Source organism: Gouania willdenowi, chromosome 15 (assembly GCF_900634775.1).
Source record: "Gouania willdenowi chromosome 15, fGouWil2.1, whole genome shotgun sequence".
In the NCBI taxonomy this organism is placed as follows: Eukaryota; Metazoa; Chordata; class Actinopteri; order Blenniiformes; family Gobiesocidae; genus Gouania; species Gouania willdenowi.
In genome coordinates this window covers 4,099,846-4,244,024 of record NC_041058.1, presented here as the reverse complement: position 1 = coordinate 4,244,024, position 144,179 = coordinate 4,099,846, and the positions used below count along the sequence as shown (strand labels likewise).

The window sequence follows — 144,179 nt, the reverse complement described above, 5'->3', positions numbered from 1 at the left end:
GATGTATGTTGAGGACTAAAGGCGAGAACTGAGAACTTTGTTTTTCCTTGTATATCATTGAAAACAATAAAATCACATCAGTGTTGTCTCTCCTGGTCTTGTTTGTCTCTTGTTAGTCTTTTTTCTTGTTCTCACAACACGTTTAAAGCAGAATTTAGTCACAAAAGAGTCAATGATGTGGTGTAATTTGTTAAAGAGCTGATGTACAAGCAGTTGTAAGAGTTACAGTTACTAGTATTATGGATCAACTAGTGAACGTGTTATCTTGTGACCATGACAACTCTGAACTTTGATTGCTTTATGATGTTGTGTGAGCTGGTGTTACAGTTGGAATAGTGACCATGTTATTTTGTGATTGGTTTCTGAGTGAGGATGTGCAATACGTTAATGATACAATGATTTATCAGTCCATAATTGCATAGTTCCCTTTTTAAAATCTCAATTACACATAGCATAACATAGCCACACCCCTTTTCCCCTTTGAACCGGCACAACTAGCCCGGCTACGTGCTAAGCTAACACAAACAACAAGAAAAAGACACAAATTAACTCAAAAAATGACAAACTACCAACAAAAACACAAAACGATGATAGAGACACCAAAATTATGAATGAAACACACAAGACAGCACATATCCCATCTTTTTTCCCATTTTGTGAAATATTTATCGTTGTGATAATTTTTATTGACTTTTGATTTGAGAAAGTATTGATTTAAATAAAAATAGATAAAAAAAACTAAACATTTCCAAGTATAATTATTATATGGCATAATAGATTGGCTATAAACATATTGATATATAAGGAGGTAATAGATAATTGATGAGTAATAACTCTAGCATAACTGGCATAACTCTTCACAGGGCTTGTTTGTATTATTCTTGAAGCTATATTGAATATATTAATTAAGGTTTCACATATCAGAAGTGCTGTATGGATTTATATAAAGTGTTGACTGCACTTGTGTCCCTGAATTTATGCCCAGTGGTGTAAATGTTGGTAGCAGCAGCAGAAATTCAGACTGAGATTTAGAGGATCTCCTAATGCCCATTAAAGCCAACGCAGCGGCATTCGGACGCTCGGTCATCTTTATGGCCGCGTGCTTCATGTAAACCCAGCAGAGGTAAGCAAAACAGCCCGACGGCAACGCAGCTGATTATGAGATTAACGCTCACTGAAGAACAGAAGCGGTTCGGATCTGTCAGAGGCAAAAAGCCTCTAAACTGTGCAAACTCATGTTGCTGCGATCAGTGAAAAAAACAAAAAAACAGATTAGTGATGAGACGGTGGGACGACTGTGTAAGTTACACGTGTGATGGTGTGCTTCTACACACACTGGTTTGATTGGTTTATGGGTCAATCTGTGTACTGTGTGTGTGCAAGCTGAACGAACAGCCTAAACTGACGCAGACGGACATCAAAACTACTATTAAACATCAAGAAAGAGTTTTGAATATGTCCCCTCATATTCATCTTATCATTGTATGGGTTATGGTTAAGAGTGTTATGGTTTAAGTAGTGACAAAGTTATCTTGTGACTGTTTATATTTTATTTTTTACAGCTGTCATGTTTACTGTGCTTTTATTGTATTGTAATGTAAAAGCAGTTCATATTAATGTGAGCACTAAGTGGCAGCATTAAAGCCTCACTTCTGTCACTACTTACATTGATCTCCAGTTAAACTGTTACACCTAACATGTAAACTGCTACCTTTAGGCGTTTTTTCTCTCTAAAACCTTCCTCCTCAGTTCTTCTTCCTTCCTTAGATTCAAGCTGACTAGGGGGCTGCTGATTTGCTTGATAATATTTGATGTTGTACTGGTTTTGAACCTTAATTCCTTTAAAACCAGTTTTATAACTATATAGTTTATCTTTATTATAACATGTTAAGGTTTCATTTATTCAGACGACTGTTTTTCAGGAAATTTACTGTGATCTCCTGACATGTTTCAACTGTCAACTGCCAGTCTTCTCCAGCGGCGTCTGCTGTTTGCTTTAATGTGTCCTTGACTTCTGCGGAATAAGTTTTTTTTGTCTTCTTTTGAATGATATGCTGAGGTTTCATTTATTCAGACAACTGCAATGTTTGCTAACATTTACGGTCTTGTGGCATATTTCCAGATGTGTGTTTATAATTTTGCGTGAAAATATTTGATAAATTGACCTAAAAATGTACTGTGTTACTATACCTGTGAATATGCAGAGATGATGATGAGAAAGGATAAAGAACAAAGAGAGAGAGAGAGAGGAGAGAGACAGACAGGATGGAGACGAGGAGACAAAGATGCAAAGAGCAGAGAGGGACAGACAGACGGACATAGAGACAGACCTGCTACCAGTAAGTAGCTTTCTACTGGTTATTGGTTTCAGTGACTGGTCAAAACTATTCTTCTCCTTTCTTCTCACCACCTTTTCTCTCCCTCCGTGGCGTGAAAGATAAAGCGGACGGACCCAACTGTGTGGCTGGCCCTTGTTCACAGCAGTGGCCTTTTCAAGCCAATTTTCCAGCTCACGGAGCAGAGAAAGCGTGGGGGAGACGGAGAGTGGAGGGTTGGTGGGGTGGGGTGGAGGGGGGACGTGGTGTTTGGATACTGAGTGGCACCGCAAAGTTTTAGGAATGTGAAGCCGACTATTGTCACATCGGTGATTATAGTACTTAGCAATGCACCGATATGGATTACAGTTTTACCACTAAAACATGACTTTTACTGCCTTTCGTTACAGACGTATACATAATAGATGTGTTCCTGTCAAAGTGAAACGACTCGATGTTCAAACTAGAAACAAATCTTCCACGCGGGCACTTTAACATGCAGCTTTTTAACTGGAAAGACGAAAAACGACACCCCAATGAGGTTTAAAGCATTTTCTGACAGTCTATGCAGTTTCATATTCCTTTCCATAACACTTTATTAATAAAGAGAAGAAACTAAGTAACGTTTTCCCTCTGACTTAAACACATATTTCTGGGAGAACAGTTAAAAATTACTGAAATAACTCTCCTAAACATTGCTGTTAAAGCTAAAACCAACCAGAATGGGACATCTGTGCAGCGGCCGTTTCATATTCCTTCTATACGCCATTATTTTCAGGTGACCGATGTAATGACAACTTGACAACTTTTTTATTCATATGCACTTATACAAACAACAACTAATAAATATATAAATATAGTTATTTTACATATATATATATATATGATATCAAATAGGATAATATACTGTAATATTTAATATTAAATTATAAAAAATGAAGTACTGTATAAATAAAGTCCAGATGTTGGTTCTATTGGACAGTGAAACATTAAAAAGTAAAATTATGTACTTCTTCCCACTACTTTTTGGAAATGTAAATTGATTTGCGAAATTGTGTTGAGAATATTTTTGTTTTCTTTGTTTCATATGATATTCTGTTTATATGTTTGAAATAAATACAACTCCAATCAAATCAAAATGTACTAATCAATGATAGATGTACTTTTGGTCATATTTGTGTATACCTCGTCTCAAAATAGAATCAACAAAAAATACAAGTCAACACCGGGTTGGGTGAAAGCATAGTTTGCTTTTGTGTATTTCACATTTGAAAAGACATTTTTTTCATTTCTAAAGATGATTCAAAAACTTTGTTCGGATTTTAAAGCTTTAATAACAGTTGTTTCGTTTGTCTGCTAAATGATTAAGACTCCTTCTACTTTTGGACTAAGAAAACAAAAAAGTAGGAATAGGTGATGTATTGATATAAATATATTTTTTGTGATTTTCTTCTATGCAATGCGTGAGTGAGACAGTATATATTAATTAAATTGATAAAGTTTTCATTCAAAACTTATTTTGAATGCTAAAAACCAAAGACTGGACCACTGAATAATATCTAGATAGGATTTTTGGTTGGTATTGCCCGGCCCTAAAGAATATAGAAGGATAATATTATATTACAAAAAGTTGGTCTATCTCTGTATGAGAACTTTTGATGCCTTAAAAGGTCAAAGTGTTAATTTAAACCCTAAATCCATGTTAAATGTTGTTTTCTTCATAAATCAGCGTTACTTTATTGCTTCCTCAGCACTCCTATTTGATGTTCCAACACGTCTTTAAGTCTTTAACAAACAACATTTCCACTGTAGCGTCTGAAAGGAACAAACAAACCACTGATTATTAATTTGCACTTCTTCTCTGATGCTCAATAACAACTGAAAGACGGCAGAATTCACTCAGACGTCAATCAAACGACTACAGAGGGACTGTTTGCTGACAGATAACAGGTTTAAAAACAAAGTGTTTTCACAAACAAGCAGCAAACCAGTCAGTTCAAATCTTCTCTGCAGTCAGATTAATACATTCCACTGAAGAGCTCGTGTTTGTTTGGAGGAAAGCATGAAGGGAGGATCATTAAAAATGTTAACCAGCTGCATTAAAAACTCAACTACGAGTGTTTTCCTCTCCCTCACGGCTCCACTTATCAGCGTGGGGAGGGCGGAGGGGCTGCGTTACGAATTAAGACCACATAGGGAAAAAAATCAGACTTTAAAAATGCTGAGAGACTGGCGAGAAAATTGGCTTAGTGCCGCAGATAGCGAACTGAACAAAAGGAACATATATATGAGCTTGAAGTGATTGAAGTAGCTGGCGTTGCCCGATGTGCGCCCGCCGTTTGATTCCCGCCACGGCTCTTACATAAAGTGCTCGCTTAATTTCACACCGCGCATCTGAAAAAATGACAACAAACACTTTCATTAGAGGCGCCATGGCACAGCCCGTGAACACACTTTAATGTGGTGGAGGCGAGGAGAACCGAAGTTGGAGAGGGCGGAGGGTGGAGAATAGGTGAAGCTGAGATAAAAGTGGAGTCCAAAAAAAACACAAGCAGCCAAATAGCATCTTCCTTTGATTATTTCAATATTCATGAACCCTCCCGCCTCCTCCCGTCCCTCATCTGTTTTCCTCCATTGGCAACGCTCCTCGTGCTCCTCTCGCACATACAACTCTCGCTGCTCTGGCGTGGTTAACGCTTTGCATATACTTACCGGCGTACGCGAGGAGAAGCTAAGCCCGGTTCAGTGATTTGAGGTCTTTCATGTGCTTGTTGGCGCGGGGCCAAAACGCAGAAGCGGCTCATGGGTGAGTTTAGCCAGGGGCCACGGAGATGCGAGAGCGTGTGGGCGTTTCCCCTCACGTAAATCGTTAGCTTAGCGACTTTCCTTGTACCTAAGGTAAAGTGTGACACGTACATCTACGTACCAACTGCAACATGCTCACGTGCCACTTGGGGTACACGTACCTCTGGTTGGGAAACCTCAATCTAAACATGATTCATATAATATATTTAAGTAACATGATTAGTCGCAGTGAAAAGGCAACAAGTAATGCAGGCAGTACTCTTAATGCAAGTAGGGGGCGCTCCTGAGCCCAAAGGTTCTTTCTCGTAATGGACGTTTTTTGTGTAACAGACACTTTAGGAATCTCGACCAGTTGCATCATTTTTATTCCAACACTTTTGTCATAATGGACATTTTTGCTAAAAGGGAAATATTTTGTTCTCGGGGACGTGTTTATCTCTCACAAACATTTTTATCGTAACGGACCATTTTGACGTGATGGACTTTTTGGTCTTAATGGAATTTTTTATCGTAGAGGACATTTTTGGTCGTGAAGGACAATTTTTGTTGCAATTTAAATTTTTGTCATACCAGACCTTTTTTAGTTAAAATGTTCTTATACCAAACATTTATGTCTTAACTAAAAATGTTTTGCGTTATAAACATCTTTTGCGTAACTAACATTTTTTTGCAGAAGAGTTTTTTTGTGTAACTAGCATTTTTTGTTGTGACAAACATGTTTTGTGTAATAAACATTTTTTGCGTAACTAACATTTTGTCGTAACTAACATCTTTTGTTGTAACTAACAAATTAAGCGCAGCAATCATTTTGTTATAGAGGACTTGTATTCTATGGAACATTCCTGGTGTCTTCTCTTCCTGAATCTCAACAGTTACGGTTACATTTCTTAAATACTTTGATTACTATTCAGCCTGTTACTCCTCTTTGAGTTTGTTCTATCTTGGTTAAAGTTGTGTGTTTTAACCCATTGTGTTGATGTGTTTACATGTGTTTTCGTACCCTGAGGCCTTCAGAATGTGAGCAGTTGATCAGGAACAAGTTTCTCCTCTGCTCCTCTGATGATGTCCAAGGTTTCAGCTCCTCCTCCGTGGGTTCCTCATGGTTCCACCAGCAAAGAGCCAGATCCTGTGGACGGTTTAGGGCCACACATCTGTGAACCAGACGACTGTCCGCCTCCAAATACACCGACTGGAAACACACACACAAAGCCTGGGTCAGTACAGATACAGACAAGATTTGTTGCATCATCTATCCACTCAAACATCATCGATAGTGTGAGTTTTAGACACACAAAGCAGCACAAAGGTGGTGGAAGTACTGAAACCCTTTATGAAACGCTATATTTATTTCAACTAGTGCAGTGCCCGTAGGAAGTACGTCTTGCTATAGAAAAGTGGGAGGTTAAGTAGCTTTTTCATGGATAGTTTACATGGGAGCTTTAGTTCCTTTTTAATTCAGAATAAAAGTTAAATCCTCTTTAAACTGACCTTGTAAACACTTAATTCCGAATGCAAATGTAATTCTGAATTAAACACAAACACACACACACACACACACACACACACACACACACACGCACACACACGGTTCACCCAACGCGAGCAAAAAGTGAAGCCACCCCAGCGGAGTGGTGGCGTTGCCCCGGCCATGAAGCACCGTTCCTTGAGCCCCCCTGTCTCAGCTCTGCTACAACACAGAGCCTCTGCCCGGCCCGCTGCGAGCACGGGCACACACACATGCATAAAATTGTCCGCTCCAGGTGGAAAATTTTATGAAATAATTTATTAACAGCATCATTGCAGTCCAAACAAATCTGACGTTGCACACCCTTGAACCAAGCAGCAGCCATGTTGAAAGTCTCAGCTCTGTCTGTCCCTGCTGAACCGCAGATATATTTGAGCCACACACACACACACACACACACACACACACACACACACACACACACACACACACACACACACACACACACACACACACACACACACACACACACACACACAGAGATTCCTTGCTTTTATCGATAGATAGATAGATATGTTAAGGTTTAATTTATTCAGACAACTTTAAAAGTTGCTGAATAAATGAAACCTTAACATATTATTCAAAAAAAGAAGACAATGAACTTGCTGGAATTATGTATTTGTTTAAAATTTCAAGAATAGTTGCTTTTAAAAGTACTTACTGGTAAATATTTATATACTTTATACAAATACAAATAACCAAGTACAAAGTACTTTCATAATATATAAATTCTATTTATTTGAAGCAAAAGAAAATCAAAACTTTTAACGAGACAATAGAGGCATTTTAATAAGAAAAACATGCTAGGGCAATATTTGTTGGAGAAAATGACATAAAAAGCATTTCACCTTTGTTTTATATTTATTATTTTATCTATATCATTGTACATTTATTAAATATTATATATTTAAAATCTATTACACTATAATTGTTTTATTTATTTCTGCTACCATTTTATTATGCAATATATCTTACATTCTAAATTACAATTATTATATTTCTATGCAGCATTATCCAGGCTAAAAATCCACATTTAGAGCGCTCTGCCGTATTGGCCACATCCTCAAATTTAAATCACAACAATTGTGTCCTATACGACAGAAAATACGGTAGTACTAGTACTAGTATATCTAATTTTAATTATAATTATTTTTTTGATAAACTGTGAGGATTCAGTCACAGTTAAGACACAATACAATAAATGACACTTTAGGTATTACAATATTTGCGTTTTAAACACATACGCAAATTGTTTGCTTCTTGACCCAGGAATGGGACGTAAACCACGCCTACATCAGATTTCTGACCAATCACGTGAGAAAACCAACTGATATTAAAGTGAAAAACCTCAGTTCTGATGAAGCCATGTGGGAAACTTTACTGTAAGCTCAGCTGGGTTCAGTCATGGCAACTTTGAACGCACATAGTGAAACCCCGCCCCCTTTGATATCTTTGATTGTTTCTCCTTCTTTATTAACGTTTGTGTTTTTTCTTCTTCTGTCGGTCATGTTGTAAAAGTGATGTGCATATTTTTGGGACGCTCCGCCGCGCTCTATGGTTCAAACCAAAGATGTGCAGTAATGAGGCCTCGTGGCACTGAAGCAAAGACACACACAGACATACACAAACAAACAAACTCACAAATACGGGTAAATTCACATGTGCACTTTGTGTGTGTGTGTGTGTGTGGACAGAAAGTTGTGAACATTCAGAGTGCAGAAACACACACAAACATACACGCACACTTGCACTCACACAAACATGGCTACACAAAAACACACAATATAATGCTACAAAACAAAAACAACACAATTAGAATCTGGGGTGGATAAAACGACATACATGTGCATGCACGCACACACACACGCACGCACGCACGCACGCACGCACGCAGGCGCACAAACACACACAAAGGCAAACACGCAAACGTTAGTTAACACAGAAACACACATGCATGCACACAAACACAATCATATGTACATGACACACGTCTACAAAAAAACACACAAAATTACACAAACACAAAAAAATATATACATGTGCACAAACACAAAAAAATATATACATGTGCACAAACACATACACACACAAACACACAGGAACAAACAAACAAACAAACGTGCCACTGCATGCGTGTTAACACACACAAATGCACACACACAAACACATACGGTATAAACATAAAAACATACTGTACGCACACACAACACAATAAACACACTCACACAAACAATCACAAATGCATAACATTACATATTAGGAGGCTTTGTACTTAAACAAACACGCACACAAAGGCGCACAAACACTACTTACACTTACAACTAACAACTGGGTGTGTGCATACACTACACACGCACACAAACAAACACTATACCAAACATACACAGAAAAAAAAACACGAACACGCGCACACACACACACACAAGGTGGATGGGCTCCGTGTTGGACAGCTTGTTGTAATGTTAGAATCCCAGTAAACAGTCCCACAGTGAGAATGTGGGAACACATCCTCTGAGTGTGTGGGAGTCATGTCGGTTTGTGAGGCAGTGGTCCATGTCTGCCCCCCCCCCCCCCTTCACTATGTTATGGACACAAACTGATGGAGGTGCGCGCACACACACACACACACACACACACACACACACACACACACACACACACACACACACACACACACACACACACACACACACACACACACACACACACACACACACACGCACACACACACACACACGAACCTGATAATGAAAGGAACAAAAGAGGAGGGAGAAGATCAATGACAGATTAGAAATAGAAAATAAAACCTGTAAAATCACTGGGTTAATAACGCACTCAGATCCCCTCCCTTTATCATCACCCCCCCAGAATCTAAACCCTGAACCCTCTCTGCTCCTCTGGTCTGTTCTGCTGCTGTTTGCTGGTCAGCAATAATCAAAAAACACTTTTTGTGGACCGGATTAGTTTAGCCACCCCCTATTCTCCAGCTTAGCCCACTGGACCATAGTGACGTGCATGTGTGTGTGTGTGTTTGTAGCAGAATGCGTGCACATGCATTGTCGTGTGTGTGTGTGTAGAGGAGGGGGTTCTTATCACAGTCTGTGCTTCTGAGATACACACACACCTGCATGCACACACCTGAAAATAAATACACACAACAGCACACTCACATACACCTATTAACACATGTACACAAAGACAAACTTACACACGCAAAGATACACAGAATAATGGTCAAGGGTTGTTTTACACCCAAAACACAAGTATAAATGTGTGCTAAGTTATTGCAATAGGACGCAAACCACACTTTTGGGACTAAAATATTTTTTGCATTAGCATAAACTAGCATTAGCATTACCCAGCACTAGCACTAGCATTAGCTAGCACTAGCATTAGCTAGCACTAGCATTAGCATCAGCTAGCACTAGCACTAACATTAGCATTAGCATTAACATTAACTTAGCATTAGCTTAACCTTAACTTAGTATAAACATGAACATTGACTAGCCTTAGCATAACATTAGCCTAGCATTAGCATAGCAATAGCAATAACCAGGCATTGCATTGCAACATTACACTCACATACACATAATAAAACACGTACACAAAGACAAACATATACAGAGATACACAGATTACACATAATGGCCAAGGGTTTGTGTGCATGTTCATGTAACAATTTAATGTATTGTGTATTTGTTTATCAATTAAACAAAATGAACATTATATATATATATATATATATATATATATATATATATATATATATACTATATAACACTATACTTAAGAATCTGCAAAGCATTCAGTTAACATCTGAAACTTCACTCTCTTGTGTTTTACATTAAGTTGGATGTTTTGCAGGATAAGCAGTGACATTAAAATATTTTTTTCTACCTTGATCTCAGCGAGGTTGAGTTTCTCTGTGTGTTTTTCTGTCTTTGGAGAGTCCTGGTTTCTCTTCAGGTAAACCACGCTCACATGACTCTGCTCCAGGAAGGACAGAAGTACCAATCGGTCGCTCAGCACGGCTGGAGACGAAAGGACAAGACAAGACATGCAAACATCATGTCAAAGAGCAAATAAATTAAAAAAAAACCTTCATAAACACACAGAATGACAGAAAAATACACAAAATAATATAAACCAATAGAAAAAGAAAATACACGCATTACAACAACAAAAATAAATAAAAAATGACTCCAAAAACAAAAAACTACAACAAAAATCACAAATTTACTCACAAAACAGAAAAGATGACTACAAAATACACAAAATTATTCTAAAAATACACAAAAATCACTCCAAAAACCGAATACGAGAACAAAATGCACAAAATTACTCTAAAAATACACCTTATGACAATACAAATACACAAAAAAAACTCCAAAAAGAGAACATGATAAGAAAAATACACAAAGTGACAGAAAAATATACAAATGAGAACAAAAATACACAAAATCATTCTAAAAATACACATTACAAAAACAAAAATGACTCCAAAAACAGAATACGTCAATAAAATAACAACAAATTACCTCAAGAAACACACAACAAAATCACCAATAAAACAACAACAAACACAAAATGAGAGAAAAATATACAAAATGACAAAAACATAAAACTTTGCTCTTTCCAGTGTTAATGCTCAGATTGGTCAATATTTTAAATGCTGACATGAATGTTGACCATGTGGCCCTCAGGTCAGACAATCACAATTGTGGGCCCCTTCCATTGAAGGTTATGAAATCTCATCCGGTGAAACTTTGCTGCAGAAAGATGGACGCTCCGAACCTGCCTTCCTTTGTTGTTTCACATCTAAGAAATGTCTCAGTCTGCTCTTCTGTCCACACGTACCACGCCATGTTTTCTCGGACAAAAGTGGTCATGTGGCCAGGTACGTCTCGTCCTATGGCGTGTAATTGCGTGAAAGCTTTTTTGAGATATTTTAATGGTTTTTTTTTTTGCGCATTTCCAAAGGTAATGTAAACGCAGCTAGAGGTATAATTTTTGTGCATCCTTACTCTTCATCCTTTTCCGTCGCCCCTCCCTGCTGTTGTTTCCTGTTCCTCCTCCTTATTGCAGAAAAACATGCAAAACTCTTCAGTAGCTGCTGCGTTGAAACGCTGATTAGCATTAAGGCCCCCCCTCCGCGTTGGAATTAATCTGTTTATGAAACCAATTAAAAGCCGGGTGTTACACATGTCTCTCAGATATCTGCTTTGAGTCTGTGAGCAAGGCTGCACCCCAAGATTTAGAAATCTAACCGCCAATTAACCACGCCACACACACACACACACACACACGTGTATGTGTATTTATAAACATGCGTTTACTGGGATGATTACACTTCAAGTCATCTCCTTTTAAATTAATATGCAAATATTGTGAATAAACAAACAGTGTAAACAGGGAAGCCGACATGTTGAATGAGGCCAGCGTGTCCGTGTGCTGAAGTTGGATTATAAATCAGACACAACAAATAAAAACATTGGAGGCTTAAAACGGAAAAGTAGAGACATTAAGGTTTAATGCAGTGGTAAGCGTCTTTGTAATAGATTACAGACAAATCGAGTTAAAGGCAGTTTAGTATTGATCTCAGTGGGTGTCTATAAACGGGATTATAAATAATCCCATTCATTTCCAAATGAAGGGACGCACACAGTCTGAGACAGGTGGCTGATCTGACCCCACGTGCACGTGCACACACACACAAACAAAATAAGACAAATACACACACACACGATACCATACATACGCAAAAACACACACACAGAAACACACACTTACACAAACAGTATAACACACACATGATATCAAACATACGCAGAAAAAACACAAACATACGCAGAAGCACACACACACACGCATGCATGACACACATATTACACAATACATACACAAAAAAACAGACACACACACAAATGAAAACACACACACAATTCACAAAATAACACTCAAGTAAGTGCTCTAAACACAAGAAACAACACACAAGCATAATGTACATACAAAAAGATACAAATGCACATATGCATTTACACACAGAGACAAAATCATGCAAATAACTACACAAACACGCACACGCAGATGTTACCACACACACACATATTGACACATGTTTATATATATATATATAAACACTAATGTACAAAAGCACAAGGAAATATATTACACATACAGTCACATAAACCACACGCATACAAAGTAAACACACATTCACAAAATAACACTGAAACAAGTACTACACACCCACACATACAAGAAACAACACACACGCATTTGCACACAGAGACAAAATCATACAAATAACTACATAAACACCGACACACACGATACCACACATACACATAAACATACATATTGACACATTTATATAAACACACTAATGTAGAAATGCACAAACAAATATATTACACATACAGACACACACAGCCACACAAACCATACACACACAAAGAAAACACACACTTTCACAATTTAACCCTCAAACACCCGCGTACACAAGAAACAACACACTAAAAATAACATACAAACAAAGAAAAGTACAAGCACAAACACGCACATGCATTTACACACACAAACGGAAATGACTACACAATAACACACACACATTTACAGACACAAAATTATGGAAATAACTATACAAACACACAAAGACACACACACACATTCAGTACACACATTGGACAGATGAAAAGCTTCATGTGCTCAATCCAGCAACAACCTTTCCTGCACGCACATTTACTAACACACCCACACAAACAATCAAAGCACACACACACGCACGCATACACACGCTAAATCCACTTAATGCCATCACCTCAGCAGCATGTTGACATAAGAGGCCAATGGGCTTAACTAAAGCACATTTAAACGTGGGTAAATGAAACGGGCTATGAAAAATCACTTAAGGACGCCTAATCGCTGAGCATATGCTCAGTTTGGCCCAGTCGTCGGCCAGAGGACGCCAGCACTACTTTGATGGTGCAAAATGTTTGTAATCTAACGCTCGGTGTGATGCAATTGGAGCTCACAACAGAAACGACAGATACAAAGTTTACCGGTGGACAGCGAGGACGGCCTTTGTCACACGGCGAAAACAAAGCGGAACCTGCAGAACGTAGCAGATCTTTGCTTCAGTCCGTGCAAATCACAGAGCGGATTAGCCTCAGCATTCACTACATTGTTTTCCTTCCTGGCATCACAAAGTTTTCACCACACGTTTAGAAAATGAGATTCCTCTGTCATTCCACGGCAGATTACAGATTCATGTTGTCAAGATGATGCTAGACTAAACTAAAATAAAGCATCCACTGCCCACATTATTGCTGTCAATGTTCCACATTTCCATATGACTATAAGAAATATGCTTTAATTGTTACAACAACAATAGTCCTAAGATTGTGCCCAGGCTCTCAATAAAATATAATAAAGGACACACAAATAGCCTATCCCAGTGTTTCTCAAATGGACTTTGATATTTTGTGTTCATGGTGTAATTTTGTGTATTTTTCTGTCATTTTCAGCATTTAAGTTCTTGATTTGTGTGTTTTTGGGGTCGTTTTCTGTATTTTCCTGTCATTTTGCGTAATATTGTAAACAGTTTGTGTGTCTTTGGAGCTATTCTGTAATGTGTTTTTGTTTTGTGTATTTTCTTCATAGTTATTTTGCGAGTTTGAGTGGTTGTTGTGTCTGTCTTTGTTGTCATTTTATGTTTCACGAGTCATTTTGTGTTTTTTTGGAATTCTTTTTTGTGTGCTTTTGTGTACTTTGTGTATTATGTTGGACTTCATATTCCTTACAACTTCTTGAGTTACAATTTTTGGGGATTTGCTTTTGTGGACCGCAAGAAATTAGACTGAAGGTGGCCCCCCCGGGCCGCCTGTTGCCCAGGTCTGCTCTACAAAGTTTCTCTATAATTGCTGTTAGTCTCACGCTGCAATCTCCACCTGTCACATGAACGCGCACGTAGCCAGGCTGAAATCACCAGGGTTAAGTGAACAATTTTATATCCTGCTTCATTGTACAGCTGCTCTCTGTCAGAGTGTTTGGTTAGGAGCGATATCCAGGATACACTTATCCAGCTTCGTAGTACAAAGGTTTTCTCCCATAATATTTGGTTAACTCAAGATAAAGTTTAAAAAGAAATATTAAATATAAATTACACATAAAGCAGGGATGTTTTGGCTACTTTTCCCATTAAATAAATGAGTCATTAGGAAGGTTATTAATCACTGACTCACTTTGCCTCCCCCTGAAATGTGCTTGTGATGGTAACACTAACTTTAATTATCGCAGTAAATGTGATGCTTGTTGTGATCTCCTCAGGCTCTCTTCTCTAATTGTGTCAGGCTAATTTGACAAGTGGCAGATGTGAGGACTCCCTAACCTCACACACCCCCGAAACACACACACACACACCCCGGAAACCCACCCTCTCACAACCATTACTCTAGTAATTAGTGCCTCTGAGGCTTTGAATGGAGCGCAGTGGGAGCTGAGAGAGAGAGAGAGTGTGTGTGTGTGTGTGTATGTAAACCTGTGACACATGTTTGTTGTTAATAAAAAAGGTGCACCTGTACTTACATCTGTACGTGTGAGCATGAGTGTGTGTTATTATGTGTGTACATGTGTGTCTGTGTGAGTATGATGCATGTGGTATGTATGAGTGTGCCTCTGTCAGTATGCGTGTATCATTTTTGCATGTGGATTGCTATGTGTGTGTATTCATATTATTATAAGTGTTTGTGTGTGTATGTGTATGCGTGATTAGTTTTGTATGTTAGTGTCATTCATTGTTTGTGTACGTGTGTGGATGTGTGGGTTTGTGTGTGTGTTTCCTTTACGTGTGCTATTACACAGTATGTGTGTCCCTTTGTGTGTGTGTGTGTGTGTGTGTTATTCTTTGTACGTGTGTTCTGAGTGTGTGTGTGTGTGTGTTTTGTATGTTTGTATGCTATTCTTTGTGTTTGTGTTGTGTGTGTGGATGAGTGGGTTTGTGTATGTTTCTTTCACGTGTGTTATTACACAGTATGTGTGTACCTGCGTGTAGTTGTGTGTGTGTGTGTGTGTGTGTGTGTTGTATGTGTGCGTGTTAAGGCCTTTATCAGGTGTCAGGAGACGCCCGGGGGAAGAGGTGAAGGCTGTTATGAACAAATAATTAATAGAGAAAAGAAAGAAATAATTAGCAAAATGTGGACCCGACTCCTTGGCCTTGTCGTTTTCTGCCTTTTGGGGCTGCAGAGCTAAAGGAGGCGGAGTTCCCTGGAGGGGGGCGGAGCTCCCGGGAGGAGCAGGATGAAGGAAAAACACTGATGGATGCTCTTAAGGGAAGAAGAGCCCCTGGACGCTCGGCGCACAAAAGGATTTGTCCGCAATTAGCAAGCAGAGCCGCCTGGCTCACCTGTGGCACGTTATCTTTGTGTGTGCGTGTGCGTGTGTGTGTGTGTGGGCGCATCTGTGTGTGTGCAGATGTTAAACACTTAACATGCAAATGCAAATTGTTTCTGATGGAGGAAGTAGCTAAAATGTTTCTTTTCTTTAATACTTTCCATTCATTGTTTTGACTTTGTCCTGCAGATCTTACTTTTAGATTCTTATCATTAGTTTCTATTAATAGTTGGATTTCAGTCACGTGTTTATGATGACACGCGAAGGGGGCGCGATTTCAGATAGAGGGCTGGAAGTAAAAATGGAGAATACGCCTATGGAGGAAACGTTGCAGAGTCCGTATTGTACTGATTTAGATCCAGTTTCAAGACAAAAATACAAACAATGAATTAACAAATATGTCAGGCGTGACCCGTATCTTATGAAGATGAGAGAGTTTCTGGCAGAATCTAAAGATTTCCCGACCATTGAGACTGTTGATATCACAAACTATCTGGTCCTTCATACATCCTACTGCACCAAACAGCAGATGAAAGCCTATAAAAAATATGGAGGCATATCACTTTTTGTGAGCGGGTGGGTCTACAACTTCGGCGCCACAATGATTATCGTTTGGTCTTCGCCAGGGTGAGTGTTTGTTCGTGGCTCAACTAGTCTGGGACACTCAGATGGACTATCCTTCTATCTTACTCTGTTCACTAACACCAACCAGTCGAAGCGGATGGCTGCCACCTCTGAACCTGGTTCCGCTGGAGATTTCTTCCTATAAAAAGGGGGAGTTTTTTCTTCCCACTGTCGCTAAACGCTTGTTCATGTGGATCTTGTTGGGGGTTTTCTTTCTTACTATCGACTTTATATGTTGTTAAGCGTTTTGAGATAACATTTTTATAATTTGCGCTATAAAAATAAAGTTGAATTGAATTGATTAAGATGCTAGCAGCTAGCAGTAATGGCTATAATGTAAACAAACATGCAAGATATCTTAAAGACAATGTTAGCCTGACAGTAAAGGCTACATGAGGCTTGTTTGTCACATACATACATATTACTATTGAATAGTACTTTATGACATGTAGTGAAATAGCATTAGGGCGTTCAGCTTTTACTGTGCACAGTGAGCAGCAGGGGTGAAAGAAAGAAGGTAAATAATAAAGTAAATGAGCATTTAACGACAACCTAATGCTATATAAACACAGCCACAAAAACATACCTCTGACCAAGTGGTCACTACAGACACGGGCATCAGCAGACGTAGGTTTAAAATCCACTTTTTACAGCGTTGTTCTGTGAGCCTTTTACATTTCTCACCTCTGTGACCAACAACCTTCAGTACTCTATAAAATCTATTTTCCTTTTCTCGGTTAGAACGACTGGAGCAGCCGCAAACTACACAAAACATGGGCATTTGGAATATTTCAGGAGGCAGATTCTCAAGATACTTTACTTCCTGCTCTCCATCTGCATTTTGTACCCTCGCAATGCAGCAATGTGACGTCACATATACCATTTTTAGCATTTTACTCCTGGAATTAATAACCTTTATCATTTTATTTCTGATCAACCAAATTAGATCATTTCAGCTGATAGTTGAACCTGATAACATAGCCCCACCTCTTTAACTTTGATTCTGCTCAGCCAGCGATGCTACTTGCTAAGCTAATCCAAACATGTGGAAAGGAAGCACAATTAACAGCCGCAATAGGTGGAACACAAAGATTTGTCTCAAAGTTTCAACATAAAAATGTTTGAAATTAATATCTTAAAAACATTGAAACATAAATGTTTTTCATATTTCGAGCTAAACAGCTGCATGTTAATCGGCCTTCATGGAGGATTTGGATCTTCAGACATGATCGGATTATTGCCTAATTAAATCTATTTTAAAGACTCCCATGAGTGCAGTAAAGCTTGGATAGATCTGAGTAGGGAGAAATGTTGTGGTGTTTTATTGCCGAGACCCATCATGTTTTTTTTTTGTTTATTGCACATGAATACAGGCTCTTTGGGAGAGTTAGAGCCAAAGTGAAGCCCCGCCCTCTTAATGACAGGGCCAACGACCTTTGAGTATTGGCTAGTTTACTAAAACCTCCATAAACATGGGCTAATCATGACGCTCTCTGTAACATTGCGGCTAAAAATGAGAAACTCTGGAGACGAGTGACTCGGGTGATGTTATAAATCATCTGGTGCCTCATGTTAACTGGTGACTGAGTCTGAGTGTTAGCTGGTTTCACTCCGAGGTCAGTCGTTGGGTCAAATGGACACCAGTTTCAGTAAAACATCAGTAAACCTCCAACCTCAAACTCAGTGGTAGAGTTGGTTGTCCAATAACCAAAGGGTTGGGGGTTCGAATCCCGCTCTATTCAAGTCACAGTCGTGTCCTTGGACAAGGCACTTTACCCACATTGTCTCGTATGAATGGGTATGAATTGTGCATGAATTGTGCATGAATGTTGGTGGTGGTCAGAAGGGCCGGACCATATCCGCGAAACAGTATCAGTATTCCCCAGGGCCACTGTGGCTATAATGTAGATTACCATCACCAGTATGATTGGTGTGAATGAATAATGGTTTCTGTGAAGCTCTTTGAGTCTCCTCAAAGCGAAAAAAGTGCTAGATAGATCCAATCATCATCATCATTATTATTATTATTATTATTATTATTATAGCAATGTTAAATTCTGCTATTCTTTAAGTGTAGGTTACATCTCACTGTGCTGTCTGTTATTAATAATTGTGTCATTTCATATAATAGCTATTTATTTGCAGCTCTCAGTCTCTTGTTTATTTTGTGGGCGGGGCTAAAATTGATGTTTCTTTACTTTACAAACATTAACTAACCATCAGTCACCGTGTTGCCTGGTAACCGTCCCACTAACCAGCGGTCCATCCAGATGTGCTCGAGCTTAGTTTCGTTCAGGGTCAAAGTCGCCAGCACACCAGTGCTCAGCATCACCTACACACACACACACACACACGCACACACACACACACACACACACACATGCAAATAAGGAACAACACACTCATCTGGATAATAATTTACAAAGTGCTTTCATTTGTAATGGATCTTAGAGCAATAAGCAGGCAACAGTTTGACCTCAAATATGTGAAATAAATAAATATCTACTTGCACTGGTTACAGTATTTTGTCCTTCTTCTTCACATACAAAAACTGTCCTTATCATGTGCAATATTGTAACATTTCATGCAAAACCTCCAATTCCCACATGTTTTTATGTATATTTATTTACTAGTACTGTTATTCACGCCCTACTGTTATCATATGCTACTGATATCGTTATTCATACATTTTTCATGTTAAATATTTGATGTAAATAAACAAATAGGGTAAATTGAGTATTTTCTCATTTGTTTTATCGTTTCGATGCTGTAAGAGGGAATTTCCACATTTCTTTTATAAATTGTTTTTCTTTTTCCTTTTTTTTGCGCAAAACCCAATTATGAGTCCTGACCCACAGTTTGAGAACCCTTGTTATTTTGTTATAAGCGGTTTGTCTTTTAATGTCACACATGACTGACACGAGCTGGAAGGAAGGTTTTGCAAAGTACTGAGTCAGTTTATGAATGTTTCAAATTAAACAAATAGTCAACAGGGGCTTGGATAAGTTTAATACGTGTGTGTGTGTGTGTACCTGGCAGCAGTGCTTGTTTCTCCATCTGACTTGAATGCAGGTGTTGGTCTCTTGCAGCAGCTATAAAAACAGAACAGAGCAGCTCTTAATACACACACACACGCACGCACGCACGCACACACACACACACACACACACACACAGTATATACACAAAGTGGGTTTCAAGTTCTCTCATGTTGGCTTTAGAAACACTTAATGTGACAAACTATTTCAGTTTCCAGTAATTCTGCCATATTTTCCATCAAGAAGGTGGTAAAGAAGCCCTTTTACCAACTTCAATGCAACAGGGAGAGTAATAAGCAGCACGTCTCTGAGTCTGTTTCAGCATTAATGTGGCTCAGAAAACTCTGAACTTTGCTGATTTTTGATCGTATGTTAAGTATGCTGCATTTCACACACAGCTAAAATGTCCTCCCCCAGTCTGTGATGGGTTTTCCTGAGTCTAACGCGTGGTGACGTGTCATGTTGACAGTTCATTAGCGTTAAGTCGACGCATTGTTTCCAACCTCTCAGAGACACAAGGAGGAACAGGTAAAAGCAGGGGTTCTCAACCTTGGAGTCAGGACCCTTTTTGGGGTCGCGAGACACTGGGAGGGTGTCGCCAGATGCCTTCAAGAAACTACCATAATTTTTAAACAAATTGAGCCAATTTTTCTTTTTTTTTACCATTTTTCTGCAACTACACCAAAATTGTCATATTTTAACCTATTTTCATCACTTTTTCTTGCCATATTTTTGTTACATTACTCCCATTTCTGCCACTTATCCATCAAATTTCAATGGCTTTGCTGCATATTTTTTTGAATAAACTCTTTCCACCACTTTTTCCTCCTAATGTTGCGTATGTTGAACCATTATTGTCACTTTTCACCATATTTCATGCTTATTTTGGCCAATTTAACCACATTCACAATTTGTCATTCAGATTATTTGCCAGTTTAAACTAACTATTCCTACTTTTACAACTTTTAATCAATTTCAATGGTTTTTAAAATCCCACTTCACCACCTTTTCCACCATTTTTGGTCTTGTTTAATCAATTTTATCTCTGATTGAAACAAGTATTTACATCTTTAAGATGACTATATACTATGGTGTAAATAATAGTAAACTTCCTGGATAGCAGTGGATATTATTCAGATAAATAAATAAATGTGGTTATCACAGATTCATAGAACAATGGACCATCATTTTGCTGACTTTATGGATGGACCCCAAAAATATCTCCCCTTTACTCCCCCTTATAGATGGCCGTGTCTCCACATGACTGTTCTTCAATGTTCATGTCTGTGTTCAACCACCTTCAGGTACAGTGGGGGTCCCCGCTCTCTGGAACCTTTATTTTTGGGGACGCCAATGTACTACTGGTTAGAGTTAGCGTGTGATCGGCCTGAAAAAACCTAATCAAAGTACCTCTAGTGTGTGTGTGTCATTCCTGCTGCATTCCTAACCCAGCTGGGGTGATTGGATGGGAGGAGATTGGGACGGAGGAGGGTGAACTGGGGTGTTTCTAGTTTCAGACAATGGTTAAGGGCGAGGGGTGTGTGTGTGTGTGTGTGTGTGTGTGTGTGTGAGTGTGTAGTCCACAGACAGGTTTCCAGCAAACAAAGCTGGGTCTGTACTGACACAAGTACAGAGGGGAAGACGGGGAGCGGAGTGAATGAGCAGGAAAGTGCAGCGAATGAAGAGGTGGATGGAGGATGTGTGTGTGAGTGTGTGTCGCCCCCTGATCCCCTCAAATATCCCCCTCGATGACAGAGCCCGGCCGAAAGCGAGGTGATGAGAGAGGAGCAGGAGAGAGGAGAACAAACGAGGAGCGACAGGGAGAGTGAAGGCAGAGAAAGGAGAGAATGCCCCTATTTGTTAATCAATCGGCCGTTTCGGAAAGGGAAAACTCGGAAAATCCCCAGAGGGAGGAAGACATTGAGGCGGGGGCCCGCTGAGGGGGTGTAGCTAGGCCTGAACAGAATGGGCGGGTACCTCCAGCTCCTTCAGCGAATGGCGCAGCTTCTCCTGATGCCGGTTCTTGGGGGTCCCTGAGTAGCCTCGAGCTACGGAGGAAACACAGGAGAAGAATCGGCAGATCATGTGACCTCATTTTAAAAAACTTATGTGACATAGCTTTGTGTTTGTCTTTAAGGCAATCGTGGGAATTCAGAGGAATGTGGCACCGAGAACCGGAAACAAGGGCCGAGGAATGATTTGAAATGTAGATGTTGGCAGAGAGCTGAATGTGGAGGGGATGACATGAGGAAGACAGGTCAAAGGATGAGGAAAGGAGATTAATCTGTTTGCAGGGAATGATCTCACAGGGAATGCTACGTTTAGAACTGTTCTCAACGGGTTTGACTTTATCACCATTTAAAAACAAGCTTTGACTCAAATCAAGGCAACTTTTTAACTGTTAGATACAAATATGATGCAACAATTCATTCATTTTACATCCTGAATCCAAAAATAAAAGGATTCACAGGCTCTTATTGTATTCATGTAATCTTACCGCCATTATTTATAAGTTTTGTTGTCCAATTTACCTCAACTTATCCATTGCGACACTCTCAGTATTTAGCTTTTATTGCTCCTCTCATTGGTAAAGAGGTTGTTCGGAGGTCCTGCTCTTTTAAGGCTCAGACTGGAACCACTTACCACCTTAGGCTCCTATAGAATGATTACAATCACCTACATTTTAATAACTATTTGTTTGTTTAGTTTTTTCTCAACATAGTAAAAAAATATGTATGCATTATATATGTGTCCGTGTGTAAACTTATACTTATGTATGTATATATGTGCATGTATGTATATGTCTGCTGATTGTATTATGTAATGTATGTGTATCTACAGTATATACTGTATACACTTATGTGTGGATCTAAAGTATGTGTATATATTTACCCTGAGATGTGGGGTGTCTTTTTGTTAGTATTGGTTGTTTTTGTGTTTAGTAATCTGCTGTATGTAGAATGATTTTTGTTCTTGGCCCCCCTCAAAAACGAGATGTTGCATCTCAAGGGGCTTTCCACGAATACATTTTAAATTATTGTCAGGAGCAAGAATAGATGTCACCACATAAAAATCTCCTTCAAGAGAAAAGCAACTTCTTTTTGTCAGTTTAACCAGTTTATTGGTAAATACTGAAAATGCGTCCATATCGGTTGCAAGGTAGGTGCAATAAGGTAATTAAATGAACCGGAGTACCAACAGAAAACACAAACAAGCAAAGAAAGAACATGCAAACTCCACAGAGAAAGGAAACTCTTAACTTATTTCAACCTCATTGCTAATAATCAGCTAATGCTAGGTTTATGCTATTGCTAGGCTAATGCTGATGCTAGGTTAGTGCTAATGCTAGGTTTTTACTATTGCTAGGCGAATGCTAATGCTATGTTAATGTTAATGCTAGGCTAATGCAAACCAATGCTAATTTATGCTAATGGTAATTAAAGCCAATGTTACAAGCTAATTTCAATGCTAACATTTGCTAATGCTAGCTAATGCTAAGCTAATGCACTGCGACGCAGGCCAGAACCTGCCTCCTCACTGGCAATATTCTAGTTATTTAGTGTTTTCAGTTTAAGGGTCAGATTCCCAACTAGTGAAACCACCCGGATGGATAGAAGATGTGACTGTAAGGTCAAAACACACAAATGTGACTTGTTTACAAGGTTATTCCTGAAGCCGTGAGCGTCCACAGAGAGCGCAGCATGGCTTTAACACACACAAGCGTCTCCTGGAGGACGGCAGGCGGTTATTGGCGAGGACTCAGGGTGCTCCTTGAGTGTCTGGGTTATCTCCCAAATGCCACCTCACAGTTAGCGGCACAAATCTGCACACCTACCACACTCGGTTTTAATTTCCCAGCCCCTTCGTCTCTGGTGGTAAACACAAGGAAAGCACACGTGCACAAAGCTAATTGAACTCGTGCATCTGCTTCTGCACGTGCTCGTACGTGCACCTCAAAACATGAGAGAAATGTGGTGCCATCAGCCTCGTATCTGTTTATTTTGCCTTTTCATCTTCACTGGAACCAACCATTAAGGAGTGGAGTACTCCATTAAGAAGGAGATGAGGTAAACAGATGCATGTAAATGAGGGTGAGTGTTTGTCTCCTGATAAGACTGTTTGTGACCGGGAGAGGGAGGGAGGTGGGAGGGATGGTGGGGGAGGGCTTAGAGTCCGTCCAATGGTGAAGTTTGTCTGCTTACCTTCACTAAACTGCAGCTTCTCATTGTAGTAGTGGTGCTCCAAAGGCAAATCTGAGAGCAAAAGGAGGAACTACATGTGATTCCAACCATCACCAAAACAAGCTGTGACCAAAATGGAGCAGTTACACAAACATGTGGTGCAGTTCAACACATGAACGTATCATAACCTCACTTTTTGTTACTATAGGAGCTGTGGTATAACATTTATTTTAATTACATCTTAACTAATGTTTCATATTTAATTCCAAACCAGCATCTTTCCATGAGGGAAACAGAATCATGATGTTTTCCCCTCCTCTGGGAATCTTTGCGCTCTGTGTATTGTAGATGGTAAATGTGTCATTTTGTGTATTTTTGTTGTTATGTGTTTTTGGTTCTTTTTCCTTACTTGGAACAGACACTGAAGAGTATAAACCAGAAAATATAACAAATAACTAAAATGTTAACAATAGACAATAATGTAGTTAGTCTTCTAAACACATACACTTACATGTATACATATTGCATATTGATAACATATATAAATCTCCTATAGAATCGTGTATAAAGATACAAGGGTAAACAAAAATCCTGAGTACCAATGACAAATAATAAAAACAGTAGAAACAAAAGGAGGAGTCTCCAAAAGTACAGCTCCAGTACATGGCTTTAACTCTTAGGGGAGGCATTACCAACTCTACCTGAAACAGGCATAGCTGGTCTCTATCTCATAATGAAAATGTCTTGCTAGAGTCTTAATAGGTATTGTAAGTAATTTCCTCTCTATGATATGATAGATGTCATGGACTTTTTGACAGTTTGACATGTTTAATGTCATTTCTCTTGCCATGTTGAGTTTTTTTTCTGGCTCTTGGTGTATATTTTTGGAGTCATGTTGTGTATTGTGTTGTGTGTCATATTGTGTATCTTTCCAGGTGAGGGAAAAGGAAACGTAAATATAAATTTTTGCCTTACACGTTTTGCAGATTGAGAATGTTCGTTTTCCTCTGAGGCTAAAAGGAGCTCCATAGCCAATACAAACCAGTCCCACATGCTTGGTTTAGCTTAGCATGTAGCAACACTGGCTGAGTCGGGAGTCATAAGATAAAAGCGTGCATGGATGGGGCTGTTATTAAGAACCAATGAAAAAATCAGGAAAGATAACAATTATCCTGCATTCCTCAATTTTACACATGTTATGGAAATACTTATATGATAAACTTTAATAATGTTATTATTTCAAACCAATACAATAAAATATTGTCTTAACAGACTCAGTGGACGCTCCTTATGTCCAGTTCTATCTGTATACTGGCTTTGGTTCCTGATTCTACCACCTTTTACTGCTTAGTCTCAATGTGGAAAAGCAGAGAGGCATCATTTAGACTGAGCTTTGAATATTTTCCTCATTTTGGTGGTAGTTTTTGGGTTTTTTGGGCCTTTTTTGGATGAAAATCCCTAAAATTTCTTGTTTTAAGGGCTTACTGGTGCACAAACACAGTGACTATGTGAATCTCTGAAAATAAGTTACTTTTTCATAATCAAATACCGTGCAGAGTAATAAATTAAATTAAACAGAATGAATTTCAAACAAGATCTTTCCTCTTTCTGCGAGGCCCAGTGCTAAATGATCCCTGGCATGGCACCGGTCCCCAGCCCACTGGTTGAGGACCCCCTGCTTTGGAGTCACAGTGCACCATGTGGCTGTTTCTCTGGCAGGCAGGGACACCTCCAGGATTAGTAGCATTAATCAGATAAGGGGGTGAAGGGCCGGACAGGCACAGACATGGGCACCTGCTTCAGGCCTGGATGAACAGGGGCTGAGGAAGAGGTGCGGGGTTTAGGGTGGGGGGGGGGGTTTATTCCTTTAGCTGCAGGGAAACCCCCGAGCTGCTCCAATGAGTGTGGGTCTCCCTCTAGTGGGGGCGGTCAGGAGTAACAGTCAATGCTTCAGAGAACACACAAACCTGCAGGAAAGGGGCTTGGACCTCTCGTAATGTAACAGACCATCAGCGTCGGCCTTTAAAGCTTCCACAAATCCACATCAGTTAATTGACATGAGTGAAGGAGTGGACTCTAGTCCACTTTTACTACCATCAGCCCAGCACGGTTACCCCCACCCCCACCCACCCCAAAAGAAAAACATATGCCATCACATTCATATTATAATATAAAGTACGAGAGGTTTTTGTCTACTTTTTTGTCATTTTGTGGATTTTTTAAGTCATTTGGTGTATTTTTGTTGTCATTGTGTACATTTATCAATCATTTTTGTTGTTGTTTTGTCTCTTGCTGGAGTCATTTTGTGCCATTTTGTCCATCATTACCTAAGCCATGAAGATTATATTTCCACAGATTTGTTTATTTGTCTGTAGCACTAAGAATTTGACAATATTTTAACCAAAGATAGACCTCACTACACCATGGAAGTTTCCATTACATTTTGGAGGGAACACATCAATAAACTGATTCTGGATCAGTTTCAAAAATCAAAAAAATCCAAATCTCTCACCATTGGTGAAATTTCAAAAATTCATATTTTGGTTCATAATAAACCAATGTAAAAGAAATTGGACCTACTCTATGGTTTTTCAATGGGGATATACAGTACATTTCTTCTAAGCTTTTAAAGTGTGAATGATCATGGTACCATGATCAGGATCACTGAGCTTGGTGAAGGTTTGTGTTCTTTGAGTGCTCTTGTTGTTTGGGTTTTAGGAGTCATTTCATGTATATTTCTGTAATTTTGTGTATTTTTGTTTTCTTTTGTACATTTTCAATTATTTTTGTGTATTTTTCTGTCATTTTGTCAATTATTTTGTGAGGCGCACATAATAAGACCAAGGGCCACATGTGAAAACCATGTTGTGTCAGGTCGACCTCTTCCACCCTGGCTGTGCTCGAGTACGGCACCTTTGTACTCACACTAGCCAAGTAATCCAAACTTTAGTTGTCAAACGTGCCTAGACCTCTGACTCAAGGCGAAATGAGGGAAATTCTAATGTGTTACCGTTTGGTTGTGAGCAGAAAAACCTTCCTATTGACTCTCTGTGAGCAGGCTTTTCTAAAAAGCAGCTGGTAGACTGTGAAATGAAGGAAAAATCCTGGACATGGAGGAGGATGGTGGTAGTGATCTGAGCACTTCCTGATGCTAAAGTAAACCTGAAGGCCTCAGGCCGTATGGAGATGGACTGCATGGAGCCTCTCGCTATGTGATCTGGGAGAAAGTCAACAGTTTAGTTTCCCTATCGCTGTGTGGAAGGACCTCGGGTCAACAGGAACAGAGAGTGTCAGAGATAGAACTGCCGAGGCCTAATAACCTGCGAGCATGTGTGTGCACGAGTGTGTGTCTAAGGCTTTAGGCGGTAAATCCTACATATAATAAACACAACTGTGTGGACAACCCGAGTGTGTGTGTCTGTGAGTCAGACTGGCCCAGTCTTCTAACAACAATCAGAAATTATAACTCTAACAACTAACGACAAAAAATGTTGTTTATGTTATACTCCAAATTCTAATATTCATATTATTTTTCAACACCCAACAGGTGAAATTATGTATTTATTATTTTAATTTGGTTGGTTGTTAAGTTGTTTGGTAGTTTTGTTAATTTTGTTGGTTGGTTAGTTGTTTATATTAATATTCAACACCGACAGCTGAAATTATTATTTACAGTATCTATTTGTTTAGTTGATTGGTTGGTTGGTTTTTTAATTGGTTGGTAGTTTTGTTGAGTGGCTGTTTGATTAGTTAGTATACTTTTGTTAATTTTGTTGGTTGGTTGGTTGTTTATATTATTATTCAACACCGACAGCTGAAATTATTATTTATCTATTTTTTCTTCATGATTTACGATCATATCATCACCTTTTGAGTTTATGTTGTTGATGATTCCGGTAAAATGTTCCGGTAATTATGTGATTAAAATTTAAATTGTTTGAATCAGTAACTAGGTTATGGTGGTAAACATGTAAGCTTGTGGCTTTCTGACCAATCCTGAGCATCCATCAGTATTATGAGCAAATAAGAGTGGTGTAAACAAAGAAACAGGCGAGGTCAATAATCCGTGTGAGGAGAAGAGAGAAAAGGCCCCTCCTTCTCTATAGGAGGAAATCACAAACCAACCCAACATCAAAACAAATGTAACTTATCTTAAACACAAACAGACAGCCAATAATAACACTGTTTACCTGGCTCACCTTTATCGTAGTACTGATGGGTGCCAATATCTGTATCTGTGGGGCGAGAGGGAAAGAGAGAGAGAAAGAGAGAGAGATGAGCATCTCGCTGTCAGGGAAAAGCAGAAGACAGATCAGCAATTTCGCACCGTGGGATAAACAATCGCTATCAGCCAGTGGCCCGGCCCGTCTGCCAGCCGCTCAGATAAGAGCCACAGAGAAGGGGAGAAGGGGAGGGGTATTAATAAAGACAGGAGTGAGCCTGACCCCCAAACTCTGATTTACCCCACATGCAGCATATGCATTTAAAAAGCTGGAGCATGCAGCGAGCGAGCGCACACACACACACACACACACACACACACACACACACACACACACACACACACACACACACACATACAAACTGCTGAGCGAGTGTTATTCCTGCAGGCCTCTAAACCACAGAGGCAGCCAGTCTCAGATTCGCACAACACATCGTTTCTTTATCGCGCCACGACTGTCGGTGCCGCTGTTGCAGCTGCTCCTGGGCTGGGTCATACTAATACAAGAGGACACACACACACACATACACACTGAAAAAACCTCCTTCCTCATGTGCGTCCAAGGACGGACGCTCTCAGGCTCAGTAAAAAAGCAGAGGTTGCAGAGAAAAATGACAACTGTGTAGTAAATCCAAATCTAAATGCAGACCAGCTACTTCAGGGTTTTGCAATCACAAATATCCTTTAATTTGAATCCGATTTTCAAAAACGTTGCAACTAAAAATGCCAGAATGATACACTTTATTGATCACTTCATAGTTGATAAAAGTTTTAGAAAAATTAAAAACTACTGAATTTAAATCACGTAATGATGAGCCTTTGTGACAGCAATGATTCATCAATGAAATACACTCTATTGGTTGGTTGACGGATTATTTAGTTGGTTGGTATTTTTGTTGACTGGCTAGTTGGTTGGGTAGTTTTGTTGGTTGTTTGGTTGATTGGTTAATTGGTTGGTAGTTTTGTTGATTGTTTTGTTGGTGGATTATTTAGTTGGTTGGTTGTTTTGTTGGTTAGTTAATTGGTTGATTGGCTGGTTGGTTAGGTAGTTTTGTTGCTTGTTTGGATGATTGTTTAATCGGTTGGTAGTTGTGTTTATTGGTTGGTTGGGTATTTTTGTCAATTAGTTTGTTGTTTGGTGGGTAGTTTTGTTTGTTGGTTGGTTGGCAGTTTTGTTTATTGGTTAGTAGTTTCATTGATTGGTTGGTTGATTGGTTGGTTGGGTGGTTGATTGATTGTTTAGTTGTTTGGTTGGCTATATTTGTCAGTTAGTTGGTTGGTGGGAAGTTTTGTTTGTTGGTTGGTAGTTTTGTTGATTGGTTGGTTGTTTATTTGGTTGGTTGGGTATATTTGTCAATTAGGCAGTTTTGTTTATTGGTTAATAGTTTTGTTGACTGGTTGGATGTTTAGGTGGTTGGGTGAGTATATTTGTCAGTAGATTGGTTGGTTAGTTTTGTTGTTGAAGCAGTTTCTCTCAGTTGATTGGTTGAGTGTTTTCCTGCTAATTCGTTGATTGGTCGAGTAGTTTTGCCAGTCGGCTCGGTCCATTGGGTATTTTTGTGAAGTGAATGGGTAATTTAGTTGGTTTGTTGATTGAGTGATTGATTGAGTGATTGATCGGGTCTATATCTAGAAGTAAAAACGCCTCTGCTGATTTCTTTCCTCGGATGTTTTCATGTACTGTAGCTCAGACATAACCAAAAACACACAAACATGCGCAAACGCATGCACGCACTCACGCACACGCACACGCACACACACACACACACACACACACACACACACACACACACACACACACACACACTAAAACAACTAAACAACATGTCACTGCTATACATCCTTCCCAATCTTTGTGTAAACACACACATTTCTACACACAGACTCTCTGTGAGAGACAGTATCAGCTCAGTAGACTGTGAAAGACAAGGCAGAATGGAAAAAGGAGGAGAAAACAAGAAAATAGGGAACGTTTCCCTGATGGAGAAGATCAACTGATAAGTGCTGTTTGCTGGCTCTGCAAGGAAAGTGCTAGAAAAGTTTGACTTGGATGACATTCGGTGCAACAAAGTTGACATTGAGAGTAAATTCTGACAGCAAATGTCAATTAAGTCATAGTTTTAGTTGATTGAATTGAGTTTCATTTATCAGAACTGTTTCTGACTTAAATGAGTGTTAATCAACCAACACACAGAGAGATTACTTCTGATTAGCTCATTTAAAATCATTCCCGCCCATTTTAGTTTTCAAGTATTTTTCAGATTACAATTCAGTCCTTTAGACAATTAAAGTTGAGTGAGCAACTTAAATATTCCTATTTTTCTGCTGGCACCACCATCTAGTGAGTAAAAGTGTGAATTGCATGTCTCTCTGAGTGCATAGTGGCTTCTCACTTCTACGTCCTTTAGACTGTGAGTGAGTGGATGGAAACTGGCATAAGGTCTGTGTACAAAACTATTTTCATTCAATTATATCGTTATTTTATATATATTATATCCAAATTTAGTGGAAAGTTAACAACATTGTACATCCTGAATATTATCCTGCTGTATTTACTATAGGCATCAGGGTTCCCACACTTTTTTCACAATGATTTTTCAAAACCTTTCCAAAATATTTTACCAAATTTTCACGACTTAGTTCTGAACCGCTAAGATCTATTCTACCAAAAATGTGAAGGCCTTTCCAGTGCACTAGTGTAACAGAGGTCTGTAAGTGTGACACGGTTAGAAGCAAAAATGTGGCAAAGGGAATGCAAGTTGTGTCCATAACTTATCTATCATATAGCATCGTACAATGCAATTGGCTTTGACACCCATTTTGCAAGTAAGTAACAATGCTTCAGCTATTGAATGTAACATTAAACAATATCTAAGTGCTACCATGTTTAATTATAAGATGAAAATGACAATTGACAATTTCAATTAGCAGACACTTTTATCCAAAGCGGAATAAAACACAATGTGCAATGTGCATTGCGTAAAGTAGAGTAACTTTCCTTATTTATGATTTAATCTGCTCTCAATCCCCTCTGTAACACTGGGTATTATTTTGTGTATTTGTGTAGAAGTGCTGGCTTTAAAGCAGACCCGACAGGTAGCTCCAATGTCTCTACTTGTATAAAGAGGTCGGAGTCAGAGAAAACAATGTGAAAAAACACAAGAGAAAGTGCAAACAGACAAGGTGAGAATTGATGTAGCCTTAGTCAGATTGTTGAGGCAGATAAAGCCAGGGTGGGGAGAAGGTGTGAAAACAAAGTAAGCGACGACAGGACTGAGATCCAACATGACAATAAGAGCTACCTTTAACTTGGAGTGAGCCCTTGGTGGACCACAAGTGCAGCTCAGCCAGGCAGAACGCCATCAGATGGCCCGGAGAAACCAGTCTGCAGAGAGAGAAAGGGAGAGAATGGAGTGAAAGATGGAGAGAGGAAAAGATTGTGGGAAGACCAAACATGACCGCAGATAAATATCTGGATGATGTGACACAATAGACGGGCTGGTATGTGTCAAAAGGTCAAGCATGTAGACAACCTATGTTCCTACCTGACCAGGCACATTCAGAGAATAGCTCAGATTAGCAAGGCAGTGTCCTTTTCTACAATTCACCTTTCTATGATCTAAAGTACCCTAAACTACCAACCCCCCCCCCAATTTAGTACAGATTTCAGATATTTATAAAGATGATTCCCTATTTTAGTTGCAATATGTGTTTGTTTATCAACATTGTTGGTCATTCATTTGTCTGTGCAAGGCTACACTCAGTGGCCTTCTACCATTACCACAGTAACACGAGTAATTACTAACAGAACTAAGTAATTAATGGTTTCCTCAAGTTTGTTTGTTTGTTTGTAATCTTTATTTTGAACATGAGACAGTGAAATCAACACAACAAAACAAGTAAATTCATACATACATCAGTCAATGTTTTCTATTAGATATTTAGAAATGAGAAAGGCCATCATTAAGTCAGGTTTTTGTGCCATTTCATTGGATAGGTCAGGGGTCACCATCACGGCACCAGGTAGCCTGTATAGACCATGTGAGGTCGAGCTTTAATCAGGCCGAAAAAAGAAGATCCGGCCAGAGCCTGACAGAACACGACCCGAACCTGTCTGACCCGAATGAAGCCGATCTCTTTAAACTGACACATCTGTGCACGGCTGCTCGCACATGCAATAATCCGATGCGAGTGGCTTTACTAACTAACTCAGCTTTATTCATTCGTTCTGCATACAACTATAAACATAACAGGCAGCTTCATGTGAAGCTACGGAGGGTACATGCGTCTTTCTCTTTCTCATCTAAAATCACCGATACAAGCTCTTCGATAACATTTTCCTCTCCAACACTTCTATCCCAGGGTGACTGTGGTTCACATTCCAACAAAGTAACCTACTGTTGCTGACTATTTTTCTCTGTTTGAGTGACATCACTTAATCAAGCCTTTTCTAACATTCCACGCTACAAAATAAGTAATAAAGGTATGTATGATTCGTGCTGATATCTTATCGCATAAATATCGATGCGCAAGGCTGCAATATCGATATCATATCGAAAGTGAAATAGTTGTATCGGGACATCCCTATTTAAAAGTGACATATCTGTGGTTTTTAAGTGGATTCTTTACTAACCCAATGACCTTCTGCATAATTAGGGCCACTGACTTCACGTTTAAAGATGGTTGTGAACAGAACTTTAATGAGGCCAAAAAAAAAAGACCCGACCTGGCCCAAGCCCAACAGAATACGACCCGAACCCTTCCAACCCGTATGAAGCTGTTTCAACCCAACACATCCGTGCGCGCGTACTTTGATTCGATGCAAGTTGCTTTAATAACTCAGCTGTATTTACTAGTACCTCGTGCTGCATACAGCTATAAAAACTGACAAACTAAATAGCCCTGAATCATGCTAAAAATGCTTAATAGCTAATAATTAAGGTAAATCAAAAATTTAAAAGAGTATGCTCAAATTATGCCAAATCACACAAGATCGGCACAAACAAGCGGTCTGGTAAGATTCCGTTAGGCAAGATTTTGAGTTATATTCCAATCTTCTGTTTGTTTACTTCTTCTAAACACTTGCTAGACATATTCCCACTCATTTAACAGAAAAACATGGTGAAAATATGTGAAATCCATTACATTAGCAAAGATCAGAACAAAGACAGTACGCAGTAGCGTTTTGACTTTAAGGAAGACTGTGTTAAAGTTCAAGTGTTAGATTGACCACCGTCAGAGTTCAACAGACACTGGTAATATTACATTGCAGTTTTAAATTTTTTTTTTTTTAAATGAAGAAGCTCATTACTGCAGACGTGACACAGAGGTTGACAGACATTCAGGTGAACTTTGGCTGACACTGAGATGAGGTCACGGCCGGTGAGGCTTGCAACACACACATCACAGGAGAACAGTGACGGACACACACTTCACAGCTGACAGCTCACACAAAGACAAAGACATTCCTCATATCGCCAGTGACAGCTGCCTCTGCCGCTTTATTAAAAAAACACTTTATTCATTTCGTCGTTTAACTTTGACAGGAACAGATTTATTCATTATCTGTCTGTGAACAACGTGTTGGAACAGTCATTTTGAAGGAGAAATTGTGTAGATTCGCTGTTATGTTTAATAGGAACTTTTCACTCGTCTCTACTGACACCTGTTAGAGATAAAAAATAAAATAAAAAAGATGATACAAAAACAACACATTTACAAGCGTACATTTTTACGTTTTTGTTGTGTTTGTGTATATGTTTTATGTTTTTGTTGGGTGTTGTATTTTGTGTAGTTATTTTGTCTGTTTTTGTTGGGTGTTGTATTTTGTGTAGTTATTTTGTCTGTTTTTGTTGTGCTTTTGTGTGTTTTAGATAGATATTTTACACATCCGCTTGAGAAATTCACATGTTGTCTTGTGTATATTTTTGTGAATATTGTGTCCCGGTATATTTAAACAACTGTTTTTGTTTTGCATTACGCTCTCATTTGTTATGTAATAAAGCTTTAGAAAACATTTGTTGGATTTGCTATAACACTGAGAATTGGGGGGAAAAGGATTTTATCGGCTATTTATCGGCTAAAGAAGTTGAAAATGGGAAATACACAGACACATTAGTTAATAGCTAGCGGTTAGAGCTAGGGATGTAACGATTAATCGTAAGGCAGTTAAAAATCAATTCATGGGGTGGTGTTTAGCTCAGTGGGTTGAGCGCCCGCCCCATAAATGGAGGCTGTAGTTCCTCACCTGCAGCCGGTCCCAGGTTCGATTCCCGGCTTGGGACCCTTTGCTGCGTGTCATTCCCTGCTCTCCCTTTCCTGTCAAGCAACTGTCATATAAAGGCCACTAGAGCCCAAAAAATCCTTTAAAAAAAAAAAAAAAAAAAATCGATTCATAGGTATGCGATGCTGTGAAAATTGAATCGCAGTACTTTTTAACCAGCAGAGGGCGCTATCCAGAAGTCATGGCGGCGGGCGAAATCTGCTAATACTTTCTTTCTGACCACCTTCTACTCTTAAACATATTCATAAATGATTCCTTACCCCTTTAGCACCAAAAGAATATCTGTAATATTAAGTGAATATCTGTAAAAGTCACGTTTTTCTATTAACCCTGTCTGCTAGCGTAGCATCTCTTCTTCACTGCACTTAGCTGCATGCCAACCGACCACTGGGTTACCATCGCCCTCTGCTGGTTCAAACAAATATCTGATGCAAATACAGTGCAGACTGTTTTGTTTTTTTTAACGTCAAATTGTTAAGTCACAAAATACATTTTCAGTTGCACTTTTAAAAAGAAAAATAACTATTATGCAGTTTTGTATTGTTTACTATGGAACCAGAATTTAAATGAATAGGCTTCTTCATTTGCATTATTCCTTTATTTATGTCATTCAAGATTTATTTTTAGTTAAATTGCATTGTTTGAATAGTTCATCAAGGGATTCTTTTGACAATGAAAAATAAAAGGAAAATAGTACAGTATTTTCAGTCATTTAAGTACAGTCCCATTTTGTAAAATGAATCGTGAGAGAATCGTATCGTGAACCCAGTATCGTGAATCGAATCGTATCGGGAGTTGAGTGAATCGTTACATCCCTAGTTAGAGCTGAAAAAGCTCTTTGATGGTGATCATTTAAAAAACAATTTTCCCTCCGACTGATCCTAAATAACACAAATAAAACTCAAGTATGAGGATTTATTTAAAGTTCTAGATCTAAGATGTCTATTATCATATAACACAGCACAAATCCTTCCTTGATGATGTCACGTGCCCTCTTCGTGACCCGGTGGGTTTACGTGTCCTGCAGTGGTGGGAGGGCAGTTTTAAACAGATGTTGCAGAGCTTTGCAGTTGCCAAACTCCATCTTTGGAGACCAATGGGCAGCTGTAAAAGTTGCTGAGGGGGTAAGACGCACAATCACCATGAAAAGAAAGGAGCTGCTGCACGAAAAAGAGAGGACCAAGTTATGTAATTATATTTGCTGACTTATGAGAACAGCAGAGGGAGAGACAACATCTGAAACGTGTGCAGAACATGTTATCAACGAAGAGCAGCAGTGGGATGAAGTACTCTAAGTTATCACAGTGCGAAAAACATTACTGCTTGCCTTGTAACTACATTCAGATTATGATTCTGTTCCTGACTCTGACTTGGACAAATGACCTCACTCTGTGCAGACATGCTCCTGTAGCTGTGATTGTGTTACGCTGTGATAAAAGATAATGTTATTGTTGCTACATAGACATTACATCAGTGGTTCCCAACCTTTTCTGGGATTGTGACCCCATGTTGATATGATGAACTTCTGGCGATGCTAAAGACATTTTTTTCACAAATTAGTTTCTGATCAAGTTTGTTATACTGTATAACACATTTTATTATCATTAGTATTGTTAAATACAGGGTTAAAGAGCTGCCACAGGGTGACTGACACGGCCTCTAAAAACACAGCAACCTGCAGCAGACATCACACACATAGCAGCGCTCCCCTCTCACCTTCCTGGGTAAATTTGTACTCTTTTCTCTCCTTTTTACCTCCTCTGTTCTCATCACCCATCATCCCTATTGTCTCTCTGCCTTTTCAGGTTTCTTCAGCCTCACTCTTGTCTCCCATTTGTTTCCTCCCATTAGAAAGCATTAGGTGTCTGACCCCTGCACGTGTTTGAAAAGAAGCACAGCTAGATTTATCTCTCACAGACAATCTCAAGCTCTAGTTTTTTGGCACTTAAATAGAAAATTGATGCAAATACAAAGAGCAAAATTGAGTTTGCCTGCGTTGGAGGAAAATTGTTGCTGCGACTCGAGGTTCATCTGTGTTAGACTGTGGAGAAGTTAGTTTTTTATATGTGGTCACTTTAACTCTTTAGCGTTCATTATTACTCAGCCTTAAGAATTGTAACTGTGGATAGCTATGACGCACTTTCTAACCAAATATTTTCACCCATGTTTGTTTGTTTGTCTTTTAGCAGAATTTTGTCAAAAGTACATAACAGATTTTGACAAAATTTCAACCAAAGATAGACCATTAAATTTCCAAGGGGATCCGGATCAATATATCGATTCAGGAAGGTGGAACTTTGGATGGCAAAATTTCAAAAATGAATTCTCAGGTCGTGATTGACCAATCTTAAAATTAGTAACAGGCACAGTATCCGTTTGTGTCAGTGCTAACTTTATGTACAACAACCTGCTGCTGTGATACATTGAGAAGTTGTTGTTTTGCACACATCTGTTGTTTTCATAAACCACAGAATGGGGCTGTAGTTCCCATTGTTCATCATCAAAATGCGTGACAACTCAAAAGGTAGTACCCTAATACAATCCTGTAATCTCCAGCAACTACTGGCTTGGTAGGACGAGGATTCTCCTCAGACACATAATATATCCTCCTCTACTTGTTTTTAGGAGAATATCAAGCATTTTCACCACATTTTCACATTAAAGGGGTGGTTAAACGTGAAGCAAGTGTTTGGAAGACACGAGGCACCAACTTTTCATTTATAGCAGAGTCTTGACAGGAAGAGCTTGACAGGTTGATTAAGAAACTCCAACAAACGTTTTAGTAATTTGTTTTGACAAAATCTAGTCTTAGGGGTAATACATATTGTACCCATTTAAAAATCAATATGCATTACTTACTTAATCAAAGGTAACAATGAAAATAATCTTTGAGGTAATCAGATGATCTATTAATTCTAATCATTTCCCAGCTTTAGTTGTAAAAAGCAGCCCAGGTCGTGGACAGCTGCCACACTGGAGGAGCTTGTGTGTTGTAGATTCAGTGTACATAAAGATGGAGGAGGGGGTGGAGGTTATTGTAGCTCATCTTTACAGGACTAAAGAGACTGCTTTAACATCAAAGGGTGGGAAGGAAAACATACGAGTCAACTTTCAAAGACAGTCCACAGGAACCACGACCTTGTCTGCTCTCTGCATCTCTGTCTGCTCTTCTTTCACCGTCCCCTCTGGGTGGTTACTGAGCGCGAGTGCAAAGGCGACACACAGCGTCTTTGTGAGCTACCAAATGTTTGTGTGTGTGGGTGTGTGAGGCGCAGAATAGAAAGTCAGGCTAAAACTTTAGGTAAATATTTAAATGAAACAAGTTTTCTCACAGAGAAACAATAAAGGCCCTCAAAAAAAAAGGTCAGGACTCAAATACATGTTATTTAAGCTAGCACAAACCAACACTGTGCTGTTGTTCTTAATATACATTTTAGGATGACTCACAACAATACATCATCAGCAGGTCAAAAAACAGTGTCACGACAGTGTGAACTACAGAGTCCTAGACATCCATCCATCCATTTTCATACCCGCTTATTCCCGTTTAACAGGGTCCATGAGTCCATACAAGTTTCTTTGCAGTAACAACCATTGGCCCAAGAATGGGGGAAGAGTTTAGCAGAGGGTGCTCTTATTCTACTCCACGTTTGTTCAACAGATTAGATAAGTCTTTGTTTTCAATGTAATGGATAAATCGACCACACACTTTTTTGAAATGTCTCCTGTTTGTTCTTAAGAATGTAAGAATTTTTTTCCAAAGACAAACAGGAGGATAATTCCCTAAACCACATTGCAACACCTGTCCTACTCGTGCTTTTCGATTTTAGAGCTATTGTCCTCTTAGCTTGTAAAAACATATGTTTAAAAAAAACATTTCATGACGTTTTATATTATGAAGAGCTGGGTAGAGGCCCAGTAGAAAAAGTTTGGGATCTAGCTCTAATCTGATTGAGAGGATGTCCTGCTCATTTAATCTAACCTCTTCCCAAAACCCCCTCACTCTGCCATAGGCAGTGAAAGATAGTTCCCCTATCTACACCACACCTATTGCAAGAGTCTGGGATATTCAATTTTTCTGGAGTGATATACACCCTCATCAGACAGTTGTATTGTAGGAGTTTTAAGAGAGTATTACCCGTCCCTGTCTGGGCTGCCTTACATGCTCTGTGCCACTGTTGAAGTGTTAGATCCTCCTGTAAACCAGACTTCCAGGCATTAAACTTAAGAGTTAGAAGACTCTGTGGATGATGCCCTTGCCAAAAGGATTTTTAATAAGAGTTTTCTCCAGTAGGGTCAGGGGCGTAGGGTCCAGTAGGGTCAGAACATGTCAAAAACATGTATTGTTTTTGATTTGCTCTCACAAAATTCCTTAGCTGGAGATATTTAAAAAATGTTTACAAGGGATATTGTATTTTTTTATCAGCTCTTTGAATGTTAAAATATACCCGTTAATACCATAGATGTCCTTTATTTGTTTTACCCCTCTATCTGCCCACAGTTAAAGCTGCATCCATTTTTCCTGAGGTGAAAAAATGATTGACCCAGATGGGGCTGAAACAGGAAAAGGAGGAGGAATCTTTTTGATATTTCCTAACTTCTTGCCAGACTCTTATCATATTTTGGACTATAGGATTAGTGGAGAACTTTTTGAGTTTTTTGAGTGTGGCGGTGAGAAAGGGTAGTGATTTACACACATGTATCAAACTCAAGTCGAGAACAAAAGGTTCCACAGAACTATGCTCCTCCATCTGTAGAAATGTGTTTACAAAGTTTTGTGGGCGTGCCTGTTGCCCATACTGCCCTTTCATGACGTAGCTCTAGGACTACGTCATGAAATGGGAGGCACTCACACGGGGACAGGCGGCGCTTCAGAGAAACCGCACGTCTACTTTCGGGTTGAAAGAAAATAGGTCATATTCTTGTGGTTGACATTGGAAGGTCTTAAAATAGAATGATAGGTCCTTTAAAAATGAAATGTCATCAAATAACCAACATACGACTCTGGACTGAGAAATGAAACAAATATCAGAAATTTTCAACAAGCTCCTGAAATTAAATAGAAGTAATCTGGGAGAAATTCAGACATCTGAAGAATTTTCTTTCCTCGACGTTCCTTTCTCGTTTTCTCTCACACTCTGGACAGTGGAGCCCAGAGGCGGTGCTGCTGTCCCATCGCTGTGAGACGAGTGATGTGATAAATTACAGGGTTAAAGAGCTGCCACAGGGTGACTGACACGGCCTCTAAAAACACACAGCAACCTGCAGCAGACATCACACACATACCAGCGCTCCCTCTCACCTTCCTGGGCTTGTGTAAATTTGTACTCTTTTCTCTCCTTTTTACCTCCTCTGTTCTCATCACCCATCATATTGTCTCTCTGCCTTTTCAGGTTTCTTCAGCCTCACTCTTGTCTCCTATTTGTTTCCTCCCATTAGAAAGCATTAGGTGTCTGACCCCTGCATGTGTTTGAAAAGAAGCACAGCTAGATTTATCTCTCACAGACAATCTCAAGCTCTAGTTTTTTGGCACTTGAAGAGAAAATTGATGCAAATACAAAGAGCAAAATTGAGTTTGCCTGCGTTGGAGGAAAATTATTGCTGCGACTCGAGTTTCATCTGTGTTAGACTGTGGAGAAGTTAGTTTTCTATATGCGGTCACTTTAACTCTTTAGCGTTCATTATTACTCGGCCTTAAGAATTGTAACTATGGATAGCTATGATGCACTTTATAACCAAATATTTTCACCCATGTTTGTTTGTTTGTCTTTTAGCAGAATTTTGCAGGAAGGTGGAACTTTGGATGGTAAAATTTCAAAAATGAATTCTCAGGTCGTAATTGACCAATCTTAATATTAGTAACAGGCACAGTATCCGTTTGTGTCAGTGATAACTTTATGTACAACAACCTACTGCTGTGATACATTGAGAAGTTGTTGTTTTGCACACATCTGTTGTTTTCATAAACCACAGAATGGGGCTGTAGTTCTCATTGTTCATCATCAAAATGCGTGACAACTCAAAAGGTAGCACCCTAATACAATCCTGTAATCTCCAGCAACTACTGGCTTGGTAGGACGAGGATTCTCCTCAGACACGTAATATACAGTATCCTCCTTTACTTGTTATTAGGAGAATATCAAGCATTTTCACCACATTTTCACATTAAAGGGGTGGTTAAATGTGAAGCAAGTGTTTGGAAGACATGAAGAAACTGACTTTTAATTTATAGCTATGAAATCTTGCGGTCCCTCTCAATCTCACAAGATTTGGCAAGACTTAGATTTGAGTGTATTGTTTCAAACACAATTATTTACAAGATCTAACCTAATTAGAACCTATTAAGCATTTTTGACAAAGAGCTGTCAAAGGACACCAAAACAAAATTGTAGACCTGCACCATTCTGAGAAGACTGAATCTGCAATAAGTAAGCAGCTTGGTGTGAAGAAATCAACTGTGGGAGCAATTATTAGAAAATGGAAGACATACAAGACCACTGATAATCTCCCTAGATCTGGGGCTCCACACATGATCTAACCCTGTGGGGTCAGATCACAAGAATGGTGAGCAAAAATCCCAGAACCACATGGCGGGACCTAGTGACCTGCAGAGAGCTGGGACCAAAGTAACAAAGGTTATCATCAGTAACACAGTACGCCGCCAGGGACTCAAATTCTGCAGTGCCAGACGTGTCCCCCTGCTTCAGCCAGTACATGTCCGGGACGGTCTAAAGTTTGCTAGAGAGCATTTGGATGATCCAGAAGAGGATTGGGCAAATGTCATATGTCAGATGAAACCAAAATAGAACTTTTTTGATAAAAACTCAACTCGTTGTGTTTGGAGGAGAAAGAATGCTGAGTTGCATCCTAAAAACACCATACCTACTGTAAAGCATGAGGGTGGTAACATCATGCTTTGGGGTTGTTTCTCTGCAAAGGGACCAGGACGACTGATCTGTGTAAAGGAAAGAATGAATGGGGCCATGTATCGTGAGATTTGAAAACCTCCTTCCATCAGCAAGGGCTTTGAAGATGAAATGTGGCTGGGTCTTTCAATACGACAATGATAGTAAACAAACCACTTGGGCAACAAATGAGTGGCTTCCTAAGAAGCATTTCAAGGTCCTGGAGTGGCCTAGTCAGTCCCCAGATCTCAACCCCATAAAAAATCTTTGGAGGGAGTTGAAAGTCTGTGTTGCCCAGCAACAGCCCCAAAACATCACTGCTCTAGAGGAGATCTGCAATCGAGGAATGGTCCAAAATACCAGCAACAGTGTGTGAAAACCTTGTGAAGGCTTACAGAAAACTTTTAACCTCTGTCATTGCCAACAAAGGGTACATTACAAAGTATTGACCAAATACTTATTTTCCACCATAATTTGCAAATAAATTAATTAAAAATCCTACAAAAATCTCCAAGGGTTAACGTCATCAGATCAAAGAAACGTAGACAAAATGATCAACCAACACATCATGGAAGAATATGCCCAAGTTAGAAAAAATGTCCTTCAAGATTACAGGGAAAACAAGCGGTTAGAATGTTGCTTGTTTATGCAAAAATGAAGACATTTCCCAACCCACCAGTTGAAAAGCTAAATTCTTCATTGCCCCCTCTTCGCTAACAAGCCTGCTACTTGATGTTCTTGTCAGGACTTTTTAATTTTCCACCAAGCTGTCTGTTTCACAGTCACCTCGGGCCCTGCTGAAGTCTCTGAGCAGTCAAATACGAGACAAAGAGAGGACAGGTTCTTCAGGGAGGAAGTGCTCTGCAGGGCCTCGCGGGGCTGAACGCACTTACCCATTACATTCACTCAAGCAAGTACGGTGTTCTCAACGGTCCCATTACAGGACGGAAAGTATTGAGGAGCAGAGCGATGGGTGGGCAAAGTGGCGCCAGGCAGCAGGCCGAAAACCTTTCATTCACACAAGCATAAAGTCCACAGGAGCCCATTGAGCTGTCAGAAAGAAGAAAGGCAACGGACAGGCAGAAGAAAATTAGGTAAAGGTAATACTAGTCCAGGTACAGTGGCTCTGTGCTCATATGTTACGCAGGAGGTGTCAATCACAGGGGAAAAAGGACCACAAGGTGACATGGCTGCTGGGCAATCTCATTGTCATTGGCATTTTTGTGCGTGTGTGTGTGTGAGCAGAGCAACCAACAGATCACCCGAAGCACCTATTCAGGGCACGAGGAGGTGAAGAGTTGAAAAGTTGAAAAGTCCAGAAAGGATTTCAGCCGCTGGAAGGAACAATTCTCACCAGCAAGAAGAAGAAGAAGAAGAAGAAGAAGAAGAATTAGAAGAAGAAGAAGAATTAGAAGAAGAAGAAGAAGAAGAAGAAGAAGAAGAAGAAGAAGAAGAAGAAGAAGAAGAAGAAGAAGAAGAAGAAGAAGAAGAAGAAGAAGAAGAAGAAGAAGAAGAAGAAGAAGAAGAAGAAGAAGAAGAAGAAGAAGAAGCAGCAGCAGCAGCAGCAGCAGCAACCTTCAACAATAGAATAGTTATTTCAGCCCCAAAAGCTCGATCATGATAATCATGATGTACGGAATTATGATATAAAAAACCTATAAAAGCTGCTGGAGACCAAACATTTTACTGCTAAAGATAAAGTGAATTGCTGCGAGAAAGTTTGTTTTGATCTCCACTGTAAGCACTCTCCTATTGTCAGAAATGGGATATGGAGTCCTGTAGACGGATACATTTACTTCATTCTTATTGTGATTTCTTGGGTTTAACCACAAAACTCTGTCAAAGGCTGATGTTTATTTTGGGGCTTACACAGAAAGATCTAAATCTGGCTGAAATTGATTGTCTTACAGAGTGAGGTGATGTCACGGGGAATACTGGGAACAAACTAAAATAAAAATGGAGTCAAGCCAATCACTGTCCTCCTTGTCTGGAGAAGAAACACAAGTAATCACCCTAAGAATGAAGGAAAACCCTTATGAAAACTCCACCAAATGACAAATTAAAAAAAATCTCATAAATGCCTTCATTCTATGTCTTTACATTGGAAACGTCTGTGGAAACTGTTTGTTTCACAGTCTGGCCTAATTAAAATAAGTTAAATAGCTATGCAGTAAGAAGGAAAGAGGAACTGCTTGCCTTTAACAATGTATTCCTCTTGAACAGAAGATTAAAGCCCTTGAGAAGAGAGAAAAAGACGAGTGGTGGTTTTTTGGGTTGTTTTTTTAAACAGATGTGTAAACATCATTAGAGGAGGTAATGGTCGGTGAGGGAAACCAGCACCAGTGAAGGTATTTACCTAACGCCTAGAGCAGAAACACAAACAAAGCCTGAGAAATAGCATAGAGAAGAAAAAAGAGACGTTATGGGGGGAAATGTACAATCACGTCTTGATTAGACGCAGGATTTACTGAACAAGACAAACAGCGAGAAGGGCAGATGTGTGGTCTAATCAAACCAATAAAATGTGTTAACAATCCTAGATTCCGACATTTCGATGGGATCCCATTAATCCACCAATTATTGTCTTTCCCTCCTGTTTAGCTAACAGGGCTAATCCAAGTGAGCGTTCCTCTAAAAGCCAAGCATCTGCCCTGAGGCGACGCCCGAGGCCGGGAAACTCAATCCCTCTAACAGAGAGGCGCAGTCGCACACTGACTTCAAAGGGATTCTCGGGGGCTGAGTGTCTCTGTCCGTCCTCGCCAAGGTGACACGTGTCACAGTGACCGAGGCTTTTGTTTGTGTCACTGGGATTTTCATCTTTTAAAGCTGTTTGATGGCCCGTTGTTTGTCCCTCACCTCCCGACCACCAGCAGCACGTTAACACTAAACACAGGTCTCGGCACACATTTAGAAGAACACAAAAACACATCCATAGAGAGTTAATGCTCTTCATCTTGTTTTTTAAAGACAGTAGTACGCATATATTACATCAAATCTGGTTTTCAGGGATATTTACCGTATTTTCAAACTGCAGACATATTTGATTTTGATGGAAAACTGTGTTTTTGTTGCATTTTTTTCTTCATGGAAACTGATGCCGGCACACTGGAAATTTTAGGAGTTTATCCCATTAAGCACCTTTAAACCTAAATCAACATACTTCACACATCGTTCACCACTTGTTCATCTGTGTTTATTTATTTGTTTGTTTATTTTTAGCAGGATTATGACAAAAGCACTAAACAGATTATGACAAAAAATTAACCAAAGATAGATCTTACATCATGGAAGGTTCCATTAAACTTTGGAGGAGATCCAAATCAATATACTGATTGTGGATCAGTTTAAAAAATAAAAATTTCATAAATTCATATCTTGGTTATTAATTGACAAATCTTTATGAAATTTGACTCAGTTATGTCGGGTGCTTCCTGAATTACCTCACCAAATTTAATCCAGATTGGATTTGGATTGTGCCTCTTATTGAGATTTTTGTCAAAAATGTGGATGCCCCTACATTTGGATCTACTGTAATGTTATTAATGAGGATAGGAATTTCTTCTGAACGTTTAAAGTGTGAATGATCATGCTACCATGATCAGGATCATTGATCCAGATAACTGACAAAATCTGGAAAAGAGGTCATTTGGAGCTTGGTGGAGGTTTGAGTGCTTTTGTTTTTAATCATTTAAGTCTATTTTTATTTGAAAGAGTCATTATGTTTGTTTTGAATGATCAGTTTTGTATGTTGATTTTGGAAATGCCCCCAAATCTATAGCTTTTCTTTCATTTTCAATCTTATATTTTATTTCTTGTTGTTATTGCTAAATTTCCCAGTTGTGGGACTGATTCATTCTGATCCTAAGTTTAAACAAAATACAGAACCATGCACCAGTTTTCCGAGGCTGGAAAAACTCAAAGCCCAAACGTCAAAGTCTCTGTACACTAAGTCTTTTTTTAAGTTGCTGTCAGACACACAGAGCGAGACGCTCCCTGACAAACCAAAGGTCACATCAAGCGTCCCCTAAACTTTTCACAGCTGATATTTCCTGTCACACGCTCACACTCAGCCTGTCTGTCACCTCCCAGACGAGGTCGTGACACCTCGGACACCTCTTAGCGCGCAGTGCCCCCCTCCGCCTGTTGGTCTCTCTGACAGGTTGACATCGGTTGGACGACGATGTCGAGCTTTTCTGTCCTGGTTTTGACCTTGGAGATGAACATATCTCTATGCTCGGCTGCTGTCTAGGAGAGGAAATAAAATCCTTTGCTGCATCTTGTCTCTGCACTCTCTCTCTTCTACTGGCAGTTGTCTGTCAGGCTTCATCACTGTTGGGTCCAACAAATGTTTGTTATGATCCTGAGAGAAGGCAGATAAGCTGAGGAACTTTTGGAGTTTCTACTGGTTTCTATAACTGGACCAATTTAAGACAATCTATACAAATTACTCAAATTAGTAGATTAATGCTAACTTAAATTGATATGGGCAAAATGGTAGATTACTTTTACAATTGGATACTTTTGTATCTGATGAAACAGGGTGAGTACAACTGAGCCGAAGTCTAGCATTTCCTCTGGCATTCTACCAGAGAACAACCATAGGAATAACTTGTAAAATGAACATTCCATACTTGGAGCCTCAGAGCTTACCCATTTCTGTGTTAGTTTACTAAATTCCCTCAGCTTAGATGTCATCACTGGCTATTAATAAACTTCCTAAAATCATGCCAAACATTGATATACATGGTAAGAACCCTTCTGACTCACTTCTGCATTTCCATCCAAGCATAAACAACAGTTATCTTTAAAGACTGCAGTACCTCTGATACTAGGAAAGTACAACCCACAGACTAACTAACCACATTTACTGCTTTGTGTTGTTTGTGAAGGACAAACCTCAGCCTGTGCAGTTGGCTCAAGTTGTGTCTTGTCAGCAGCTACTTTCCAAGCCTGACAGGGTGGAGTACCACAGGGGCCTCCACCGGACCCCATGTAATACACATTCACCCTGCAGTCACACACTGGTGACGTCAAGGAAACCGGCTCACATTTCACATCAAACGCACAACCAAACTCAACAAACGCACTTAAATTCTACATATGCTGCTCCAACAGAGGTAAGAACAGCATCTGAAAATAGACTTTAACTGGGTTTTCTCCAATTCTTCCTGCACGTCACGCCGTTAGTCATCTTCATTAAAGGCCTCGTGTGACAGGCTCTCAAGAGATTAGCTGTTGAAACAACACATCACTTTGAAACATCATTCAAAACCCATTAAACACAGCAGCATGGGTCCGCCGATCATAGACTTCACCAGGTTACAATACTTACAAACCATCAACGACACAGGGAAGCATTCACGGACTTAAAGTTTCTGATCACTTTGATAAGGAGAAAAAAGTCTTGTTACATTTACAAATCCTTACATTGTTTATAACGGAACCACAATGCCAAGATAAATACTTAATGTGGTCTTACAAGGGGCGTGTAGAGCAAAACGAATCATAACTTCAAAAATAATGACTAATTTTCTTGTTACCTTCAGTTTCAATACAAAAGTCATAAAAGGGTGGTTATACAGCAGCAGAGATGGACGCAGCTGCTTCAAGGAAAAAGTTTTCCTCCTTAAGATGACGATTGGTCAGGTAGCGAAGCGAGGTCCACAGGAGAAGCTCAGTAAATATGGAGATAAACACTGTTAATTTGAGAGATGAGTTTTTGTTCCTATAGTGGATGAGAGCCTTTGATAATTGTGGCCTTGAAAACGCCAAAATCAATGATTTCCTATTTTTATTTTCCAAGTGACGTCACAATCTGCTAATAGGACTATTAGCACCTTAAACTATCACCAAACAATAAAAAACACACTTTTGAGGTTTGGTTTAACTAAAATGTGATATAATATGGTGACCACCCGTGACGGCTCCTGATGAGTAACAGAGTAAGAGTAACCCTAAACCTAACAGAGACTTAGCAGACATGTTATTGGATTAAGATTGGATAGGAAGACCAAGTACGAGAGGAAAACCCAATCAAGCACGGTGAGAACATGCAAAATCCCAACAAAAAGATGCGAAAAGGTGAGGCAGAAGTGCTAACCAACAGATGGACACTTTAAAATACAAATATAAAATGTTGTTATTTTGTAGAGACAAATGCAAATGTTCACGCAAACCAAGTTTGGATCCCGACCCTTTCATTGAGGACCTTTGGATTAGTTGGTGACCACAGAGATGATATAAAATGTGCTCTTCGCCTGCACACATATTCACCCCATTTCTGTCCCACACACACACACACACACACACACACACACACACACACACACACACACACACACACACACACACACACACACACACACACACACACACACACACACACACACACACACACACACACACACACGCACACACACACACACACACACACAAGGCTTAACGTCGCCATGGCGGTCCGATCCCACCGGCTCGCTGTCGGCACAGCAACAACACTATCCACGCTAACATCTGCTGCACGACCCGAGGCCGCTCCGAATGGGCCCTAATCCCCACACAGCCGTGATGTGGGGGGAAGCATTCCTGCCTTTTTACAGAGCGCAGACAAACAAACCCAGGACGAGCGCTGCTCCTGCTAACCTGCAGGCGAGCGGCCTCTCGGAAGGAGCAGGAATGTTGTTGGTTATTGTGGCTGTGCAGAAGGGTGTGACCGCCAAACACGGGCGGCGAGGTGCCGTTGCCGGTCCAGCTGGACGGATTTGGGTTTTTTGCAGTTAATGAAAGGTGCTGTAAGTGGAGTCAGGTTAGGCCAACACAAAAACAACAGTTTGCATGGATTAAAAAAGTGATTGGACAGTTCAGTTTTTTGTGTGGATTTGGACACTGTTGATGCCACTTCCCAGGTCGTGGGTTGCCAGATTTCACAGTCCGACACATATATTAAAAAGGGCCAAAGTATCCTCCAAAGTCCCAGAGAAAAGGTTTAGTATTTAGCATTCGTAAACAGGTTCAGGTTTGAGGACAATATTTCTCACCATTAGGACAGGTTTCTTGTGTACTGCTGCTGGTGTATAAATCTGTGAATGGGTTTTGGTCCAGAATCCATCAGTGAGATGTTAGTAACGGTATGAACCCAGCAGGTCTCTCAGATAGTGGAGACACTGCTTTTAATTGTTATGCTGCAAAGAAGTGGAACAAACTGCAGCAGAGCTAAAGTCAGCATCCAATGTGAACATTTTTTAATCCAAATTAAAGGCACTTTTTTTCTCTACTGCGCATGACTGAGAGGGAGATTTTTAATTATATTATTGTTGATTCAATGTTCTTACTGCTGAGTTTAATGTTATTATTGATTTAAACTGTTAAATGTTTTCCTCTGCCTTGTTCATGAAATTCGCTATACAAATAAATGTGCCTAGCCTTGCCTACAAACAATACTATGTACAATACTACCATACATGGTGGCGACATTACTGAAAGTAAAAGTAAAATTGTTTATGACCAAGCTTCTTATAAGATGTTGCAATAAATACACGTTACGCTACATGTCTGATAGCTAGTTAGCTAGTTAGCTTGGTCTGGGACAGATATACCACTGCACTGATTACCTCAAGAAACTGTTCTTTAGTAATGGTGAGAAATTACCAGACCAAAATAATATTCTTAGTGGCAAATATATATAATAAAGTTTTATGACTTGGGTTCAGGTTTTCTTTTAGGGCAGATGTCCTTCCCAGCCAGAGACAGGGACTAAAAAAAACACCTTGTGATGTCTGGGTATATGTGGACAGAGATCTAAGGTACATCCACCATTTAAATGGCCTGGAGCCATAATCTTCTTCTTCTTTTGGCAATCGGATGAAATCCCTTCTGGATATTATATAATTTCCATCCATCCTTTTGCTGATTTGCGCAGTGGTAAACTGCTGCTTGCTGCTTGACTCCACTTGTAAACAATGAAGAAAAAAAAGCCTCAAGTCTGATACGAAAATGTGAAAAAGTGATGGGTTGGTGCCCCCTGGTGGCAGTAAATCATATATGGGGTGTACAGTAGGAAGAAAGTCACCGGGAATCTTTTTTTAAGTCGTAAGTGCTCTGCAAACAAGGAGATCCACAATCCTTCACATCGTATAAAGAAGAAAACGGAGACACGGGCCGCTATAATACATGTATTTGTCCTAACATGAAGTTTGATTCCATCAAACCTATTTCACAGAGCATTTCCCTATGCAAACATTATGGAGGGGAGATGGGCAGAGTGCAGTTAGAAAGAACACACACCTCCGAGGACGCCTCAGTGTGTACATGAGCAGATATAATTGAATAGTTCTGCATCGGTGCCAAAGGAGTGAAGTTGGTGTGTTTGCAGAGGTTTTGTTCCCCACCACGGCGAGCCAACACTTGGCTGGAAACAAAGTCCTGTCTCAGATTTCAATCACAGACGGAGACGGAGGTATACGTGGAGAAGCCTGTGTTGCTTCAGGCCATGTCCTGAAAGTGGCAAACGCTAAACAACAGTCCCATCTTAAACTGATCTGCAGGCTGTTCAGGAAGGAACCAATTCAAGGCTCTGCTCTGTTGTCCTAAACAACAACAACATCATGAAACGACTATAGCCTCTATGCTAAGGAAATGTTGGTATTTTGATGAATCTGCATTGATTAAAAAATATTAGCTTAACACAGTGTGCACAAAAACAGTTTGATCATTTAATCAAAAACTAAACCAGAGCTTATTAAATTGGGTTATAGAAAAAGACAAAAAAAAGATCTTGTAGTTTTATTTTGAAAGCGATTTGTTGATGTGGTGCCATTTAATTTTACTGTAACAATAAGAGGCCATGTTTTTCAGTATGTTGCAACACTTTCACTAATTTGATATTTTAAACCAGAAATGCACTAAGGTTGAAGGAACGAGATTTATTCACAAATGTTTTTTGCTGTATGACTGACCACAATAACTGAGTTGAATTCCAACTGAAAGTTTTATTGTATCCGTTAGTGATCTTAAAATTCTGTTCATAATGTTCGTAATTTTATTTTATCTTTTTAATCAGTAGAATGTACACAACTTACACTGTATATATTGCACCTTAACCCCTCACCCCAAGGACTAGATATGGAAATTAGCTTTTAAGCTAGAGTCTGATACAAACATCTCTATTTTTAAAACTTAACATATTTGTACCCTGTCCTAATAAATAAAATTATATATATATATATATATATATATATATATATATATATATATATATATATATATATATATATATATATATATATATATTAGGGATGTAACGATTCACTCAACTCCCGATACGATTCGATTCGCGATACTGGGTTCACGATACGATTCTCTCATGATTTATTTTACAAAATGGGACTCGAGACAAATTTTTTTTTTGGGAAAAAAAACTAGAAAATACGGTACTATTTTCCTTTTATTATTCATTGTCAAAAGAATTCCTTGATAAACTATTCAAAACAATGCAATTTAACTAAAAATAAATCTTGAATGAAATAAATAAAGGAATAATACAAATGAAAATGAAGCCTATTAATTTAAATTCTGGTTCTAAAATAAACAATTCAAAACTGCATAATAGTTCTTTTTCTTTTAAAAGTGCAACTGAAAATGTATTTTGTGCCTTAACAATTGGACTTTAAAAAAAAAAAACCGTGATTGCCCTGATTTACGTCATATGTGTTTGGACCAGCAGAGGGCGCTGGTAATACAGTGGTCGGTTGGCATGCAGATATCTTGCAGTGAAGAAGAGAAGCTATGCTAGCAGACAGAGCTAATAGAAAAACGTGACTTTTACAGATATTCAAGTAATATTACAAATATTCTTTCGGTGCTAAAGGAGTAATGAATCATTTATTAACATATTTAAGAGTAGATGGCGGCCAGAAAGAAAGTATTAGCAGACTCCGCCCGCCGCCTACACTTGTGGAAAAAAGTACTGCGATTCAATTTTCAGAAAATCGATATCAACCGTGATACCTATGAATCGATTTTTAACTGCCTTACGATTAATCGTTACATCCCTAATATATATATATATATATATATATATAAGCCATTATCTTAATAGTTTAGTCCACTGGAGATCAAATAGAGGTTAATAATTATTTTAATGCCCTGCAGTAAATTGTGTTACAGCATCTGAAGGTGAAATTCAAAAATCCAAAAACAGGCAAAATGTTATAAATACATAGATAAATTCTTCAAACTGGTTACTGTTGCAGTGGATAAAGGGAAATGTTCAGATTAACAGAAATAAAAGCAAATTTATGATTAGGGATGAACAATATTATTAGTGTGTTAACATTTTGGCATATGATGGCAAATAATATCATTATTTCAATTTCTTTTAAACGACTTGATAAGACAATTTCAAGTGATTGGTCGACCTGATGACATAGCCCCGCCCCTTTATCCTGTATGTGCTGAGCACTCAGTCTCAGAGGAAAACAGCACATTTACGTCTTTTCAGATTTGGTTCTTTTTTCTACATTTAGTCATTTCACTCTGACAGGAACAGATCTATTCTTTATACATGCGTTACGTTTTCTGTAAAAGTTTGAACTTTTTTTCTGCTGAAGCATTGGTGGAAATAAAATAAAAAAACAGTGTGCTGTAGCTAATCTGTGTATGTTTGGATTACGATCGGATTTTCCCAAAAGCGACAAAAGATGCCTTTGAGTTTAAAGACATCTTGACAGAGCAGATCAGTGACATTAGCTCCTACAAAAGCACCATTAACATTTTTCTCCAACTAAAGCAAAAAAGGTGTCATAATCCTTTGGTTATGGACAGTTATCAAATGTCAGTTTGTGTTTTCAAAGTGACAAAAGTCTCACTCTAATCCTTGTTCTCAAAGGGAGAGAATTCACACACACACACACACACACACACACCTGTGAGGACTAAACCCAAGTGTGGCTAAATACTGACACCTACTGCAGAGTTGAAGCTACTGCACATATAAACATCTCATCTGATAAAACCATCAGATTGCAGATTATTGGAGTCCTTTAAAAAAAGTCTTTGGTCTAATTTGGCAAAGCCCCAAAAACAAATGCATAAAAGGACTCCAAAGGACACAGATTAAAAGAGAGCAAAAAATAACTAAATGACACTAAAAACACACAAAATGACAAAAAAAAGAAAAGAAAAGAAAAAGAAATACAAAAACACACAAAATGATGAAAAACACAAAAAATTATAGTTAAAAAAAATCACACAAAACGAATAAACATATACAGAAGGCAAACAAAACCAAACAAAATGATAGAAAAATACACAAAAAGACTACAAAAACACACACAATTGCAATAAAAAAAACACAAAAGACCACAATAACACATAAAACAACAAAATATTTCACAATATGACACCACAAACACAAAAAATTACAACAAAAATACAACAATGACCACAAAAATACACAAAAGGAGGACAAAAACTCACAAAATTATTTTTAAAAATTCAAAAATGAATAAACACATACAAAAGGAAAACAATAAAGACAGAAAGATACACAAAAAGACAATAACAATACAAAAAATTTCACCAAAACCCCACAAAATGACAATAACACCAGGTACAAAAACCTATCAAAATTACACAAATTTCACAATATGACAGCACAAACACACAACAATGACCACAAAAATACACCAAAATTAGCCCAAAAACAAACAAAATGATTTAAAAAACACACAAAATGAATAAACGCATACAAAAGGAAAACAAAAACACAAAAAAAAAAAAAAAAAAAAAGTAAAAAAAAACAAAACAAAGTGAATGTAACTATGTCGGAAATTAACTGAATTTAAAAAAAAGGCAGATAAATACACAAAATGACAATACAAATTCACAAAATGACTCCAAAAACACACAAAGCACCACAAAACACAGATGACAGATGAAAGACAAAATGACACCATTAAACACACAATACCATCAACGAAAATACACACAATGAAAAAAATTATTAAAATTACACAATGACACGAATAGCACACAAAAGGACAACAAAAATACACTAACTCTTTGTTGTTTCCCATTGTTAATGCTCTGATTGGTCATTATTCTAAATGCTGACATGAATGTTGATCATGTGACCCTCAGATCAGATACGATCACATGTTTGTGGCCCTGCTGTGATAAAAGCTGCCCATCTCTGCTCTAGTCTATCATAGACTGTACAGATTAGTTGTGAGATGTCCTTTATGAAGCGATCACTGATGAATACATGAGTATCATCTCAATGCTCAATAAGACACTGGTTTTAATTCATCTTTAAACGTCCACCATCTTTGCTATTGCTGACACTTTGGTTATGCTAGCATTTGGTCTTGGTCTTAATATAGACAGGCAGCCTGTGAAAAATGTGGCAGTTTCGACGTGTTGTGATAACCCATAATTCTTCTAAAGTAGATAAACAGTAAAATGCTGAAAATGTGTGTATATCTCTTCCTAAGAAAGAATGAATGAGTGATAATAGTGAAAGTGAACATAGTACAGTAAAGATTATACTACTCTCATTAGGGTGCATCAAAAAACACAATTCTTGAATCTTGATATGGCTGGGTGCTAAAAGTGTTCCAATATATGTAGAAACAACACATGCAAAATATTTTTCCAGTACATGATGATTTAGGGGTGCCACCGCACATCTGTTTTTGTTGGATAAAGTGGTTAACAGTGCTCAATGGTCGCCATGGAGATCTGAGGTAATCATTGCACAGTTAACATGCATGTTGCTGCAGGACTGGCGCTGCGCTGACCATGTTGTCAACATGGCATTTGACACCACTGCGTCAAACACCGGCCATCTCACAGCAGCCTGCATTGCCATACAGCTCTCACTGGGCCGACCACTGCTTTGGTCTGGGTGCCGGCACCACATTGGCGAGGTCATCCTGAACCAGGTTTTTACAGACCTGAAGGTGGAGTCATCACGCTCGCCAGAGGTTAGCTTGTTCACCCGTCTCAGAGAGAAATGGACACTGCTACCACAAGAATCAAGCAGCCAATGGTCCCGCTACATTCCTGGCAACACTGAGCAACCACTCCTAAGCAATTTACGTGCTGAACTTGTCAGGTGCGCAAAGGAAGTCACGGACCACAAGCGAGGTGACTACCAAGAGTTTGTGCAGCTGTGTCTTGTGTTTCTGGATTGTGAAGAGCAGACTACAGTGACCTTCCAACGTCCGGGAGCGCTCCACAAGGCACGATGGATGGCCAAGCTGCTCTACACTCTTAAGCTGGCTTTGATGGAGCAGCACATCACGTTGCTTCCCCAGGGCACAATCACCACACGGCAGCAGGTGCCGAAGATTCGGGCTTTTGCCATTTTCATTTCACACATTTATGCTAAGTGGTGGTTGACCTGCGAGAAAGCTGTAGATGCTGCCTGGAATGACCTGACACTCTACCACCAACTACAGGCATACAAGGCTGTAGATGAGGGCATTGAGGCATCAGCGATCAAGGCGCTGGAGAGGCATCGCTGGTACCTGACAGGTGAGATGCTACCCCTGGCTCTCTTCAGCAGCAAGGTGCCCAATGATGACAAGCGTGCACTTGCCAGAGCGATCTTGGAGCACAAGCCTGCTGATCTCCCCCTGCACATCCCTGTGCAGCGCTTTGGCACTGGCTTTGGCAAGCCAAAGTTCCCCACCCTCTGGCCAACCACCAGCTTGTCTGACCTCGCCAATAAGGATTGCTGGTTTGGGATGCACCAGTTGCACATTGATCCAGAATTTATGTCTCTGGATGTGAAAGAATGGGTGACCAATGCTGCGTTCAAAAAAAGTGTGGTCAACGTACGTGCAATGAACGTCGTCAATGACTGTGCCGAGCGTGGCGTTAAGCTCACCTCCGACTTTGTCGCAGTGGCAAGGAAGGAGCAGCAACTGCAGAATGTGCTGCAGGCAGTTGAACATGACCGCAACCAACAGCCAAACCTTCGCCGCTGCAAACGCAAGCTAATCCCTGAATAGTACGGTTACTCTTTGGTGGCGGGTGGGGAGACATATCTGGGGGGAGATGCAATGGCTAGGTTCAGAGTTCAGGTTCCATTTCCTCTCTCCTTCTCCCTGGTGATGTTGCTCCATGGAGCAGACCCTGGCACAGACTGAGCAATTAAGTTTGACGTTTAGTTATTGTCAGTCTTACCATTAGGCCCTGTTAGTTGCCAGTGAGTTAGCCACTAGAAAAGGTTTGTTATTTTAAGTGTGTCAGTATCTCCCCTTGTGTCTAACATTAAAGTCAATTAAACTGTGTATGTGTGTCCGAAATCCATCACTGCTGTACAAAATTCAGGGTAAGGTGACGTAAACATGTCCCATTGACCTCCATTCATTTTATCCATAGGAAAAATGAAGGAGAATCTTGAAAGTTGAATTCTGAGAAATGCCCAAGTTGCCCAAAGGGCAAACAAACAACTTTGATGTTGATAACCCTATACCTATAGAACATGTTACTGTATAAAAGTTCACTGTCCTCAACATTTCCAGGTCAACCATTTGGCAATTAGACTAAAAATTGCACATTTTTCGAAATTTCACCATGTGTGAGGTGGCACCCCTAAAGCTCAATGGAATTCCTCAAAACTTTGCAAAGGTCATTTTTATGTTAATTGGAACAACATGCAATGCCAGCCAAATTGATATTTTGAAATTAAAATTTAACATTGAAATTTGATGCACCCTAACTCTCATCTATAAACATCTGTGTGGTCATTATTTCTACGTATAAATTTATCGTGAAAATCTGACCCAAAGCGTTTTAGTTTTAGATTGCTTTGTTCCACTACTTCGTGCTTTTCTCACAGAAAGGAGAAACAACAACATCTGTGTGGCTCTAGCTATTAATCTTTCACGGTATGCAACACGTCAGTAACAGAAAAATACACAAAATGACTATGTTCACTTTCACCTTTTCATTTTTTCTCAGGAAGAGATGCACGCACATTTCATCTGCTGCGTTTTATGGTCATTTTGTGTGTATATATGTCTTTGTGTGTTTTTGTTTTCCTTTTGTATGCATTTATTCATTTTGTATGTTTTTGCTTTTTTTGTGTGTATTTTCTTATACATTTTGTGTGTTTTGTGGTCATTGTATTTTCCTGTCATTTTGTGGTCCTTTTGTGTGTTTTTGGAGCCGTTTTGGGGGATTATGGGGTAATTTTGTGAAACTTTTGTCATTTTGAGGTCTTTTTGTGTGATCTTTTTATTGATTTTGTTTATTTTTCTGTTACTGACATGTTGACACATAGTGAAAGATTATTAGCTACAGGAAGATCTGTGTATTAATCTTTCACTGCGTTTTCTTCAGATAAATGAAACCTCAACATATTATTCAAAAAGAAGACAAAAAGAACTTGTTGGAATTAGTATGGATTTTGTCTGACAAACACAGATTTCTTTCAGTTAGAGTATAACTAACCACAGTCTGGGGTTGACCACTAAACAAACTAAAGCTTCATCAGTCATCACAGGAAGAAACAAAAAAACACAGACATGACAAAGGCAAACAGCAGGTGAATATGATATAGGAGATATCAGAGAGGCTGATGCAATTATCTACAGGGCTGGAGCGTTTGTGTGAAAGCTGTGTGTGTGTGTGTGTGTGTTATCTGTCTGAGAGTGTGTACCTGTGCTGTGTGTACCAGGGCTGTTTGGTCCAGCGAGGGAGAAGAAGATAAGAGGGCGACACAGTGTCCTATCTGCCTCCTGGACACCACAGCAGGTCGCTCAGGTGGACGAGTCACAAATAAAAGGCGGAGGAGAAAAGGTCTGGGGAGCACAAAAAAAAGAGGAGGACATGGAGTGGACGGAGGACATGCTGTCGTGCACATATCAAGATTTTCCCAGGTCGAGTGGTTATTCTGCAGCCACGTGGAACAGGAGAAGGATCCAACACGTCCTGATGGATGTTTTCCTTCTGTCTGCCATGACGTGACTCTATGAGAGCTGGTAAACTAATTTAAATATAAAAACACTGGTAATAAATAGGTTTATCACAACCGGGTTGGATGTGTTCAGTATATTGTGTATAAACAAGTAATTACACACATATCACAATAAATCTGAGCTAATCCCAGAAATTCATGCAATTAATCATTGCCCAGCACCAATTATTAAACTATTTCTGCTAACGAAAGAATAAGCTGTGTAATTACATTTTGTAAATATTTTGTAATTAAATTCATTTTTTCCCAATTATTTTCAATATAACCTTTTTATTTATTCATTTTTTCTTTCTTTCATTTTTTTTTCAAAACCAAGTCATTGCACTTTTCTTTATTTATTTATTGTTTTTTTTTTTTTTTGCAGGATACTTTATCATAAAAGTATCTTTACTTTTGCAAAGTTGACAACTAATGAAAACCTCAAAATGAGTATCTCAGAAAATTAGAATATTGTGGAGAGGTTCAATAGGCCTTTAAATGGTCTCCAGTCTAGTTCTGTAGGCTACACAATCATGGAGAAGACTGCTGACCTGACAGTTGTCCAAAAGACGACCATTGACACCTTGCACAAGGAGGGAAAGAAACAAAAGGTCAAAAAGTGTACAAGCAATAGTGATAACCACAACCTGGAGAGGATTGTGAAACAAAACCCATTCAAAAATGTGGGGGAGATTCAAAAAGAGTAGACTATAGCTGGAGTCAATGCTTCAAGAACCACCACACACAGACATGGGTTTCAGCTGTCACATTCCTTGTGTCAAACCACTCTTGAAGCAGAGACAGCGTCAGAAGCGTCTCGCCTGGGCTAAAGACAAAAAGGACTGGACTGCTGCTGAGTGGTCCAAAGTTATGTTCTCTGATCAAAGTACATTTAGCATGTCCTTTAGAAATCAAGGTCCTAGAGTCTGGAGGAAGAAAGGAGAGGAACAGAATCCTCGTTGGTTGAGGTTGAGTGTAAAGTTTCCACAGTCAGTGATGGTTTGAGGTGCCATGTCATGTGCTGGTGTTGGTCCACTGTGTTTCCTTAGGTCCAAGGTCAACGCAGCCGTCGACCAGGACGTTTTAGAGCACTTCATGCTTCTTGCTGCTGACCAACTTCATGAAGATGAAGATTTCATTTCCCAACAGGACTTGGCATCTACACGCAGTGCCAAAGCTACCAGTACCTGGTTTAAGGACCATGGTATCCCTGTTCTTGATTGGCCAGCAAACACGTCTGACCTTAACTTCATAGAACATCTATGAGGTATTGTGAAGAGGCAGATGTGAGACACCAGACCCAACAATGCAGAAGAGCTGAAGGCCACTATCAGAGCAACCTGGGCTCTCATAACACCTGAGCAGTGCCACAGACTGATGGACTCCATGCCACGCCACATTGCTGCAGTAATTCAGGCAAAAGAAGCCCCAACTAAGAAATGAGTACTGTACATGATCATACTTATCATGTTCATACTTTTCAGTTGGCCAACATTTCTAGAAATCTTTTTTCGTATCGGGCTTAAGTAATATTCTAATTTTCTGATACTGAATTTGGGATTTCCATTAGTTGTCAGTTATAGTCATCAAAATTAAAAGAAATAAACATTTGAAAGTTTCACTTTTTGAATGAATTTACTGAAATAAATCAACTTTTTCATGATATTCTAATTTTATGACCAGCGCCTGTATATATTTTAATATTAAATTCCTTTTTTCCAATTATTTTGAATAGATAGAAAAAAAAGAAAGGAAATAAAATGAATAAATAAATAATGAAAAAGTTCTATTAATATAACTTATCTTCTTTTTTATTTTACAAAAAAAAATTCTATTAAAAATAATTGGAAAAAATGAAGTTAATTGCACAGCTTCTCCTGTCATTAACAGAAAAAAAAAGAACTTAAAAAAACCCTATAAATTTTAAAATCAGAGAAATAAAGTATTGATAAAGAGTAGTTAAATGCTAAAAAAAAGTAACAATTTACTGCTTCCAAATGTTTGAAGTAAGAAATAATGACACTACGTAAATAAAGGTCCTTCAAAATTAAAGCACTGGATCTTATTTTGTACATTTTTGCCATTGCAAATGCCCAAAAACCTTTAAAGACAGGCGAGGAAACCTCTGGTAGAAACGCTCATGTTGATGGTAAGTATTTCTCTCTAAAAACACTGGATCAACTCCCCCTCGCCTTGCAGTGGCCGTGACTAAACGCCCACAATGCTGATTGTTTCACAGTGGATCAGCTCAGCTAAAAAACTGGAACCAGATATTATCGCTGTTTTTCGGTTTCAGTCCGATTTCTTCCTTAAAAAAGATGAGGGGTGCCTAATCCCCCTCATGTCAACATCACTGAGGAGAAAAACACAACCAGCATTGTTTAACGCAATGTTTTAACGCATTGTTTGCGTTAAATACGCAAACAATGTGTTTAATGCAAACACATTGTTTGCGTTAAAATGTTTAGGCGGTGGAGAAGTGAGCTTTCAGAATAAAGGTATTATCTTAATATGATTAGAGTATTTGCACCTGTTTGCAGACTGAGTTTGAAGTCAGCGTTCTCTTCAATGGATTTGACTTCACGTCTCACCATCAGCACCTAAAAACAAACCAAGGAAAGTTTTCAATTTCACTAAAGTTACAGTTACATAATAATAATGCAGTTAGAAATAAAACATAATACATTCAAATTTCATTTATTCAGCCTACTTATTTTTCAGGAAATTTTAATTGATCTTTTGACATGTTTCGACTGTTAACTGCCAGTCTTCTTCAGAGGCGTCTGCTGATCGATTTGATGTGCCCTTGACTTCCGCAAGTTAATTTTTATCTTCTTTTTGAATAATTTGTTATGGTTTCATTTATTTAGACAACTTATTTATGTAAAAAAAAGAAAAGACAAAAAAACTTACTGGAATTATTATGAAGATAGATTTGTGTTATTTTAAAGAGGATTTCAGTGAAGTATGTAAATTATTGTCTTCTATAACAATGAAGTTCAGAAATTAATTCCAACAAGTGGATTTGCTGGATATACTACTAAAATTCCTGAAAAAAGCTGTCTGACTAAATGAAACCTTAGCATATTATTCAATAAGAAGACAAATTTAACTTGTTGGAAAGATAAAATACATTCACCATATCAATGTTCATCAAATAAATAGCTGTGAAATGTAACTTCATGTAAGTTTTCGCTGAGAAGATTCATTACTCAACTTTGTTCTCGGACAAAAAATCTAAAGAAATTGCTTAAAAATGTACATCGTAGATTTTTTTTTAAGAGAAAAAGCATACAATACATACATAAACACCTTTAAAAAAAAATAGAACAGGATGTTTCAATTATTCTTTTAGTCACTGTGACTACGGCCCAATGAAAACGGGTCCCTGGCCCACTTTTGGTTCCTGATCCACCAGTTAAGAACCACAGAGAAATAATAAATCTAGATGTATTGTGAATTATAGTTTATCATGACACAAGTAGCTGTGATAAAAGGGATTTTTCCTGAGAAAAATCGAAAATTAAGACTATGAAACCAAGTTAATACAAATTAATCACAGAAAAATTGCATAATAACAGTAGTTTGATTATATTACATTAACAAATCTCATTCAGACATAATGCACAGTCTTCTTCAGTCATTGCGAGTGTTTACTGCCCACCGAACTATAATGTTCTGGTTTAATAATTCATAAAAATAAAAAAATACCACCAGGTAGACACACATTACCTAAGCAAGCAAACACAATACATATTTAACTTACCGTAATACAATTCAAGCTGCCAAATTCGCACGTCTCTGTTTCCAACCCGTAAAACAATTTTTGTACACCTGGCATTCGCTTTAATAATCCGTGTTTAGCACGTTGTAGTTAGCTGGCATCATCCAAATTCACCCACGCAAGCATTACTAAAGACTTCTACGGTAGTCTGTTTGCACTAAGTAGGAATAGTGTCTTAATATCCGATAAACGTTCAGGTTTATCTAAAACTGTGGACACCTGGGTCTTTCTTTGCTATTCACACCGCTAACTATCGACTCACGGTTGCTAGGCAACTATAGGAGGAAGTTTTCAGTCAATGCTAACAGGCTAGTTTGCTAACGAGAAAAGAAATAAGAGGGAAATAAATTAACTAGAGACGTTTTCGAAGTCTCTAAGCCACAAGAAGGTGTTCTTTTACTATACAGAGGTGTTGTGTGTCTATTAAATGCTTGTTTAATGTAAGAAATTTACTACTTTTAAAAAAGGACTACAAGACATACGACGTAAAACTACATTTACCTGGATGCTCTGTGTGTTGTACGTCAGCTTCAACTGTCGTGATCCACCGAAGACAAAGAAAACGAAATTACTTATATTTACAATGCAAAGAATATATATATATATATTTTTTTTAAACAATCAAAAAAGTCTCAGGTACACAATCACATTAGGTATTTCGGTGTCAAACCTAAGGCCTGCGTTTCAAATCTGGTCTACGGAAAAATCCAACATCCAATTTAGCTTGAACTGAAAATTGCATACAAAATTGTAACTATAGCTGATTAATTTACAGTCATTTATTTAAACACAAAATTGTTAAAATGATGGTACAAAACTTGAAATGTATTCCACATTTTCTTCTTAACACATATTTGACCAACTCAAGATCAAACTAGTCCAAATGAGGTCCCTTTTCTAAAGTGAGATTATTATTATTAATAATAATATTGTTATTATTATTATTATTATTACATAATTACTTTTTCTTTGCAGAATGACTGAAAAAAATGAATAAAAACTACACTGACAGCAGCTGAACTTCCGGTAGGTGGCAGTAAACCAGAGTAATCACGATTTCTACCCACGAAGAAGAAAGCAGAAGCATTAAATAGCAGCGAGCTGCAGGTCATTCTGTCACACGGAGGACATTTGCAACGCATCGTGTCAATATGGTGAGTCAGCATTGTCTTTAAATGCTCTCAAATACAACAATACTATATTGCTTTTGCATACTAACTGCAGTTATTGCACTATGCTCATGAGAAATATAATTAAAACCGTGTTAATCATGTCGAATCAAACCATGTCCTTGAAAGACTTTGAATGACTCAACACGACGCCCAATGTTTGATGGTGCATTAAATGTTAATAAATGTCACGTTCTATCGTTTGATCTGTGTTTTGCGTGTAAACGACAGGGATTAACTTGATGACCTCCTGTTATTACGTAACACAGACCCTCGTCTATTTTTAATCTTCTGCTTTAGTAAATCCGCTGAAGCAAAGATGGAGCACGTCATTTTCTCACTCCGTCGTGGCTTTTCTTTTCTACTCACTTTTATTAGTTTTGTCTTTTTTTTAAACTATATATGTAATTTTTGCGATTCATTAATGGCACAACAAAATTGAAGTTCGTTAGGTTGCATTAAGAAAGAAAGAGAAACACTTTTTTTTTTTATTTATTTAGGAAAACATGAAAAAAATACAGCAATTATTTAATTTTGTGTCCTATGATCACAGACTCCTCAGTAGAGGTTAAAGAAGGTCCGCCATTTTCCAAGGACCTTTTTTCTTTTTTTTTTATATCTAACTTTATTAGAAACTTGACAAATGTACAACAGTAACTACTAGAAGAAAGAAAAATAAAAAAAAAAATAACACAAATATAAAATACTAAAAAAAAATTTTTTATTTAAACCATGGCACACTTTAAAAAAATATATATGTTTATTTGTTTTATATGCATTGTTTTTTTTTGTGCTTTTCATTACAAATTTATTGTTTATGAAATGTGCAAACTGCATATTAAAATACATGCATATACATACATATTTAAGTGGAAGCAAAATAAGATTTAAAATAAAAGTAAAGGTGAGTTGATTCTGCAGGTAATTTCTTATAGAATGTTTTTAAATGTTGTAGCTTTTGTCTCCTGTCAAACGTAGTCATAATGATGTTTTATTATTTTAAGTCGTGTTTTGTTCTCAGGATGTTTTGCCTTGTACATTTTTCTTCTTTTTAGTGTGGGTTTCTTCTTTGATTCTTCTTTTCTTTATTTAAACACTTTGACCTTCTTGTTTGCTCACTATCTTGTTTACTAGAAACTAGAATATTTCGCCACCAAAATTTCTTTCTACGTTGTGCAATGACAATATAAATGACTTGTCTTATCTCAGGAGCAAGCCCCGGTGATATGAAAATATCCCACTGATATGCATAACCCACTTTCTCCACAAGATGATTAATAATTCAGTGTTTTTCTTTCACAGTCTGAGCCCATCAAAGTACTGGTGACCGGAGCTGCGGGGCAGATTGCCTACTCCCTGCTGTTCAGCATCGCCAAAGGAGATGTTTTCGGCAAAGATCAGGTGAAGTGTTGCTTCTCAACATCATTATCTCATTAGACATGAGGTTCAGAGGGCAATCGTGTTGCTTAAGGCTGCCTCTGGAACTAAAACATCAGAGAATTTTCAATAAAGATATTGTATTTTAAAAAAAAGGCCCTGGAAGGTTCAGAAAAAGATAAGAAGTTCATATTTAACATCATTGTGACCTAGTTCAACCCTTCCACGTGTAAACTACTGTTTATTAACCACTTTGATTGTCGTCAGGTGTTAAATTCATTCTAGTTTTGGTGTACCATTCAACCTCGTCTAATTTCAATCTTTTTTTTTTTTTACTCAAATCAGCGATAAATAATACAAATCAGTTTTTTTCTCAACAAAGTTTAAACAGAAAAGAGATTCTGTGTCATTTTTGCTTCTGCAAAATGCCACACATGCACATAAATTAACAGCCAGCTGCACAAGTTCAACATGTTGTGCTGCTTTTGTATTTTCTTTTCATAAGGGACAGCATGTGTGAGTGAGTTCTACAATTTGTTCATATATCGCAATATTTCACCACGCAATTATCGTGTAGATCCCAAAAAAAAAATCCAAATCAGCTTTTTAATCATGTTTTAATGCAAAGAAAGATTTAGTTGCGCTAACGTATACACAGCACGGAAAGCGTGGTCACAAGGTGTCAGTGGACCACTCCTCAATGGATTTTAGCTACAAAGTTGATTGTACTTTAATTTCATTTATATGTTTGCATTTAAATAAAGGTCTTAGTGAATGTTATGAATGTAAAAAATGTTTCCAGGCCCTAGTTTTAGAAGCCACACCCATTATCACACACAGGCGTGTCCTTGTAGCTCTTCCAGTTTGTTCTCTCAGCCGATGCCACCGATCATGTGCCAACGTCTGCGGATCAACTTTAAAACAAGATCCACCCGATCTATTCGACACCTGTGTACAGTTGATGATGCACACAGCTTGAAATAAGGGCTGGTGACATTTACATCAATTGGTTTAGGCTCCTCCCACCAAAACATTGCATGCTCAGAGCTAAAGGTCGTACATGATGTTAATAAATAAAACACACAGGCAGTAGTCTTTATACACCATTATTTTCACATTGTCATTATTATTGACATATGTTTTTGTAATACTGGTGCTGTTTATCATGCTCATAATGAAGTGATGAAATACAGCCGCAACTTGTTACACTTCTTATCATGTATTGTGGATCATAAAACTTAGTTCCCTAGTGTCGTATTTTCTGAGGAATAGCAGTGCTGCTTAGGACTGTGAAAGTTAACTTAATCAATTAATCATTAGGTTATTAGTTATATGAAAGGAACTAATTCATAAATTCTTTATCTAAACTCTAAAGGAAATTGAGGTTATTGTTGAATTCAGTGCTAGTCCAAGAAGCACACCATGAAAAAAACATAAAGGAGAAGAATTCTTTAAAAAAAAAATTTTTTTATTTTACATTTTGTTTAAGTTTTATTGTGGAAATTCGTTTACGCTGCGCAATTTTAATGTTGAAAAATTACTACAAAGCACAACCAGCTAAAATTCACTGTCACCAGTAGGGATGTGAAGATTAAGTGAAATCCAAGGTAAGAGGGGGAAAGAGAGGAAAGGGAGAAACAAGACGGAGCATGAAAGCCATAGTTTATTTATATTATTTTTTGATATTTGATTTTTTTTTTTAAGTCCAATTGTTAAGGCACAAAATACATATTTATTTATTTCATTCAGAATTTATTTTTAATTAAATTGCATTGTTTTGCATAGTTTATCAACTTGGGATGAAAGATAAAAGAAAACATTTTCATTTTTTTCTTTTCGAAGAAAAAAATAAATATTTTTCAGTCATTTGTCTGTTCTCATTTTGTAAAATAAATAGTTAATCGAGTCGTATTGGGAGTTGAGTGAATCGTTACATTCCTAGTCACCAGCTAACATGAGATACCAGTTGGTGTAAAGCACCACTTGAGTCACTCAGCATGGTTTCAGTGCAGAATGAGCTAGAGCTACACGATTATGGCCAAAATGATATTTGTTATTATTGTTTTTATTACACTACCTTTAAACAAACTGTGTACAGTTTACAGTGCCAAATTATTAAGCTTTAAATATAATTATAACAAAAAATTAACTTAAGAATTTAAAATGTACCAAAGGCTAACTTAATGAATGCACTATTGTAGAACCTGTATTATAAATGTAAACATTGCTGACGATCATGTTTATTTAATCATGGCAATCATGATCATGATTGAAATTGAACAAATTGTGCAGGACTAGAATGAGCCCAATGTTGCTTTTTAAACAACTTAATGGAGGTTTAGCAAACTAGTCAAATCTTACTGACATGAGTTGAGCATTACTCATTGTTACTGATCATTTTGGACATAGTGGAGTATCTATGATCCCGACTGTTGCGACTGAATGATTAAAAGTTCGACTGTCCTGGTTTCACATGATGTTCCTGAGATAAGCAGTAAATCAGTGACGCATGAGGGTCTCTGAATGGACTTTCCTCTCTTTGAACTCCCCGTGTTTGTTTGTTTTTTTTCCAGCCAGTGATTTTGGTGCTTCTGGATATTCCCGTCATGATGGGAGTGCTGGAAGGTGTTGTCATGGAGCTGCAGGACTGTGCCATCCCAGTTCTGAGAGGTGAGCGTCAATATTCCACGGTGGTTTTCATCAAACAGGAACCAAAATAAGAGATATTTAGTTTTTGGGGATATTTTGAAAGTTGTAATTTAAACTTTTTTAAACAATAATATTGAGTTTATATATACCTAAACCTTATATATTATTACTCAAAATATTGGATATTTTTACACTGCAGAATGTTTTTGTCATTATTAAAAAAAAATTGTTTGTTTTTTTTTTATAGATTTTCTTTATTTTTACAGGATGAAAACTTATTCCATAGAATTTATATTGATATATATTTTTAAGTAATTACCAAAATTATTTTCAAAGTTTAAGGACATTAGTCTCTCGGAATTATTTTTAAATGGCATGATATAGATTTTTGTTTGATAAATTATTGCCTGATTTATTCAAAAAGCACTTCATGAAACTTACACGTTATAACCAGAAGACTTTTGCTTAAACTTATTCTGATACTTAATTCTGAATAGTACATGGTGTTACCAACAGCAACACAGTCACCAGTTACAGTGGAAACAACTTTAAACAACAGAAAACAGAAAAATCTTTTACATTTTTAAGGAAAGAAGTTTAAATTCAACCTCACTGTGACCTAGTTCAACCCATCTAAATGTAAACTCCTGCATATAAACCACTTTGACTGTCCTTTGGTTTAAACCAGGTGTGGTAAACTTGTAATTTTGGTCCTACATTCGACCAATTTTAATCTCAAGTGAGCCAAACCACAAAAGTCCTTAAAATGTTAAAGAAAAAAACAAAATATTTGGACAATATTGTGCCCTAGTTTAAATATACGAGCTACACTGAACTACAGTGTATTCTCTTATTAGAAGAACTGAAAGTCTAAACTCAATACAAATCTGTTTTTTCTTTACAAAGTTTAGCCAGAAAATTATTTCTGGTTCATTTTTTACTTCTGCAGCCACGTTAAACTTAGTGCCCGAGTCTGTTACCGTAGCAACAGCTACAAGGGTCGCATGAATCTTTGATCTTTACTTTTAATGTGTTACAAGTAAAGAATATGTAATAAAGTGAATGCACAGTATTAGGCAGATCTTCCTGTTCTGAGGGATTATGTCTCTACACTTTGTTTAAATTCATGAGGGTTACAGCTGCATTTAGATTATATATTCTTTATTCTGTTGTTTTTACTTTGTCCTAAAGTGATCTGTTGGGTTTTATGTCCTAATGTGTGTTTATCTTGTTCAGTAAATACGACGATCAAGGATTTTTCTTCATAATGTTAGTGTCCCTGATAAAAGCTGGACCTGTATTTCAATCCTCTTTACTTGGCGATGAAAGGAAAATCTCAGCAGTTAGAAACCTGTCATTCTGAGAGCAACATTTCCCTTTTTCCTTTGACTCAGAGCTCTTTGGTTCCTGTTGTCGTGGTGACCCGTTGTGAGGCGCCATCACGTGCTTTCCACATTGTCGCATGGAATTTTGTCTTTGGAATGATGCCGTCTGTCCTTTGCATTGTTTGGAGGGGGGTGGGGGGGGGGGGGGGAGTGAGAGGCACCCGACGGGCAAAGACCATAAGACACACATTTTTCCAAATGCGTGTTGGACTTCTGTCCTTATTTTTAACATTTAAAGCAAAGAAAGTAAAGGTTCTCAACTTGTGGTGCTGCTTTTCAGTGCTTTTATTTGAGAGGATTTGATAATACTTTAATCACTGATCTGTTCCTGTAAGGCAGTGGTTCTTAACCTTTTCAGCCCGTGACCCCCAAAATAAAGGTTCCAGAGATCGGGGACCCCCACTGTAGCTGAATGTGGTTGAACACAGACATGAACATTGGGCTGTTGTATATAGTCATCTTAAAGATGTAAATCCTTGATTTAATCTGAAGTAAAATAGTTTAAAAGTGACCAAATATGGTGGAAAAGGTGGTGAAATGGTATTTTTAAAAATTACAAATTTTGGTTAAAAGTTGCAAATTAGAGTGGTAAAAAACTGACAGAAAAGTGTTAAGTGTCAATATTGGAACAATAAACTGGCAAATAATGGGTATGACAAATTGTGAATGTGGTTGAATTAACAAAATGATTAGATGTGGTGAAAAGAGGTTAAAAGTGACAATTATTGGTCAACATATGTGACATAAGGTGGGAAAAGTGGTGGATAGGGTTTATAAGTGCAGAAAATGTATTGAAATGTGATAAGTTTGGTAGGAATGGGAGTAATCTAGAAAAATTGATAAAATAGTACTTTAAGATTGAGAACCTCTGTGTAAGAAATACTATTGGTTATCGTCCGTCTCTAGTGAAAATAATAGTGGAAAATGCCATAGAATTGAAGGTCTGTTTGAATTTTCAGAGGTGATCGCCACTGATAAGGAGGAGGTTGCCTTCAAAGACTTGGACGTGGCCATCCTGGTGGGCTCCATGCCCAGGAGGGAAGGCATGGAGAGGAAGGACCTGCTCAAAGCCAACGTGGCCATCTTTAAGAGTCAGGGAGCTGCGCTGGAAAAATATGCCAAGAAGACTGTCAAGGTAGAGTCCACCTTCAACCGGAGGCTGGGACATCCGTCAAGAGAACTGTTTCATCACCGTACGTGTGTGTGTTCAGGTGCTGGTTGTGGGAAACCCCGCCAACACCAACTGTCTGATTGCTGCCAAGTCGGCTCCTTCCATTCCTAAAGAGAACTTCTCCTGCCTGACCCGCTTGGACCACAACAGGGCTCGATCCCAGGTCAGTTCCTCACCTCATTATTCCTAGTCAGATTTTCTCTCTAATCAATCCATCACTGATTGGAGGCTAATCCGGCAATCAAAGTTCTGATTGATTGTTTTTGCAGCCAAGACAAATTCCTTGTACTGTCCTTAAAACTGTACATGGCCATTAAAAACATTTCTGATTCTGATTTGTAAAGTTGTGCAGAGAGAATCTGAGCGAGTGTACACATTTAGTTTTAGCTCATATAGAGGCTGTTTTAAATGTCATACTAACGTACTACTCATACTATGTCTGGCGGCAAAATTAGTATGTAGTGTGTTCACATCAGATAGTATGACAAGATTAAGTACGCAAGAAAAACTTGGATGTATACTTTATGTTGACATTTTTTAAGTATGCAGAGTGGGCACTAGTCATACTTGTAATGCTTTTGTAAATAGGGCTCTTGTTTTGAAGTTAACCGGAAGTTTAGTCACTAGCACAATGGACAATCTCCGAAATGTTGACATGAAATCTGGATTCTGTAAGTTTTATGGATCATATGATCACATGATATTCTACTTGTTCACTTTCTCACTTTCAAAGGTGTAGAATCAACAGAAATATTTAGGCTCTGTGTGCTTCAGGTTTTTGTCGTTGTAGGTTCCAAATGCATCTTGGGAAACTTGGAAGTATTCTTCAGTGGGAACACTCATCATCCTAATACTTATAGTATATAGTAGACAGTATATATTCATTGAGTTTGTAGTGGATAATACGGAGTGTGACATTTCAAACACAGCTTTTATTTTTCTTGTGCAAAATTACTTTTTGTTTTGCAGAATTTGTTTGTTTTGGGTTCTTAAATTTGTTTTTATTATTACTGAACAAGTGTTTGCTTGATGTGAGTTTGTATTTGGCTGTACACAATTTGTTGTATACAGAATTAACATTTTTGACTGCACAGATTTTTCACAGTTTTGCTTTCGGGAACTTTCCTCTGATGAAACCCTCTCCCTGTCCTGTAGGTGGCGATGCGCTGCGGTGTCCCCGCGTCTCACGTGAAGAACGTGATCATCTGGGGGAACCACTCCTCCACTCAGTACCCCGACGTGCACCACTGCAAGGTCAACATGTCGGGCAGCGAGGTCGGCTGCTTCGAGGCCGTCAAGGACGACGCATGGCTAAAAGGAGACTTCATCTCAGTGAGTGTTGTGCTTTAATTACACACCTTGCCTTCAAAATGTCTGTTTTGTGAGTAGTTTGAGCTTCGAGCTGCTGTTTAATTCTTGAATTTGTTGCTGATTTTCTCAAAATACATGATTTTTTTTGTTTAAAATCAGTGAGGCTTTACACAAACATTCTCACAAAAATGATTATAGTGTCAGAATATGCTAGTCATGTGTTAATCAATAAAATTAATGAATGTTTTGTGGCCTCTGACAGTAAACAAAATATAGTAATATTTTGATGCAATACAAAGTTGTATTTTCTGGTTCCGCCACGCTTTTTCAGCCTGTTTTTGTAATCACTAGGACAGAAAATCCTTAAATTTGGGGCCAGTTTTTGTCATTATTGCAGGTATTGTGTAATATTTTTGTGTGAAATTGAAGTATGTCAGGTTTTAGAAAAAATTTACCATAATTTCCTGACTATAAAGCGCACCAATATATTGGCTGCATTCTAATAGTTAAACCATTTTCTAAGAAAAATCCACACTAACGCAGCGTCATCACATAGGCCACACACTATTGGCTGATGATGGTGCCCTTCAGTTGACTCGACCATTCAGAACGGGCAGGTAGACGGGCTGCTATACTCCTGTTTAGATTAACGTGTTTTAACTGATAAGTTTCCTTCTCCACATAAAGTCTCCTCCTCACTACTCCACATCTGCATCGCAGTCAATTTACAGCTTTTTATGGCCACCTTTTACTGGCACCAGACTGATGCACCGTTTCGTCTGCGGGAACGCAAACGATTTAATGTAAACAGTTTCATTGGTCCACCTGGTCTAACTGGGCTCAATTTTTGGCAGCATGAAGCTCGAAAACCGGAAAATTTCCACAATTTAGCCGCGTCATTGTTTAAGCCGTAGGGTTCAAAGCGTGGGAAAAAGTAGCGGCTTTTAGTCCAGAAATTACGGTAAAATATAGCAAATAAATTGGGATTAAATAATAAGATATTTTAACTATATGATAAAGATGTTTTGTGCTCGTGTTGCAGACGGTGCAGCTACGCGGCGCCGCCGTCATCAAGGCCAGGAAGCTTTCCAGCGCCATGTCAGCCGCCAAAGCCATCTGTGACCACGTGAGGGACATCTGGTTCGGCACTGCCCCGGTAAGCACCGCTTATGGTCTTCTAGGACCTTTTTCTCATTATTTATCCTACTTGAGTTCTCTCCTAAAAGACAACTTAATGGAAAAAGTTTTTAAAGTGAATAAACACTTTTTTTTATCAATATAGGCTGAGATTCTGTGCATAAACATTGTGTGATTACAAACTGGTCTTTCAGGGAGAGTTTGTGTCGATGGGCGTTTACTCCAGTGGAAACAAGTACGGAGTCCCAGAGGATCTCATCTACTCATTCCCAGTGGAGATCAAGGTGTGAACACTTGGTTTGAGAACCGTCATTTACAACTTTACTCGGACAAAGAGCTACAGTCATTCTATTGGTTTGGTAACACTTTACTTGAGGTTTTGTACATAAGGCTGACATAACGCTGTCATTATCTCTCATTAGCATGAATAAGATGTCATAAAGACTGTCATTAAATGTTGTTCGCTAAATTATGACACCTTTGGAGCTACAGTATGTTGGCAGTTTTTGTGTTAAGTAGAGGGATCTAGTGGGGTTAGGGTAACAAACAACACTTAATGACAGCCTTCATCACGCCTTATTCATGCTAATGACGGGTGTCATGTTATAATAATGAAAGCGTAACGTCAGCCTTTATGTATAAAACTTTGAAGTAATGTGTTGCCATTTGTTTTTATTAAATGCTGAGAAGGGTATGGTCAGAATGGCTTCACATAGTATTTTATTTATTCTTTGCTTAAACAAGGGTTTTCAACCTTGGGGTTGTGATCCCATGTGGGGTCACCTGAAATTTAAATGGGGTCACCTGAAATGTCTAATTTGTAAGAACAATACATTTTAAAATGATTATTCTCTTTTCAAATAAAAACACAACACATATGTTAAGGTTTTATTTATTCATTTACTTTTGTTTTTTAACTTACAGTACATTAATACATCAAAGCAGTCATTAGATGCCTGTGAGGAAGACTGACAGTTGCAATCAGGAGATCAAAATAAATTTCCCTGAAAAAAGTTGTCAGACTAAATGAAACTTTGACATTATTTCAAAAAAGGAAACAAAATGAACTTGCTCGTTACTCTACTCTAGTTCAAATAAAATGCAGTTTATGGAAAAGAAAGAAAAAATGAAGATATATAAATAGAATACAGTATAAAAATATCTGCGTTGGTGCATTTTGTCACTTTGTGCTCCATTTGTTAACATGATCAAAAGCTAATTATGGAGAATTAAGTCAGAAATCTGTGACGTCAAAATAAGGTCAGGAACCACTGGCTTAAACTTAAAAAAAAAAAAAAAAAAAAAAAAACCTAGATTGTGATGCGTAAAGTGTGTAAGGTAGACTACAACTTTTTTTTCCCTTTTCAGAATAAAACCTGGAAGATCGTCAATGATCTGCCCGTCAACGACTTCTCGAGGTCAAAGATGGACGCCACGGCTGCGGAGCTGGTGGATGAGAGGGACACCGCCGTCACCTTCCTCGGAGAATGACTGGACAGCGATGTACCAGACGCTCGGCTGTAACGGAGCGCTCATTATTACTCTGTGTGTGTGTGTGCGTCTGCTATTCATCCTAAACTCCACATTAAGCCTCACTCAGAGTCAGGATCAAGATCCCAAACTACTTCCTAATAAATGTTCCTCACTGGTTGTAACATCGCACCTTAACGCTTCAAAGAAACAATAAAGCAAGCTGGGAACTTTGTGGTTGTGCATTATTTCAGAGATTCAAGAAACTAAGAATATTTTTTGAAAAAATTTAACCAATTTTTTCCCTTTTTTTTTTTTTTTACCATTTTTCTGCAGCTACACCAAACTTTTCATATTTTAACCTATTTTCATAACTTTTTCTTACCATATTTTGGCTCCTTTTTATTCATTTTTGCTACATTTCTGCCATTTATCAATTTTCAGCCTGTCTTGCACATTTTTTTCCACTTTCCCAGACATATACACCACTTCTAAACATTTTCCACTACTTTTCCTACCTAATGATACATACGTAGAATCATTAATCACTTTTAAGCTTTTTTTCACCATATTCCGTGCTTATTTTTTTTGCCAATTTTACCACATGTGTTATTTGCCAGTTTAAACTAATTGTTCCAATATTAACATTTTAAACCCATTCTGTCTGTTTTTGGCCATGTATGCATTATTTAACCAATAACTGTGGTTTTCATCACCATTCCAACAATTTTAGTAAACTTTTAACCCATTTTATTTCTGATTAAACAGACATATCTTAAAGATGACTATACACTAGGATACAAATAACATCAAAGTTTCTGGATAACAGTGGCTATTCAATTAAGAGAATGTGGGAATCACCCCTTTATTCTCTCTTAGCTGATTTTATTAATGATTTTTCTAGAACTATGAAATGCAGATGTAATATATTAAAATGAACAGGCATTGTAGGTTAATGTAAATACCACCATGAAGGCTTTACTTCTGTTTCTGTGGTACATCAGTTATAATGATCACCAGTAAAACTAATTCACCACAAAAACTGCTTTGTATGAGCAGTTTTCCCCCCTGAAAAATCTCAAACGTGTCTCTTAATCATTGTATTACATGTTTTTGACAAAGTGTGAATCTTGTGAAATATATTAATACTGTGTTACGGTGTTTTAAACTAAATATCACAGAAGTTATTTAATAAAACTGCTTTTTAGGATTTGTGCACTTGAGTCACAATGTAATAAAGTAAGAATAATAACTGATGGCACAAAACCAAAGAAAAGTGAACAAAATATGGCAGCATAACAGCATAAATGAAAGTGTTTTGTTTAATCAATATTTTTTAATTCCTTTTTCTGTATTTATTTGCCAGAGTAATAACTTTAAAATGCTCCAACATTTTCTAGAAGTTATTTCACTTATTTTCACTAGAACAGATGGAAATTGGAAAGACTATATATTGGTTGCTAGGCCATGATCACACTGAAATAAATTTAAAAAAAAAAAAAGAGCTTAACACTTTTTTTTTTTTTTTTTTTTTTTAAATATATATATAAATATTCGACAGGGCGGGGGAAGACAAATGAAAACTGCAGTGACATGAATTGACCAGACGGGGTCAGCATTTCACATTTTTGTTTATGCAGTTATGCATTGCAAAATTACATAATACGGATTTAATTTTTGTTTTTATTCCGTAATGTCACAGAATGATTATGCAATTGATGTTCAGTCTAGTGAATGAGAGTGAGTGGTTGTCTGGCTGTTTTACCCTGCGATGGACTGGCGCCCTGTCCAGGGTGTACCCTCGCCCAGCGCCCAATGAGAGCCGGAGATTGGCAGCGGCAGACCCCCGCGACCCTGACAAACAGGAATAAGTGGGTCTGAAAATCGATAAATGAATGGATGTTCAGTCTATTAAACTACAACAGCATTTGAGAAAATTATCTTTTAAAATTATACAAAAAATAAGCACTAATCTGACATTTTGAGGCTAAATGTTAAAATTGGCAAATAAATTTGTAAAAACCTAATATTGTGCCGGTATTTATGATTTTTAATTTTTTTTTTAGTTATACCGTTTATATCTTTTGGAAATTATTACAAATTATTGCTCATACGTCACAGGGAACGGAGCGTTCTGATTGGATGTCAGCTTCCTGTAAGGTTTCAACTGATCCATGATAAGATTCTCCAAAATAACTCACAATTTTCTGATAAATTGCACTAATTTCAATCTACTTTTCTAATTTGTTGACCCATGGTGTCCTCTGGATACACGTAGAGCGGATTATTAGGGTGTCTCTTTAACTGGGGAGGACGCCATAAACCGGACATTATTTGACACGTCCGGTTGAAATCGTCCTATTTTTGGTCCTTCAGGCTGACCTCCACGACTGCTCTCCCGGCTGTATCCTGTGGTCGTAAACGGTAGGAAAAGGGCTTTAATGTGGCATTTTTTTTAGCTTCAAAAGACCGTTAAAAGCTGCCTTTACTCTCCATGTTATCGTTAGCTTAGCTGCTTCGTTGCTAAGTTCAGTATTTTCCTTTTCTCTGAAGGGTTGTCACTTGTCAGTGCTGTGGTGCAGCTTTGATAGCCCAGCAAAGGTTATCAGAGGTATGGTGAGTTAAGGGCCCTCCTGTAGATTGGAGTTTCTTATCAGTGATGCAGATTATTATTATTTTTTTTTTCAAAGATGCATAAAACATAATCTTTTTTTATTTGACATATTTTGCCAAAAGTACAGCGAAAATACTAGTACTACTAAATATTTAGCACATAACCTTTTACAGCAACGATGTAAAATTGATTAAAAAAAAAACAAATAAATAAGAATAAAATTAAAATAAAAAAAATACTTGGTAGTATAAAATAATAATTTTATTTAATGAAAACCAGTCAAATTATAGCACAAAATAAAAACTAAGAAAAATAAATTAATAGAAAATACTGTTTTAGCTTAAAAAAGAAATGTATAAGTAAAATAGATTTACTTTTGTTTACAATAAAGGGAATTTTTCTTCCTTCAATTTACAGTGATTTTTTTTTTCCCTCTTTAGAACATTTTGAGCCCAAATATTGTATTTCATGTGTGTTTGTGATTTCCAGGCTTTAAATATATCAAATACAAAGATATCTGAGAGGCAAATGGTTAATAATTGAAGGGATGTTGCAGGAAGTGTGAGGAGAGTTTACAGACTGAAGATGATGACGATGAGGAGGAGGAGGAGGAGGCGGAGGAGGAGGAAGGCTGCCACAACCTGGATTGGTGACGTTGTTTCTGGAAAACAGAGGATTTATGTTCACTGAGATAATGAACGAGCCCATGTGTTTTATCAGGGCTTCACCCTCCTCCTCCTCCTCCTCCTCCTCCTCTTCCTCAGCGAGTTTTTGAAAGTGAGGACGCGAGTGCCCTGGAATTAATTCACCTTGTTGTCGGAATGTGGTGTGTTCACTTGGATTCTTGATCTAAAGCTTTGGATTCTGCTCACTTTTTCTCTTTTTTGTTGCTGAACTTTCTTACAACGTGAAAAAAAATGTCCCTTTTTGTGAAAGGTAAGATTTCCATATGTAAATCTTGGTTGGTTTTGAGGACTTTGTGTATGTATTGCTATAAATGTATTTGTTAATTTATTTTAGAGCACTTTCCAAAAAAACAAAACTTAGTGTAAAAATTGATTTATTTAAAGATTTTCAAGTATTTGAATCAAACAATAATAATAATAAAAAAAACTTACTTTTTTGTACTGGTAGTGGAGGTAAAAGAGGGAAAAAAATCAGGACTCAAAACATTTGTTTTAGTTTTTGTTTAAGATCAGTTTTCATGCTCTTTGTATGCAATGACGAGCTTAATTTTATTGAAAAGATGAATGGTTTTAATCTCCCGTAAAGAAATTTTTTTTAATAGATATAATTAAAAAAAAAAAAAAGTCTCAAAAATAAAAATAAATCAAAAACTTTCTTAGTTTTAAAATGAAACAAACCTAAGGGAGATCAGTGGAAAAAAAAACTAATTTTGCTATTGAAGAGAACCATTCGCTCTGTTGCTTCGCGTGCCCGGAGCCTGTCCCCAGTGTAGGTGATGCAGCAGCTGTGTGTTTGGGGACATGTCGATGCTTGTAGTGTCTGTTTCACAGGAGGAAGACTCAGAGGATGGGGAAGTTTCCTCCTTTTGGATTTTCAAAATAAGGTCATCCTACGCACTCGCACAGATGCAACCAGATGAAATTTTCACTTGCAAACACTGAAAAAATTGTCGCATATGCGACAATTTGGTCGCAGTTTTGAGCCCTGGTTAATGCTAGGTGAATGCTATTGCAAGGCTAATGATAATGCTATGTTAGAGCTAATACTGTGTCAATATTAATGTTAGTTAATGCTATGCTAATGTTAATAATGATGTTAGGCTAATGCTAGGTTATTGTTAGGCCAATGCTATTGCTAGGCAACTGGTAATACCTGGCCAATATTAATGTTAGGTTAATGGCAATGCTATGCTAATGTTAATGATGATCCTAGGTTAATGCTATTGCTAGGTTATTGCTATTGCAAGGTTAATGCTAATACTAGATAATGCTAATGCTAGCCAATGCCAATGATAAGCTAATGCAGTGTAACGCAGGCCAGCATCTGCATCCTTACTGGCATTTTCCTCAGGAAATACAAATAATATAATTATTATGATTGTTATATATTATTCCTCAACAGGATAGTAAACATCACTGTAGGGCTACATTGTATATGACATTACATTATTATGTTTTTAAGTGTGCAGCAGGAGTAGGGGGTACATGGCTTCAGGTTAAATGTTTGAAGGGGTACGGGACTGAGAAAAGTTTGGGAACCACTGTTTTAACCTTTAAGATTTTTGAGCAATGTCCAAGCAATGAAATTCATGTAAAAAGGTTAAAACATTTTTTAAAAAGTTTTGTAGTTTTTATGTAGCATGCAATGCTATGATGCTGATTGGTCCCTTTTTTTAAATTATATTCTTTATTTGCTTTTTTAAATTTTTTAAAATTTCTCAAAACTGCAGACCAATTCAGTTTAATCTATTTATTTTTTCCATTTATTTATTTAATTAATCATTTTTTAAACCACATTTTAATTAATATATTCATTTTCTATTTTTTTTATTTTTATTTTTAACCAATATAAAATACATTTTCCAAATAAAACCAAAGTATTCTTGGTACATGATTTAAAGCTTCTCTGTAAAAATTCTTTATTTGTTATCTCCTGAATAAAGAATCAGAATCAACTTTATTGGCTATGTAATGAATGTTATACACACGAGGAATTTGACTTGAACTGTGCTCTCTCTCATAATGTAAACATTAAATAATAACAATCAACTAGAAAAATATAAACAGTAGTTAGACTAATATGTGCAAAACTAACTAAAATAATATAACAAGAAAACAATAACAAGATAAGATAATAATAATAAGATAATAGTGCAGTGATGAGTAGTGGAGGTGAACATTTAAATGTAATAGTATGTACATGAACATTCTCAGTGACAGATTGATCCAGGGTTGTTATGTTTAGTTTCATTGTTATTTCACAGAAACAGGTCTGACACCTGGTCTGACATTACTTTTACCGAAGTAAAGCAGAGGAGTCACTACTTGAACTGTTCATTTGTTCAGTGGTTATTATCAGTCGCACAAGCCGGTGTCTATTATGCGGAGGCCTTTTTTTTAATTTAAAGAGAGATTTTAAGTAGAATTTAATAGTTTCAGCAACACATACACGTTGGAGACCCCACAGCGTGTGATGACAGGATATAGGGAGCGGTTCCTCAGTGCAAATAATTTACTAGCGTAACATGCAAATAAAGATTACTGACCACTCTTATCTTTGCTTAAGGGCACTCCGTGCTTGCTTTAAACTTATAGCGTTTAGCCATTATTTAACACTGTTTACAGTCTCACCTTTTATAACAGTCTATCAACCATTAGAAACAAGCTTTGATCCAAATACATGAAGACATGAAGCTTTTCATTTTTAATAAGCAGTTACACAGTAATACTGGGCACTTATAGTAAAATACATGGGTAAACGTGTTGCTGTTCATGTCATAGACGCTGTGAAATTATGTTTTCTGTCAGGTTATGCAGAGAAAATGAATTTATATTATTATTTACAGACAGAAACTCAGAGCAAAAGCTTTAAAAATGTAAAGTTTTGTAAGGTACAGAATTTGTAAAAAGGGAAAGAATCAAAATTACTAGAAGTTACACTGGGAAAACGTCCCTATTTTTAAAAACAAGCACAGATGGCAGTACAGAATTAGTCAAAAAAAAAAAAAACATGCTAAATTACAAAAGACTACACAAAAATATGACAAAAAATACACAAATTTACTCCAAAACTCAGAAGATGGCTAAAAAAAGAACAGAAAAATAAACAAAACAAGAACACAAATGACTCCATAAATGCGAAAAATGACTCATAAGATACAATATTCAAAGTGATAACTGAAATACACAAAATGACTCCAAAAATATGCAAAAATAACGACTTCAGTAATATAAAAACACAAAATGAGAGACAAATATGCACAACAAACGAAAATAGACTAAACCTGTTATTGTTCCCTGCATTAAACTTCAAATTGGTCTTTTTGCTAATGCTGAGATGATATTCAAGCAGTGTATTTATTACAATACGTATGTTAATACATAACATGTCATTAGCCATATAGGCCACAAATCTATATGCACACACTGTACGACTGAAGCATTTCCTGTTTGTATTAAATAACTTGAAATAAATAAATAAAATAAAGATAATGAATATTCCTATATTGTGGCCCTCGTATCAGACAATCACATTTTTGTGGCCCCCATTGTGATCAATGTGGCCCATCACATGAATGAAATTACCTTCAAAATAAAAGCTTTAAAGTTTTTGTGTTTTTTTTTGTATTTTTTATAATATCTTGTCAGATCCTTGTTGCCATTCGTGAATATGTTTACTGTATTAAATTAGATTTTATTGAGATTTATTTAAATACTGAGAATTCTCGCTTGCTTGAGATAGCGGGACTGTTTTTGTTATGTAGACCAAACCATTTAAAAAAATTATTGGGATAATCAATGTCTAAAGCATTTGACTTATGTGGCATGTATAGTCGAACAAGTTCTATTCATTTTTTTATGAATAATACAGTTTAATTTATTATGAATGAGGTATTGTCTCCCTGGGATTTCCCTCTATATACTGTATGGTTACAGATTTAGTTTTTGTAGTTTTATTTCGAACATGGTTGCAATTATTTGATGGAAAATGAGGTGGGATAAGAAGTGTGATGAGTAAATAAAGAAACAACGTGCTCTTGCGTAAGCAGGATTACAGTTTGCTTTTACAGCTACAACAGCTGGTTGGATTTATGTTTGGAAACCTTCCGAGGATGTGCAACATGGCTGAGCTCACGTTTGTAAACGTTCCTTTCCCATCGTCTCTTCAGGTCTTTCTCCGGGTCTCAGTAAAGGAACGCCAAGCAAAGGGATGGCCGAGTTCCAGGAAATGATGCGGCAGCAGCTGGAGAGCTCCATGCACGCTGAGCTGGAGAAACTCTTGGAAACCACCAGCCCCGGCCCTGAAAGAGAGGTACTGTACTGGGTCTATTGGAGCATATGGTTGGAAGGGTTTAGCATCATCATCTGGAACAACACAACAGTGACACATACTGTACTGTAGCATTGTGCCAAGGCGAGCTCCACCAACACGTTTAAAGTGATGACATACATCCCTACCTCATAGGGCAGTGGTTCCCACCCTTAATTTGTTTTTTATCATGTTTGTGATATAGTGCGAGTACTTATCGTAGTAGTTCTTGTCCTGGAACTCCTCCTAGGCTATTAATGCAGCACTAATGACATGTACATCATCTCATAGGGTCAATGTCAAGGATGTGCAGTCGACCTTTTTTGGAGACAAAATGTCAAGGTCAAGGTCGCGTCAAGTGTCGAAAACTAAAGTTTTCCATATCTTGTCAACAAATCCAGATACAGGTTGTCATTTTTTTCAAATTGCCAAATACGTATTTTCTTTGTGAATATAGGTCTTGTGTAGTTTTATACTGTATTTTTTGTAAACAAGATTTGTATTTGAGGAAGTGAAAATATTGAATACAGTTGCTTGAGATTGTGTGTGGTGTTTTAATTTGAAAAAAAAAAATTATAAAAATGTTGTTATTCTTTAAAAAATATTTAATTAACTATTTAATTATTTAATTTTAATACTGTTTTTTTAACTAGATTTTTATTTGAGGAAATTAAATTATAGAATACAGTTGATTGAGAGTGTGTGGTGTTTTAATTTGAAAAAATTACAAAATATATAATTTTTATTTAATATTATTATTTAATTAACCATTTCATCTTTATACTGTATTTTTTTTCTAGAAATACATTTGAGGAAGTTTTGAGAAATAATTTGAGAGAGTAATAATTTAAAAAAATTGCAAAAATGTAATTTTAATCAGTATTTTTTTTAATTTAAAATCAATTACTAGATATTTCAGATGATTACCCAGAGTTCACCAGCAGCCTGTGCTTCACTGTGAGCAGTAATAATTAAAGATGAAGCGATAAAGGAGAGACTTTAACACAGTCAGCTGTGATTGTAGCTTAATAAACAACACTGTAATAAAAACATAAGCTGTGGTTTGCACTTGACGTTTACATGGATGTACGATAAATATTGGTTAATAATTACATCAGTGGTTCTCGACCTTTTTTTTAATCGTGACCCCGTTTTTATATCGTAAATTTCTGGCGACCCCAAAGACTTTTTTCTTCTTCTAGAATTAGTCTGTGATCATGTTTGTTATCCTGTGTTTAGTGTTACAAATATAGATTATGATGCGCCAGCTCAGATATTTTTGTACTGCATGTCATTTTAGCTATATTCATATTTGAGAAAGTGAAAGTATAACATACTGTAGTTGTTTAAAGTTGTGTTTTTATTTGAAAAATATTTAAAACATTTTTTTTTTTTATCAATTACTGTACATTTCAGGCATTTCCAGGTTCACCCCAAGGTTGAAAAACCCTGTATTACATTTTATTTTTGAGTTTTGATTGGTTCAATATAGCGATCTGAAACTAATGCGTTTCTTTTGTTTTGTTTTTTTAGGCTTCCAGGAAAGACTTTGAGGGCTTCACAAACCTTTTCCACAGATTCCTGCAGGTGAAAGGACCGTCAGTGGAGTGGATCAAGATACAAAGACCTCCAGAAGATTCTGTACGTACACTTTATGTTTTTTAATCTGCAAGGCTGTGTTTCCCTGGCAACGTTTACATGAGAGCTTTCCTTCACCTTTAATTCCGAATTTGTCGAGCTGCAGCTTCAAAACTACTGTGGAAAAAAAGTGAAAATAGTACTTGTTATGTGGTCTTCTATATTGTAGCCGAAAAGAAAAGGTTTTGTGTTTTTTCCGATACGTAACATTCGCCCCCTGTCCAGTCAGAAGCCTTCCCAACTCCCAGACCTAAAGCGGAATTAAATATAGGCGAATAAACATGTTTTCCTTGTATACCTCAATTTGGAATTACTATTTCCATGTAAAAAAAAGCAGAATACTTTTTAAATTATGAATTAAAAAACGTCCTGTAAACCTGGCCAGTGTGAGCTTGTGTCATCGAAAGAAAGCGGAAACTTTCTTTCGATTTTTGTTATTCAATTTTTTTTACAATTTTATAATAAAGTTTAGAGACTAAAGACACTTGCTACATATGAACAATGGAAGAAGTAACAAAATAGTTTTATTATGGTTTTGTATACGTGTTCAGATGCTGATCTTCTTTCAAATATATAATAAACTTCTGTCTTTGTTCCTTTTAGTTTCACTTCTTTCAGAAAAAACAAAGCATTCTTCCAACTTTACCCAAGGTTAATAAGTATGACAAGGCGTTTAGAAATTTAAATGTGTATTTGAAAAATGCACAAAAACACATCTTTCAGACTATTGGAGGACCATTGTTTTCATTGGTGGTCTGATGATTTGTTAATGTTTGGGTGAAACTGGTGTCCGTGATAACTGATGACTGACCTGGTTGTTTGTCTTTCATTTTTAGCTGAAATAATAAAAAAGGCTAAATGATTAATAGAGCTACATGATGAATCTGAAAGCTGCTCAACTGTCACCCTGTGATCAATAATCTACCTCTTCATGGGAAGCTTTCAATCAATCAATCAACTTTATTTGTCCTAAATAGGGGCGGATTCAGAGTGTAACAACATAAAAACATGTATTAGTGCAATTTCACCCAATAAAAACACAAGGTAACATAAAAACAATATAAATATAAATCAAGCAAATAAACTTGTGGCGTTTATAGACAAGTGTGATGATGATCTTCTTTTACTGGAATTAAGAAGGGATAAAGAAGTGTTTGTATTGGTTGGTTTTGATCATTGGAACTAGTCTGAGACAGGAAGCTGATAAGAGAAGATCACATTGGTGATGTAGAGGATGTGAGCTATCTGTTGCCCTATCACACTTTAACCTGTGAACCATATTAGTTGTGTGAGTAGGATGGATGGATCATGAGAATAGCTTGAAAGTGAAAGTTAACGTTCTGCTGGAGTCTTCATAAAAAGCACAGTCTGTGCTGCTCATTCCACTGAAACCTTCAGGAAGTGTATGAAGGTCCTCCAATCGTCTAAATTTAAAAACAATCATCATAAAGTCATGGTTCCTGGGAACCAGAAAGGAGACGCTACAGCCACTTTGGAAAGTTTAACTGGAAGAGAAGTCAGCTCTGCTTTGATCTGGGATCCCTTTGGAATGGAGGCGCTGCATATGGAAGCAGATCAGGTAGTTCCTTAATTAATATGGTTTCAGTGGATTTGTGAAGACATCTTCAGCGATTTAATCATTTTCTATATGTTATACATTGTTTAAGACTGCTTTTTTAATCTAATAAAGACAGTATAGGCCTCATAAGCTGGGTTTCCATTACACACTTTCTCAAAATAAAAGCGAAATTTCTAAATGTTGACAAAGTATAATTGCGCATTGAACGTGTTTTCATTGAATATTATTTTGGGAGGCGCCTCGTAACTCCCGTGAAATCTCATCCCGTGAGACTTCGCTGCAGAACTTCCTTTGTAACACACTGTATTTCTTTGTTGTTTCACGTCTAATGTGGCTGTAATAATTTTATAGTATAATGTTTAGAAATGTCCCGGTTTCTTCTTCTGTCCACACGTACCGCCTCATGTTTTCTCAGAGAGCAGTGGTCATGTGACCAGGTACGTCACGACCTGTGACGTACCTAGGTGTTTCCATGGCGTTTTTGCGTCACATTTCAACATCTGAAATACTTCCTCATGAATGCGTAAAAACTTTTTAGTGATATTTGAGCGTTTTTTTTTTTTTGGTTTTTTTTTTCAAAATTCAGGTGTTTTGTTTACATTGCCAGTTTTTATTGTGCCATTTAGATTTTGCGCATTTCCAAGGGTAATGGAAACACACCTGTAGATCAATAACTTGTGGATCATTTGCTCCAATAAAAATATGTAAAACATTTAAGTTTGTATTTATCTTATTTACATTTTTGGAAAATTGGCGCATTGCATTGTGGTATGTGGAGTTCCGTAAACAGATGCATAGAAGTGTTTTTTTACTGTGATTCCTTGTGTTTCTTCTCCAGACAAAAAGGACAGTGAATTTTTGACTCCGTTTCTGTTCAGTTTAATATCACCTCAATTCATAAGACATTAAATTTCGGCCTAAACAAGCATCAACTATTGTTTTGCTGCAACTTTTAGTCGATGAAAAACTCAGAAATGTGATGAGAAGTCACTTGAGCAGAGTTTTTGGTACCAAACACAAGAAATTACAGTAAGAATGAAGTTAAAACACTTGCATGTATCCGTCTACAGGACTCCACATCCCACAATGCAATGCGCCAAACTTTTCTCATAAACAGAGTGTTTAGTGGAGATCAAAACCAACTTTTCGATCCATCGATCTTTATTTTTTATTGATCTATGAGGCTGACACATTGTCTTTATCTGACAAAATGTTATCAGGGACACGTCCAACCTTACAGGTGATAAGTGGAATTATTTATGAATATATTTACGATATTTAAGATAATGAGTAATTTATTCAGCATTTTTCATTTTTCAACAATAAATGACACCAATAGAAAATCCAATAAAGTGGCATAATTACTTGTGAAGAGTAAGTGTATATTTATCTATGTGAGGTAAATGATCTTATTGGTGTCGCCATTTTAGACCTCCTATGTTTTATTACCATTTTAGTTTTTAAAAACCTGAAAATGCTCATTTTGCCCCGGATTATTCATTAAACATTTTAGTTTTTACTTCTTCAATCATCAAACAGGAAGTAAACACGTTGGGTTCATTAAAGATCGACATATTTATAAATGCTTAACGCTCTTTATCCTTATAGACAAAAGTAATAAAAAGTAATGATGTGTAGGATAATGAGTCCAAAGGTACAAAGCCACATTTGAGCCTTCATATATTTAACAAATACACATCAGTCACATTAAACTAAAGAACTTAATTAATAATTGATGAAGATTTTTACACCAATTTATGTCAATGATTGAGAATAAAACAGAAACTCAGGTTTTTCTAAAAATACACAGTGATATTTTGAAGTATAATAATATTTGTGAAATTACAGCCACACACTAATATTTTTATTTTTTTAGTTTTCTTTAGTGGTACTTAAAAGAACAAGGATTGTCATAATTCAATGTATTATAGCTCTACAAAGCAGTTCACATGGGGTTTGTTAGTAGAAAGAAAACCAACAGGCGGAAAAGCACTTGAACGCAACGTTGCATCTTTTAGTTTCTCTTCCTCGTCATGAATTAGAATCAAATTACAGTTTCCTATTCTTCAAAGTACTAACAGTGTGTTCAGAAATGTCACACCACTGTAATAATGGTTTCAGGATTACAGCTATTTGTGTGTGTGTGTGTGTGTGTGTGTGTGTGTGTGTGTGTGTGTGTGTGTGTGTGTGTGTGTGTGTGTGTGTGTGTGTGTGTGTGTGTGTGTGTGTGTGTGTGTGTGTGTGTGTGTGTGTGTGTGTGTGTGTGTGTGTGTGTGTGTGTGTGTGTGTGTGTGTGTTACATAAACTTTATCTGCTGAATGTGCTTTTCCAGCAGATCAGTTAACAATAATACTGACCTTTGATAAGCCAACAATGAGCTTTTCCCTTCACACATTTATCACAAGTTAGTTAAAAGCTGTCTGGATAACAAAATAAATGTTTTTAAAATAATGAAAATCAAATCAATTATAAATAAGTTCAACACACCAAGCTACCAAAAATTATACTGACTAAAAAATAAAGTTTAAGGCACACAAAAAAGCCCATTTTTTTGTTTGTTTAAATCAAATTTGAATGTATTCTATATGACCAATTTATTATTATCTCTCAATATGAGTCACTTGAAGTGGATCAATATAAAATGCTTGCACTTTATAGTCTTATATAACATTTAGAATGTAATAAAAAAAAAATATATATATATATATATATATATATTTATTTGCTTGTATTTCAAATAAATTATTTGAATGAATCATAAACAACCTGCAAATGGTTACTGACTGAAATCAATATGTATAAAAAATATAAAAAGTCACTTGTAAGACTTTATCAAGTGTAACCAAAAGACTAAAATATTGTTTCAGGTCAGTCATAGTCTTCACTTTTCTCAGCATTTACCAAATATCACCTTTTTTTTTAAATCTGACTTAGTGATCCAGTTTTCAAAACATTGAAGGCGATGCACTTAAGAGCCTATAGAAATAAGATTAATACGCACAATGATATTAACTGAATACCCTAAGTAGCTTATTAGAACCTAATTTGTAAACCTACCATACTTTATTTGATTTTTAAAGCATCCTTTAATTTGTTTACATTTTTTGGAATTTTTTAACAATTAAACTAAGTTTAAAAATATGTTTTATCCTTTTTTTTACTTTATAAAATAATATTTAATATACACCAATTTAAACCAAGAGGATTTACAGTTTGTTTTAGAGCAAACAACTGAATACTGAGGGAGAACATGGGAACTCCACACACTAAGACCAGGATTTAACCACACGGCTGAGAAATTAAGACCTAATTAAGAATATAGTCTTGTATTCTTTGTCAAAAATCTATTAAATATTAATATATTTTATGGCCGGAAAATGTGGTTTTCTTCTTTTTGCACATTTTTGCTAAATGAATTAGTTTCCTTTTGTGCTGTGTTTTTGAATGCAGCGTTGTTAGCTTTGTATGTAGTTAAATATTCACCTTTTGTATTTTTAATCAGTGCCTTTGTGGATTCAGTGAATGAATCCTGTAATTATGTAAAAACTACTTCACTTTCAAGGTGACATTCAAAGCCCTGTTAAATGTTTCCACCTCACTGAAAGCTCAGCGTTTTATCAGATGGAGTCACGAGTTCACACACACGCACACGCACATGCACACGCACACACACACGGCCTAATCTACTTCCCTGCTCGGCCTCCTGCTCACAGACAGTCAAGATGTCACAATCTGAGAAACATGCATTTGCTTATTTTAAGGCAAAAGATCCAAATTAACGTGTTTGAAAGGTTAGGATCACCTAAATCAGCTTTTCTCAACTGGTGGGTCGGGACCCGAAAGTGGGTTGCGGACCTGTACTGGGTGGGTCCCGGACAGCTGGTCAACAATAAATAAATACTTAACGTCTCTCATGTTGGACTTCTTTTTAACAGGCATGCTGTGAAATGCATGTTGCACAGGAAAATTTATAGATTTATGTTTTCAAAAGGATTAAATATGGTTTTTTTTTCAACAGCAATTTGTGAAAAACCTAATTTGGTTGGTAGAATTCTAATTAATAAAAAAAGTGGGTCACGATTTAATGAGGGTGGGTCCCAGGTTGAGACCAGTTGAGAACCCCTGACCTAAATGACCACTCATTTGCAAATGCATTATGTTGGCACTTCAATATTTTATACTTTTATAATTCCCACTTTAAAGGGGACATATCATGCTAAATCCACTTTTTTAGCCCTTAAATGCATTTTGTTGTATATTTAGAGTGTTTAAAAGTACAGAAAAAATCTAATTAGTCTCTTCAGGTGCTCCGTAGATATCTTTATATTCTGTTTTGCTCATATTTTTCAATCTGTTTCGATTTTTCTATTCTCTATTACGTTTTTTGAACTATTACATCACAGTATTTGCAGCGGAACTGCCAAATTAGTACATCAACTCCAGGCCCAACACTTCGAGCAATCCGCCATTTTTATTTCTCGCTTTTATTTTGTAGTCCAAGCTCAAGGATGCCGAAGTTACGAGAGGAGAAATCAAAATGTTTGGTTGTTGGATGTAGTAACCCACACGCTTCATTACACCGTTTCCCATCATCAGAACCTTTTCAAAGTGCCTGGTTGAGTTTTATTTTTCACGGAAATGTACCCACATCTGTGGGTAAGGTCATTTTTGTGTGCACGAAGCACTTCAATGATGACTGCTTCTGCAACCTCCACCAGTATAAAGAAGGATTTGCCGAAAGACTTTGTCTGATTGAGGGTTCAATTCCTTCTATCTTTGGAGACGATGAACAGAGCACTTCGGTAAGCTGTAAATAACGCTAAAAAGTGTGATGATAAGACGTCCCTGTCATTGTTTTGTTAGCATTAGCAGTTGCACCGTCTTCAGACTTAATATGTTAGCGCTGTGTGCTCGTTTTAGATCCTTGATGATATGGCCTACGTGATTTAATTTAAGTCTAAAGTTTTCATTAGTCATTTCATTTTGCCGTTTTTGTCTTTGAAAAGACTGTATTAAAATGCATTTCGTGACGTTAGCTTGGCGCTAGCGTTAGCTCGGTGCTTGTGTTAGCTCACTTGTTAGGGTTCTGCAGGTTCATCATCTTCATTTTCATCTCGCTCCACTGGGTCAGACTCTGGCTGGAACATGTAAGGCTAGATGGACGAGTCTTCTGTTGTTGACATTGTGTAAATAACGTGTGAATAAACCTTTTCTGCGCCGCTACATAGCCGTATCTCTTCTATCAAACTACAAAAATTGCCGAGCAGGGTGGAGTTGAACAGAGTGTCACCTGAAGAGGGGGAGGGGTATGGAGTGTCTCATTTGCATTTAAAGAGACCGCACCAAAACGAGTTGCTCTCAGAAGCACATCAGAATAGGGGTAGAAAAGGGGTGGAGCTATAATAATGAGGAATTCAGACCCAAGCATTGCAGTTCTGCTTTATATAGACCACAACTGTATGATTTATATTTAAAAAGGAAGGATTTAAAACCATGATATGTCCCCTTTAAGAAGGGAATTGTGTAATTTCCATCAGTCATAATCATTTTAATTCATGGGCCAAATACGGAGTAGTTTGATCTCAAGTGGGCCACAGATTTTTGACTTAAACATTAATAAGCCCGGGTTTTCACCTCCATGCATAAATAATAATTATGGAAGGAACCAACAATATGCAGTCTCTGCTGGCTCTTCACTGTACATTTCTGACCCATTTGTTCATTTTTTTGGAGGGAAATGTTATGGATTATTTTATGGATTATTGCAGGATTTTGATTAGAAAAGAATGAGTTACTGTATTTCAACAATTTGAGATAAAAAAAAAGAGAGACTGCGGATTGAGCCTTTGTCACGCAGCACAGGGCGGCGTGTGTGTGTGTGTATTTCAGAATTAAATTTGCAGATTTATGCTTGTACTTTTAGAATTTGTAACTTTTAATCTTTTTGACTTTTGAATTTTTTCTTTCACATTAATTTCTATTGGAAATTTCAGCTTTTTCAACTTTTAACCCCTTCATCTCCAGCCATTCTTCAACTGATTTTGACCTATGCTATTCTAACTAATAGATCTGTGCTGTTTTTCTATATTTAATCATCGATTTTAGTTACATTGTGAGAGCAACTGATGCATTGTTTTCTTGGCGGGAGGTAATTCAATGATGAGGGCCATGCATCGTTATCTGTTGAACCTCCATGACAGCACGGTGGTCGTCCTATGGCTGTTTACACTCCCTGTTTAGTGTTTACTCTTTATCGTCTCCCCTCGTGGACTTTGAGCGACCTTGGGAAAAAAGCGCCATCATTGTGACATTTACGAGTTCATTACCGAGCAAACAAAGACAATTTAAATGTGTTTTCACAGCTTTGTTTCAAACACTATTCTTTATTTGTTCAGGTTGTATCGGTGTGGTGAGCCAATAGTGTCTTTATCTATTTTTCAGTCTGGCATCATTCAACGTGGCTGGGATTAGAACAGGAACTCTCAGCATGCAAAAACACTGGACTGACCTGATCTGACTCACACACAGATGTTGCATCATAGCTTTGATAAAAAGGGAAGAGCTTTGATGCAGCCTGTTGTTTGGTTTGGTGCTGTTTTAGGGAAAAGATTTGAGAAAGAAAACAAAAAATCCAGCACTGTTCTGTCCTCTTTAATCAAACTAGAGTTCATTGGATAGTTTGATCGTTTGGTCAGGTCTGATTGCACACAAAGGCCATGTTCGAAATTGCATACTAACGTACTACTCATACTAAGTTTGACGTAAAAATTAGTAAGTAGTGCGTTCACATTAGAGAGTATGGAAAAATTGAGTATGCGAGGAATACCCTGGTGTATACATTAAATTATGGGGACATTTTTTAAGTATGGACGGTGGGCACACTAGTCATACTCAATTGTCCCATGATGCGTTGTGAGCAGAATGTAAAATTGTCCTGGGATCAGCTTCAAGCTAAAAATCAAACATCCCCTTTTCAAAATAAAAGCATCTCTTCTTGCCTTCCATTAGTTTTTTTAATGCAAATATGTAAATATGGCTCTTGTTTTGAAGTTAACCAGAAGTTTTGTCAGTAGCACAAAGGAAGTCTCCAAAAATCAACAAAATGTCGGAATGTGTTTCCGTCAGTTTTATGGATCAAATGAGCACATGTTGATATTCCACTTGGTCACTTTCTCACTTAAAATGTTTTCAGAACTTTCAAAGTAAAGGTGTAGAATCAACAGCGATATTTAGCCTCAGTGTGATTCAGGTTTTTGTCGTTGTAGGTTCCAAATGCATCTTGGGAAACTTGGAAGTATACTTCAGTGGGAACGGTCACCATACTAATCATACTTACTGTATATATAGTAGACAGTATATACATATATATAGAAAACTGGAGGCCCTGCAGCAGAGATGGGCAATTTTTATCACAGCAGGGCCATAAAAATGTGATCTGCAGGTCACATGATCAACATTCATGTTAGCATTAGAATGATGAGCAATCAGAGCATTAATACAGGAAAGGACAAATTTGTTTTTGTTGTTTTGTGAGTCATTCTGTGTTTTTGCTTTTTTGTGTGTGTTACTAGTGTATTTTTATTGTTTTTTTATGTATATTGCCTGTCATTTTTGTTACTTGTCATTTTGGTTTTTTTAATCTGTAATTTATATGTGTTCTTGTAGTTATTTTGTGTATTTTTGTTGTGCTTTTGTTGTTTTTTTCCTATCGTTTTGTATTTTTTGAGTAATTTTTGGTATTTGTTGTCATTTAACATTTTTTGTCTGTCGTTTGTTTTTATTGTAGTTCTTTTGTGTATTTTTGTAGTTATTTTATACATTTTTGCTGTATTTTTTTTCTTTTTGGAGTCATTTTTGTTATTTGTTTTCAAGAAAGTTATGTGGATGGGAAGGTGCTCAGTTAGTGAAGTCGGCCTCTGTATGGAAGCTGTTTTCCTCCTGGGGTTCAAGGATATTATGGGCCTCTCACACACACACACACACACACACACACACACTCCCCTGTGTCAGTAAAACACAGCTCAGCTGTTCTCAGTGATTCGCCCTTCTGTTGTGTGTGAAGGACGATCACTGTGGGGCTATGGGTGGGGTCTGTTACTCAATCCTCCGTGTGAGAGCGAAGACGAACTAACACAGAATGTCGAAGGCCTGGAGCTGGAACTCATTAGTGACTCAGTGCTTTAGAGCAGGAACGCTGAACAATCTCTGCACCACATTGGAAATCTGAGACAGTGGTGACCTGATGTAACCGGAGAGTTGCTGGTTTTAATCCACTGAGGGCCCTTTAGCAAGTCCCTTAACCCTAACTACTCCAAGGTTAATATTGCTAGTGAGAACTTGTTCTCAATGACTTATCTGGTTAATAAAGACAAAATACATTGACACATTACCTCTTTTCAAATTAAAACTCAAAACCCATCTCTACCAATCTGCATATTCTTTGTAATTTAATTTTTCATCTTATTCCATAGTTCCACCTACATTTTTTTCAATTTCATTTTATTGAATTTTTGCATTATTCTCTTTTATATTATACTTACAATGGCCGCTGCACTAGTATATCTTGCTATAGAAAAGTGGGAGGTTAAGTAGTTTTTTTATGCATGGTTTACATGGGAGCTTTAATCCCTCTTTAATTCAGAATAAAAGTAAAATATTCTTTAAACTGTTCTTGTAAACACTTAATTCCTAATGCAAATTTAATTCTGAATTAAACACACGCACACACATGTGGACATGATGTCCCCGGCCGGACATCGTCCGCCCTCTACTCAGCTGCCCACAGAGTGATTGGCTCTGGGGCGCCGACAGGCTGCCTGTAACCTGGCCAACTGGGCTGCGTGACAAAGGCTAAATCCACAGTGATGATGTCATCAGTTCTAAAATTTCATACTTACACACACACACACACACACACACACACACACACACACACACACACAGGCACAAAGAGATTCTTTGCTTTATAGATAGATTACACTGTTTGTTATTCATCTGTTTATTGTAAAGTGTCCTTGGGTGACCTGAAAGGCGGTTTTAAATCAAATTCATTATTATTATTAATAATATTATTAAACTAATAAAATGAATGAACATTTGTTATATTTCTAAAGAATGATAGAAATTTAAAACCAAAATGAAATGTTGATTATTTTTATTTTTTTTTGTACTTAAGCTAATTTGTTATTTCCCTCATATTAATATTAACATATTTCATTTTGAATTTTTTCACGTGGTCCATGTAACATTTTATTTATTTATTCTTTCTATCCTTGTCAAGGTTTTTCTACAACTTGTAGCAATGCACTCAATTTTATTTTTGTTTCATATGTATTATTTATATAAAACAGTATTTTAAAATCCTTACTTACATTTCTTTATTTTTTTAATCATTTTAATCTATAATGTACCTAATTTTATTTAGCATCTAATAATATTTTATTGTTCTAATACATTTGGTCTGTTTAAACTCCTTTAAGAACGGCCTTTATGGGGTTAAACAGAAATGTAACAGGAATCCATCCAAACATCTGGAAAATATTTTGTGTCCTTGAATGTCTCTGCACATTGTTTTTTTCCAGATGTTCCCCCATATAAATAAAGGAAAGTCTGTTTGTGAAAAACATATTCCATAAATGAGACATGATGTGTTAATCTGTGTTTGAGCTAAAGCTGAGAGCGATATACATCTATGATATAGATATGTAGAGCAATGCGTAACATGTCATCAGATCTTATTTATTGCATTTGTCCCTGTTTAAACAAACTAAGAGCAAAGTCTTTTTTCAAAGCAGACTTCATGACGCACAGGTTTTTGACGCTCAGAGGGGAAAAGGACGTTTCAGGATCTTACGTAAACTCAGGCTTTGCCCTCTTTGTGTCTGTGTGTGTCTAATATTATATACTAAGCTCTGTGTCCATAATGATTCAATGTCACGGAACAAAGAAAAGTGATAGTATGGAAGAAAAAAGCAGCAATATTTAGCGCAGGCGGGCCTCGGTCTAATATTGTATGGCCCCCGAAAGAAAATCACAAAACAACCACAAAAAACACACAAAGCAACCATAAAACTACACATAACGACTAAAAAATCTTACATAAATGACAGAAAAATACAATAACTTACTTCAAAAGAAGCACAAAATGACACAACTTGACTCTAAAACTCCACAAAATACCAACAGAAATTCACAAACGGATAGATATACATATTGTCTTTCAGAAATATAAAAAATGACAACCGAAATACACAAAATTGCAGAAAACTATACACAGAATGCAGAAGAATACACAAATTGACTCATGACAAAGTATGTAAAATGACCGAATCATACACAAATTGACCTAAAAAATATACAAATTATAATTTGAAAAATATAAAAATTGATTATAGAAATACACAAAACAACAAAAGAAATGCACAAAATGACAACAAACAAAGATTTTAAAAAGACAAATCTACTGAACAATACACAAAATGTGGTTCAACATACAAAAAGATTTAAAATGTGCACATAAATGGACAGAAAAATACTCGGTGAAGCTGCGCTACCTGCAGTGACGCAAAGGTGTTGAGTATTTACTAGTTTGCTAAAGCTCCATAAAGTACCAGTGACTGAAGAACACTGTGAAATTATGGTGCAGTTCTGGTGATGTTATGAACCAACTGGTGCCTAGTGTTAACTGGTGACTGGTATTAACTGCTCGTCGTTCCTCTGATGTTTCTGCTCCATCAGATCCAGCCGTACGATAAGATCTCCGCTCGAGGTCTTCCCAGCAGCGTCTCCGACTGCCTGAACAAGCTGGTGGTGGTGAAGCTGAACGGAGGACTGGGAACCAGTATGGGCTGCAAAGGCCCAAAGAGTCTGATCAGCGTCCGCAACGAGAACACCTTCCTGGATCTCACTGTGCAGCAGATTGAGGTGAGAATTCACAGCCTGATGAAATCATCTCATCATTGCCGAGTTTGATGTAAAACTGGATTAAAAACTTTTTATCCTAATTTTACCATATTTTTTTAAGATTTATTTGTGCTAATGAAGTTATAATTGATTGCGTATGTAGTAAGATTTACAGAAAGATACTTCATACAAACAAACGCCCTTCACAGTAAAATCAAAATATATTTTTAATGATCTCCAATGTCAGTTTAATAACAGAATTCTGACTTTAATCACATAATTCTGACTTTAATCACATAATTCTGACTTTGATCTCAGAATATTTTATTTGTACTAATGAAGCTCTAATAGATTGGATATGGAGTAAAATTTATGGAAAGATACTTTTGCTGCACAATAAAATCTGAATATATTTTTAGCTTTTTGCCGATATTGTCTAATACAAAATTCCAATTTCCATGGAAACAAAATGTTAAGCCTACTTTTAATGTGATGCCCCACTGCATGTATTTCACGAATAAATAATCTGATCATCTGTGCAAAGTAAGAGTACTTATTCAACTTTAGTAATAGAAAAAGTTCCAGATTAGTTTTTAATATTTTGTCTTAAACAACAGCCACACATGTCACTTTTTCTATATCAATGGAAAAAACGATACCAATATTACATTTTATGGCAGAAAATATTCGAGATGGGAGATATTATCGGCCGATATTTAAAGCAACACTGTGTACCTTTTGATGCAACCTCAAGTTATCCCCCCTCAAGTGACGTGACTTGCGTGATTTAAACGACTAGGTCAAGCGCGACTTCGTCGTTCAAAGTTGAAAAATTGTAACTTTTTAAGCGACTTCAAGCAACTACTTTCCCGTCCTTCACTGTCTGTAGAGCCGCGGCAGCAGCCCCTTCCCGCTGCAGTGCATACGGCTGCAGCGGTGGGCTGCACGGCTGTATTACACTTCTTGAATAAGCCTATATTCTGAGTGAACTCCTTTAGTAACTCCGTAAATTGATCATTTAAACTGTAAAAGCGGAGCTGTTTATGATAAATGCTGTAAATATACAGCCAGAGAAGAAGGAAAAGAAGTGATCAGACCTCTCTCTCCTCTAGCAACGCTTCTACACACACACACACACACACACACACACACACACACACACACACACACACTTCCCTGGTCATCACGTCAGTGGAGTGATGGAGTGACCAAAAAGCACCACTATGTTCAAGAGACTCATCAGGGGCGATGGAAGTGCCTCCTCAGAAGCAGTTTTAAACTTTTAAACAGGAGTCATTCAGGTGGAAAAATACTAGCAAAAGCCTTAGCTCCATGAGCATAACAGAGCCACGTGACTGTCATAAAGTCATACGTTCTCCAGGCATTCTCCAGGTCACATGACCTGGCCAAAGACGGTCCATCTCTCCAAACTTACATGGGTGGTATTTCAAGAGGGAAGCCCCACTTGGAGCATTGATACTGTCAAGCGCTGTATATTGGCTTGAAGAATCATTTAAAATCACTCATATGTGTGTGTCAACTCTTTAGGTCAAAAAGTCCACGGTGTGCCTTTAACTTCTAAAGGTTTTCCTTGATGAGAGGGTTCTTATTTTTCTGTTTTTCTCTCATTGTAAATGAACCTCGTAACTTGCCTGAATATTTTATCACATTGAAGTTAAGGATTTGCATAATGCTTGTGTAAAATGTTTGGCTGAGCAGTGGAGTTTATATAACGAGTCAGATGAACAGTGCTTTCTGTCAGTCCTCACTCTGCTCTTCTCACGTTACCGCCAGCTGAATCGGCTCCTTTGACAGAGAACGCTGAGCCCACACTGAGCTCCAGACTACATTCCCCCCTGTGAGAATGTTCCCCTTCTTCACTGAGTGTGATTATTTTGGACTCATTCCGGGCATAAATAGATGCTTAGAAAGGGCAGGCAAGAGCACTTAGAACTCACTGAGGTTTGCTGTATCAGCGCCCCCTGGATGCAGCTGATCAGTCTGATAGTCGGTGGTTGAACTCAGACATGAACATTGAAGAACAGTCATGTGGAGACAGGGTCATTTATGAGGGGGAATAAAGGGGAGAGATTTGTGGGGTCCATCATGAAGTCAGCAAAATGATGGTGGTCCATTGTTCTATGAATCTGTGATAAACACATTTATTTATTCATCTGAATAATATCCACTGTTATCCAGGAACGTTTACTATTATTATAGTCATAATATATAGTCATCTTTTCTTTTAATCAGAAATGAAATGGATTAAAAGTGACCAAGTATGGTGGAAAAGGTGGTGAAACGGGATTTTAAAAACCACAGAAATTGGTTAAATTTTGCAAATTTATGGTTAAAAGGGTTCAAAATGTCAATATTGGAACAATTAGTTTAAACTGGCAAATAATGGGCATGACAAATCATGAAATATGGTGAAAAGATGTTAAGTGACAATAATGAGTCAACATATGGGACATTCGGTGGGAAAAGTGGTGGAAAGGGTTTATAAATGCTGAAAATGTCTTGAAAGTGGAAAAAAAGCGCAGAAAAGGCATTTAAATTTGATGAAGTGGCAGAAATGGGGGTAATGTAGCAAAACTGCATTAAAAGGAGCAAAAATATGGCAAGAAAAAGTGATGAAAAGTTTGGTGTAGTTGCTGAAAAATTGTAAAAAAAAAAAAAGTTTCTTGAAGGCATCTGGTGACCGCCCTCCCAGTGTCTAGTGAGAGCCAATGCTGCCAATGTGCCAATGCTGTAGATAACTGGTTCCCATTTCTGCTGCCCCCCAATTGTATTTTTTGCTTCTTCAACTTTCATGAAAATATTTTAGAACTCCATAGCACGCTGTGGTTAGCTTAGCATGTAGCAGTGTTGGCTGAGCAGGGTCAACAAGGAACAAGATAATTAGATAATAATTCTGCAGTTACACTCACTTAATCTACAGCCTGTTGCGCTTTTCAGACTGAGTGACGAGGACGGACGTGGCCATGAAACTCCTTTAGGCAAATAATGAATATAATAGGAGACATAAAGGGTGTGTAAATCTCCATGTTGAGCTGCTGTCACAGCAGCTCAACATGTGTTTTTTTTGTGTGGGATTTACCTGTAGAATAGTAACAGGTGTGTCCTCATAAGTACTTAATCTTGTAATCTTTCCTTTTACACGCCAAGATACACATGTGACTATATCTGATCTGAGGGTCACATGATCAACATTCATGTCATTAATACACATTCATGCATTTTGTGTGTTTTTGTCATGGGTTTGTATAGCATTGTGTATAGTTTCTGTTGTCATTTTGTTTATTTTTTTTGTTTTCTGTGATTTAGAAGACATTCTTGAAAATGGTCAGCTACGTCTCAACACTTTAAAATTTCTGCCGCACCTCGACATGCAACACACAACGTGCACCACTTCCTGACAGGTTGCGAGGGCCCGTTCATCTCTGTAAACATTATATTTGTTTAAAAAAAAGAAAATAAGGATTACTCCTTGTCACAAGTAATTTAAATTGACCATAATTAATCAGATTAATTATTCATCAGGTGTGCAAAGGTGGACACAATAGATGGTGGACGAGCTGAACACTGGTTTGCTTTGTGTCTCTGATTTCCCACAGCACCTGAACAAGACGTACAACACAGACGTGCCTCTGGTCCTCATGAACTCCTTCAACACAGACGAAGACACAAAGAAGATCCTGCAGAAGTACACACACCACCGGGTCAAGATCCACACCTTCAACCAGAGCAGGTGAGACGACAACAACAGCACTAGCAGCTGTTTAAGGTGAACCCTGAGGGAGTCTGAAAAGACACAAAGACAGTGAGAGTCACATGATCAAGATTCATATCAGCATTTAAGATAACGACCAATCAGAACTCTGTGTTCTTGTTCTTGTGCAGTATGTTTAGTTGTTATTTTGGGTATTTTTCTCTCATTATGTGTGCTTTTGTAGTCCATTTTTGTTGTCCCGTGTATTATCATTTTGTGTGTTTTTGCTGTCATTTTATGTATTTCACTGTTATTTTGTATTTTTGTTCTGTGTATTTTGTTGTCATTTAGTATTTTTTGGTTTTTTGTTTTAGGTACTTTTTAACTTCTTTTGTCTGTTTGCTTTCATTTTGTGTCTTTTATTGTCATTTTTTATGTTTTTGCTGTCATTTTGTTTTTTTTTTGTTTTGTTGTGTCCTTTTTTTTGGTTTTTGGGTTTTTTTGGTGTAATTTAATGTATTTTACTATCATTTTATGTGTATTTTGGAGTCATTAATTGCATTTGCATCGGAGGCTGCACAAATTAGAGCAAATGTTGCATGTGAGCCCAGTCTTCCAGTTTCTCGTGTCTGATTTAATGCCTTCCTGTTTCCGGTTTGTAGGATTTGTTCCGTTTGCTTTGAATTATTCATGTATTACATTATCAGATGTTTCCTCTGAGGATGAGGATAGACCGCCCTTCACACAAACTCACAAACTGTGTCAAATAGTCTTCGACCCAACACTCACAGTAGCTTCAGGCTCTTATAATGTTGGAGTTATTGCTATCTGCAGTGAAAGCAGAAATTATTGTTATATTTTAATGATTTAATAATGTGTACTCATTTCGGCCGCTTGTACCCGTGATCTTGTTCTTTCAGTCAGGACCCAAAGTTCATGACCATAGGTGAGGGTTGGAACGTAGACCGACCTGTAAATCGAGAGCTTTGCTTTTTGGCTCAGCTCCCTTTTCACAATGACGGACTGGTGCAGACTCTGCATCACTGCAGACGCCGCACCAATCAGCCTGTCGATCTCTCGCTCCATCCTTCCCTCACTCGTGAACAAGACCCCGAGGTACTTGAACTCCTCCACCTGGGGCAGAACCTCATCTCCAACCCGGAGAAGGCACTCCACCTTTTTCCGGTCGAGAACCATGGACTCGGATTTGGAGGTGCTGATAGGGTGAGAAGCTCAGTCATTCGGGAGGGGCTCAAAGTAGAGTCGCTGCTCCTCCGCATCGAGAAGAGCCAGATGAGGTGGCTCGGGCACCTAATTAGGATGCCCCCTGAACGCCTCCCTGGTGAGGCGTTCAGGGCACGTCCCTCCGGAAGGAGGCCCCGGGGAAGACCCAGGACACGCTGGAGAGACTATGTCTCTCGGCTGGCCTGGGAACGTCTCGGGGTCCCCCCGGAAGAGCTGGAGGAAGTGGCCGGGGAGAGGGAAGTCTGGGCCTCCCTACTGAGGATGCTGCCCCCGCGACCCGGAAACAGCTAAGCGGGAGAAGATGGATGGATGGAATAATGTGAGTAATGCTGTAAACTCTACTGATGTAAACTCTGCCCTCCAGGTACCCTCGGATCAACAAGGAGTCCCTCCTCCCCGTGTCCACCACCATGAGCATGTCGGGGCAGAGCGCCGAGGGCTGGTACCCGCCCGGCCACGGAGACATCTACGCCAGCTTTTATAACTCAGGCCTGCTGGACCAGCTGATCACCCAGGGTAAGGAGTACATCTTCGTCTCCAACATTGACAATCTGGGCGCCACCGTTGACCTGCACATCCTGCACCACCTGGTCAGTCAGCCCAACGGCAAGCGCTGCGAGTTCATCATGGAGGTGACGGACAAGACGCGTGCCGACGTTAAGGTGGGGTTTGAACTCTGATGTTCATCATAAAACATTGATTAAACTCATGAAAGAAATGTTTGACTCTTTTACTTAACGCAGTGAACATGTGGTGTGACTGATCAGTGCTCGTGCACGTTGCAGTTCAACCAAATTATTATTATTTTATGTGTTTTTGTTGGACTTTTTTTATATTTCTGTATTTATTTTGTTTTTTAGTTTTTAGTTTTGTGTATTTTTGGCGTTCTTTTGTGTTTTTGTGTCGTTTTGTGTATTTTATCGTTTGTGTGTATTTGTTGTCAATTTGTATGTTTTTGCTGTCATATTTTGTGTTTTTGCTGTGATTTTGTGTATTTCACTGTTCTTTTGTGTGCATTTGTTGTCCTTTTTTATATTGTATGTCTTTTGTGTTTTTATTGTCGTTCTGTATGTATTTTGTTGTCATTTTACAACACCTGAAATCAAGCGCTAGATCAAACACAATATTTCTCCTACTTACTACTAAAAGGTTTCTTTTGCAAATATGCATTTTTATTCCAGCTTAAGATTTATTTTATATTTATTATTATTTTGTATGTATTTCTATTTTTACTTTCTATTTAAATTAATTTACAGTTATAATTGTTTTTTATACATGTAAACATTTTTTTAAATATGCATTAAAATAAAATTGATTGAAAATATTTACATCCCCCTCCCGTTAGTGTAATTACTTTAATAGCATCCGTGTGAGCTGCAGTGTTTCCATGGTAACGTGTTAATTGGGCGTTAAAGTGAAGGTGCTGGTCGTGTGCTGCAGGGCGGGACGCTGATCGAGTACGACGGGAAGCTGCGTCTGCTGGAGATCGCTCAGGTTCCCAAAGCGCACGTGGACGAGTTCAAGTCGGTGACCAAGTTCAAGATCTTCAACACCAACAACCTGTGGATCTCCTTGGCCGCCATCAAGAGGCTGCAGGAGCAGAAGGCCATGGACATGGAGATCATTGTCAACCCCAAGGTCAGCACAGCGTCCTCCACTGATGGAGGGCTGAGATTTAGCTGCAGTTAGCATCATCATATTTCACACATTAAAACATCTCTAAAAAGAGCCACTACGTCACAAGAGGTCCTCTAGTATCTGACAGAGACTAATGTAACGCACACTGATCCAAACTGTTCAAAATACACACTTCTCTTCATTTTCTAACACCTGTGACACTGTTCAATCAGCGCTGCTACATGCTAAGCTAACCCAAACATGTCGGATTTGTCGCTAGATGCTAAGCCAATCCAAACATGTGGGACTGATCGCTACGTGCTAAGCTAACCCAAACATGTAAGATATCTTGCTAGATGTTAAGCTAACCCAAACATGTGGGATTTGTTGCTAGATGCTAAGCTAACCCAAACCTGTAGCACTGGTAGCTATGTGCTAAGCTAACCCAAACATGTGGGACTGATCGTTTCGTGCTAAGCTAACTCAAACATGTGGAATTGATTGCTGCGTGCTAAGCTAACCCAAACATGTGGGACTGATTGCTATGTGCTAAGCTAACCCAAACATGTGGGATTTGTTGCTAGATGCTAAGATAATCCAAACATGTGGAATTGGACTCTGGTATAATAATAATAATGCATTGGATTTTATATAGGGCTTTATCATAGATACTCAAAGCACTTTACAGAATTAAAGCATTATTCTTTCACTCCTCATTTAGTGGTGGTAAGCTACTATTGTAGCCACAGCTGCCCTGGGGCAGACTGACAGAAGCGATGCTGCCATAGTGCGCCATCTGCCCCTTTGACCACCACCAACACACACACTACATTCATACTAGAAAATGTGGGTGAAGTGTTTTGCCCAAGGACACAATGACACCACTGGAGCGACTGTCCCCGACTGTGGTACCTGGAATTCTCAGTGGTCTCCCATCAAACTACTAACCAGACCCAGACTTGCTTAGCTTCCGAGATCTAAAGAGATCGAGCAATGACAGGCTGATATGGCCTTCTGCCCAGTCTCAGAAATATTATTTCCCTCACCTGGACAGAGACACAACATGGTTGGAAGGAATTAAAAACGGTCGCTGCACAGACCGTCAGAAAAAGACATGGATTAGATGTCATGCATTGATTGTAGTTTTCCATCTTTCCAGTTTAAATGCTGCATGCCTTTCCCTCTCTGCTTTCAGACGCTCGACGGCGGACAGAACGTGATCCAGCTGGAGACGGCGGTTGGTGCCGCCATCAAGGCCTTCGACAACGCTCTGGGAATCAATGTTCCCCGTAGCCGCTTTCTGCCGGTGAAAACCACGTCCGACCTCCTGCTGGTGATGTCCAACCTGTACAGCCTGGACGCTGGGTCGCTCACCATGAGCCCTCGGAGAGAGTTCCCCACAACGCCACACGTCAAGCTGGGAAGCTCTTTCACCAAGGTAACACCTGAGCACACACACACACTCTGGCCCTCATTTATCAACAGTTTATGTTCAGATCCGAACATACGACGTGCGTTCGACTAAATTCAGGCAAGCTCCGGTATTGTTGAATTAAAAGTTTTGTTTAATGTGATATTTATTGCCTAAATCGTAATGAATGACATAAATGTCATATCCATGTGTGTCTTCAGAATCTCTGTTGTGTAGTTGTTCTCAGTGCACACAGGGGGGCAGACTTCACCTGTTCAGTAGCTGATCCTCTTACACAGAGCTTTTAAATACGCTTCTCAAATTCCACTTTTCACACTTTCAAAAAGCACATATTTGTATTGCTCCAACAAAACAGATGTGAAGATGCCAATTTTCATCTTGGAAAAGCTTCTTTTCTTGTTAGATCTCAGTGGGCGGGGCTTCCAAAACATTCGAATCAAACCACCGCATTGATCAACAACCGATCATTTGTACACATGGTCCTGTCGTACGAACCAAATGTGAACTTAAATTTGCACTCATTTTAATGCAACGTTGATAAATGAGAGCCTTTATGTCCGTCTCTGTGTGTCTCAGGTCCAGGAGTATCTGACCCGGTTCGAGAGTATTCCCGACATGCTGGAGCTCGATCACCTCACCGTGTCCGGAGACGTGACCTTTGGGAAAAACGTCTCTGTCAAGGTCAAACCGACTTTTCATCATGTCACATGTTTAAATCAGGGTTGGGGTCAATTACATTTTTCAATTACAATTTCTTCTTCAATTATCCATGTTCAATTACAACTCAATTATGACTATGGTGGCTGGTATTTTTTCCAATTACAATCAAAATTGTAACTATTATTATTTTCCCCCTGAAAATAAATTACAATTACGTTCTCAATTACTAAACTTCAATTACAATGAATCACAGTTACTGAACCTTTAATAAATAAGCCCATAAAACATAACCTTCCTCTTGTGTTAGCTTAATGTTAGCATCTCTTATGATAATGGGTCAGTTTTGACCCATGTCTTAAATCAGTTGTAGAATACACAAAAAAATATTATCTATCATTTAATTTGTTTCTCATTACTTTGTTGTTCTTGTTAGGCCTCCTTATCCATGAAAACGTTGGTATTTATATTTTTGGTGTGGGTCAGTATACCCCTTGACTGATTTATTCATTTTATTTTATTTTTTTATGGTAAAATGATCCTGAAGAGAACTGACGGGTAGTGAGAATAGTTCATATGAAACACATTTTAACAATTATTAACTACATACTGTATGTGTAACATGGTTCCCCAGTTTTGCGTTTAATTAAATGTAATTAACAGTTTTTGTAGAATTTCCACAAAATTCCAGAGAAATTTCCATTGAATTACAATTACAAAGTCAATTATCTGAACTCAATTAAATTTACAACAGCAACAGATTTTTTCAATTACAAGTGAGGATGCAGGTGTTGGCCTGCGTTGCATTGCATTAGCATTAGCATTAGCTAGCGTAAGCATTAGCTAGCAGTAGCATGAACTAGGATTAGCTAGCATAGTATTAACTTAGCATTAGCATTAGATATCATTAGCATTAACCTAACATTAGCATACCATTCGTTAGCTTTAGCATTAGCCTAATGTTTGCATTAGCATACCATTAGCGCTAACCTAGTAATAGCATTAGCCTAGCAATAGCACTAACTAAACATTTGCCTAGCAATAGCATTAACCTAGCATTAGCATTATCCTAGCATTAACATTAGTCTAGCAATAACATTAACCTAGCATTTGCACTAACTTAGCATTTACATTACGGTAGGTTAGTTCTAATTCTAGCTAATGTTAATGCTAACTAATATTAATGCTAAAACATTAGTTAATGCTAATGCTAGTTAATGTTAATACTAGTTAATGCTAATGTTAGCTAATGCTAATATTAGCTAATAATAATGCTAATGCAGTGCAAACCGGGCCTGCACCTGCATCAACAATACTTGCATTTTTTTCAGGAAATGCAAATATTCTAGTTGTAATTAATTACCAATTACGGGTTTACAATTATAATTGACCCCAACCCTGGTTAGACATAATGTTTGGATTCTCTGAACCCCCTCGCTCTTCCTCTCTGCAGGGGACCGTCATCATCATCGCTAACCACGGAGACCGCATCGACATTCCTGCCGGGTCGATGCTGGAGAACAAGATCGTCTCAGGAAACCTCCGGATCCTGGACCACTGAGGCCTTTCCCTGCTCATCATCATCATCACCGTGGATACAGGCCAATCATGTGACCTCACTACTCATCCTGTCCCCCCAGCCTCTGAGACAGGCGTGAAAAGCGTGAAGAGATGCCCACTAGTGACTCAAAGTGTAGCTGCAGCTTTAGAACAAAGATGAACCCTTTGGTGTTTTGAGGGAAAAAAAGGGAAAATAATGAGATTTAAAATAAATAGAGAACAAAATTATTAACAATGATAATAATAACATTAATCACTGCTGCTGAATTATGTCACTGCATGACTTTGAACACTTCGACAATTCACGATAAAACCATCAAATATGTTTTTAAAAAAATGGAAAGAGAAATTTAAAATATAATTAGTAAATTAAAAAAGACAAATAATAAATAATACTAATAAATTGAAAAAAAATGTAAATAAACTGTAATTGTAAAACAAAAAATGAAGTAAAAAATTGCAATTATTCACACAATTTATATGTAAAGTTAGTGAATTTATTGCTAAATTAGATGAAAATAAGATGTTGAGCTTCAGAAAAAACTAAGATTCACAGGAATTCAGTGGATTTTTTTGCCTCGTGTTTGTGATGAAAAGCTGTGAACGTTTCCCACCTCATCTTCGTGCCTTCTGCTCCCACACACACACACACACACACACACACCCTTCTCCCCCTTAAACCCTGACATGGTTTAAGCTCCGCCTCCTGAAGTGAAGCTCCGCCTTCCGTCTTCCACATCCCCGATGCCATCATCTGTCTGCGTGTGCGAGTCTGTGTCGTCATGGAACGACTTGCATTGATCTGTGTTTACATGCTTGTTAAGTGTTCACACACACACACACACACACACACACACACACACACACACACACACACACACACAGGCTGAACGTCTGACAGCAATAAATGTCAATGTGAGGTTTCCTCCTCAGAACTGAATAAAGTGCAATACAAACTACACTTGTGTCTTTATTTAATGCCTTTCTGAGGTCCTGGGATCTTTCTGTGTGAGGTTTGCATGTTCTCCTGCTTGTCCACATATTTCCACTTCTGGCTGAGGAGAAACATGAATTTTACATCAGAGTCTTTAAATGAAGCATAGGAGCGAATGAGTGAAAAAATAAAAAAGTTTTAACATTTGTACTGATTAATTTATCATTTCATCTGTTCAACTTCTGCTTGGAGGAGATTTTTGTGTAAATGTAATTAAAAATAACCCAATAGTAATCTTTTTGTTTTTTGTATAATCAATCTGGGCGTGAAAGTCAGACCTTAAAAAGAGTGGGATTATGTTTTAGTCATTTGGGAAAAACTACATGAACTTCATTCATTGTAAAAGTTTTCTATGTCAATTTTATTAGTCATGTTAATAATACTGACTGATCTACAACACAACTACCACTGCTCCCACTTAGATGTAAGTATGATTAATAACGTTCCCATCTTGAGAAAACTGGAATTAAATTCAATAATTATTTATTTGGAATGTATTTAAAGCTTTTTATTTAATTGGAAAAATAAAATTGTATTATGAAACATACCAAGAAGAGTTAAAAATGCGAAAAATCACAAAAGGCTATAGGTGTCTAGCATGTAGTAACACTAAATGTCCGCTAGATGGAAACAAAAGCATTTAAAAATAAATTGGAGGTAACGCATAAAAAAAGCAAAAAAAATTGTAAAACGTCAAAACAAAGTTTTTATGCCTTACCAAAGCATTATTTCCATTTTTTGGCATCTTTACTATAGCCTTACCTACATTTTGAGGCGTTTGAAACTTTTTTGCCCTTTTTTATGCCTTACTATAGCCTTACCTTCGTTTTTTGGCATTTTAAATTTTTTCACCCATTACTATAGCCTTACCTCCATTTTTTGGCATTTTAAAATTTTTCACCAATTTTCATGCCTTACCTCGATTTCGAGGTGTTGGAAACTTTTTCACCCATTTTCATGCCTTACTATAGCCTTACCTCCAATTTTTGGCATTTTAAATTTTTCACCCTTTTTTTTTTTTTTTTTTTATGCCTTACCTCCGTTTTGAGGTGTTTCATATTTTTTCGCCCTTTTTCATGTCTTACTATAGCCTTACCTCCATTTTTTGGCATTTTAAATTTTACACCCTTTTTTATGCCTTAATTCCGTTTTGCGACATATTAAATTTTTTCGCCCATTTCTTTGCCTTACTATAGCCTTATCTCTAATTTCTGGTGTTTGAAATTTTTTTTACAAATTTTTTTCCCTTATTATAGCCTTACCTCCATTTTGAGGTGTTGGAAACTTTTTCACCCTTTTTATGCCTTACTATAGCCTTACCTCCATTTTTTGGCATTTTAAAATTTCATATTATTTCACCCTTTTTTATGCCTTACTATAGCCTTACCTCCATTTTTTGGCATTTTAAAAATTTTCACCAATTTTTATGCCTTACCTCCATTTTGAGGTGTTGGAAACTTTTTCACCCTTTTTAATGCTTTACTATAGCCTTACCTCCATTTTTTGGCATTTTAAAATTTTTCACCAATTTTTATGCCTTACCTCCATTTTTTGGCATTTGAATTTTTAAAGCCTTTTTTTTTTTTTTTAATGCAATACTATAGCCTTACCTCCGTTTTGAGGTGTTTCATATTATTTTGCCCTTTTTTATGCCTTACTATAGCCTTACCTCCATTTTTTTGGCATTTAAAATTTTTACACCCATTTTCATGCCTTATTTCCGTTTTGAGGCGTTTTAATTTTTTTGCCCATTTTTATGCCTTACTATAGCCTTACCTTCGTTTTTTTGGCATTTTAAATTTTTTCACCCATTACTATAGCCTTACCTCCAATTTTTGGCATTTTAAATTTTTCACCCTTTTTTTTTTTTTTTTTTTTTTTTTAATGCCTTACTATAGCCTTACCTCCGTTTTGAGGTGTTTCATATTATTTTGCCCTTTTTTATGCCTACTATAGCCTTACCTCCATTTTTTTGGCATTTTAAATTTTTACACCCATTTTTATGCCTTATTTCCGTTTTGAGGCGTTTTAATTTTTTGCCCATTTTTATGCCTTACTATAGCCTTACCTCCAATTTTTGGCATTTTAAAATTTTTCACCAATTTTTATGCCTTACCTCCATTTTTTGGCATTTGAATTTTTAAAGCCTTTTTTTTTTTTTTAATGCAATACTATAGCCTTACCTCCGTTTTGAGGTGTTTCATATTATTTTGCCCTTTTTTATGCCTTACTATAGCCTTACCTCCATTTTTTTGGCATTTTAAATTTTTACACCCATTTTTATGCCTTATTTCCGTTTTGAGGCGTTTTAATTTTTTGCCCATTTTTATGCCTTACTATAGCCTTACCTCCAATTTTTGGCATTTTAAATTTTTTCACCCATTATTATAGCCTTACCTCCGTTTTGAGGCGTTGGAAACTTTTTCACCCATTTCTATGCCCTACTATAGCCTTACCTCCATTTTTTGGCATTTTAAAATTTTTCACCAATTTTCATGCCTTACCTCCATTTTGAGGTGTTGGAAACTTTTTCACCCTTTTTTATGCCTTACCTCCATTTTTTGGCGTTTGAATTTTTTCACCCTTTTTTTTTTTTTTTTTTTTTTAATGCCTTACTATAGCCTTACCTCCGTTTTTAGGTGTGTCATATTATTTCACCCTTTTTTATGCCTTACTATAGCCTTACCTTTATTTTTTGGCGTTTGAATTTTTTCACCCTTTTTTTTTTTTTTAATGCCTTACTATAGCCTTACCTCCATTTTGAGGTGTTGGAAACTTTTTCACCCTTTTTTATGCCTTACCTCCATTTTTTGGCGTTTGAATTTTTTCATCCTTTTTTTTTTTTTTTTTTTTAATGCATTACTACTCCGTTTTGAGGTGTTTCATATTATTTCCTTTTTTATGCCTTACTATAGCCTTACCTTTTTTTTTTTGGCGTTTGAATTTTTTCACCCTTTTTTTTTTTTTTTTTTGCCTTACTATAGCCTTACCTCCATTTTTTGGCATTTTAAAATTTTTCACCAATTTTTATGCCTTACCTCCATTTTGAGGTGTTGGAAACTTTTTCACCCTTTTTCATGCCTTACTATAGCCTTACCTCCATTTTTTAGCGTTTGAATTTTTTCACCCTTTTTTTTTTTTTTTTTTTTTTTTATGCCTTACTATAGCCTTACCTTTATTTTTTGGCGTTTGAATTTTTTCACCCTTTTTTTTTTTTTTTTTAATGCCTTACTATAGCCTTACCTCCAATTTTTGGCATTTTAAATTTTTCACCCTTTTTTTTTTTTGTTTTTAATGCCTTACTATAGCCTTACCTCCATTTTGAGGTGTTCGAAACTTTTTCACCCTTTTTTATGCCTTACTATAGCTTTACCTCCATTTTTTGGCATTTTAAAATTTTTCACCAATTTTTATGCCTTACCTCCATTTTGAGGTGTTTGAATTTTTTCATCCTTTTTTTTTTTTTTTTTAATGCATTACTACTCCGTTTTGAGGTGTTTCATATTATTTCACCCTTTTTTAATGCCTTACTATAGCCTTACCTTTATTTTTGGCATTTTAAATTTTTTCACCCATTATTATAGCCTTACCTTCGTTTTGAGGCGTTGGAAACTTTTTCACCCATTTCTATGCCTTACTATAGCCTTATTTCCATTTTGAGGCGTTTTAAAATTTTTCACCAATTTTTATGCCTTACCTCCATTTTGAGGTGTTGGAAACTTTTTCACCCTTTTTTATGCCTTACTATAGCCTTACCTCCAATTTTTGGCATTTTAAATTTTTTCACCCATTTTTATGCCTTATTATAGCCTTACCTTAATTTTTTGGCGTTTGTATATTTTTCACTTTTTTATGCCTTATTATAGCCTTACCTTCGTTTTTTGTCGTTTGAAATTTTTTTCGCCTTTTTAATTTCTTACTATAGCCTTACCTCCATTTTTTGGCGTTAGATATTTTTCACCCTTTACTATGCCTTATTATAGCCTTACCTCTAATTTCTGATGTTTGAAATTTCTGTGCCCATTTTCATGCCTTATATCCGTTTTGAGGCGTTGGAAACTTTTTCGCCTCTTTTATGCCTTACTATGGCCTTCCCTCTATTTTATGGTGTTTGAAATTTTTTCGCCAATTTAATCTTTTTTGCCCGATATTATGCCTTATTATAGCCTTATCTTAGTTTTGACGCTTTCAAAAATTTTAAATACATTTTTGTTTCGCTGTAAAATCCTTTTTTTTTGGTCACACTTTGTTGGATAAAGTCCATGAAGTTAATGTTTGATCTTATTTACAGTTGTAAATACAGACAAACAAATAAAGAGCAAATGTGTCACTTTTACACTTTATTAAAGTTTTTACAAAAAAGTGTCAGAAACATTCGTAGGTTTTCACTTTTTTACAAGCACAAAGACACTGAGGAAGAGGAGGAGGAAGAAGAGGAAGCCCTTAATTAGGAGGAGTTAACAGGAGCAAGGAGTGTGTGTGTGCGTGTGTGTTTTTGTATGTGTTTGTGTGTGTTTTGCTCCCTGAGGTGAGTTTGTGTGGCGCAAACTGCGGATAACAAAAATGTGTCCGTGCTGAAATTTGGACCACAGATCCGTTTTCATCGGGTTCTGCCTCGTGAAGATAGAAGCTTTTACTTTGAAGGGGGTGCATTCCAACAACAGTGCTGACTCATCACAATTCTAAAAGTTGAAGTATTTCCTCAGATGCATTTTATCAGCTTGTTTCTACAGTTTTTTTTTCTAAAAAATACTTTTTGTTCGATTTATTTTGCATTTGTGGATAAAAACAAGGCGAGACAATCTCTGGTCATGATAAATTAAATTAAATTAAATGGTTGATGATCTTTATAGTGTGAGTATATTTTCTGTTGCCATATAACAGGGTTTAGCAACAAAATCAACTAGTTTGCTAACGCTAACCCCACATAGCATCACGCTACAAGAAAATTACCAAAATGTAACACATTTTTACTAAATTTGGTGGATTTTGTAAAAATCTTTTGAACAAATTGTAGTTATTACAAGTTAAACAGGAAATAATGTGTTTTATTTTGTAACAAGTTTAACCAACACAGGATGTAATAATGTATCGCTAAAAAATGAAAAAAATTGTGTTTTTACTCAATTTTGAATGAAACTTTTTTACATTTTCTCGAGTTGTGACATCACACGGCCTCAGAAAAACACTGTGTGTGTGTGTGGATAAATCATCTGAGGGGTATTCCAGAAAGGAGGTTCAACAAACTCTGAGTCTACCCATAAACTCTGGGTCAACATACGCCACAATGGGAAACTCTAGGTATCTGATTCCATTACAGCTGGTATGAAGTGTCAATCAACCCTGAGTATGCAAACCTTGGGTTAGTTACGTGATAGAGTGCGATAGAAAACCATCATCAATTGAGAAAAGATCACACAAACTACCATGGCAACCACCCGCAAAAGAGTGATTTATTTCACCCCAATGGGTGAAATAAGCAGGTGTTTATAGAGGAATAAGAAGGTGCGTTCACACAGAACGCAACTTAAGTGACTATAGTCACTTAAATCACCCGTGATTAGTCACACTTTTTGGTCATTTCATCACTTCTTCTACAGCCGTACGTTTACAGCTGTTATAGACAGCGCTACTCGTACTACGGTTTAAATGCTCAACTTACGGACTTTCTAAAGGACGAGTTCACTCAAAATGTAATAATTTAAAAGGAGTATTCCACTTTCATTTAGTAAGTGTGTAGCCCTCCCACTGCAGTGGTTATGAAGACAGTGACGGCCGCTTGATGTCGCATCATTTATATTGATTTTTAATGTAATGTCGTTTGGACGTCCTAAAAAACATGACAAAGTTGGAATTGAGCCCCAGACTCTATGCTCCCTAGTGCACTTCCTTACCCTCTGCCCTACCATGACTTTCAGACTATTGAACCAACTCTACGGTTGATGACTACATCCAGCTGTAGTACAGTACAAAATCACGTAAAGTAAATGCTGTGCCTTAAATGTGTATTCATTTAAATGACTACAGACGTCAGGAGACATTTTAATGTAGATCAACCTCTCAGTGACTTTCCATAAATGCTCTGTAAACATTAGTCATGATGTGAGCACGTCTGTGGTGCGTGAAGTTACAAATCTGTGGTCAAGGTAAATTAAAGTGTTCCTTGAGAAGTGGTGTTCAGGTGGGCGGAGCCAGGGTTTCTTAGACAAAACACGCCAGTGAGCAGGTTCAGTTCGCGGAGATTGTTACCATGGTGACATACTCAGAGAAAAACATACCTCGCCTTCAGGAATGGGATACTCAGATTTGAACTCAATCGAGCCCCAAAATACTCAGAGTTTGAACATAACCCACTTTCTAGAACATCGCTCTGGTGCCTCGTGTTAACTGGTGACTGAGCCCAAGTTTCAGCTGGTGGTCAATAGGTAAACTGGTCACCAGTTTCACCAAAACACCTCTGTAATATATATATATAAATATCCTTATTATTTATATATTATATAATTATGTCTTTATAGGAGCCAGTCTGTGCTAACATAGTCAATAAATAACCAGGAGAACATGCAAACTCCCCTGTAGGTGGACCACAACCCAACTCATTCTGTAGGGTTTGCATGTTCTCCCCAACGAGTGCAACACACACGTGACAAAGTGTGTGTGTATGTGTGTGTGTGTTAACCTGAGTTTGACTGCTACACACTCAGAGGGGCGGGACTTCCTGCAGCCCAAGCAAATAAAACTTCAAATGCTCGAGTGAGTGGGACTTTTCAAAATAAAATGCAGCATAGCTTGTAAACATGACTTTTTGTTTTTCCAACTCACTGTTTGTCTTTTAATCTTGACATTTGATCTCACATTTAGGACTTTTATCTCATTATTACAACATTTTATTTTGAAAATCTGTTCTGTTATTTGTCTTACATTCCAATTATGACTTTATCTGTTAATTGGAAGGTTTTTTATCTTGCAATTCAAAAAGACAAATACAGATAATACGCTAGACTGTGATTTTTCAAAATAAAATGTTTGTATGAACAGTGGGACTTTTATTTTGGGAGTAATACTGATTTATAAGAAAACAATGATCAGTATTATGTGTGTGTATGTGTGTGTGTGTGTGCTACACTTTCTCTGTAATTAAAGGGTTGGATTGGATACAGAGTCCAAAAGAACCCCGTTTCCCATAATGCATCAGGAAAACGTGTTTCGTTGCTCAGAATGTTTGTTGGTTTGAAGGAAGAGTTAAAACATGAGTGTATAAATACAGAAACACACTGAAAACGTTATGAACTTTCAAAATAAAAGCCTGGATATTGTTACTGACTCAGATAACGGATGAAGTCACATAAATAAGCACTTTAAGTTTAAATAATGTGAAGAATGGCAGTGATGGAAACTGGGATGAATACTGCGTTTCAAATAGAAACAGGAAGTTAGCGTGAGCGTCAAAAAAAGTTCCTCGTTTGGTTTCGGCGTGAAAATATAGAAATCTTTGTCGTCGTTGGTGAAAAAGCGTTACAAAGGTCACTTACAAACCAGGAAGTATGGAAGCCCGTTTAAAACCACCCAAATATCAACACAGCCAGTCATAAATACCAGATCAAAAAGTCAGTATTATGAGATACAGATTGAAAATATTAAACCACCAGAATTACCACAAGATCAGAATTACAGTATTTTATCTTATTTCACATTTTGTATCTTGTAAGCTGTTGTTTTTAATGTCTTTATCTCAAAATTATGATTTAGCTCCTAATTATGACTTTTACCCTCTTTATTCTGAATGTATGATAGAATTATGACTTATAAACATTTTAATCTCATTATGAAATTTGTAAATGTTAATCATGACTTTTTAAGTAAAAGGTGACTTTTGTCACTTGCAGTTCAGAGAAAAAACGACTTTGCTCGAGGGCGTGTGGAATCATGGATTTGTTACTTTATATCTTATAATTTCTACTTTGTATTTTATATTTCAGGCTTTTTTATGACATATCTAATAATGTCACATTATTATGAGAGCAAATGAGTCATTCTGATTATAAAAGCCATGGAATTGACTTTCTTCCTCATTATTATGACTTTAGTATCTCGTATTTATGACTTTCATTGTGTATTAATGATATTTGATCTCTGGATGATGACTTGCCATGTGTGTTTTTTTTTGTTCCAGTGGTGAAAACATCCCCCCCAGAGCCCATCAGTCCATTCAGAGTGTTCCTGTCCACCGGGGGGCCCCGCTGCTGCTGCTGCTGCTGCTGCTGAACTAGTCGAGCGGCCCCTGGAAGATGAGTCTGACGAAGCCGTGCTCTCCGTTCAGCTGCTGAGCGCAGAACGGGCAGGCGGCGTGGAAGGTGTGCGTGCCGTGTGGCAGAGGGATCTGACTCCAGAAGCTCGCCGTCTTCTCGGAGCACACGTGTCCGCAGGGGCTGAAGGCGTGCGTGGGCGGGGCCGCGTCCACGTAGAACGCCGCCTCGCAACCCAGCCACAGCGGCACGTAGGGGCCCCTCGTGCGGCACATGGGGCACTCGCGGCTGCAGCGCTCCTCGCGCCGGTTCCCCCAGTCGTGGTATCCGTGCACGTGGCCACACTGCAGGTAGACCCACGGCTGCTTCTCGTCGGGCGTGTCTTTGCGGCGCATGGACGGGAACGCCAGCGTGTTGAAGCCCACGGGACACTGGGGCCGCGCCGCGTTGATCTCCTGACGCAGCGCCTCCAGGTGTTTGACGGTGGGAGTGCGTGAGAGGCCGTCGGCCGTACGGAACAGCAGCGTCGCACCGCACAGGTCGATGAGAGAACCGTCCAGAAGCTCCTGAGACTCCGCCTCCACCTGACACACAGACGCACAGCAGAGACACATGCACGGTCACTTATTGATTATTGATTAATGATCAATCATTATTACTTCATTTAGGAGCTTTACACAAGTACGCGTAAAACTAAAGTCAAGTAAGACAGAAGCAGATCTACTCTGTATACATCTATAACAAAGGAACAGACCTATTCTTTATATTGTCTGTAATGAAGGAACTTAATAGAGCTATTCTGTATATGTCTGTAACAAAGGATCAGATCTACTCTGTTTACGAGAATACACATGAACAGATCTACTGTGTAAAAGTCTGTGACAAAGGACAGGAACAAATCTACTCTGTATACGTCTGTGACAAAAGACAAGAACAGATCTGTAATAAAATAACAGATCTACTCAGTATTGGTCTATAACTCTCACCATCTTCCCTCTCTGCTGAGCGGAGCGTGTTTCCCTCAGAGTGAACACGTTTCCACACACAGAGATCTCCCTCCACACGCCTGGTTTGGCGTCCTGAGTGAATCCGTGTCGTGGATGCATCACTAACACCCCGTTAGTGGTGAGACCGTCCATCTGACCGTCCAACGTCTTCCATTTAGCAGCCTTCTCCTGGAGGAGAGCGTCACACACATGATAAAACTGCTGAGGTTTCGTTTATTCAGAAAAGGTTTTTCAGGAAAAGTTTGTAAAAACAAAAATTTCCTGTCTGGAGCTGTGTGATCAAACCTTCTCACCCCTAAGAAGATGCTCTTGGACGAGTCGAAGCCGGCGGCGTAGATGCGAGCGTTGAACGGCGGCGTGCGCTGGCACATGATGCGACAGGCGAAGCGTGAGATGGTGCTCTGCACCGACTGGGTGTCAGCGTTGCTCTGACTGCCGGCGACCGTGTCCGTCACCACGAAGTCGATCGGACTCTCCGTGGATCGACCGATCTGATGGAGAGAAGAAGAACACATCACGTTGACCAGGGTTGGGGTCATAATTGGAACTATGTGTTGCTGTTGAAATCGTAATTGAATTGTAATTGAGTTCAGATAATTGACTTTGTAATTGTAATTAGCATGAACATCCTATAAAAAAAAACCTTCATTTACAATTTAATGAAACACAAACCTGTGGAACCATGTTACAGTTCTATGTCTTATACAATTATTAAAATATGTTGCATATAAAGTTCCAATGTCAGTTCTCTTGAGGATCATTTTCTCATTAAAAATAAATAAAATATTGGGGTACACTGACAGAAGAAAGGCTGACGCCCACACCAAAAATATTAATACCAATATTGTCATTGATTAGGAAAACTTACAAGGTGACAGAGAGATCAGAAACACATTTTTAGATAATAGATAATATTTTACAGCTGTTTTAATACATAGGTGAAAACAAGCCCGTTATCATGTAATTGAACTTTAGTAATTACGAACAAAATTGTAATTGACTTTCAGGGGAAAAATAATAATTATAATTTTAGTCATAATTGGAAAAAACGTGTCACTGTAATCGTGATAGAGTTGTATCTGAACATAGATAACTGAAGATTGTGATTGTAAATGAAAAATGTAATTAACCCCAACCCTGATGAGCCACTGAAAACTAACCAGTGTTAGATATAAGTTAAAGATACCTGTAGTGGAAATGTATTAACAAAAAAAAAAAAAACACTGTTATAAATCCACTGGTGCCCAGTGTTACCTGGTGACTGAGGCTCTCACCTGAAACATGTCTGCGTTGCAGTCATGTGTGTATTCCACCACCACCGTCTGTACCCGGGACAGGGTGTAGGAGATACTGTGCTGGTCTTTACTGCTGATGGCCTGTGGGGAGACACACACACACGCACACACACACACACACGAAATTACAGCCAGCGCTGCTACATGCAAACACCTACTATTATAGGCTACACAAATAACTTCCCTTTCAAAATAAAAGCTCTAGATTGCAGAGGCTGGTTTATCATTTAGTTTGTTATACTGTGTGTGTGTGTGTGTGTGTGTGTGTGTGTGGGCGTGTTGCATCCAGAAACGCTGAGTATCACAATCCAATGCAGCGTGTAGGGTTTGCATGTTCTCCCCGATGACTGCAACGCACGCACACACACACACACACGAAAAAGCGTGTGCTATAATGCGTGTGTTAACCTGAATTTGACTGCTCAAAGGGGCGGGACTTCCTGCAGCCCAAGCAAATAAAATGTCAAATGCTCGAGAGTGAGAAGGACTTTCAAAATAAAATGCAGCACAGCTTGTAAATATGACTTTTTGATTTTCCAAATGAAAGTTTAACTTTTAGTCTTGACATTTGATTTCCCATTTATGACTTATATCTAGTTATTATGGCATTTTATTTTGAAAATCAGACCTTTTCTGTTAAATGTCTTTTTATGTTACAATTATGACTTTATCTGTTAATAGTTTTTTGTATCTCACATTTCAAAAACAAATAAACAGATAATGCTAGGCTGTGATTTTTCAAAATAAAATGGTTATATGAATATTGGGACTCTTATCTTGGGAGTAATACTGACTTATAAGAAAACAATAATCAATTTGTTTGTGCGCGTGTGTGTGTGTGCACGCGCTATACTTTTGCTTTCCTTGTAATTAAAGGTTCAGATTGGATACCGTCTCCAAAAAAAATACTCAGTTTCCCACAATGCATCAGGAAAAAGTGATTTGTTGCTCAAAATGTTAGTTAGTTTGAAAGAAGAGTTAAAACACAAATGTATAAATACAGAAACACACTGAAAACATTATTAACTTTCAAAATAAAAGCCTGGATATTATTACTGACTGTTAGATAAAGGATGAAACCACAAAAATAAGCACTTTGAGTTTAAATTCTGAATGGAAAGAGATGTGAAGAATGACAGTGATGGAAACTGGGATGAATACTGCGGTTTTCAAAATAAAATGCTTGTGTTAACATTGGGACTTTTATCTTGGTAGTCATACTGATTTATAAGAAAACAATCACTATTTGTGTGTGTGTGTGTGTGTGTGTGTGTGTGTGTGTGTGTGTGTGTGTTTTACCTTGGCAGCCTGAGGTGAGCAGGCCACATGAACCGTGCTGGGTTTTACTCCGTTCGCTTTCGGTCGTTTGCAAAGTGCAAAGCGGCTTTTACGCCGACCTCGGTCACCATTGGGCAAAGAGCCATTGTACCTACACACACACACACACGTACACACACACAGGGGGAACAATGGAGCATTATTTTGCGTGCAGCTGCATAATACCCTGGAAAAAAGAGTCATTGTGGAACAGGCTGGAGGCGTTTCTGTTCCCTCCCTTCTCACCCCGAGAACTCCCAGATGCACACAAACAACACACATACACAACACACAAACATTAGCTCACACTTTTCATACATCGACACACACACACAGCTGTCCTGCAAACACAACTTTAGAAAGTCAGAGACAAACACAGGCTCATTTAGAGCCACAACTGTAAACAGAAGCGTTCCCTCACAGTGAAACCAGTCTGTGTGTGTGTGTGTGTGTGTGTGTGTGTGTGTGTGTGTGTGTGTGTGTGTGTGTGTGTGTGTGCATACACTACGTGCATTTATATTACAGCACACCAGCAGTGTGTTTGAACGAGACCTTCTGGACTTTTTGTATTTTAATGATGCATCAAAAGTAATTTTATTAAAACTAACGTGAGAACTCAATCAATCAATCAATCTTTATTTGTATAGCGCCAAACCATAACCAATGGTATCTCAAGACACTTTACAGTAGAGCAGTCTTAAGGACGGACTCTTCATTTTATGGATACACACATATGCATATATACGTATATACCCATACATATGTATCCCACACCCAACATGAATTCATCATGGCGGCAAGGAAAACCTTCTGTTAAGCAGCAGGAACCTTGTGTGGATCCCATTCCTATGATGAACAGCCATCCACGTTATGCTGTGTTGGGTGTGTGCAGAGGAAAGGGTGGAGACAGAGTTGTTGAGACTCTGTAACTCCACACTGAGGATCCCACGGACCTGCAAGACAAAAGCCAGAAGGAGTACAGGAGCAAACACACAAGGGAAGAAGCAGACATAGAGGGAGTGTTTGAGAGAGGAATGGGACCCTCTCCGGTCCCTCTCTAACCTAAATGACCTCTCTCTTAACAACCCTCTCCAACCTCTCTCCAACCGAGCATGCCAGACCCCCCCGGCAGTCTATGCCTATTGCATCTTAACTATGAGCTATGAGCTGGTTCCTAACTAAAAGCTTTACCAAAGAGGAATGTTTTGAGCCTAACCTTAAAGGTAGAGAGGGTGTCTGCCCCCCGAACCGTGGTTGGTAGATGGTTCCAGAGAAGTGGGGCCTGATAACTGAAAGCTCTTCCTCCTATACTACTTTTAGAGACAAATGGAACAATGAGTAGTCCAGCATTTTGAGAGCGTAGTGTTCTGGGGGGATTGTATGGCACTACAAGCTCCTTGAGATAGGCTGGTGTCTGTCCATTTAGGGCTTTATAAGTGAGAAGAAGAATCTTGAATTCTATTCTATATTTTATGGGAAGCCAATGCAGAGAGGCTAATACAGGAGTAATGTGATCTCTTCTCCTAGTTTTAGTCAGTACACGTGCTGCAGCATTTTGAACCAGCTGAAGTGTCTTAAGCGACTTGCTCGGGCAGCCTGCTAAAAGAGAATTACAATAATCCAGTCTAGAGGTAACAAAAGCATGGACTAGCTTTTCGGCGTCGCCCTGAGACAGGATAGATCTGATTTTAGCAATGTTACGGAGATGAAAGAAGACAGTTCTTGAAGTTTGTTTCATGTGAGAGTTGAAGGATAAATCCTGATCAAATAGAACCCCAAGGTTTCTAACAGTTGTGCTTTGTGCCAGAGTAATGCCATCTAGGGCAGTTAGGCTAGCATAGGTTTCTCTAAGGTGTCGTGGGCCCAGTATAATGACCTCAGTCTTGTCTGAGTTGAGAAGAAGAAAATTTTGGTCCATCAGGCCCTAATGTCCTTTAAACAGGCCTCAAGTTTAGATAGCTGATTTGTCTCACCTGGCTTCATTGATACATACAGTTGGGTATCATCAGCATAGCAGTGAAAGTTAACAGAGTATTTTCTCATAACATTACCAAGGGGGATCATATAGATACAGAAGAGGATTGGACCCAGCACAGAGCCCTGAGGAACCCCGTAGCTTACTTTAGTGTACACAGAAGACTTATTATTCACGTGTACAAACTGGTACCTATCAGATAGATAGGACTTAAACCAGTTTAGGGCAGTCCCTGTGATTCCAAGTAATTCCTCTAATCTCTCTAGTAGAATATAGTGATCTATTGTGTCAAAAGCTGCACTAAGATCTAATAAAACCAGCACTGAGAGTCGTCCTTCATCTGAAGCCCAGAGTAGATCATTAGTTACTTTAACTAAAGCAGTCTCTGTGCTGTGTTGAGCTTTAAAACCTGACTGGAAGTCCTCGAACAGGCTGTTGTTTTGAAGAAATTCACAGAGCTGAGCCGCCACAACTTTCTCAAGAATCTTTGAAATAAAAGGAAGATTAGATATAGGCCTGTAGTTTGCTAAAGTGCTGGAATCAAGAGTAGGTTTTTTGAGAAGGGGTTTGATTACAGCTACTTTAAAGGACTGTGGCACGTAGCCTATTGATAGGGATTTATTTATTGTCTCCAACAAAGATGGGCAGACCAGGGGAACAACTTCTTTAAACAGCTTAGTTGGGATCGGATCTGAAAGGCAGGTTGATGGTTTGGAGGATGAAATAATAGAGTTAAGTTCCTGAAGTCCTATATGTGTGAAACAGTTTAGGTTAGGCCTATTTACATTTAATGGTACAGCAGGCCCAGGTGAAGGCAGGGAGTGGCTAATTTTATCTCTAATCTTGTGAATTTTATCATTAAAAAATGTCATAAAGTCCTCACAGCTGAGGGCTAGAGGAATCATGGGCTCAATAGAGCTCTGACTTTGTGTTAGCCTGGCTACAGTGCTGAAAAGGTACCTCGGATTATTTTTATTTTCTTCAATTAGTGAGGAATAGTATGTAGATCGACTATGTCGTAAGGCTGTCATGTATTTACTATGGCTTTCTTGCCAGAGTATTCGTGACTCCTCTGTTTTATTGGAGCGCCACATTCTCTCTAATTTACGGGTTGTTTGTTTGAGTGTGTGAGTTTCAGAGCTAAACCACGGAGCTTTCCTCTGACGTTTAATAGTTTTTTCCCTCAATTTTTAGTAGACTAGCAGAGCTATCGACAAGCAGATCCAGTTGAGAGGGGTTATAATTAATATCATAGTTATTTATTGGATGGTGCACTGAGTTTAAGGCAGCAGGAATGGCCTCTTTAAATTTAGCCACAGCACTATTGGACAGATTTCTACTCGTAACTATTTTATTGCACAGTGCGAGATCCTCTAGGATAATGTTAAAAGATATTAAAAAGTGATCTGATAGCAGAGGATTTTCAGGGTAGACTTTTAGTTCATTAATATCAAGGCCATATGTGAGAACAAGATCAAGAGTATGATTTAAACGATGAGTAGCTTCATTAATAGTTTGAAAAAAGCCAACTGAGTCTATTAGGGACATAAAGGCTGAGCTCAGGCTATCACTATCTTTGTCCACATGGATATTAAAATCTCCTACTATCAGTATTTTATCAGAACTGAGGACTAAGTTTGATATAAACTCAGAGAATTCTGATAGAAATTCAGAATAAGGGCCTGGAGGACGGTAAATTATCACATATAAGACTGGCTGGCAGGTTTTTGATTCAGTATGAGATAAATTTAGAACCAGGCTTTCAAAGGAAGTGTAATTGGCCTTTGGTTTAGGATAGATTAGGAGAGAGGAATGATAAATAGCTGCTACACCACCTCCACGGCCTATGTCTCGTGGCATATGAGTATTTAAATGACTGGGAGGAGTGGCTTCATTTAAACTAACATATTCATCTTGATACAGCCATGTTTCAGTTAAACAGAATAAATCAAAGTTATTTTCTGAGATAAGGTCATTTACTAGTAGAGATTTGGATCTCAGTGATCTAATATTTAATAGAGCACATCTAATGGTTTTATGTTTTGGTGTTTCTAGATTTGAGATTTTAATTTTTTTCAGATTTTTATAATTGATATTATATTATATTTGATTTTATGTCAAAATCATTGTGAAATTTGGGTCGGGGGACAGACACCGTCTCCATAAAATAATATTCATCACCATCATAACAGTTGTCATGGCGATGAACACAGCTATCATAATAGCAATGGGAGGGAAACTGTCCTAAGGCAAGCGCAGAGGGGCGTGGAGGACTCCGCCTCTGTAACATGGTCTCATTCATGAGATGTCATAACAGTGACTGTGCCATGTTTTCTGATAGTAGAGATGCTCCCTCCAAAGTAGGGTGGATTCCATCTCTTCCTATGAGGTTCGGTTTTCCCCAGAAGGATCTCCAATTATCAATGAAGCCCACCTCGTTTTCTGGACACCACCTCAATAGCCAGCGGTTAAATGATGACATGCGGCTATACATGTCATCACTAGTCAGATTTGGTAAGGGACCAGAGAAAATTACGGAGTCCGACATTGTTTAAGCATAAGCACAAACTGATTCTCATCACTTCTATGGACGACAGCAATACACAACATGACAAACAACACACTACGCAAATAAAACAACAGCAAATCCACACAAAACAATAACAAAAATACACAAAACAACAACAAAAACACAAAAAACATTAATAAATGTACAAAATGACTCAAAAATACACACACAGCAATAAGAAATACACAAAACGATAACAAAAATTTTAAAAATGACTCGAAAAATGTAAAAATGACAACAAAATCACATGAACTACAAAATTAAACACAAAAATTTACAAAAGGCAGTAAAGAAACAAAACACCTCAAACACACCAAGAAAAATACACAAAATGACCTAAAAAATACAGAAAACTACAACAAAACACACTCACGCACGCACGCACGCACACACGCACGCACACACACACACACACACAAAATGGCAACAAAAACACATTAAAAAAATACACAAAAATAGACAGAAACTTAAAAAAAAGACAGAAAAAAAATACAGAAAACGGCAACAAATATACACAAAAAACACACACAAAATGACAACAAAGCACACAAAATAAGTAAAAGCATTTGGATCTGGGCAACATTTTTACACTTTTTTTCTCATTTAATATGTACAAAAATGTTAGGTGGATTCGTGGAATCCAACTAACGTCTGAAAAAACGAGACGTCTTAGTGGTTTCTAAACACACGCACACGCACACGCACACACACACAAAGTGCACACAGATGTTTGAAACGTGCACTTCACAGATCACAGCTGGAAGGAAACAAATGTCAGCCGACTGCTGCAGGGCTCAAACAGCGCTCGCAGGGTTTATGTGTAACCACGGCGACGGTGAACCAGTCACGGCAACGTTTGGAGTGTGTAACCATGGCAGGAGGAGCGTCGCCATGGGGACGTTTAGCGCTGCCATACACTGCTTTAAACTTCAGCGCTGAGAGCGTGTAAATACACGTACACTGTTATCAAACAAATGCAGGGAGGTCAAAGGTCAGCAACAAGGAGCCGAGTGTGCAGTGTGTGTGTGCAATGTGTGTGTGCAGTGTGTGTGTGTGCAGTGTTTGTGTGTTTTCTGCAAACACTGGTAAACTGAAGCCCGGTGAGCAGCAACCGGCCGCACACAGTAAACACAGAAAAACAGCAGTCTGAGTCACTCTGTGTCGCGTTTACACAAATTAGTGAGAGGGCGGAGTCACTTTGATTTTTACTCCCAACCCTCTCCAGGTGCTCAAACCATAACAGAAAGACTTAAGGAATGAGACAGACTTGTAGTAAAAATATGTTAATGTTTCATTTATTCAGACGACTTTTTTCAAGGAATTTACTTTGAAATTGACTTTGATCTCCTCACATGTTTCGACTGCCAACTGTCAGTCTTCTTCAGAGGCATCTACTGATTGCTTTGATGTATCCTTACGAGGATACATTATAAGGATGGGAAAGAACTCAGCTAAAAATATGGCTTTTTGACCACAAATTATGTTCACACTGACAGCCTTTTTTTTGAGGCTTCTGTTGATTTTTGCTGTCGTTTTGTCTCTTTTTGGAGGCTTTTCAAGGATTTTTGCTGTTTTGTCAGTTTTTGTGTGTTTTTGCTGATGCTTTTTGTGTTTTTAGAGGCTGTATTTGGTTGTCGTTTCTGTGTGTTTGTCTTTTGCATATTTTTGTTGTTCATTTGTGTGTTTTTGAAATCCTTTTTGTGTAATTTATTGTTTTTTTTTGCGTGTTTTTTGTTGACTAACCGATGCCTTTGTGTGTGTTTTGAAAGGGATTTTGTGTATTTGGTTGTCGTTTTGCCTATTTCTGGAGTCAGTATGTGTACTTTTGTTGTGTTTGTGTGTCATGTTGTGTATCTTTTAACCATTCGGTGGTTGTGGTTCCCAAAGCCAGACCAGTTTAAGTAAATGAAAGTCCCTCCCCTCCCTGTGAGAGGTCAAAGGTCAGAGTGTAACATCACTGTCAGGGTTAGAAGCTCTGGCAAAGCCCAGTGGAAAGAAGTGGATCAGTGTGTTCTCCTTTAGAGGCATGGAGCTGCATTTACTGCTTTCTGCTTTTTTCCCACAGGGAAAGATTTCCACGGACTAAACACGACCCAGAACAACAAACTGAGTCAGCTGTGCAACAAGTGTGTGTGTGTGTGTGTGTGTACATCTGCATTCCTCTGTGGAGCAGGCGGGAATGGGAGTGGAGGGAAACAAGCCTTCAGGGAATAAACAGAGGAAGTCCTTTTTTTCATATGGATTTCAACGTTCTCTCCGTCTTTGTCGTCTATTCTGTCTTTTTCTGCAATACTTTCTTCTATTTCTGAGCATCAGCTCATTGTTTACTGATATATTTACTGTTGAAGTGTGAATGAAAGCAGATGACTGGTTGGGAATATAGGATTTATCTTATCTTATACACCAATATTTGTGTGATTTTGTGTTTTTTAGGTTATTTTGTGTATTTGTGTTGTCATTTTGTATGTTTTTGGAGTTGTTTTATGCATCTTTCAGAATCAGAATCAGAATCAGAAATGTTTTATTTGCCATGTACAGTTTTGAGGACAGTACAAGGAATTTGACTTGGTGGTTGGTGCACAAAACAAGCAACAAAAAGAAATAAAAGAAATAAAAACAGAACAACAAAGCACAACCCAGCAACAATAATAATAATAATAATGATAAATATAAAGGATGAGGGATAAATAAAGGATAGATAGAGAATAAAGGATAAATAGGATAAATATAAATATAAATATATATATATACAGTGCAGCAGGTATCAAGTATCACTTTTAATATATTTTTGGTTGTTTTGTAATTGGCATTTTTTTCTTTTTTGTTGTTGATTTTTGTATTTTTATGTGTGTATATTTGTTGTTGTTTTGTATTTTTGGAGTAATTGTTTGTACATTATTTGTTTTTATGTATTTTGATGTTTTGTGTATTTTTGTAGTTGTGTTTATTTGTTGTTGTTGTTTTGTGTATATATTTTTTTGACTGTTTCTGTATTAATGTCATAATTTTGTCTTTTTGAAAAGAAAATAAGATGGGTAATATGTTTATTATGTGTAAGTTTTGTGTTTCTTTTTATGTCCACCATTGTATTCCCAACCAAACCATAATTAATAAAATAATTTTGTGCTTTTGTAGTAATTTTTTTGTATATTCCTTGTCGTTTTGGGTGTTGGATGTTGTTGTTTTGTGCATGTTTTTTTTGTCGATCTGTGTATTTATGTGATAATTCTGTATATTTATGTGATAATTCGTGTTTTTAGACTTGTTTTTTTGTACATTCTTGGTTGTTTTGTGTACTCCTATTGTTGTTTTGTGTGTTACCTTAATATTTAATGTGCTCTATACCAGACTAGTCTCACGTGTTTTGGTTATCTTAGCATGAACAGGGTCAAAGGGTGAAGGGGCGGGGCTATGTTACCAGGTGGACTTTGTGGTTATAGGTCCAATAATTAAAGCTCCTGATTGATTGTTTTTATAAATATGATGAATTGTTGCCAGGTTAAACACAGTGAGCTCTGCTGTTTCTTACCCCAGCACGATGAGCTCTCCGTACTTCACTGGCACTTTGGTGGAGGCGGTGGTGGAGATGTTTTCCTGCTCCGGGGAGTACATCGGATACGTTGGACAGACGGAGGAGGAACAAAGGGTGTGGTGTGACAGGGGGACTGAAGGAAGGAAGGAAAGAAAGGAAGGAAGAGAGGAGGAGGAGGTGATGATGATGGAAGGATCACGGCGGGGGGAAAGGAGGAGAAGGAAAGGGGAAAGGTCAGCCGAGCCTCAGCTCCAGCCTCTCATGCTTTGGTGTCTGTCCGAGGCAGCGACGATTGTTCTGCCCTGAGGAGACAAACAAGGATTAAAACAGATTAGCCTGTTTACTCCTCTGGCAGCACATCGGATTATTAAACATTTGACATTATTTCACTATGGAGCTCTCATCGGGGCTTTTATGACCTGTCATCTTTTACTGACCACGTGATCAATGAACACTCATGTTTGGCCTGAGAAGGAAGATAACGCCAGATGTTCTGCTTCGTTAGCTTTAGCGGCATGAAACAGCTTTCTATGTACGTCCAAAAGTCATCTGCTTCTCACCAACCATTACCGTTACCAGAGCCGTATAAAGAGAAAGTTGCTTCAACTCCGTTCACTCCAATGGTTTTTTTTTTTTTTACAGCAATGGCGGCTCATGGAGCTTCACAATTGTTCCCAGAAGTGATCAGTTTACTATTGTAGCCAATGGAGCTAGAGCTGATTAGACGTTTGTGATGCACTTTTGAACAGTAACGTTATTATTATTATTATTATCAGCGTATCTAAACCCATTAACGTGTGCATTAAGGCATGTTAGTGGATTATCCCCGCTAAACCAGTACATTTTTATTTTTTGTATTTAAATTTTTTATTACTATTATTATTATCATTGTTTTTTCATTGTGAGACACACTGCTGTTGTTTTCATGTTCAAATGAAAAATAAATAAATTCTAAATTCTTCTCAGAAAATGAAGGTACCATTACCTCACACAGGTTTATCTACCCACATAGGCTACATATCTTCTTTTTTATCAAACAATAAGCTTTTTAATTGTGTTATTTGTGGAAAAAATGCCAATGAAGTGTTTGAAAATGACAAAAAAAATGTATTGTTATCATCCTGATTTTTATTTTATTATTTTATTTTAGATTGCTCCTGCTGACCTTGGCAAACCATTTCTTTCTGGTTTGGTTGGGAAACCAGACATTTTCACTCCTTTTTCAGAAGTTATTAATGATTCTGACTTTGTTAGACATTTATTTAATGCATTTATTTTGGTACATATGTGCATAGTAAAAAATCTATTGTCTATTTTTATATAGGTATGAACATAATACATATGTTTCCAATGCGTCCTGTCAGGATGTGGTGTTTTTTAATGACCCTTTTTTATGAAAATTAAAGAAAATTCAAAGCAATACATCCTGTATACAACACATATTAACACATTTTTTAACCAAATTAATATTGGCCTTAACTATGTCAAAAAAGCAAATACGCTGTTTACACTAATTATTTATACAAATTCACATTAGGAAAAAAACTATTTACGGAACTACATAAACATATATTGTATATACACATACATATGACGGTGTACTGTATAAATATTGTCAATCAATGCAGTTATTGATGACAAATAACCAAAAATCCCAGTTATATCACTAGGAATCAATGGATTTGAATGGCCCGCCAATAACTTCCAGGAACAAATTCAGTCTGACATGAATCACGTGACGGTCAAACATTTTGGACAACGACAAAAACCTGAATCACACTGAGGCTAAATATCTCTGTTGATTCTCCACCTTTACTTTGAAAGTTCTGAAATCATTTTAAGTGAGAAAGTGACCAAGTAGAATATCAACATGTGCTCATTTCATCCATAAAACTCACGTAGACACATTTCATGCCGACATTTAAGAGATTTTCGAGACCCTCCATTGTGCTACTCACTAAACTATTCAGTCACATCTTTTCAGGAAATATACTTTGAAATTTACTTTGATCTGCTGACAACTGTCAGTCTTCCTCCTCACCCGGTGGTAGACCATCGGGTGACAGGGGGCGTGGTCACACACATCAGAGCGATCAGCAGACACCTCTGAGGAAGACAGACAGTTGGCAGTCGAAAAATGTCAGAAGATCAAAGTAAATTTCCTGTAAAAATAAACTTTTCTGAATAAATGAAAGCTTAACTGTATTTTTGTCGCCTTTTTGTGTGAATTTGGAGTCGTGGCCCGAGTGGAGTCAGGATGTCGACGAAGCTTTAAGCTCGAGTACAAAGACGTTTTCCACTTTGTTCCGTGAACTAAAGACGTGTATTTCAGTCAATGCAAAGCCAGATGTTCTTGACTATTCCCTTTTAATATAAAAGCATCAGTAATTTGTGGTTAGGTAACACATAGGGGGAAACACTAACGAGAACGACAGTATTATGGATTATCCCACACACGGTGAAAAGCTGACGTCTCTCACACACGTGTTAGATGTACGTGTGTGTCTAAGCTTTCCTCCCAGCCTGGCGTGGCCTCTTGCCAGCAGCTGCTTAGCTACGACACACACACACACACAGTCCTACAACAATGGACACTCGGGGTCAGGCTGTGTAAAAGCAGGGATGACAACTTCACACCTTCACAGGGACTTTGTTAAAGTTTACTGTAGCAACACACGGACGACATCTGCCAGCAGTTCATCAGCAAACACACACGTTAGCACGGACAGAAGGAAACAGCTGGGATTCATGCAGCAGGGACAGCTGAGTGAAAGCAGCGCTCCCATAACCATCATTATTAGCTACAAAGGACCATAAATTACAACCAAAATGTTCACTTTTAACCAAAATATAAAGTATTTTTACATGATGAATGAGAAAGTGCATCATTTATAATCTTTAAATGTACAAAATGCAGTTTTTATACTTGATTTATTGGTCAAATACTTGAATTTCCGACAGGGCTTTAGAAGAGAAACGCTCAGTGAACCTTTCACATAAACTTTCAAAACAAAGTTTAGTGTCTCTCTTCCAACATTTAGACACGATAAGTCATAATTATTTTATTTTATTAAAAAAATTGTTTCCAACACCAAAATAAAAAACAAATAAATAAAAAGTATTTCCTCTCATCTGTGTCAGGAAAGCTTTTCTTTGTAAATTATGCGTAATTTATTTTTTTGGTAAGAAAAACTAATTGTTTTTAAACTTATAAAAGAAATTCTTTCCCACTACTTTAAATTAAATATATATATATATATATATATATATATATATATATTTAAAAAGGAAAAAAAAAAAGATTTCTGCAAAGAAGAAAATGACAATTTGTGCAGGAAGTTTTTTTTTATGTTTTATTGAGAAATTAAATATATTTTTGACACAGATTTATGTATTTATTTTTCAAATGTATAAATGTGTTACTAGCCATGATGGGACAAAAACTGATTAAAAACAAAATTAAGTTTTAAAAAGAAATGACAATTTCCCAAAATAAAAGTTTCTTAAAAAAAAGTTCCTGTAAAAAAACAAGTTTATTCTCAAAGGACCTTCAAAAAACAATAAAAAAGTAATAAAAAATATATTAACATTTATTATTAAGTATATTTTTATCTTAAAAATGTAATCCTTAAACAGAAAATACAAAGAAGTATTTATTAAAAAGAAACCAATAATTTTTTCTTGTTTTGTTTTCTTTTTAACTCAAAGTACAGGATTTTTGCCAACACATAAATACATATTTGACACTAATTTGAAAAAAAATACATAATAAACAGTTTAACCAAATATAAAAAAAATAGCTTCATTTTTGGCTTCCTTTCTTTCAGGAACTAATTTAATTATCTCTTTGTTTATTAAACAAAAATGTATTTTCCTGACACAGGAAGAGAAGAGGAGGCAAATATTTGAAGTAATATTATATAACAATATCCTCGACAAAATGTTTGTGCACGTTGGTCCACAAATGTGTGAGAGCAGGACAAACAAGGACTGATGAGACACAGAATCCAGCAGGAAACCAAGCCGGACCCCGTGAGCAGCAGGAGGCCTCCTCATTACTGTAAAGTGGTAATAAAAGCCTCCTCCTGCTGAAGTGGGTCAGCCCATCAATAAATGATCCAGCTCAGGAGGAGGCTTTGATTGTGAGGAAACACCGCTCAGCAAAATGATATTCAAGAATCCAGCTTTTGTTTCAGACAAGCGTCAAAAATATCTGTTGCATAAAGGCCAGTGTTTAACGTCAAGACTCAAGTTAGATGATTTAAATGGCTGTAAAACGTCCTGAAATCATACCAAACATGCCAATTATGGTTATAAATATGAGTGTAAGTAGGCATAATAAAGCTGTGGAAATGAGACTTTTGAACAATATAAAAAGGTGGTGACATTACCTAAAAGCTTAAATGCTAAAAACTGTTGGTCCACATGCAGCTCTCGGTTCTAATTTAGTGGAACCCACAAAACAAACTCCTAAAATCACACCAAAGTGGATCAGAAACGTCCACTTCCCTGATTACTACAGGGAAAGCTGAGAAGCGGCACGTCCAAACAAACCCAGGAAGACCGAGTTGGAGCAGATGAATGTAATAACTGACGCCACGTTTTAAAGTCAGCATTTAAATAAGTTTCATTGGCTATAAACAACCTTTTCCACCACTAAATGGTTTGCAGCACTGGGTCAAAGCACTGAAGCTAAACCGGATTAGAAACCAAAATGTGAAACATGCTGTCAGCTGATCCCACCATCACTCAGATGCTTCCTAATGTTTTTAACGGCTCAGTTTAACAAAAAGAAATTATACGCAATACAATGTCAACTCTCGTACGTGGCCGTAAGATATGCATGTACATGACATGCTTTGGAACATTACACGCTTTAAAGCAGATATGGGCAACTTGTGGCTCGGGGGCCAGATGTGGACCTCTGGTCTATGTGGGTGCGGCCTCCAAAGTAAATGTTCAAAATGACAAGAAAAAAAAAAAACACATGACTCCAAAAAGACACAAAAAAACAACTAAAATACAGAAAATCAGAAAAAAAATTATATATAAATCACTCCAAAAACACAAAATGATACACAAATTTGTTCAAAAATAACAACTATAATACACAAAATGAGAGAAAAATATACTAAAAATACTTTAAAAAACAGATGACAGAAAAAAAAAAATACTCAAAAACACACAAAACAACAACTTAAAGGCACACATCGGACTTTTTGATTAAAAAAAGTTGACCTATATGAGTGATTTTAAATGATTCCTCAGGCCAATATACAGAGGTTGACAGTATCAATACTCTGAGCGGGGCTTTCCTCTTGAAATACCGACTATGTAAGTTTGGAGAAGATGGACCAGCCCAGCCCGACCGACCCAGCCCTGAGAGCCAATCCTTATCAGGTTAACTACTGTCTGCAGACACAATCAAAAGACAAGGGAGGCTGGCTCGACTGACTGTTGATTTTTGCGACAGTGCTGCGGCGCTTGTGGCAACTAGGGGCGCTAGACGTGAAGTCTAGCGCCCCTAGTGGCCAAAGTTATAGTTGCCTTTAAATACAAAAAAATAAATTAAAAAAATCAGAGAAAAAATATACATAAATGACTCCAAAAATCACAAAACGGTAAAAAGAAATATGCAAAAATGACTCCATAAAACACGCAAAGCAAACAAAATACACAAGCTGGTTTAAAAGGCACAAAAAACCACAACTCAACAAATGAAAGAAAATTTTCAAAAATGACTCCAAAAGCACACAAGAACAAAATATTCAAGAATGACCATAAAATATATAAATATATGAATTGACGACATAAACACAACCTTGTTTTTTCCTGAGTTGACACTCTGATTTGTAATTATTCTAATGCTGACATGAAAGTTTATAAGTGGGCCCTCAAATTAGATACAATCACAGTTTTATGGCCCCGCTGTGATCAAAGTTGCCCATTCTGCTTTAAAGCAAAAGTGTTAAACTAATCCTAAACGTGTGCTGTTTGCTGGATTAAAAGTGCCAAGAAAATGTGAGCAACTTTCTGGAAGTCCCTCGTATTCTCTCACCACTAGATCCTGAATCCTATTCCTAGATGTGCCTTATAAGAAGCTCCAAGTGATTGTGCCCAAGAGAAGACGCTCAAAGTCTCAAAGTAGTGTGGGTGGGTGTTTTTGTGGGACGTTCAGGTGATCTGAGTGTGTCGTCTGCTGTGTAGATATTGTGTTTGGGCTTCATGCCGAACTACTAGAGCATTTTCCCAAGAGTGTAAGATGTTCAGAATAGCACAAATAAAGCCTTTCTGTGGTTAAAATAGAGTTGTGAAAACAAAAGGACACATTCTTTATTGTGAGAGTTGTGACTTAAACGCTTTAGTTTAAGTGTTAAAAACCCAAAATTATGTAACTGTAGCTGTAGGTTGTTTTCCATCAGATTAATTTAGCTTCTTCACAGCTATTTAATCATTTATCATTAATCTATTGCTTTATTTTTCATTTTCAGTTATCATTGACTTAGCAGGTGAAATAAAGTTTAAAATCCTCTGTCTGAACTAAACTCATCTCCACATTCTTGGAATTTGTTTGTAGGTTGGGAACGATTGGTCGTTTTTCCAAATATATGACTGTATCCACATGAATGTCTTTGAGCCAAGGTTTAACCAAACATTAGATTGTACAGAAACACTGAGACACGCCTGTCTGACCATCTCAGGCCGCTCTGAAGTGATTTACGACGACTCAGCGCCTCAATACACACAGGAAGTCCCAATTCCCCCCGCACTCACACGTCTCATGTTCAACATTCCCTGGAGCGGCTCTCCAGTCTGCACCTCCCTTAATGTATACACACATACAATATGTTTGTGTATGTGTGTGTGTGGTCTAGCATGGCCACAGACTGTCTGCACTGAGGTCCCATGACGGTCTACATGCTGAAGGGGGGGGGGGGGGGTGGGGAGGGGGCTGTAACTGAGCAGACGGCATGTACAGATCGCAGATCAGGAAAGATCATATATTCCACAAAGAATTCTAATCATACTTTGTGATAGCTTAGTACTTAGTATTTTAAAGGAAAAACACCCCCAAAAAAGAGCAAATATAAATATGAGAAATTTGTTTATAATTAATATAAGTTTTCAAAATAAATGCAATGGTTTGTAAATGTTTTTTGGTTACTAGTGAAAAACTAAAACAACAAATGATTATAAGACACAGAGGCAAGCTACAATGGCCTCATGTAAAGGAGTTTCAATATTCATGAGTAAAGTAGAGAATAACCCAAAGTTGGGATCCAAAATTAAAATGAAAAAGTTGCATAAAAGCAAAATAATAATAATATCCCAAGAAAGAGTAACATTTACAATATAAATCAAAACAGAGATGACATTTTTTCTTACATTCCAGCAATTAAAATAGTTAAAAAAAAAGGTTTTTTCATTTTATCATTAGTGATGTGAACAGTCTGTAGACATAGCTCCCAGTTGATCAGATTACAGAAGCTGAGACATATGCTAAGTTGTTTACTGAAGGCCCAAACATGTTCCTACATAACATTTTTCCTATAAACGGGCCGTTGAATGCGTAGCAAAAAGACGGAAATGTCAAATTTTGTTCAAAATCTTGCAAAACTAAATTTTGCAGAATGATATCTTCATCTTGTAAAAATGAAATAGCTATATGACACGACCTTAACACTTACCTACATGGTTTCGGACATTATCACGTGATTACACAATATCTTCCTGCAAAAAATGAGAAACTGAATATCTCGCAAATGTAGCAAAAGACGAGACATGTCAAATTTTCGCAAAGCTTCCCGAAATCAAGCCAAATGTGCCTAATAGGAGAAATTGAGTTAAAGCTTGATATACATTTTATACTTACTAGTGCAGTGCCCGTAGGAAGTATGTCTTGCTCTAGAAAAGTGGGAGGTTAGGTAGCTTTTCATAGATCGTTTACATGGGAGCTTTATTCCTCTTTCATTCAGAATTAAAGTTAAATATTCTTTAAACTTAACTTGTAACCTCAATTCCTAATGCAAATGTAATTCTGAATTACATTCTTGAATAACATGATGACTACTCGATCCTTAACACATAGCGAGTTCATCAATAATTCCAGCAAGTGCTTTGTCTTCTTTTTGAATACTATGTTAAGTTTCATTTAACATGAAGTAGTCTGAATAAACAATAATTATTAAGTGGAAGTCAAGACATTAAGAACTTGCTGGAATTATTACGTGGAAGTTAAGGACATATCAAAGCAACCAGCAGACGCCTCTGAAAAAGACTGGCAGTCAACAGTCGAAACATGTCAGGAGATCAAAGTAAATTTCCTGATAAAAAGTTGTCTGAATAAATGAAACCATAACATATTATGATATAATCAGAAGAATTGAACAGATTTGTGCTTTTATTAAACTTTCTAGACATTATTGTCCCAAAACATGTGTGCAGGCATTCCATGAGTAAAAAACCCATCTTAGATTGCTTTGTCTGCGCCAGATTGATTGTTACGTCTCAGAACCTGAATTCCGTTTTTCCAATCCGTTATCCGTAATATCAGAAAACCAGAGAGCCAAGTTTACCATGCTGCATACGGTGAGTAGATGCTCATGGGAGACGAACGCCAATGGAATCTCATCCTTCAATCAGTAGCTTCCTGTTAGCTTTCACCATTGCTTACTTTGAAAGCCCCAGAGTCACGGGACAAGATGAGATGGTTTCCTTCGTTACAGGGTTTTGTTTTACAGAACGGGTCGTTAGCCCCGTGTCCAACCTCCAACCTGGAGGACCAGGGAGCACTCTTAGTCTGTCCTCTACCCTTCGACCTGTCTGGCATGGTGACCCTACCAGGAGTGGAAGCTCCCGCCAGCATAGCTCTCAGGGTCCTGGAGGCACACAAGCCTCAAGACCAACGACAAGGTGGTGCTCCAGCAAGAGGGATACAAAAACAAAAACAAGAAAGGCAGTTTATGTCTGAGACTACTTATTCCAATTTCTAACAATGCTTTAACAAACAAAAGGTCACATAAAACACAAGGATTAAAGTCAAATTAAACAAAGAGCATTAGTTAATAAAGTGTCTCTCTTTACAAAGGACTTTTCCGATCATTTGCTAACGTATAAATCACAAGGGTTCAAACTCGAGGCCCAGGGGCCAAATTGGCCCTTTATAGCATCCAATTTGACCCACAGCAGAAGTAAAAAATGCCAGAGAAACCATGAATCATTGTGTAAATTACCAACTAATTCAGTTGTAAATAGTTCAAATAGATATCTCCAAGCAGGGCTCACATTTTCCTCATGCTTATATCACATGATGGCAGTCTTTTCTTTCTTTATTTTTTTAATTTCTTGTCAAATTGTTAAAAGGTTTCCGAAACCCTGCCATTTTCATCAAATTAAAAATCATAGTGAAAATCCTGCAAGGACTGATATTTTATGATTTATTCATACACGGAAGTGTAAACTAGGGGACTGTAAAAGGAGGGGTTACCCAATTTTCCTTAGAAAATTATTTAAAACAACTATAGTGCAAAATGATGGAATAAACGAGTGATAACACATTTTAAAGAATCTCTTTTTGTAAATATATGGAAAGAAACAGTATTTAGTGCAGTGGTACCCAACATTTTTTGGATCGTGACCCCATTCAAGAAATTTTGGCAACCCCAAAAGACATTTCTCTTTTTAGAATTAGTTTTTGATCATGTCTGACCAGATAAAAACATTTTTTAAATGTATTTTAGTTGAACTAGATTCATATTTCAAAAAAGTGAAAGTATAGAAATACAGTTGTTTCATATTTAATTTTAAAAAATTATTAGAATTTAAACATTTTGAAAATCTATTTAAATTTTTCTGAAACTCAAGGTGACCCCCACATTGGGTCCCGACCCCAAAATACTGATTTAGTGGCTCCTGAATAGATTTATTTCTATAGTTCTTATCATTTCTTTGTTCATTTTCCACTTTCTCTTTCTCTCAAGTAACCTCTGTCGTGCCATCGCATACCCCTAGGGGTACACGTACCCCCATTTGAGAAACACTGCGGTAAAGTAATCTAAACAGGTAAAGATGTCTAAAGTAGCTATGTTTCCATTACCTTGGAAATGCGGAAAATCTAATAATGGCAATAAATACTGGTAATGGAAACACCAAATTTCGAAAAAACACTCAAATATCGCTAAAAGGTTTTTAGGCTTTTGATATTGAAATATGTCACAAAAGTGCAATAAAACACTTTTTCCGCAAATACGAGTCACAAAACGTGACATACATGGTTACATGACCACTTACCTCCATGAAAACATGACACGGTACGTGTAGACAGAAGAGGAGACTTAACTATTATACTTATAAATGATTAGTGCCACTTTGGACAACAAAGGAAAACAGAGTGTTCTAAGGAGGTTTGGAGCGTCCGTCTTTCTGCAGAGAAGTCTTCACTGGAGTTACGAGGCTCCAAAACAACATTAAATGGAAACACGTTAAAAACGCAATTATACTTTGTCGACATTTAGAAATATCGCCTGGAAACCCAGCTAGAATGTGTAAACTCTGAAATTAAAATTGGAGGCTGTAAATAATGCAGTTGAACATGAGTAAAAGTGGTGACAAGAGGCTGGAGGGATGAAGGTTGTGACCCATGACAGACACTGTAGCTGCCCGTGTGATGCCTCTCGGAGCTGAAACCAGGACGGAAAAAGGAGCCGCTGCTAACGAGGCCGATTAGAATAACCCACTTCAGCTGGGTGCCAAACACTGGTCCACGGGAAGGCGTTGCCACAACACTGTGTGTGTGCAGTGCACTCATCAGCTATGAACAGCCCTGCACCAGATATGTGGGACAGGTCATGAAAAGGACTTGGACATTTGAAACAAGGTGAGGAATGTGAGCCTGAGCTGCGTAGTAGACAGCAGACGTGAACATGTTGAGCAGGAGTGAGAGGGTGGTGGACACAGCCTCCAGCAGAGGTGAAAGTAATGGGTTACAATACTCACGTTACTGTAATTGAGTTGCTTTTATGGGTACTTGTACTGTTTTGAGTATATTTCTAAATCAGTCATTTTACTTGTACTCAAGTACGTTTTAAAAGAAGTAAAGTAATTCCTTACATTTCTACACCAAAGTTAATTATTATTTTTTGTTTCAAAATGATCAACGGACATTATGCAACAACAAAAAAAAATAAATGTCCAGACAACATCAAATGCATCACATCATAGCCGACAATCAGATTAAACGTAATGCACCACACCAAAACAGCTTTGAACGGAGGTTATTTCAGCTTGAGAATTTTTTTTAATTGAATTCATTTTTTTTTTTTTTTTATTTAAAAAATAATTGAACATTTTGACAAACCTTTTATTTTAAGATGCCTTTGTGGATAATAAATTAAATTCCAATTGTGTAAGATTTGATCATTTGCTTCTTAAGTTTATAAATGAGATGTTTACTGTATGCAAGGGAACCGTGGCAAGATTTATTACCAACAATAAATGTGTTGGGGTGAAAGTAACTAGTAACTTCTACTTTGAGTACTATTTAATTGAGCTACTTCTTACTGTGATCATGTGTATTATTATGTAATTGTGCAAAATAAATAAATAAAATAAAATTAACTATTATGTTTTATGTATGACTTGTACTTGACTACACTTTCAATCGAGTAACAGTACTTCTACTAGAGTAGGATACATCAGTATTTTACATCATAAAACGTGCATTAAAAGGTGTTTTATTATATATTGATTTATACATCTTATTCTAAAACAATCAATAAATTAATACTTTACTGCATTTATAGATCATTCAATTACTTTGGAAATATAGAAATAATATACTTGTAAAAAAAAAATGTAGTTGTATAGTATATATTTGATTTGTATCCTATTTAACGGTTTAGTTTTTACATGTAAATGTTCCCTTTGTTTTCACAGGAGGAAGTTGACTGATGACAGAAGGCAGGGGGAGAAAAGGAGGACTGGGGTTCACATTACAGCCTCATAAATTATTCAGCATGAGGAGCCCGTTCGCTGTGTCCACACAGACAAAAACACAGAAAAAAGCTTCTTGTGGGCGAGATGTGAACACGGATGTCGTACAAGCAACCACGAGCCTTTGGGTGCAGACGACAGATTCTGGGGCGGATTCACTAAATGTTTAGGGGTATTAAAACATGCGCAAACATCACTCCATGTGCTAATAAGGAGTACAAACTCCAGGGAATCAGGACTGCGCATCTTCAGCGTGTCACAATCCGCTCGGCCTCAATGCATTTAGCGTGTTTCCCTCTGATGAAATGTAAAGTAGGCGGATCTCATAAGGGGCGCAAAAAAATGGGAGTCGGGCATGCAAATACCTTAATGCAGTGGGCATAATGCAATTCATCAAATCTGGAACAGTTTGTGATGATTGTTTTAGTACCAGAAAATAGTATGACTGACAAGCAGGTGCAAACACACACGCAGAGATCCGCTGCAGTAAATTTTGACACAAAACACAGCGGAGGCTCCAGTGAACCTTTCTAGTATAAGAAAATAATTTAAATAAAACAATAGTCAATATTAACATCCATAGAATGAGAAAATAAAGTGTGAGTAAAGTGTGTGTGAGGGAGAGAAAAAGCTGCACACCCGGTGTGTGTGGAGTCTGGGTGTGTGTGACACGATGTGGTGCAGAGAGGATGCTGTGCACGGAGCTGCATGGATGTCACTATTCAAATTTCTGGATTTTCCAATTTTTTTTTTCTCAATTCATTTTTTATTTATTCTATTCAATTGTAGAATACTGTAGATCTTATGTTGAAGGTTAAAATGTATGCAACCAATTGGTTAATAACAAAAAAGTACGTATGATTCATGCTGATATCGAATCAATATCGGCGATACGCAAGGCTGCAATATCCGTATCATATCAAAAATGAAAAAGTTGTATCGGGACAGCTCTAACAGATGCACCGCTCCAGTGATGTCAAACTCTCGTGTCGCGTTGATGGAAGCAGCATCAGACCAGAATCAGCTGATCAGATGCGTAATTTATGCAGTGATGGACCAATGTTCACATATGAGAGTGTGGTGACACAGCGCTGCTCAGACCTGCTGGATGATGGTCAGTAGATCATCTTCAAATGGTGCAGACTGATTGACAAATTGTGTTGCTGTATTAACTCAGATCAACGGCAGATCAATAGGACGGTTTCTGTCCAAATCTGCCTGTTTTTCATGGACTGATCAAATCAAAGTTACAGGACCTGATGTTGCAGCCACATAAAATTAGGGGAAAAAATATCATTTGGTTTTAAATTTTTATTTTTTTTTAAAACATTTTTCTTCTTTATTTAGTTTTCTACATTATTAGCGGTAAATGTTTGTGCAGCAGACAGAGAAGTCCACCTGCCTCTGCCTTAACTTCCTCAAATGTCATTGTGTGCTTCTGTCCACATTGAACAAGCAAAACGCTCATTTAAATAGGGGTGGTCTCCACCACTTTTGCACGTGCACTAATCATTGGTGCAATGTTAGTGAATTCCTTGCAGCAGGTGAGGAAACTGCATCACCAAAGGATTTAGGGACACAACTGGTTTACCACCCCTTTCGTTCAGATCTTAGTGAATCTGCCCCATGTCGTTACATATAAATACATGAAACCATATCACACCAAATTCGGTGTTGCATGTTCAAGGAGAAAACTATGTGTACTTTGTTTTGATGAGGTTCCTTTCATTGGCCATTGTTTCATCAAGGTATGATCTTTCTCATTGAAAAAATTACGGAATCCATTCTGACAATGGCAATATTGTTATTATCATAAATTTTCTTAAAACAAGCATAAATTGCAAAGTGGCACTAAACATATCCTCACCTTCATGTTTTGGGCTTTCCCCACAATAATTTTGGCTGTATTCCAACATAGATATATTAATTAATAGCAACAGCTAACTCAGTTATTATATTCAGTTATATTACACAGTTATTATATTAAAGCTTGTTTGCCATGGTGTCAGGGAAGTTTAATAGCCAGTAAGCTGATTAAACGAAAACGAAATGGAAATGAGCAAACGGACGAGAGAATGAGAGGGAAATGAGTATATTAGAAAAGACAATTTAGGAATTTTTTAAATGTAAGCCCCGAGATCCTTTGTGGCTTATTTGAGACAGGAAAGTTAGAAACTAAAGCAGGAAATGGAGATCAAGTATGATCAAACTGGAGGGTTGATAATTATAGGCCTCAGTATGGTTATGAAAGTGTGTGTACGCGCTTGTGTGTGTATGTGTGTGTGGTGCCATATTACATCAGGAGTTTGAGCTGCAGTCGCCTGTCAGACACAGAAAGAGGAATGAAACCACAAGAGGCGTCTCCACGATCTCGTAGACTTTGTTTTTGTTACATAATCTCGGCGGCACTTTTGGTTTCTGCTGCGAGAGCTGAAAAAATACGTAGGCCTCAAAAAGAAAGTCAAGACCTTCAAGGCTCCATGGATTCAAGGTGCTTTATTCGTCCTTTCAATTTCAAAGCGCAACATAAAAAAACAAATGTGGAACTTGAGGCTCAGAAACAAGACAAACACAAGAGATAAATAAATAGTGTCAGGGGTGAATGCAGGCAGTGATGGTGGAAATGCTGAGATTGCTATAGTTCATTGTCGTGGACGGATGAAACGTCGACTTCTTAGATCACTTCTGTCAAACTCAAGATTCAGGGGCCAAATCTGGCCCTTTAGAGCATCCAACTCGGCCAAAGGGAGACAGTAAAAATGAGAAATTACCAAATAAGTAGGAATGTGCGATATTCTATTGTTTATGATTTATCGTCAAAAATATTCTCACAGGTAAGAATATGTCATTCCACGATATAAACAATAAATTCCCATGTCTGAAATTAGCGAGGGTCACCTGCCATTTGTCCCTCAATTTAGCCAAGAATGCCCATAAAATCGTTGTTCCACAGGCCAAAACTGCCCGTTTGTTGTCAATGTATTATTTTCTGGAGCAGAACGCTGTTTACGGGAGCTCCACAGCGAAGCCTCCATGGCCGTGGTGTGCACCAAACCCCCCGCCCCCAGCACTCTCACACCCACAGATGGCGGTGCTCGTCACAGCCACATGAAGCTGGCGAGCTGCGATAAATCATAGACCGCAACTTGGTTACGACCAGATAACCATCCAACAAAGTGAACCAATCCCGTCAGGTCCACCCAAAGTTCCACAAACACGGGGACAGAGATGAACCCGTTGCAACGATTATGAACTGGAAACTCAACTAAAGCTAACTATGCTAAGCTAACACACGGACACACTAGCTAACGCTAACCACTCCATATAAGGATAAATACCAGAAATTATTGGGATAATTTTTTTAGTCCATATCGCCCATCCCTACAAATAAGTCAGTTGTAGATATCTCAAACAATACTTTTAGGAGCTCCCAGTTTCCCCATGCTTATATCATTATAAGCATTTTCCCTAAATCTTGCAACAATTTCACCAAATTACACAAAAATTTGTTACAAAATCAAGACGTTTTAAACAGAAGATCCTGCAGGGACTGGTATTGAAAACTACGGCACAACAATGTTAAAATTGCTTTTTCCCCCAATCTAAAATCTGCGGCCAACTTGAGATCAAATTGGTCCATATTTGGCCCCTAAACTAAAATGAGTTTGACACCTCTGTCTTAGATGATTATGTGGGAAAACTGATTGTTCTGACAGCAGGAATTGTCTCTGTTTCCCTGGCAGCTTGTTCAAGGCGCTTTTCAGTCCCCAAATATTAACAATTTGATAGTAATTAATGCGACTGATTCTTCGTTTCTCTCCTGGTGGAGTAAATATTAGGGAGTGGAGAGGAGGAACTCGTTTCTGCAGTGTATTCCTCAGAGAATTGAGGAACAGACTTGCTACAGCCATGGAAAACCGACATTGGTGGTTTCATGCTTGACCTCCTCTTTAAATTCCTACCTTTGCAGAAACAAGTCCATAAATTGTTCCCAATGTTTGACACACTTTTAAGAGGAAGAACAAGCCAAACTGGGCTCCGACAAACATCAGGAGAGGAAATCTTGTCCTTGCTGATCTACTATCACACTATAGGCAAATGTAAAGAAAGATAGTATCAATCTTACCTCGAGGATCAAGTGCGTATTGGTCTGATCTGTTAGAAAGCTTGAGCTCCAAGTGCTGCCTCTGTAATCAGCTTGGAGCTCAATGTGAAAGAATTAGGCTTGTACAAAGGTCACATGAAGTCAACTATCACACTTCTGCTCATCATCTTGATGGCAAAACCAAAGAAATGTTGGTTGAACAAGGAAAAAAAAACAAGAAGTTCAAGGGTTAGTTTATATGGGAGAGACTAAGGTTGCTTTCACAGCGGGATAGTCCCAGACTCCAGCCAGACGAAGCAGACTTTCAGGGTAAATTAAACGGTTAAAACGCTGCGTTGAACGCGATGTAACAAATGGAAACCCAAGTTTAAGATTCAGGTTTATTGTCATCCCAGTTAGGAAAACACATTCACAATAAACACATACACATTTCAAATTTTACAAAATTCTGTTTTAGAGTATACTCATTTTTTTTCCCACGTTTCATCATAAATTTACTCTGTTAAGGTTTAATTTAGGGATGTTCCGATTCAAGTTTTTCATTTCCGATATGATACCGATATCAGCATCATTTTTTTCTTTCTTTTTTAATGAAAAAATAACAATATTATTTTGTAGTGTGGAATGTTAAAAAAGGTTTGATCAAGTGATGTTAGTCAAACAGAGAACATTAGTCAGCAACAGTAGGTATGATAAAAACTGACCCATTCAATATTAACCAATTGGTTACATACATTTTAACCTTCAAATAATATCTACAGTACTCTACAATTGAGGAAAAATAAAACTGGGGAAAAAAAACAGAAACAAAAAGGAAAATCCGGAATTTTTAATCAGATATCCGATATTCTTTTGAGGCTAATATCAGACCGATATCCAATATCGATATCAGATCGAGACACTCCCAGTTTCATTTGTTCAGACAACTGTTCTTCAGGAAATTTACTTTGATCTCCTGACACGTTTCGATTGTCCACTGCGGAAGTGAAGGAAACATCAAAGAGATCAGCAAACGCCTCTGAAGAAGACTGGCAGTGGACATTGAAACATGTCAACTGAAACATGTCTTCTGTTTTTCCTGCATTATTACTTTCAATTTAATTAGTAAAAAGAACAAACTTGTCAACAAATCCAGACACAGGTTGTCATTTTTGCAATTTTTTAAATTTTCAATTGCCAAATACGTATTTGCTTTACAAATACAGGTCTTGCCTAGTTATTATATTTTTTCCACTTCAGACTAAAGTAAGCCTGGAAGGTTTCCCCATTAAGACATCAGAGCTTTTTCAGCTCTACTGTCCGACACCACCAGCTCTGGTTTCCTCCATGAAACCGAGAGTGGGGCCGATCTGGTCCTCGCACACACACACACACACACAAACACACCCTCTGCAAATGTACAAATGAGTCAAGGCAACACTTGTGCTCTCCTGCCTGTTATGTAACAAACACAGCTGAGCATTCGTAGAGCAGTGAGGAAGCAAATTTTAATACTCAGCAGAATCACAGGCCTACGGTAGGCTAGCCTTAAACACTTCTTTTCCTCATCAAACCCCCAGTGATGCACGTTTATGTCACGTAGAAATAAAAGTCAAGCCTGAGGTAGATGCACTGCTTCATTGTTATTTCTTTCCGTGCACTGCATGTTTGTGCACGTTAAAACCAAAGTGCTGTTGGTTGTTAACAGCCTATAACAAACTTGTTAAACCCAAATCCTCTTGTACTCAATATTTGTCCCCCGTAAAATGATTATTCAGCTCAGTCGGCGTTGCCTTTACCTGGACTTCACTTTGTGTTGCTAAAGTTCTTCACGCTCTCACAAAAACAAGCATAGACTGCTTTGAAAGGTTTACAGAGGCATGTAAAACTCATTGGGGACTTCCAGAAGAACAGTCATGTGGAGACAGGACCATCTATAAGGGGGAATAAAGGGGAGAGCTTTTTGGGGTCCATCCATAAAGTCAGCAAAATGATGGTCCATTGTTCTATGAATCTGTGATAACCATAATTATTTATTCATCTGAATAATATCCACTGTTATCCTGGAAGTTCATTATTATTTACAGCATAGTATATAGTCATCTTATAGATGTAGTGAACAAAAATGGTGGTTAAAGGTGGTGAAATGGGATTTTAAAAACCACAGAAATTGATTAAAAGTTGCAAACTAGAGTGGCCAAAAACGAACAGAAAAATTGTTAAAAGTTTTCAAAGTGTCAGTGTTGGAAGAATGAGTAGGAAAAATTAGTTTCAACTGGTAAATATGGGCATGACAAATTATGAATGTGGTTAAATTTGCCCAAATAAGCATGAAATATGGTGAAAAGAGGTTAAAAGTGACAATAAAGGGTTAATATATGCGACATTAGGTGGAAAACGTTGTGAAAAGGGTTTTTAAGTGTTGAAAATGTCTTGAAAGTGGGAAAAATGTGCAGACAATGCATTGCAATTTGATGACAATGGGAGTAATGTAGCAAAAATGCATTAAAAGGA

General features: G+C 37.7%; 4 protein-coding genes across 7 annotated transcripts in view; 2 read left to right on the top strand and 2 right to left on the bottom strand.

Moving 5' to 3' along the window:
* The window catches only part of wdpcp (WD repeat containing planar cell polarity effector), a 75,697-nt gene extending 14,283 nt beyond the window's left edge, over positions 1–61,414 (bottom strand). Inside the window, exons 1-11 of the mRNA XM_028468909.1 lie at positions 61,018–61,414; positions 59,782–59,851; positions 56,955–57,096; positions 31,402–31,484; positions 28,077–28,112; positions 23,899–23,949; positions 21,674–21,744; positions 19,692–19,751; positions 18,877–18,991; positions 10,543–10,676; positions 6,121–6,309 (exon numbers count right to left, since the gene is read on the bottom strand). Of these exons, the coding sequence (XP_028324710.1) occupies positions 6,121–6,309; positions 10,543–10,676; positions 18,877–18,991; positions 19,692–19,751; positions 21,674–21,744; positions 23,899–23,949; positions 28,077–28,112; positions 31,402–31,462 (717 nt within the window). The 5' untranslated portion in view covers positions 31,463–31,484; positions 56,955–57,096; positions 59,782–59,851; positions 61,018–61,414. The remainder of the gene's footprint in view (positions 1–6,120; positions 6,310–10,542; positions 10,677–18,876; positions 18,992–19,691; positions 19,752–21,673; positions 21,745–23,898; positions 23,950–28,076; positions 28,113–31,401; positions 31,485–56,954; positions 57,097–59,781; positions 59,852–61,017) is intronic.
* A 645-nt stretch (positions 61,415–62,059) lies between these two features.
* On the top strand, positions 62,060–72,938 carry LOC114476416 (malate dehydrogenase, cytoplasmic-like). The gene is made up of 9 exons (XM_028467896.1): positions 62,060–62,189; positions 63,507–63,605; positions 66,155–66,251; positions 68,575–68,750; positions 68,827–68,949; positions 69,942–70,118; positions 71,140–71,253; positions 71,429–71,518; positions 72,603–72,938. Exons 1-9 carry the CDS (start codon positions 62,187–62,189, stop codon positions 72,723–72,725), a joined length of 1,002 nt encoding a protein of 333 aa, XP_028323697.1. The 5' UTR covers positions 62,060–62,186; the 3' UTR covers positions 72,726–72,938.
* Positions 72,939–74,878: 1,940 nt separating this feature from the next.
* LOC114476406 (UTP--glucose-1-phosphate uridylyltransferase-like) lies at positions 74,879–105,026 on the top strand. 3 transcript variants are annotated; one of them, XM_028467878.1, is made up of 11 exons: positions 74,879–75,128; positions 75,258–75,315; positions 80,174–80,316; positions 81,847–81,954; positions 94,268–94,453; positions 98,050–98,183; positions 99,754–100,051; positions 100,830–101,027; positions 102,202–102,444; positions 103,015–103,119; positions 104,549–105,026. In XM_028467878.1, exons 3-11 carry the CDS (start codon positions 80,215–80,217, stop codon positions 104,654–104,656), a joined length of 1,482 nt encoding a protein of 493 aa, XP_028323679.1. In that variant the 5' UTR covers positions 74,879–75,128; positions 75,258–75,315; positions 80,174–80,214; the 3' UTR covers positions 104,657–105,026. The 3 variants fall into 3 exon arrangements, with proteins under 3 accessions (XP_028323679.1, XP_028323678.1, XP_028323677.1); XM_028467877.1 differs by lacking the exon at positions 75,258–75,315 and having other exon boundaries at positions 74,880–75,128; XM_028467876.1 differs by lacking the exons at positions 74,879–75,128; positions 75,258–75,315 and adding an exon at positions 76,089–76,254.
* Positions 105,027–112,625: 7,599 nt separating this feature from the next.
* On the bottom strand, positions 112,626–134,301 carry LOC114476410 (E3 ubiquitin-protein ligase pellino homolog 1). 2 transcript variants are annotated; one of them, XM_028467884.1, is made up of 7 exons: positions 134,167–134,301; positions 125,588–125,892; positions 117,497–117,626; positions 116,177–116,278; positions 115,196–115,393; positions 114,882–115,070; positions 112,626–114,479 (listed from the first exon to the last, which is right to left on the bottom strand). In XM_028467884.1, the coding sequence occupies exons 2-7, from the start codon at positions 125,668–125,670 to the stop codon at positions 113,916–113,918; spliced, it is 1,266 nt and encodes a 421-aa protein (XP_028323685.1). In that variant the 5' UTR covers positions 125,671–125,892; positions 134,167–134,301; the 3' UTR covers positions 112,626–113,915. The 2 variants fall into 2 exon arrangements, with proteins under 2 accessions (XP_028323685.1, XP_028323684.1); XM_028467883.1 differs by lacking the exons at positions 125,588–125,892; positions 134,167–134,301 and having other exon boundaries at positions 117,497–118,111.
* Between the last annotated feature and the right edge of the window lie 9,878 nt (positions 134,302–144,179).

What these genes read in the sequence shown, in the direction of transcription:
- LOC114476406 (XM_028467876.1), top strand. An exon ending in CACACCTTCAACCAGAGCAG is followed by an intron (nt 98,184 to 99,753) that starts GTGAGACGACAA and finishes TCTGCCCTCCAG; the next exon opens with GTACCCTCGGATCAACAAGG. An exon ending in TGGGAAGCTCTTTCACCAAG is followed by an intron (nt 102,445 to 103,014) that starts GTAACACCTGAG and finishes TGTGTGTCTCAG; the next exon opens with GTCCAGGAGTATCTGACCCG.
- LOC114476416 (XM_028467896.1), top strand. An exon ending in ACAACAGGGCTCGATCCCAG is followed by an intron (nt 68,950 to 69,941) that starts GTCAGTTCCTCA and finishes CCTGTCCTGTAG; the next exon opens with GTGGCGATGCGCTGCGGTGT. An exon ending in CATTCCCAGTGGAGATCAAG is followed by an intron (nt 71,519 to 72,602) that starts GTGTGAACACTT and finishes TTCCCTTTTCAG; the next exon opens with AATAAAACCTGGAAGATCGT.
- LOC114476410 (XM_028467883.1), bottom strand. Translation starts at nt 117,796, where the DNA reads ATGTGTGTTGTTTGTGTGCATCTGGGAGTTCTCGGGGTGAGAAGGGAG. An exon ending in GCTCACCTCAGGCTGCCAAG is followed by an intron (nt 116,279 to 117,496) that starts GTAAAACACACA and finishes GTCTCCCCACAG; the next exon opens with GCCATCAGCAGTAAAGACCA. An exon ending in CTCAGCAGAGAGGGAAGATG is followed by an intron (nt 114,480 to 114,881) that starts GTGAGAGTTATA and finishes TCTGTGTGTCAG; the next exon opens with GTGGAGGCGGAGTCTCAGGA.